Source organism: Chlorocebus sabaeus, chromosome 17, assembly GCF_047675955.1.
Source record: "Chlorocebus sabaeus isolate Y175 chromosome 17, mChlSab1.0.hap1, whole genome shotgun sequence".
Classification (NCBI taxonomy): Eukaryota; Metazoa; Chordata; class Mammalia; order Primates; family Cercopithecidae; genus Chlorocebus; species Chlorocebus sabaeus.
Window position 1 is genome coordinate 63,057,205 of NC_132920.1, and position 144,179 is coordinate 63,201,383.

Below are 144,179 nucleotides of genomic sequence, written 5' to 3' on the forward strand. Positions count from 1 at the left end.
AAATTGTGAAATATTCTATTTTAAAATAAAGGGTGGGATGAAGAGACCTGTACTCTTTAAAAATAACATTGTGATGAAAGTCAAAAATCTGAGAAAAATACTTCTTTTTTATTATTATACTTTAATTTCTGGGATGCATGTGCAGAACGTGCAGGTTTGTTACATAGGTATAAATGTGTCATGGTGGTTTTCTGCACCCATCAACCCCTCATCTACATTAAACATTTCTCCTAACACTATCCCTCCCCCAGCCCCCCAGCCCCGACAGGCCTCAGTGTGTAATGTTCCCCTCACTGTGTCCAGGTGTTCCCATTGTTCAACTCCCACTTATGAGAACATGCAGTGTTTGGTTTTCTCTTCCTGTTTTAGTTTGCTGAGAACGATGGTTTCCAGCTTCATCCATGTCCTACAAAGGACATGAACTCATCATTTTATGGCTGCATAGTATTCCATAGTATATATGTGCCACATTTTCTTTATCCAGTCTATCACTGATGGACATTTGGGTTGATTCCAAGTCTTTGCTATTGTGAATAGTGCTGCAATAAACATACGTGTGCATGTGTCTTTATAGTAGAATGATTTATAATCCTTTGAGTATATACCCAGTAATGGGATTGATGGGTCAAATGGTATTTCTAGTTCTAGATCCTTGAGGAATTGCCACACTGTCTTCCACAATGGTTGAACTAGTTTACAGTCCCACCAACAGTATAAAAACATTCCTATTTCTCCACATCCTCTCCAGCACCTATTGTTTCTTGACTTTTTAAAAAAATGATCACCATTCTAACTGGCGTGAGATGGTATCTCTTTGTCGTTTTGATTTGCATTTCTCCAATGGCCAGGGATGATGAGCTTTTTTTCACATGTTTGTTGGCCACATAAATGTCTTCTTTTGAGAAGTGTCTGTTCATATCCTTTGCACACTTTTTGGTGGAGTTGTTTGTCTTTTTCTTGTAAATCTGTTTAAGTTCCTTGGAGATTCTGGATATTAGCCCTCTGTCTGATTGATAGATTGCAAAAATTTTCTCCCATTCTGTAGGTTGCCTGTTCACTCTGATGATTGTCTCTTTTGCTGCACAGAAGCTCTTTAGTTTAATTAAATCCCATTTGTCAATTTTGGTTTTTGTTGCCATTGCTTTAGGTGTTTTAGTCATGAAGTCTTTGCCCATGCCTATGTCCTGATTGGCATTGCCTAGGTTTTCTTCTAGGGCTTTTGTGGTTTTAGGTCTTATGTTTAAGTCTTTAATCCATCTTGAGTTAATTTTTGTACAAGGTGTGAGGAAGGGGTCCAGTTTCAGTATTCTGTATATGGCTAGCCAGTTTTCCCAGCACCGTTTATTAAATAGGGAATCCTTTCCCCATTTCTTGTTTTTGTCAGGTTTGTCAAAGATCAGATGGCTGTAGATGTGTGGTATTATTTCTGAGGCCTCTGTTCTGTTCCATTGGTATAGATCTATATCTATATCTATATCTATATCTATATCTATATCTATATCTGTTTTGGTACCTGTATCATGCTGTTTTAGTTACTGTAGCCTTGTAGTACAGTTTGAAGTCAGGTAGCATATTCTTTTTGCTTAGGATTGTCTTGGCTATATAGCCTGTTTTTTGGTTCCATATAAAATTTTAAGTAGTTTTTTTTCTAATTCTGTGAAGAAAGTAAATGGTATTGATGGGGATAGCATTGAATCTATAAATTACTTTAGGCAGTATAGCCATTTTCACAATATTGATTTTTCCTGTTCATGAGCATGGAACGTTTTCCCATTTGTTTGTGTCCTCTCTGATTTCCTTCACCCTGAAGAGGTCCTTCACATCCCTTGTAAGTTGTATTCCTAGGTATTTTATTCTCTTTGCAGCAATTGTGAATGGGAGTTCAGTCGTGATTTGGCTCTCTGTTTGTCTATTATTGGTGTATAGGAATGCTTGTGATTTTTGCACATTGATTTTGTATCCTGAGACTTTGCTGAAATTGCTTATCAGCTTAAGGAGATTTGGGGATGAGATGATGGGGTTTTCAAAATATACAATTATGTCATCGGCAGAGGCAATTTGACTTCCTCTCTTCCTACTTGAATATCTTTATTTATTTCTCTTGCCTGATTGACCTGGCTAGAACTTCCAATACTATGTTGAATAGGAGTGGTGAGAGAGGCCATCCTTGTCTTGTGCTGGTTTTCAAAGGGAATGCTTCCAACTTTTGCCCATTCAATATGATGTTGGCTGTTGGCATAAATAGCTCTTATTATTTTGAGATACATTCCATCAATACCTAGTTTATTGAGAGTTTTTAGCACGAAGAGCTGTTGAATTTTACTGAAGGCCATTTCTGCATCTATTGAGATAATCATGTGGTTTTTATCATTGGTTCTGTTTATATAATATATTACATTTATTGATTTGTGTATGTTGTACCAGCCTTGCATCCCAGGGATAAAGCCAAATTGATCATGGTGAATAAGCATTTTTATGTGCTGCTGGATTCAGTTTCCCAGTATTTTATTGAGGATTTTTGCATCTATATTCATCAGGGATCTTGGCCTGAAATTTTCTTTTTTTGTTGTGTCTCTGCCATGGATTGGTATCAGGATGATGTTGGCCTCTAAAATGGGTTAGGGAGGAGTCCATCTTTTTCTATTGTTTGGAATAGTTTCAGAAGGAATGGTACCAGCTCCTCTTTGTACCTCTGGTAGAATTTGGCTGTGAATCTGTCTGATCCTGGCCTTTTTTGATTGGTAGGCTATTAATTACTGCCTCAATTTCAGAACTTGTTATTGGTCTAGTAAGGGATTTGACTTTTTCGTGGTTTAGTCTTGGGAGTGTGTATGTGTCCAGGAATTTATCAGTTTCTTCTAGATTTTCTAGTTCATTTGTGTAAAGGTATTTATAGTATTCTCTGATGGTAGTTTGTATTTCTGTGGGATCAGTGGTGATATCCCCTTTCTCATTTTTTATTGTGTCTATTTGAGTCTTCTTTCTTTTCTTCTTTATTAGTCTGGCTAGTGGTTTATCTATTTTGTTAACCTTTTCAAAAAACAGTTTCTGGATTCACTGATTTATTTTAACAGTACTTCATGTCTCTGTCTCCTTCAGTTCTGCTCTGATCTTAGTTATCTTTTATCTTCTGCTAGCTTTTGAATGTGTTTGCTTTTGCTTCTCTAGTTCTTTTAATTGTGATGTTAGGGTGTGGATTAGATCTTTCCCACTTTTTCCTGTGGACATTTAGTGCTACAAATTTCCTTCTAAACCCTGCTTTAGCTGTTTCCCAGAGATTCTGTTATGTTGTGTCTTTGTTCTTATTGGTTTCAAAGAACTTATTTATTGATTTCAAAGAACTTATTTATTTATTTCTGCCTTAATTTTGATATTTACCCAGCAGTCATTCAGGAGGAGGTTGATCAGTTTCTATGTAGTTGTGTGATTTTGAGTGAGTTTCTTAATCCTGAGTTCTAATTTGATTGCACTGTGGTCTGAGAGACTGTTTCTTATTATTTCTGTTTCTTTGCATTTGCTGGGGAGTGTTTTACTTCCAATTAAATGGTCAATTTTAGAGTAAGTGTGATGTGGTGCTGAAAAGAATGTACATTCTGTTGATTTGGGGTGGGGAGTTCTGTAGATGACTATTCCGTCCACTTGGTCCAGAGCTGATTTCAATTCCTGAATATCCTTGTTAATTTTCTTACTCATTGATCTGTCTAATACTGACAGTGGGATGTTAAAGTCTCCCACTATTATTGTATGGGAGTCTAAGTCTCTTTGTAGGTCTCTAAGAACTTGCTTTATAAATCTGGGAGCTCCTGTATTGGGTGTATATATATTTAGGATAGTTAGCTCTTCTTGTTGCATTGATCCCTTTACCATTATGTGATGCCCTTTTTGTCTTTTTTGATTTTTGTTGATTTAAAGTCTTTTTATCAGAGACTAGGATTGCAACCCCTGCTTTTTTTTTTTTTTTTTTCTTTCCATTTGTTTGGTAAGTATTCCCCTATCCCTTTATTTTGAGCCTATGTGTGTCTTTGCATGTGAGATGGGTCTCCTAATTACAGTACACCAATGGATCTTGACTCTTTATCCAATTTGTCAGTCTGTGTCTTTTAATTGGGGCATTTAGCCCATTTACATTTAAGGTTAATGTTGTTATGTGTGAATTTGATCCTGTCATTATGATGCTGGCTGGCTATTTTGCTTGTTAGTTGATGCAGTTTCTTCATAGGGTTGGTGGTCTTTACAATTTGATATGTTTTTGCGGTGGCTAGTACTGGTTTTTCCTTTCCATGCTTAGTGCTTCCTTCAGGAGCTCTTGTAAGGCAGGTCTGGTGGTGACAAGATCTCTCAGCATTTGCTTGTCTGTAGAGGATTTTATTTCTCCTTCACTTTAGAAAAATACTTCTTAAAGGAGACTAAAGAGGCATGGCAACTAACTTCAATATCTGATCTAAGTTAAAATCTTGCAGGGGAAAAGCACTATAAATGGCATTATTGAGTCAGTTGACTAAATTAGAGTATGAACAATAGATTAGAAAACATATTATGTCAATGTTAAATTTATTGAAGATAATAACTATAATTTGGTTATGAAAAAGAATATCTTTACTTTAGGGAATAAAAAATAGAATATCTAAGAGAAAAAGGTCATGATATACAGAATTTATTCTGAAAAGATCCAGAAAAAATCAAATGTATGCATATATATTTATGGGGTGGGTATATATACTTATACACACACAGGAACAGAGGCTACTTACGGGTCCAACAGCATGTACTCCCTGTCACTAAGATTGCTATAATTAATGCCACTGCTGATGTTCTGGCAGGCCAGCATTAGACACCATTGCTTAGCCTTACTATGCCATTATCATCAAGAAGGCCAGCCAGTCACTCCATGGCAGGCTGATGCCAAAGCAAAAATTGTACTTGATGATGTTAAACAGGTAAGGAGGAGTTTATTCAAGGCAATCACAGCAGGGGAGAGAGAACAGAAAGCAGTCTGAACTCAACTTCCCTAAAACAATGGGCAGGAGGGTTTTTAAGTGCTGGGGTGAGCTAGTGGAAAAGTACTGGAGGATGTCAGGAAGGAAGTTGCTTAGTGAGGTGTGTGAAGCATATTGAGTCACTTCTGAGTTTATAAATGTTTTCTCTGTGATTAGGTCATCTGTATTTGCTGACTGGTGCCCATCAAAGTTACATTCTTATTTTTCCATGGAGACTGGGAAATAGGTCTATCATTTATGATTAGCTTTCAAAGAGATGTCACTCAGGTCTTTGAGTGAACATCATTGGTTTTGAACATTCCTGGTTGCAAAACTAACAGAAATCTTTTTAAAAGATTTACATCTCAAAGGGGCAGAGAAATTATAATTACCAGTTCTCTAAAGTAAAGGCTCTAAGAATAGAGTTCAAGAACCTAGAGTCGGGGAGAAGCTTGTCTAAAGTTTACTCAAGCAGAGGGGAATGTGAAGACCATTTGGTCACTAATTACATTAGACTCCTTCCTTCCTGGAGGAGGCAGCCTTTTATGTCTTTTATGGAAATTGTACCTATTACAGATGTGGGTATATCTTTATCAGCACTGCTAATCAGACTTAGAGATTGCTAAATCCATTGGCATGGGAAACTGCACAAAATTGCCTCAGATCTAGAGACCCATTTCAAGCAAAGAAGGTGTGAAAAATGGCACAAGATTATGAGATCCACTTGTCTTACCATATACTCTATCATCCAGAAGCAGCCAGTGATATAAAACAGTGGTAGAGCCTATAAAAGGCTCTAAATTAGGGACAGCAACCTGCAGGATTGGGCATCCCGTTGGCATCCTCTGCAATGTGTTCAGCCTATAGTTAATGTATAAGGCAGTGTTCCCAAATGCTAAAGTGCATCAGTCTGTGAAACAATGGGCAGAAAAAGAATTGACTCCTCTAAATACAATTCCTAATGACACAGTTGAAGAAGTTGTATTTCTCAACCTTTTGATCTTAGGCTTTGCCAGATTAGAGGCCTTGATGCCTGGTGGGGTTTGGAGGGGAAAGTGGGAAGGTAAGGGAGAATGTCTTCAACCATTTTGTGCTGCTATAACAAAATACGTGAGATGAGGTAATGTATAATGAACGTAAATTTATTGATTCATTTTTCTGGAAGCTGGAAGTCCAAGACTGAGGGAATTTCTATCGTCTGGCTTTGGCCTTCTTACTGTGTCATCCCATGGCAAAAGGCAAAAGAGCATACAAAAGAGACAGTAGGAAGGGGGACAAATTTGCCTTTTTACCAGGAACCTACTCCCAGGATAAGAGGAATAATTCATTACCTAATCACTTCTTAAAAGTCCCACCTCCCAACACTGTTGCACTGGGGATTAAGTTTCCAACATATGAACTTTGGGGTACACATTCAAATATAGCAGAAAGAGAGTAAGACTGTGGATTGGAGATGGAGGGAGAGAAACATTTCTACCAGGTTACTCAAAAAGATTACCACTTGAAGCTACATGCAACTACCTTTCAGTAACCTGATTCCTCTTGCCAGTAGAACAGCAGGCAACAAAAAGAGCACTCCACCAGTAGGAGTGATTAGCTCTAATTACTATGAGATACTGTGTAGGCTACAAAATGATGGGGTCAGAAAGAAGTAAATTTCAAACACTGTAAAGTCACTGAATCATTCCTTGGTGTATCCATGCAGAACAATAATGATGGACAAATGATGGTTATAATCACTACCCAACAAGGCCGAAGGAAGTAAGGGCTCAGAACTCTTAGGAATAAGAACCCACTGGCTAAAAGAAAACTTTGAATACCAGAACATCTGTTTGGCAGCTTAAGTGCTGGCCAAAAATGGGGAAAATTTGTCATGGGAAGAGAGAAAGGAAATAATGAAGAGCAGTTATAGCCGTGGGGCCAGCTGAAGCAGACTTGTATTTAGCCCTTGCAGTGATTGCAGCTGGCCACCACCTTGGAAGGGACTCTATAATATGGACTTAAATAGAAGGCATGACAGAAATTCATGACACAAAACTGGATTGTCTTGAACAACTCTGATGTCACTTCAAATCCTCCAGCTCTACCTCTTACTCCAGCTCTGCATACAGTTCCATGCAGGCTTCAAATAGTTTCTTGCAGATACAGCTCTACAGTACTTGCCTTTGACTTCCTGTTCTAAGGTTTCTCTTCCTGATATAAACCCAGGGTGCAGGAGAGTTTAGACCTGTGGGACCACCTTTGACCATTGAGAGACAAGAACTGATAATTAAATGCTTTCCTCTTTCATCCCTTGGGAGAACAGTTTTGTGACATCCTTCATTAGGCTTTTTCAAAAGGTCCCAGTGAGTTCCAGTCCAGTTACCCACAATGGTGACCAGCTTCATAATATGTCTTGTATTGCCTTTCTCTCTTTCCTGTTTTACCTCCTTTCTTATTCTTCCTTCTTTGTTGTTATTGACAACGCTTTCCAAACAAGCTACCTGTTGGAATACTTTTGCCTATAACTTTACTAAATCCTCAGTAACCTAGATAAATTGTTTAACTTCTATGAGCCTCATTTTCATCATATTTATTAGTGGCATACTTATCGCATTACTTATGAGCAAAAATATTTGAGGACTAACAGAAGAAATATATGTGAAGCACGTACTACAAGATCTGGTCCAAGCAGCCATTCAACAAATGGCAATCATTATTATTACTGCCTCATTTCTCCCATAGAGTCCTTTAAATTACCTTTCCTCTAAATTTCTTAGAGTCTATTATATGTAATAACAGACACAAAGGCAGAAACAAAAGTGTCCATTTGGTGTTTATTGCTAAGTTACGTTGCCCTGGGTCATTCTGACATGACTCAAAATAGTACAAATATATAGCTTTAGCAACCATTCCTCTCAACAGGCAATATTTAATTCCAATAACCTTTTGAAGAAAGATGTGAATCAAGAAGGTTGCTGATAATTTATGGAGCAAAGTTCATGTAGTGGTGGCAGAAGATAGAATCCACGGTTTTATGAAGGAATTTGCCTTAGATGTGAAGAACATCTACTTCTCTCAGACAGAAAAGAAAGAAAGAAGATGAGTGATTAGAAGACAATTTACTTTGTAGTTGGAAGTTGAGTGGATTCAATTGCTATCACATTAAGAAGAAAGCAGGGTCATCTGTTGGGGTAAGGAGTGAGAATTAGGTAAAGGAATTTAGGATAGAAAGGCTTGGAAAACAATTGTTAGAAAAAGAGATGATTTGTGTGAAATGGAAAGATGGTCAAGGAAGGCTGAGAGACAAGCTGAGATGTGGGTGGTCTATGCAGATATTAAATAACCTAGGATAAAGGCAGGATTATGAAGGTATAACAAATTGGATCTGAATGAAATCCTCCATGAGGGAACACTGAAAACCGAAAGTTACAAATAGATTTACTCCTTAAGAATTAAGGTTTGAATTTACTTTGATGCAGAATTCTTGAATCTGGGGAAACTATATCAATGGGCTTCAAGGAACAAAGCTCTTTCACAGAACACTATAAAATGTGGTTTAGAGAAAAGTTTCAGCTCTGCAGATTGTTTCCTTTAGAAACATATCTGTGTTTTGCTACGAATTTAGACTGCCTTTTTTGGTACTACTACATATTCTTAAATATTCTGAATTCAGTGTTATTCGTGCAGGTTCTCATTAGAAACTAGGAACATACACCTTCAAAACCCCCTTATCGGTAGGCCTGATCTTTATTAGGAGTCAAACTAGAGGAAAGACTTGGAAAGATAACTGAATTGAACTTTTGGCAGCCAATGAAGACAAGACTGGTTAAAGGTGTTCATTAAGGCTGAGCCTAAAAAATCTGGAATGTTTACTATTTTGATCATTATTTCCTAGTAAAATTTAATTTTTTTAAATTTTTCTTCTGGGAATTTAAAAGCAAGGCCACTCCATTATGGCTAAGGGTGAATTTTTTCCGGCATGAATAAGTGGACTTTGTAAGTCATTTTAGTAAGAATAATTTAGAAGAAGACTTGATTGAGTTTAGAAAGAAGGCTTGATTTCTTCTTTTAGTCAAGATGAAATAACGAAACTGGATTTATTCTTCATCCTTAGCTGAAAAGAAACAGACAAAATATATGAAACAATTATTTTCAAGACAATGGATATCAGGCAACAAAGGACAGAGATGCCAAAGATAGAGAAGGGAAATTGTATGAGATCTATGATTGCCCCCAGGTTACTGCTTAGGGACTTTCTAAGCTCCATTGCAGAAAGAATTCAAGTGGAGGCTGGTAGTCTCTCTAAATTTAGTTGGTCTGGGAGTATTGAGAGATTAAGGCAGCTAGTGTTTTTAAGAGAGTTTACCAGAGAGGACATAGCTGCACAGAGGAGTTCTAAATACCTCTTTAAAAGGCCTTCCTCCCGTCTTCAGCTGATTATTAATCAGAATATGCATATGAGCAAAGAACTGAAGGCCAGGAACTATGTTAAAAATGTAGAGAAACCAATACCCAGAACTCATACAGGGCACAGAATAGTCCTTCTCAAGAACCATAGTGGAAAACTTCATAAATCATGGGACATTAGCTAGGATTTTCTAAAGCAATTTGTTCTCCACGGGGAAGCTTTAGCTCTAAACAGTGCTCTGATCTGACCTAACAAATATTAAAAGAATACCCAAAAGATATAATCTCTTACCAAGTAACTTGATGGAATGGAAGAACACATCTCAAGAATATTTTTAGAAATATAAAAATATGCAATAACCTGCAAGGTAAAATTCACAATACTAGGCACCCAATAACAAAATTACCAAGCATTCAAAGAAGCTGGAAAATAAACCCCAAAATCAGGAGACAAATACATAATTGAAATTGACCCAGAATTGACATAGATGATAGAAATAGTAAACAACATTAAACAGTTATTATAACCGTATTTCATATGTTCAAAAAGCTGTTGGAGGGATTGGCCATGTCAAGAAGAGTCATGGAGATATAAAAGACTCAAACTTCTAGATATGGAAACTACCATGTCTGATATGAAAAATATACCAATAATATATATTATATATATCTAGCATATATAAAAGCAAATTAGACATAACCAAAGAAAAGAACCAGTGAACTTAAAGACCTAACAATAGACCTGTCCAAAGTGAAACACAGAAAGAAAGAAGACTGAAAAAGAGAAAAAGAACAGATCATCAGTGAGACAACTTCAAGTGGCTAAAATACATGTAATTGGAGTTGCTGAAAAGGATAGGGGAAGGAACATCATTGAAAAAATAATGGCCAATTTTTTTTAATTTATGGAAATTCCACAGATCCAGGAATCTCACTGAGTCCCAAGAACAAGAAACACAAATAAAACTACTTTAATGGACATAATAATAACATTGCTTGAAATCACTGAAAATAGAATTTCTTAAAAGCAACCAGAGAAGGCCAGGAGCACTGGCTCACGCCTGTAATCCTAGCACTTTGGGAGGCCAAGGTGGGTGGATCATGAGGTCAGGAGTTCAAGGCCAGCCTGACCAACATGGTGAAACCCCATCTTTACCAAAAATACAAAAATTAGCCAGGTGCGGTGGCACGCACCTGTAATCCCAACTACTCCGAAGGCTAAGGAAGGAGAATTGCTTAAACCCAGGAGGCAGATGTTGCAGTGAGCCAAGATTGCCCCACTGCACTCTAGCCTGGGTGACAGAGCGAGATTCTGTCAAAAAAAAAAAAAAAAAAAAAAAGGTAGCCAGGGAAATAAACATATATTAAGTAGAGAGACCACAGATAAGCCGACTTAGCATGTCAAACCATACAAGCCAAAAACGTAATGGAGCAAGATCTTTAACATAATGAATGAAGGAAAAAATCTGAAAACTTAGAATTGTGTTCACAGTAAAAAATATCTTTCAAGAATAAAGATGAGTTAAAAAAATTTTCCCAAAATACCAAAGCAGAAAGAATTGATCACCAACAGAGAGGACTTTTACTACCTGATTTTCAGTTTTATTTTAAAGCTATAGTAATCAAGAAAGTTTGGTATTAGTGTAAAAATAGACAAATAGATCAATGATAGAGAGTTATTTTTTGACAGAGTCTATTTTTGACAGAGTCCAGAGATAGATTAGAACATATATGGTCAATTCATTTTCAACAGATCACAAACAATTCAGTGGAGTTCACCATGGGAATGTCATCCATCTTTTTCAAGACCCTCAGAATGGTTATGCAAGTTGTACCTATTCTCTATGTATACTACCCTTTAACATTCTTAAACCTTTAATAAAGTCTTATTTAAAAGTTGCAGGTTGGGCCGGGGGCGGTGGCTCAAGCCTGTAATCCCAGCACTTTGGGAGGCCGAGGGGGACGGATCACGAGGTCAGGAGATCGAGACCATCCTGGCTAACACGGTGAAACCCCGTCTCTACTAAAAAAAATACAAAAAACTAGCCAGGCGAGGTGGCGGGCGCCTGTAGTCCCAGCTACTCGGGAGGCTGAGGCAGGAGAATGGCGTAAACCCGGGAGGCGGAGCTTGCAGTGAGCCGAGATCCCGCCACTGCACTCCAGCCTGGGTGACAGAGCGAGACTCCGTCTCAAAAAAAAAAAAGTTGCAGGTTGGTTATATGTCGTACTATAGGAAAAATTAGTAGGAAAGTGCTTAATTCACCATTATCAGAGTAGCAGGTACCCCTCAGATGTGTGTCAACGGTTATCTTTAGCAGAGAACATCTGTGTCCAAAGAAAAGGCAATCTCTCTAGAGCGAACAGCAGAAGCGGGATCCTAGCAGGCTGTCAGGGAAGCTAGAATGATGGGTTGTGGGAGATTATTTCCAGTATGGAAGTGAGAAAGCCTAGGAAACTCACAGTAATAGACACTGGGACAACATGACAGGATAATTTTTTGCCATCAGGCTGGTGGAGCCCCTTGCCACTATAATTTAGTGTATGAAAAGAAATACACCATTGTTTTGCAGTCACAACATGAAAAGCAAAGAAACGTGGGTAAGCAATAAAAAAGGAGTACCAACAAGGTGCTAAATTCCTAAGTTAATATGGGCATGCTGAGTTCAAAAGATGACAGTGATGATTCATAGGGACACACACAGATGGCATGAGACTTGAAGGAGCCATCACAAATCTCCTGCCATATTTTCACTAAGGCAAAGTGGAAACAATTAAATAAGCAGAACACTTCCTTGTCCTGTCCAACCTGCAACATGGAGAATAAGTAGCTTCCATTCAAAGGAGTCACAAAAAATTAGTGTCTTCAAGAAAATGCTGCTTTCCAGTTAAAGCAAAAAAATGACAGATAAAAGAATATATGTTTATAGTGGAACTGGAATCACATAGATTCTCTATTTATTCTCTAATCTAAGGTAGATTCTCTCTATTTATTTCAACAACAACAAAAAATATGCATTGATAATTATTATGCCTGGCTTGGTGAGAATTGTTGGAAAAGAAAACAGAAGTAAGTAAATGACTGATGGTAGCAAAAGAACCAGTATTCTGAGAATAAGAGTGACACTATGAATTAAGGAAATATATCGATATATTCCTTATATTTTGTGTGATGTTTGAGAACTGAGAGGAAATGGTAAAACTAATCCATTGGGTGGCTCCATGTAGGTACAGGCTATGGCAGCTAGCACTGTCAGAGACCTAAGATTATGGGACAGAGATTACTAGCTCTCCACCCAGATCTATTTTCTCCTTCTTCTTCTTTTTTTTCTTTTTTCTTTTCTTTTTTGACACAGTCTCGCTCTGTCACCAGGCTGGAGTGCAGTGGCACTAGCACAGCTCCCTGCAACCTCTGCCTCCCGGGTTCAAGCGATTTTCCTGCCTCAGCCTCCCGAGTAGCTGGGACTACAGGCATGTGCCACCACACCCAGCTAATTTTTTGTGTTTTTAGTAGAGGCAGAGTTTCACCATATTGGCCAAGATTGTCTCAATCTCTTGACTGCGTGATCCACCTGCCTCGACCTCCCAAAGTGCTGGGATTACAGCTAGGATGGGATCAGAAAAGATATGTGTGTCTTCTGGGCCAGGCCTTTCAGGAAAGCAGGAATGCAACCACCACATTTTTTTCTCCCTCCCAGCTTTCTGTCTTCACCAGTCCATCTGGACACAAATGACAGGTTCTAGGGGATGGTGAAGCTTCAAGATAAGAAGAGCTTAGATCGTTGAAGGACTACGTGGAGAAAGTCATCTCACTCAGGTGAACACCCGATCTGAACTGTTACAGGAGCAAGAAATTAACTTATAAGGTGCCATGAGTGAATATATTTTGTAATGCATTTATTATAGCTCTTTAGTCTATGTCATCCAATAGATAAAAAAGATAATATTGTTTTTAAAAATTGTGAGCTTAAATATATTTCTTCCTCAGGGGATAAAGATGGAACATCACTGACCTCTGAAAATATTCTCCTTTGCCTTGAGCACACTGTTTTCTCAACTGTTTTTGAGGGCTCAGTGTTCAGTTGATGGAACTAGAATCAGCACATTTTGGTTTAAAGGAATCACATCTCTAAAACATATTTTAGCAGTTGACAATAAGACATTAGTTCACTCCCCAAGTTCCTCACCCCTCTCTGAAGAAGAAAGATTTAGTTATATTCTCTATGAAATAGGAATGTGAGAAACTGTATTTTCTATTCTCAGCTTAGTGAATTTTTTTGTTAAGAATGAATAACCTGTTTATTTTAAAATAAGAGCTAGGGCCATAGGAGACTGTTATACATTCATATACTTACGCATATATGTTTATTCAGGGACTGCTGTGTGCTAGGTAGGCGCTAGACTACAAACACCATCGCTATCCACCTAGAACTTGGAGTGTAGTAGTAGATGATGGCATGTAAAGGGATAACTACAGCAAGGTGTGACAAAGACTGTGACTAGAAGAACAGAAGCTAAGAGAACAGGTAGTCAGGATGCTTAACCTGGAATTGGGGATCCCAGAAGGACTTCTTAGAACAAACTTTATACAAACTGAGAATAGACCGACGAGTTATCAGTGAACTATTTGGAGTTAAGAGGGAGTTAAGAGGGAGGAAACAGAATGTTCCAAGAAGAGAGAAATGGTGCCAAGGCCTGAAGACATCAAAAGCAAAGAACTTATTGAATCCTGGAAATGATGAAATAGATACCAGGTATTTATTTTGTCATGTGATATTTGGAACGTTTGTTGTGTGCTTGGAAAATTAATTTAAAGTTATTTGGTTTTCTCAGGTGATTCTTTTTTCTTAACTAGATATTCTGCATCACTATTAAAAATACAAAAGGTTATAAATGAAATTCAAGTCCTGTGTTGAATGAGCACATGAAGGAGTAAGAGGGAATGTGATATTAATCACCTGAAGGGGAACAGAGCTTTTGCTGCTAATGGAGGCATTTGCAAGACACATTTTGGTGAAACCTAAAGATTCTGTTAAAAGAATTTTTTCTTCTATTCTTTAATAGACACCTAAAAGACCTCCAAAAGTTGAGTTTTCCAGGTTTAAGAACATTTCAAGCTCACTTTATATTGTTTTGGCAAAAGCTAATACAATAGGAATCCAGCACAGTTTACCTGGGGACACTAAAGTTCTTGAAGAGCCCATTTCACAAGGATCATTTATATTCAGTTAAACTATGGCTGAGTGATCTTATAAAACTGCATCTCTCACTCTTCCAAAAGGATTGACAGATTTAGTGAATAGAGAGATGCTCAGCTATACTTGCATTTCCTATAAACAAGGAATAATTTTTCGTGTAATTATGTTCCCATGATCTGGAAACCCTGCTCACTAAGTATGGCCAGTATTCTGGCAGGGAGTCTGGAAGGTTGTCATAAATTATATTTTTTCCCAATGCTTGATATGTCATGCTTGCACACATTTTATAGTTATCATGAAAGATATGGCTGGGCATGGTGGCTCACACCTGTAATCCCCACACTTTGGGAGCCTGAGATGGGTAGATCGCTTGAGCCCAGGAATTGGGACCAGCCTGGACAACACGACAAAACTCCATCTCAACAAAAACAATTTTTTAAAAAATGGTCCAGCACGATGATGCGCACCTGTAGTCCCAGCTATTCAGGAGGCTGAGGTATGAGGATCACTTGAGAACAAGGGGTAAAGGTTGCAGTGAGCAGAGATTGTGCCACTGCACTCCATCTTGGGCAACAAAACCAGACATAGTCTCAAAAAACAAAACAAAACAAACAAACAAACAAAAAACCAGCATCCCCACTTCCCATGCCTCTTGGGATAGAGACAAATAGGCAGCTGGGTTTGTCCCTTACACGCTACTTAAAGGGAAAGACTGACCCTGCTGATTCCTGTCTAATTCCTCAGGAGAAAGGGGATGCATTAAGTTACTTGAAGATGGATTGTCATGCAGAAGTCCTCTCTGTATCCTTAAAAAGACAACGTACTCTATTTGGGATCAGGATGTTAGAGTAATGCTCACAGTATATGAGGTAGAGGCAGAAAAAAAATGGTTTTTTCTCCTTCCATTGTGAGGCACTGCAAAAATAATAGCACGGTTCAATTTTAGTAAAAACTGCAATAGCAAACATTGTATTGCTCTTACAATAAGCTTGGCACTGTCCTAAACATCAGCAGCACATATTAACTTAGTGAATCTTCACAATCCTCAAATAGGGGAAGTAGATGAGGAAACTAGTCATGAGGGTAAATATTGATCCAACTCACACGCCATTTAGTGGCAAGTTCAGGTTTAGGACCTATACTATCAGGTTCCTAACTATTGCATCATGCTACCTCTCATACTGAAATTCATTTTGGAAGTCATTTGATATGGACAGAAACATTTGGGGCCAGAGGTGAGGTAGGTGGTGACTTGTAGTATTTAGCTTTTCCCTGGAATATTCTAGGAATCCAGAAATACTTGTGATTACTTTAAGTTCAGGAAATCTGGAAATCCTAAATATTTGCTGCTACTTGTGATGTTAAGCATTAGATATACTCTATGTATTTTTTCTCATTTACCTTATTATATATATTTTATTTTATTTTATTTTATTTTAAGTTCTGGGATGCACACGCAGGACACGTGCAGGTTTGTTACATAGGTAAACATGTACCATGGTGGTTTGCTGCACCCATCAACCCATCACCTAGGTATTAACCCCGGCATGCATTAGCTATTTATTCTGATGCTCTCCCTCCACTGACACCCCTCTACAGGCCCCAGTGTGTATTGTTCCCTCACTGTGTCCATATGTTCTCACTGTTCAGCTCCTACTTATAAGTGAGAACATGCAGTGTTTGGTTTTCTGTTCCTGCTTTAGTTTGCTGAGGATGATGGCTTCCAGCTCCATCCATGTCCCTGCAAAGGACATGGTCTCATTACTTTTTATGGCTGCATAGTATTCCATGGTATATATGTACCATATTTTCCTTATCTAGTCTATCATTGATGGGCATTTGGCCTGATTCCATGTCTTTACTATTGTGAATAGTGCTGCAGTGAACATATGCATGCATGTATCTTTATAATAGAATGATTTATGTTCCTTTGAGTATATACCCAGTAATGGGGTTACTGGGTCAAATGGTATTTCTGATTCTAGGTCTTTGAGGAATCGCCACACTGTCTTCCACAATGGTTGAACTAATTTACATTCCCAACAACAGTGTAAACCCATACTATTTCTCCACAGCCTCACCAGCATCTGTTGTTTCTTGACTTTTTAATAATTGCCATTCTGATTGGTGTGAGATGGTATCTCATTGTGGTTTTAATTTGCATTTCTCTAATGACCAGTTATGATGAACTTTTTTTTTCATGTGTTTGTTGGTGGCATAAATGTCTTCTTTCAAGAAGTGCCTCTTCATGTCTTTTGCCAAATTTTTTTATGGGGTTGCTTGTTTTCCTCTTGTAAATTTGTTTAAGTTCCTTCTAGACTCTGGATATTAACCGTTTGTCAGGTGGATAAATTGCAACATTTTCTCCCATTCTATAGGTTGTCTGCTCACTCTGATGACAGTTTATTTTGCTGTACAGAAGCTCTTTAGTTTAATTAGACCCCATCTGTCAATTTTTGCTTTCACCGCAATTGCTTTTGCTGATTTCATCATGAAATCTTTGCTCGTGCCTATGTCCTGAATGGCATTGCCTCAATTTTCTTCTAGGGTTTTTATCATTTTGGGTTTTATATTTAAGTATTTAATCCACCTTGAGCTAATTTTTGTATAAGGTGTAAGGAAGGGGTCCAGTTTTAATTTCCTGTATATGGCTAGCCAGTTTTCCCAGCACCATTTGTTAAATAGGGACTCGTTTCCCCATCTCTTGTTTTTGTCAGGTTAGTCAAAGATCAGATGGTTGTAGATGTGTGGTATTACTTCTGATATCTCTATTCTGTTCCATTGCTCTATGTGTCTGTTTTGGTACCAGTACCATGGGGTTTTGTTTAGTGTAGCCTTGTAATGTAGTTTGAAGTCAGGTAGCATGATGCTTCTAGCTTTGTTCTTTTTGCTTAGGATTGTCTTGGTTATATGGGCCCTTTTATTGGTTCCATATGAATTTTAGAGTAGTTTTTTTCTAATTCTGTGAAGAATGTTGTTGGTGGTTTAATGGGAATAGCACTGAATCTATAAATTACTTTGGATAGTAGGGTCATTTTCACAATATTGCTTCTTCCTATCCATGAGCACAGAATGTTTTGTCATTTGTTTCTGTCCTCTCTAATTTCCTTTAGCAGTGGTTTGTAGTTCCTCTTGAAGAGGTCCTTGACTTTCTTTATTAGTTCTATTCCTAAGTATTTTATCCTTTTTGTAGCAGTTGTGAATGGGAGTTCATTCATGATTTGGCTCTCTGCTTGTCTATTGTTGGTGTATAGGAATGCTTGTGATTTTTGCACATTGATTTTGTATCCTGAGACTTTGCTGAAGTTACTTATCAGTTTAGGGAGCTTCTGGGAAGAGAACAATAGGGTTTTCTAGATAAAAGATTGTGTCATCTGCAAACAGAGGCAGTTTCATTTTCTCTCTTCCTATTGGAATACCCTTCATTTCTTTCTCTTGCCTGATTGTCCTGGCTAAAACTTCCAATACTATGTTGACCAGGAGCGGTGAGAGAAGGTATCCTTGTTTTGTTACTGTATTCATGTAATTCTCATGACCCATCGGAATTTATTATTTATCCCTTCTTTAAAAAAATAAAACTAATATTAAGTGGTGACAAACTAAGTAAAAGAACTAACAGTGGAGCCCCCAGACTCATATCCCACTGCCTCTAGGAAATTGCTCTAGAAATATGTTATAATTACATTTACTCACACTTTGCTTTTAGAAGGCTTGGTCGTCAAAATGAACTGTGGCTTTTTGAGAATTTATACTCAATGACTACCATGCTATGAATCCCTATTTTCAGAGGTTTTCTTTAAGTAATTGAAAAGTCCTTTCCTTCTGCAATTAAAACAGGTGTACAATTTGAAAATGGGACTATTTCTTCTGTCTTTTCTTATTTTAGCCATATCTGACATTTTATTGGCATGTATAAAGCAGTTTAATTTAAATAGATGAGTACAATTTGAAGATAATATACATGGGTTATCCTTATTCCTCTAAAGAGCAAATGTATTCTTTAAGCTTCTATCTTCACAGACTGATTTCCCTAAATTATGTTTGAAAAAAATGTTTTTAATTGAATTCCAATCACACATGCATATGCATGTACATATACACATACACAAAATTACATATGCAAAACCTGGAAGCTTATTCTGCTCTAACACTAAAAATGTTTTCTTATGAAATCTCAACTTAATAAAAAATCCTGTATAATAATCCTGTAATTAAAAGAGCTACATCAATACAGGGGAAAGGAACTGAAGACTAGAAATTTCAGTCTTGCATTAAAAAGTTATATTTTTCTACAAGAATTCAATAATATTGGGAAAATATTTTCCAAAAGAAATACATGAACATATTATCTTAAACATTTCAAACAATATAGATAAAAACAAAAAATAAGCCTAGTTCCAGCCCCCTTGTTTCCTTTCCCTATGCTTCTTGTTGCTAGCTATAGCTTCATAAACCATCTGATGTGTATGCTTCTAGATATCGTCTATGCATGTACATGCACATATACATTTTTCTTACAATCCAACCCTTCCACTTCTATTTATAAAAGAGAAATTAAATCAGCACACATCTATACAAAGAATTAACTACAAATTTCCATAGCTGTTTGATAAGTAATAGCCAAAAACTTTATATAACCTAAATGTCCATTAGTAAGTAAGTGGATAAATAAATTGTAGGCTATCCAGACTACAAAACACTCCCCAGCAATAACAAGGAATCCACTATTGGTATACACAACTATCTGTTAAATATCAAAATAATTATGCTGAATGAAAGAAGGCAAATAAAAAGAGTGCACTGTGTGATTCCATTAATATAAAATTCTAGAAAATGTAAACTAACCTATAGCAACAGAAAGCAGATCAACGATTGCTTAAGGAGAGGTACAGGATGAGGAAGAGCAGGAAGGGAGGGAAAAGAGATGAAAAAGAAGAGTTCCTGGGTGATGAAATTGTTCATCGTGGTTGTGGTGGTAGTTTCATGGTTCTACTCATCTATTAAAACATCAAATTGTACTTTCAAAAATGTGTAATTTATTGTATGTCAGTTTTACCTACACACACATACATACTTCCATTATGTGATGAACAGACCAAGAGGTCCCATATCAATTGGAATTACAAATATTTGATGCTATCCTATCCACAACAAGAATAGTAACAGTAAAAAGTAATTGTCTCTAGGAACTGGGACAGGGGATAGGAAGACTTTATGCTTTATATTAGAACCTTCTGCTTCATTTGATTTTGTTGGAGGGGCACCATGTGGAGGTATTTATCTTATTTCAAAAGTCGTTTCTGAAGATAGTGTTAAATGCCTACACATTTTACAGAAATGAAATTTAACAAAAATGTTTATAGTAAAAGGTTAACGGGTGTGAGGCATCATAAATGACTTTTTTTATTTTTCTACTTTTTAAAAATTTTCTTAGAAACTTTAAATATTTTTTGAAAGTTATTTTTAAATACTGATTTTCAACCTTCTTCTTAGCAGCGGCATTCCTTTCAAATAAAACTTTACATGATTTTCAATTTTTGAAATGTATAAAAGTTACCTACCTCAGGCTCATGATTTTTACTTTTTGTCTCAGGTCTCAGTATCTTGCAGCCCATCCTCGATCTTGATGCCACAATGATGTTTCTAAATTTATCTCCCTATGTACAAATGTGCCATTTTTAGTACAGTAATATCCAGCCTTATCAGACTCAATGACATACTTTTGTAAATATTTCATAACTCCCCTTTACCATTCCAAATGAAATTAATATATAATATGTTTGTATATATGGCAAATATTTGTATACATTACACATATGGCATATATGTGTGTGTATATATTGCATATACTTGGGGTGTGTGTATATATGCATACATCATACACATACTAAATATATATACACATATATACAAATACATATAATTATGCCACCTAATATTTTGGTGAAACTATTAAAATATTGGCATCCAAAACGATGAGCAAGTTAAAATGCCTTTTTTTTTTTTCCTAAATGTACTCAGAGTAGGTGAACAGAAGGTCAAGCATGGCTTCAGACACATAACTTCATAATTTTTCTTAGCCTTTCAAACTTCTTTTCTTTTATCCATTTAATGATTAAAGCATAGTTTTTGGACTAAAAATCTTAATGTCTTGGACTCTAGAAAAATAAAGAGATTGGGGCCTGGCATGGTGGCTCACGCCTGTAATTCCAGCACTTTGGGAGGCTGAGGTGGGTGGATCACCAGGTCAAGAGATCGTGACCATTCTGGCTAACAAGGTGAAACCCCCTTTCTACTAAAAATACAAAAAATTAACTGGGCGTGGTGGCGGGCGCCTCTAGTCCCAGTTACTTGGCAGGCTGAGGCAGGAGAATGGCGTGAACCCGGGAGGCGGAGCCTGCAGTGAGCTGAGATCACGCCACTGCACTCCAGTCTGGGCGACAGAGCAAGACTCCGTTTCAAAAAGTAATAATAAGTAAATTAAATTAAATTAAATTAAATTAAACTAAATTAAATTTAAAAAGAGATTACTGAGGCCTGGAGGCAGCTTTCACGATCTAGGTAGAATTTTAACAGGGCCTTGAGAAAGGAATAGGGTACGATTTGAATAACAGAAAAGGCTTGTGGTTAGGTTAACTTTTATTTCACTTTCTGAATTAAAACCCAGTAAACTATTAGAATGAGGATGAAATGGGATTATTTTAGTTTTGCTATTTGCAAATTAATAGCTAAACTAATACTAAAAATCCTACACAATCAGGCTCAGACCCATTTTTTCAATCTAACTTTTCAATGATCCGCAAAAACCCTACTCTCCAAATAGACCGATTGATTTCTACAAATGCCTTACACGTGTTTTGGAAAGAGGATTAAAAATCTCAAAATAACTCAAATAGTGGCACAATATAAATATAGTTCTTATTTGCATTAAACTATCCATAGTATAAAGCAATGCCAAATCTGATCGTTTTTCTAACAGAAATTTTTTAGGAGACATTTCATGAAGAGAGTAAGGGTAAGATTAATATGACAGAAATATAGTAATATAGGTGAGAAAAGAAGACAGTGACCTTTGATACTCAAAGGTAATCAGTGTACTGTTAGTCCAATCAATTGCTACACAATTTTTAGCTAAGAGTTTTACTATCTTTTGTCCATGCACCATTAACACTTTCCTGCAGTAGATTTTATTTGCTCACAATTATTTGCTCTCTTGCCAATTTAGCCATGTCTAGTTTAGTTCCCCAGCCTACAGATTCGGGGCTTGTCATGCAACATCCTTTGGCCAGTAAGATGTGAAAGGACTTAATATTTAACATACCTGCATAGAAGTTTCCCATGCCATTGCAGTATTTGGCTTGGTCTTTCATGTATGCCTTCTGACAAGAAACAGAGCTGTCTCCAATAGAAACAATTCCTTCCCTCTGAGTTATAAAATGCAAATATTTGGGGAGATGCACAAACCTAACCTACAACCTAGACCCTATTCCAGCTCAGTACAACCCATAGTTACCCCAAGCCCACATGTAATGTGAATAATAACAAAAAAAGTATTGTTTTAAGCTACAGGGATATTGAAATTATGCAGAAACTGACAGTTAAAATTACATTTTGTATTGTTTTTTGTGTTTCCTTATTGAAAAAAAGAGAATGACCAGATGTTTCTAAACATTATAACAACAAAATAGTTATTTTCACCTTTTTTACTACTGAAAAAATAGTCAACTAGCATTTGTTTACACTTAACATTAAAAAGATCAGTTGAAATTTGCAGTTTCTTTCTATTGCTTTTATATCATAGCATAATTTCTGTCTCGCTGTTGAATGTGCATATATACTATACGTACATTATATATATATAACTATATGTATGCACTAGCATAGAAGACTGTGGTGTGTTATATTAATTTGTGGGATTCTAAATATTTATTAATTTTTTCCTCATCTGCAAATATCTGGTGCATGATCTCCTAAATGAATTTTTTATGCTTTTGGTTCGTTATCCAAAAAATGTTAGTTTAGCTATCCTGATTAAGTATGACCTATTGCTTAGCCAAGCAATTTAAAGTGAGAATAAGTCTCAAAACTGTGAAACACTGATTTTTATTAATAAATTTTTTATAAAAGCAATCAAATGAATCTCAAAATACTAACTCATTTTAAAGACCCAACTATTGGAGAAAAGTCCCTTATTTCTTTTAATACAACATTCACACTATCGTAGCATTAAAGATACAAACCATGCTACTATAGTTTGAATGTGTCCCCAAAAGTTCATATGTTGGAAACTTGTCCTCAATGCAGTGCTGTTGGGAGGTGGGGCCTAATGGGAGATGTATGTCATGGAGGCAATGCCCTCACGAATGAATGAACGCAATGAATTAATCTCAAAAGTGAGTTTATTATCAAGGGATTAGGTTCCATATAAAATAATGAGTTCTGCCCTTTCTTACTCTCTCATCCTCTTTTGCCCTTCCGCCGTGAGATGATACAGCAGAAAGGTCATCACCAGATGCCAGTCCCTCAATGCTGCACTTCCCAGCCTCCAGAACAATAAGACAATAAATAAACCACTCTCAGGTATTCTGTTATAGCTGCACAAATCTGACCAAGACACATGCCTTGTATTTTAAACTAGATGTAGAATATATAACAACATGATGATATAGACCTGCTTAATGAGCAAGTATTTTATCAGCTGTTATTTAAAGTTAAATAGTTTACTTGTCAAGAATAGCAAAATATCTAAGATTATTCACTACTTGAAAATCAATGTTAGTATGCCAGTTTCATGAATGCTATGTTAGAGATAAAGAACTTTATTGCTCTCAGCTCTTCTGAGCCAGAGCATACTTGCATCAGTGTTTATTGCCACCAGGTCCAAGAGTGGGGATGCAATGGGCCCAGACTGATACTGCATATATGTGAGTTGCAGTACAAAAGAGGAACCCTAAGTTCAGGAAATCTGAATATTTCATAATGTTCAGTAAGCATGCCTGCCCTTTGCTCTGAAGGGAGACACTATGCCTATCTTCCAAGCCTGCTTGCTTAACAAATATCCTTGAAAAGAGAGTGTGAAACAAAGAACAATTAGTGTCTTTCAACACAAATTGTGCCAAATCATGAAAGACCCATAGGGCATTATCTCCCAACACACTTCCATATAAATCCTAAGGGCCTAACTGAACTCAGATTAATATTAAATAAATCAGTAAAACCAGTAAACTCCAGATTTAAAATTCATAAGAAAATATAAATGAATCTAAAATCTAAAATATCATATTTGGATATTATTTTAAAATTTAAAATAATATCAGATTAAATATAATAATCTATATCTAAAATATAAATATCTTGAAGGAGGAACTTTCTAAGATTAAAAATAATAAAGGAAATTTCAACAGAAAAGATTGATGGATTGAATTGCATAAAATTTGAATATCAACATAGCAAAACCCATTAAAATAGAAATAAAAGACATATAAGAGACTGGGAAAACATTTAATTTTATTTAAACAATAATTACAATAGATACATGATTAGTGTTCTTACTAATGTAAGATGATTTTAAATGACAAAAAAAAAAAAAAAATCCTGCTGTCTCCTAACACTAATAATGAACAGATAAATCACAAAAGTTCAAATAAACTATTAACATTATTAATTTTCAAAAGAAATCAAAGAAACACAATGTTATCAATCAACAAAATTTCAACAAAAATTCTCATGACATAATGTTAAGTGAAAAAAGATGAAAAAATAAAGTATTTTTTTAAAAAAATACCTGGACTCCGAATATCCGCACCCGGTGCTGACCAAAACCCGTGGACATGGCGAACCAGGTTATCAAGTGCAAGGCTGCAGTTGCTTGGGAGGCTGGAAAGCCTCTCTCCATAGAGGAGATAGAGGTGGCACCCCCAAAGGCTCATGAAGTTCGAATCAAGATCATTGCCACTGCAGTTTGCCACACCGATGCCTATACCCTGAGTGGAGCTGATCCTGAGGGTTGTTTTCCAGTGATCTTGGGACATGAAGGTGCTGGAATTGTGGAAAGTGTTGGCGAGGGAGTTACTAAACTGAAGGCGGGTGACACTGTCATCCCACTTTACATCCCACAGTGTGGAGAATGCAAATTTTGTCTAAATCCTAAAACTAACCTTTGCCAGAAGATAAGAGTCACTCAAGGGAAAGGATTAATGCCAGATGGTACCAGCAGATTTACTTGCAAAGGAAAGACAATTTTGCATTACATGGGAACCAGCACATTCTCTGAATACACAGTTGTGGCTGATATCTCTGTTGCTAAAATAGATCCTTTAGCACCTTTGGATAAAGTCTGCCTTCTAGGTTGTGGCATTTCAACTGGTTATGGTGCTGCTGTGAACACTGCCAAGGTGGAGCCTGGCTCTGTTTGTGCGGTCTTTGGCCTGGGAGGAGTTGGATTGGCAGTTATCATGGGCTGTAAAGTGGCTGGTGCATCCCGGATCATTGGTGTGGATATCAATAAAGATAAATTTGCAAGGGCCAAAGAGTTTGGAGCCACTGAATGTATTAACCCTCAGGATTTTAGTAAACCCATCCAGGAAGTGCTCATTGAGATGACTGATGGAGGAGTGGACTATTCCTTTGAATGTATTGGTAATGTGAAGGTCATGAGAGCAGCACTTGAGGCGTGTCACAAGGGCTGGGGCGTCAGCGTGGTGGTTGGAGTAGCTGCTTCAGGTGAAGAAATTGCCACTCGTCCATTCCAGCTGGTAACAGGTCACACATGGAAAGGCACTGCCTTTGGAGGATGGAAGAGTGTTGAAAGTGTCCCAAAGTTGGTGTCTGAATATATGTCCAAAAAGATAAAAGTTGATGAATTTGTGACTCACAATCTGTCTTTTGATGAAATTAACAAAACCTTTGAACTGATGCATTCTGGAAAGAGCATTCGAACTGTTGTAAAGATTTAATTCAAAAGAGAAAAATAATGTCCCTCCTGTTGTGATGCGATGGGAGCAGCTTAACAGGCAGGGAGAAGCGCCTCTAACCTCACAGCCTCGTAGAGCTTCACAGCTACTCCAGAGAATAGTGTGATATTTGTAATTCATGAATATAATCAAGGACAAGGATAATTCAGTCATGAACCTGTTTTCCGGACTCTCCTTCACATAAATAATTGCTAGCTCATTAAGGAATATTTTAACATAATAAAAGTAATTTTTGCAAAAAAAAAAAATAATAATAATAAACATAAAAATAAAAAAATAAAAAAATAAAAAAATACCTGAAATAATGTCAGAAAGAAGTACCCAACAGTATTATTAGTGATTGTTAATATGGCTTCATATTACAGTAATATTATACTTACTTTATTTTATTTATACTTTCAAAATTTTTTACATTGAGCAAAAATTGAAAATTTTAAAACTTCAAAATAAATCAGGTTGAAATTTCTACCCTATGCCCATATGGTAACATACCACCATATGTTGAAATTTGAGAACCCCCATCACGCCTTCTAGCCCTATCCAGTTTCTCTTAACATTTCATGATACTTAAAATCTTCCTGATGGTGGCCGGGCACGGTGGCTCATGCCTGTAATCCCAGCACTTTGGAAGGCCGGGGCGGGTGGATCACGAGATCAGGAGATCAAGACCATCCTAGCTAATACCGTGAAACCCCATCTCTACTAAAAATACAAAAAAGTTAGCCGGGCGTGGTGGCGGACAACTAGTTCCAGCTACTGTGGAGGCTGAGGCAGGAGAATCGCCTTGAACACGGGAGGCGAAGCTTGCAGTGAGCTGAGATGGCGCCACTGCACTCCAGCCTGGGCGAAAATCCGTCAAAAAAAAAAAAAAAATCTTCCCATAGGTGTTTTCCTCCTTTGGATTTCTTCCAAGTATATAAATACCTGTTCAAAAATATAAATACCTCTGGTTATATTCACCAAATTAAACTAAGCATAATAAAATAAGCATAAGTAACAGTTTATCAAGTTTATCAGATATTTTACTTTACCATAGAGCAGAAGTAAGAATCAGATGGAGGAGGTGACACTAGTGATGAAAGACCCCAGAAGGGGGTAGTGATGGGCAACAATCAACAATGAGGTTTGTTTCTTCCCAATTTTAACTACAGCTGTCTCTGACATCTCATTCAAACATATTAGCCTCAGGATAATCTCATAAATTGCTGAACTGTTGGTTATGCCTGTAATAGTGTATTCAAAAAGATCTTATGAGACACTCTTTGGCTTTAGTTTCGCATCTATATGAATTACATAAAACTAAAACTGAATCCTATTTCTTACTCTGTATTTTTGTACCAACAAATATATTGACTACATAAACCTGTTATCAACTTTTTAAAATGTGAATTTGTTTTCATCACATAGATATGCTTTATTTGTTTTCTATTGTTGCTATTAATTACCACAAATGTGGTGGCTTAAAACAAAATTTATTACTTTACAGGTCTGGAGATGGGAAGTCCAAAACCAGTCTCCTTGGGCCAAAATCAAGGTGTCCTCAGGTTCCAACAAAATCCTCCTGGAGGCTCTTAGGGAGAACCTGCTTTGCCTCTTACAGATTCTGGAGGTTGCCACCATTCCTTGACTCGTGGCCATACACTCCAGCCTCTGCTCTTGCCACATCAGCTTCTCTAACTTTGACCCTCTTTGGCCTACCCTGGGATCTTCTTTCTGTTATCTACTTATCTAGTCTCCTAATTAAAAGGACATTTATAATTATAATACATTACATCCACCCAGGTAATTCAGCATGCTCTCATTATCTCAAGATCCCTAACCAAATTACATCTTCAAAGTCCCTTTTGTCATGTAAGGAACATAGTCACAGGTTCCAGGGATTAGGACATGGGCATCCTTGGGAGACCATTATTCTGTCTACCTCAATGTACACCAGTGGATTAAAAAAATCACTTACTGGTGTTTTAAATCTTTGAAACAAGTTATAGAGATATAAATAAGATGATAGCTATATAGAAAACTAAGAAAATCAAATATTTTTACTGTATTGAATACATCATCAATATGTTTGAATGGCATATAATAAATTTCAGAAAGTATTGTCATTTTATGGACCAAAGATCTGTCAATAAATTGCATGAAATGATTTTAAAGGTAAAGGAGTTCAAACATTTGTTTTATGAGCATTTGTCAAATTTGTGAGAATTTTTTTCCTTCTGAGATAATTTGAAGACTAAATGTCTGTAGATGTAGTAATTTACTGAGCAAAGAATGTCATTTAATTAAATTGTAACTAGTATAGTTGTTGTGACTGTGCCCTCAAGACCCTTTGAAGGTAAGAAAAGCGTGTCTTAAATTGTTTCTTCTGATTAGAAGTAAGGGAATTCTTAGAAGAATGTAGTGGCAAGTCAGAAAAGAAGAAAATTAGGCACTCTGTGCAAGTTCTTAAGTTCTGGTACTGCCAAGCAGCATGAGTAATAGAGAGACCTGGATAAGTGTCTGAAGAAAAGGAAAAAGCAGTGCAACTAACTAAACCCCAAATAGCACAATAACCAGACTGAAATCAGTGAAATCAGTCCACTTCACTAGAGGGTGAAGGTCTCACTCAACACTTCTACCAGGCATAGGTCAGAAAAATCCCTTAGTAGAAAAGTGGTATAATGTTTAAGAAAACTAAATTACTTTAAATTCTACCAAAATTTGTCATAAGTTTCCAGAGCACTTAAGAAGAAAAGATAGGACATTTTATACTGACTTTTCTATAAGTCAGAATTTGTTCACTTTCTAAGATCTAACTCTTTGGAAAATAAAAATTCAAATACATTATTAATAATCTTCAGTTAACCTAGACAACAGGAATAGACTAATGGAAATTTCCTTGTTTGTTTTATTTTGTTGACCATTTTGGCATGCTATAGATGCTACCAAACTTTTATTGTGATGGAAGAAAATCATGAGTAATCATCAAAAATATTAATTTTAATTCATAAGCATTGCCAGAGGTATACTGGGTGTCCACTGTGTTCCACACACTAAACATGAGTAAAATAAAAGGCAGGTCACATCATTTTTGCTCAACCCCTGCAACGGTACCCAGTTTGACCCAAAGGAAAACCAAAAATATTGACAAGACCCTACAAGGCCCTAAATGTCTACCACTGCTTACTCCCATCCTTACTTCTCTGACTGTGATCTCCCAATCCGTTCTCTGCCCACTCATCCACCTGTAGCCTCCCCTGAAATCCTTCTACCCAAGGATGTTGGCCTAACCCAGAAGGCTTTTCTCTTTGATACCTACTTAACTAACTCCCTCACCTCCTTCAAACATTGCCTAAATCACCTGTACAGCCTGCTCTGAATACTCAAGTCAATATTCTAGTATGACCCCTGGGTCACACCCTGTGATTCCTATCCTCTCTTCCTGCTCTTTTTCTTCTTTCCAGGGCACTTGTGGCCTTCTAACATTCTATGCAATTGATTGGTTGGCTGATTCATTGTTTGGTTTTTAAATTGCTTCTTCCTAACTAGAACACAGGTTTTATGATAGCGAGAGTTTTTATCTATTCTGTTCACTGACGTATCCCAAAAGATCATGGAACTCTGCCTAGGACAAAGCAGGCATTCATTAACTGCATGTTGAATAAATGAATACAAACTGAGGAGAGAAATTTTTAAGCACACTCATTAATCCTTGCAATAAACCTGTAAATTAGACGCCATTACTAACTTATTTTTACAGATGGTTAAACTAAGAACTTGAGAAGTTAAATGATTTACTCATATCATAAAGTTAGCACGTGACCGAGCTGACACTCAAGCTCAAAACTGTAAACATTTTCACACAACACACCGTGATATCCATTTTCTTTAATTAAATAATTATTTCTCAAGTGCTTATGCTATACAAAGCATCGTACTGAAGGAATTGTAAAGGGGAATGAAATATGGAGCTTGATCTCAAGGAGCTCACTTACTGTCTGTTTGATAGGTTTTAAAATGAAAACACTCAATGAGTGAACTGGGATTGGTCTGGTCATGCAGCTAAACATGCAGAGTTCATTTCTGTTTGTTTTTGTTTGTTTGTTTGTTTTTGAGATAGAGTTTCTCTCTTGTTGCCCAGACTGGAGTGCAATGCTGCAATCTCAGATCACTGCAACCTCCACCTCCCAAATTCAAGTGATTCTCCTGCCTCAGCCTCCCAAGTAGCTGGGATTACAGGCATATGGCACCACACCTGGCTAACTTTATATTTTTAGCAGAGATGGGGTTTCTCCATTGCCGAGACCAGCTCAGTCGGGGAGACCCTAACCTTGTGGCATTAGAGGAATTAAAGGCACACACACAGAAATATACAGGTGTGAAGTGGGAAATCAGGGGTCTCACAGCCTTCAGAGCTGAGAGCCCCAGACAGAGATTTACCCACGTATTTATTAAGAGCAAACAAGTCATTAGCATTGTTTCTACAGATACTAAATTAACTAAAACTATCCCTTATGGGAAAGGAAGGGATGGGCCAAATTAAAGTAATAGGTTGGGCTAGTTAATTGCAGCAGGAACACTCCCTTATGGCACAGATCACTCATGCTATTGTTTGTGGCTTAAGAATGCCTTTAAGTTGTTTTCTGCCCTGGGCAGGCCAGGTTTTCCTTGCCCTCAATCCCGTAAACCCACAACCTTCCAGTGCAGGCAATAGGGCCGTCACGAACATGTTACAGTACTGTAGATTTTGTTTATGGAATCTTGGGGCCAGTTTATGGCCAGATTTTGGGGGACTTGCTCCCAACATGTCCCCTGTCTCTGATGTGCAAAGAGATCAAAGCAAGGGCAGCTTTGTCACGGTGAGCTACTTCTTGCAGGAGTCGAGATCCACATCTGCAGACTATACAAAGACAAACAACATAGATTAAAAGCACCAGTCATCAATGAAATAACAGAGCTTCCAAGTGTTTTTATCCATTTTAATGGGTTACTAGCTGCTAATTTGCCTGCAGCTCCTTTAAGCACTTCAGTTCCTGGCATTAAGGTCCAGGTGTGCCTGGGATGCTTTAAATATTTGTTTTTAAAATTTTGCTATATTCAAAAACAAGTTTGTAGAGTGTCCTTCTAGATGCTTTTTTATTCTTTCCCAATTTTTGATCTTATTAACAGCATTTAATAGTTTTACACAAATCCTTATGTTAAGCTCCTAGGGTGGGCCATATCATTTGAGGCTGAGGTGTCACTATACCTCCATGGTTCCAGATAATAGGAACTTTTGCCATACTTCTTATTATATCTACCATATGACTGTTTTCTTTAGATCAGCTGAACATAGTGTGACTGTGGCATGCAGACTGAGAGATGCAATTCAAGCTAAACATCCCCTTGGGGGACCAATTAGTAATGATTCCATAGGAATCATTGTGCAGCACCTCTACCTGTTCTGCAAAGCAATCTTTCTAAACAAGTATATTCTTTTTTTTCTAACAGGGTCCAATCCTGTTTATAAATAGGTTTTTGAGGGTGGTATACCCAATTATAGGAGCAGATTTATTATGGTAAATACTGAGATCAGAAAGCATGTGTAACTCTGTCATAGAGTGATTGCATCCAGGCATTATTACCAGCCCTTATTGAAGGAATACTCATGGCAGTGGTGATAACCGCTATCATAGCTACCATTAAATTATTCATTGTGACTGGTTGTCCCACTTTCCTCAAGTTTTCTTCTGCCATCTGTGACAGCTTCTTGATCTGTCCCCAGGTGAGTGACTGTATTCGATGTGTGTCACTCATGACAGTTGGGGTCCTCCTCAGCATCAGTCTCGACATGGCTGCAATCAGGGGGTCCTCAGGATCCTCCCGGAGTCTCTTCCTCAGCATCTAGCCCATGATAAGGTTTCAGGTGTCTTGATGGTATCCAAATCGGCTGTTGATTTTGGCCTGGAGAAATACAAGCATAACTTCTACCCCAAGTTATTATTTTACCTATTTCCCAACTTTTTGTTATTGGATCTCTCCACCAAATCAGTTGTTCTGTTTCTGTCTTTGCAGCTGGTTTGTGCAGATGCTGTTCACCTGCTGATAACATCTGGCCTTTGGGCAGGCTCAAAAAATTTAAAGTTAATAATGCTAGGTTCAGTTGCATCTGTGGGGTTCCATATTCTCTGTCTCCCTTTTGCTTTTGCAACTGCTGTTTTAGGGAGAGATTCATTCTTTCCACTATGGCTTGTCCTTGAGAATTGTATGGGATACCAGTAATGTATTTAATATTCCACATAGAGGAAAATGTAGCTACAGCTTGGCTAGTATAGCCTGGGGCATTATCTGTTTTAATAGAACCTGAAATGCCCATCACTGCAAAACACTGTAAAAGGTGACATTTAACACAGGCAGAAGACCTTCCTGTTTGGCATGTGGCCCACACAAAGTGAGAAAAGGGGTCCACACATACACATACATGTACATAAGCTAGTCTCCGAAAGGAGGGAACATATGTGACATCCATTTGCCAAAGAGAGTTAGGTTCCAGTCCTCGAGGATTAATCCCTCCTGTAAAAGATGAGGAATGTACCATTTGGCAAGTTGGGCATCGCTGGATAATAACTTTAGGTTCTTTCCAGGTAATGTTGTGTCTGCGTTTGAGACCAGAGGAATTAACATGGGTTAAATTATGAAAGTGCCTAGCATTAGATATTGCAGTAGCAACTAGGCAATCAGCTGTTTGATTCCCTTCAGTCAAAAGTTCTGCAAGAGGTATATGAGCTCTAATGTGAGTGATGTAAAAAGGATACATTCCACTCCTAACTGCTATTTGCAATTGAGCAAATAAAGTCATCAGTTGTTCATCTGTATGAAATCATAACTGAGCATTTTCAATTAACTGTGTGGAATGAACCATGTGTAAAGAATCAGAAACCACATTAATAGGCATATCAAAAGCAGTCAATACCTCAATTACAGCTACAAGCTCCGCTTTTTGAGCTGAAGTATAGGACATCTGGAAAAATTTACCTTTTGAGCCAAAATAAGAAGTTTTACCATTACTAGACCCATCTGTAAAAACATTCTTAGCAACTTCAATTGATTTAAATTTAGTTATTTTAGGGAGAATCCAATTAGTTAATTTCAAAAACTGAAACAGCTTCATTTTAGAAAAATGATTATCAAGAATATCCACAAAGTCAGCTAAAAGGGTTTGCCAAGTAAGACCATTTATAAAAGCTTGCTGTATTTGTGCCTTCATGAGAGGGACAATAATTTTTCCAGGATCATATCCATGGAATTTAACAATCCAACTTCTCCCAATCCCTATCATAATAGCGATTTGATCTAAATAAGGAGTTAGAGTCCGTGAATTAGCATGTGGAAGAAAAAGCCACTCTACTAAGTCCTGTTCTTGGACAATAACACCAGTAGGTGAATGCTGAGTTGAAAAAATTAGCAAATTTAGAGTCTTCTATGGATCTATTCTATTTATCTGAGCTTTATGGACTTGCTTTTCAATCAGCTGTAACTCGACCTCAGCCTCCTTTGTTAATTGCTGAGGGTTAGTGAGACTAGGATTTCCTCTAAGGATAGAAAACAGGTTACTCATGGCATAGGTAGGAATGCCTAGAGCAGGCCGTATCAATTAATGTCCCCTAGTAATTTTTGAAAGTCATTTAATGTTTTTAGTTGATCCCTACATATGGTTACTTTCTGTGGCACAATGGTAGTGTCATTTACTAGGGTCCCCAAGTAGGAGTAGGGAGTAGTAGTCTGAATTTTGTCAGGAGCTATAATTAACCCAGCATGAGAAATTGAATTTTGCAAGTGATCATAACATTGGAGTAATATTTCTCAAGTGGGGGCAGCACAAAGTATATCATCCATATAGTGAATAATGTAACACTGTGAAAATTTTTTACGAGTAGGTTCAATTGCTTGCCCCACATATGTCTGGCAAATTGTTGAGCTGTTTGATATGCCCTGTGGCAACACTTTCCAATGATAACGTTTAGCAGGCTACAGGTTGTTTACTGCAGGAATTGTAAATGCAAACCGTTCACAGTCTTGCTCAGCTAAAGGGATAGTAAAGAAACAGTCTCTTAAATCTATGACTGTTAAAGGCCAATTTTTTGGAATTATAGCAAGAGAAGGCAATCCTGGCTGTAATGTTCCCATAGGTTGTATAACTGAATTGATGGCTCTTAAGTCAGTTAACACTCTCCATTTTCCTGATTTTTTTCTTAATTACAAAAACTGGAGAATTCGTAGGAGAAAACGTTGGAACTGTGTGCCCATTTCCTAATTGTTCAGTAACTAATTTATCTAAAGCCTCCAGTTTTTCTTTGCTTAGCGGCCATTGTTCTATCCAAATTGGCTTATCTGTTAACCATTTTAAAGGTATAGGTTCTGGAGGCTTAACAATGGCCACCTTCAAAAATTATTTCCTAATCTTTGGCAGGAACTTTGTTTTTCCCTTGAAGTGGTTCTTTCAAACCTTGCAAATTTTTTTCTAGTCCCATACCAGGGACATACCCCATTTCGTGCATTGTATGTTGACTTTGAGGGCTATATAATTGTTCTGGAATTAGAACTTGTGCTCCCCATTGTTGCAATAAATCTCTTCCCAATATATTTATAGGTACAGAAGTTATAATTGGTGGAATAGTCCCAGGTTGTCCATTGGGCCCCTCACAATGCAAAATATAACTACTTTAATATACTTCAGTGGCTTTACCAACTCCAACTATGTTAAGTTGAGCAGGTTGAATTGGCCACATGGACAGCCAGTGCTGCAGAGAAATGATGAAAATGTCTGCTCCTGTATCTACCAAACATTTAAATTTCTTTCCTTAAATAGTTATTTCACAGGTAGGTCATTTATCAGTAATTTGATTTACCCAATAAGCTGCTGTGCCTTGTTTATTTGTGCTTCCAAATCCTCCTGCTCATTTAATTTCACTTTTTTCCATTCCCACATATGGCACAATCAGGAGCTGTGCTGTGTGCTCTCCTGGCTCTGCTTTCCAGGGAACAGAAGTAGATACAACAATTTGAATTTCCCCCACTGTAACCTGAATCATTGACTCCTGTATGTATTTGTACCCCTTTTAAACTCAAACTAGACCATCCTAAAAGTAATCCTATTGTTCCTGCTGGCAAGGGTCCACAGACTACTGTTGGGACCTTTTGCGGGGATTCCCCAGGCAGAAGGCTCACAGCTTTTGTGCAGCATAAATCTACTGCAGCACTACCTGTTGTGGTAGGAGACAGACATTGTACAGGGGGGAGGGAATGGCCTGAGCTGGAAATGTCCCGGTTTAGAATGGGACCTGAGATGGACCCCTCATGGCATTTCCTGAAATTGAGTTCCGATCTTTATCAAACTTACAGTGACACTGACTAGCCCAGTGTTTTCCTTTTTTACATTTTGGACATGTTTCAGGCTGAGCAGTTTTCTTTTTTCCCCTATCTGGCGGTCAGACTCACTGATTTTTTCTACATTCATTTTTAGTATGACCATGCTTTCCACAGTTAAAACAAGCTCCAGGAAATGGAGTATTTCCTTTATCTACTCTCAGTCCTGCCATTGCCTGTGCCAACAAGGTAGCTTTATGCAGATTACCTCCAATACCATCACAGGCCTTGATATAATCAACTAAATGTGCTTTCCCTCTAATAGGTTGCAGAGCAGCCTGGTAATCAGGATTAGCATTGTTGAAAGCTAATAACTGCAGCACTATATCCTGAGCAGCTGAATCTGCAATCATCTTTTTAAGAGACTCCTGTAACCGAGCTATAAAATCAATGTATGGTTCTCTGGGTCCATGTTTTATAGCACTAAAGGAAGGGTATTGTTCTCCACCTGAAGTGATTTTTTCCCCAAGTTCTAATGCACACTCCTCTAAGCTGTTCTATGGCATCATCCTGCATGAGTAGTTGTACATCTAAACCAGCCCAGCTGCCAACCCCCAAAAGTTGGTCTGCAGCTATATTAATTTGAAGTTGGGTGGGCATTGTGAGCAACCTGAATGGAAAGCTTCATCTGTCCACCAACTTTTAAACCATAAGAACTGAGCAAGAATTAGACAAGCTCGATTAAGAGCGTCCCAGTCAGTAGGAATCATCTGACTGGAAATAGTAACATTCTTTAATAGTCCCATTACAAAAGGAGAACCTGGTCCATACTGACTTATTTCTTGTTTTAATTCTTTGAGTTATTTAAAAGGAAAAGGCTCAAATGTAGCTGTAATATTTCCCTGTTGATATGGAGGGTGTATTCTATCTAACAGGAAACTGCCAAGCCTCTAAATCACCCTCTTGTCTAGCTTGCCAAATTCCTGCCTGAATAGAACTAAGAGTGGTTGCTTGAGGTGCTGCTCAAACAGTCACTGGGGCAACTACCTTTCACCCAGTGTCCTCCAGAAAAGAAACACATGGGGGGCCATTTTCTTCAAAATAATGAGGGGGTGCAGAAGGGTATGGATGAACCTCTCCTTCCTTTGCCACTTTAGCTTTAGCTGGTAAATAAACATGTTCTGTAACCTCTTCTGTTACTTTGCTATACTCTTGTTCCTCCTCATTATCAGTGTGGAAAAGTTCCAAGGTGAAACAAACCGGACCCCATACCTGTCCCAATGTTACCCTGACACTTCCGAGCTCCCCTTCTTACTCACCATGGGGATTGCTTTAAGAGTACTCAGGTGTCCTCCAGCTAGTTTTCCATTCCAACCGTCACTCCAGCAACCCTTTGACCTGGATTCGAGCCCCTACGAATGGACGCCACTTGCTGAGACCAGCTTGGTTGGGGAGAGCTTAACCCAGTGGCACTAGAGGAATTAAAGACACACACAGAGAAATATACAGGTGTGAAGTGGGAAATCAGGGTTCTCACAGCCTTCAGGGCTAAGAACCCCAAACAGAGATTTATCCACATATTTATTAACTGCAAACCAGTCATTAGCATTGTTTCTACAGATATTAAATTAACTAAAATTATCCCTTATGGGAAACGAAGGGATGGGCCGAATTAAAGGAATAGGTTGAGCTAGTTAACTGCAGCAGGAACACACCCTTAAGGCACAGATCGCTCATGCTATTGTTTGTGGCTTAAGAATACCTTTAAGTGGTTTTCTGCCCTGGGCAGGCCAGATGTTCCTTGCCCTCATTCTCGTAAACCCACGACCTTCCCACGTGGGCATTAGGGCCGTTATGAATATGTTACAGTGCTGCAGAGATTTTGTTTATGGCCAGTCTTGGGGCCAGTTTATGACCAGATTTTGGAGGGCTTGCTCCTAACACTCCATGTTGGTCAGGCTGGTCCTTTGCCCTGACCAATCTATCTCAGCTTCTTCTGTGGTTTCTAGTTCAAAGTTTTCAGTGTAAATAATGCCTTCTCTAGTATCTTACATTTTATTTTCTGGGATGATGAAAGACTATCTGCATGCTGTTTTGTTTTAAAATATTTTACAGATTGTAATTAGGGTATAGTTGGGTAGTTAGAAATGCTTTCATTGCCCTTATCCTATTTTTTTCTGCAGAGTTCTTGTTTTCTTTAGATTTATAGACTGAACATGAGGAAAATAAAAAATAAGCAGAATACTTCAGGCAAAGATTTCAGGCATTCACCAAAGTCTTGTACTAGATCTCAGCAGGATCTTGTACTAGAAGCTTAGCAAGTGCAAATACACTAAGACAAGACATTAAACAATAAGTGCACTAGATGAAATAGCTGAAGAGAAATATCAAAAGTTTCCTCTGCCTGCATCCCCCTCTGGGTCTCTTAATAATGGACCTCATTAAAACTAAGATTAGTAATTTTCTATTTCAGCATATGACAAGGGGGCTGAACTAATAAGACTTTGAAGAAGACATTGTAATGTTGACATGGAAATCGTCTATATTAGATGTGAGAAAATGTTCACTGATTTGAGTCTGACTTAGGATGTTACATCGATTATTCACAAGATCCTGGTTGAGTTTGTGATATTCACAACATCTCCTCCTAATATGCAAGCTAGACCAGAAATTCAAAGCAACACACACACACACACACACACACACACACACACATTAAATGGAATGTGTGGCATGAAGGGAATAAAGGATAGAATGGTGATGAAAACATCGTAGCTAGCTTTAGAAGCACACAAGATCTGGACAGATAGAGATGTGGATAAAGGGCAGTTCAGGTGAAAGGAATACCAAGAACAAAAGCAGGTACAGAGATGAGAAATGCCATGCCAATTGAAAACAGGATTTTTAAATAGAAATAGTTCCATTTTTCTGGGCTATGGTTTCTTCAAGGAAAATGCACACTGAATTAAATGTGAGGGAATATAAATATTGTGCTGTAGGCAGCTGTGAGCCATGGTTGTTTTTGTTCAGGATGTGACAGTATCTGAACTATACTTCAAAAAGATTAATCTGTGTGTAAGAAGGATTAATATCCATATTATTTGTGGATATATCAACAGTGAGAAAAAATATGTATATAATATGTCACTGCACAAACACAACAAAACTTACAAGAAGGCATGCACTTATTTTGGCATCCAAGATCCAAAATAGGAAACACAGGACAAGAATTGGGCATTGGTTACCTAAGTTACTGCCCTATCAAAAATGACCAGGTGTACACTGCCCTGGGAGGCCTCAACTGTAAATAGACTCTTAGATTACTCATTATTCTGACTGAAAAATTTGAAGAACACATGCATTGGAAAGACCTAAATCCTCCAGCCTGGAATAATCTGTCCTTTTGTTAATGATATGAATCCAATCTCAGAGCCTTATTCTCTTGCACAAATAATGGAAGGCATTTTAATCTCCCACCCAACAAATGCTACTTGGCTATTGTGAAAAATGCCTAGCATTCTTAGCATATCCTAATGCATAATTGTTCTGGTCCATTCCACCCTGGTTGTCATTCAGAAATACTGTGAGAGTCATTAGAGATTGAACCACACATTGAAGCTAATTAGCCTACAATGCTAATAAAATACAAACTACTTTTAATAAACTATTCCCCATCAACATTGTATTAGACCATTCTTGCAGTGCTGTAAAGAAATACCTAAGACTGGGTAATTTATAAACATAGGAGTTTTAATTGGCGCGTGGTTCTTCAGGCTTTACAGGAAGCATGGTGCTAACATCTGCTTGGTTTCTGGTGAAGCCTCAGGGAGCCTTCAATCACGGCAGAAGGGGAAAGTGGAGTAGGCACATCACATGGCAAAAGCAGGAGCAGATGAGAGAGAGTGGGGGAGGAGGTGCCACACACTTTAAGCCACCAGACCTCATGTGAACTCAGAGAGCTCACTTATTGCCAAGTGATTTATCACCCAAACCATTCATGAGAGATCTGCCCTATGATTCAAACACCTCCTGCCAGGCCCCACCTCCAACACTGGGGCTTGTAATTCAACATGAGATGTGGAACTAACATTGAAAATATATCAAACATTATAATGTAACACAACACTATAAATGTCCTTCATTACAGAGGTCAACTTGGAGTCTTCTTTTCTCCCCTTATCTTTGAAACCAGTTAATTTCTTATGTTTGTTTTGCGCTGTGGCTTAAAGCTTGAAGCCCTCACACCATAACCTTAAGCTATTTTATGAAACCCACTGCTTCTGTTCTTTATCCCACTGGAGTTACTCACCTAGAGAACATATGCCTGTGGTTCTCACATCCCTATTACCACTGAGGCCTTGGTGGTCTTCTTTCCCTTATGAATTCTTCTTCTGTGCATTTCTTTTTTATTTATTTATTTTATTTTTTAATTTTTTTCCGAGACGGAGTTTCACTCTTGTTGCTCAGGCTGGAGTGCAGTGGCGCAATCTCGACTCACTGCAACCTCTGCCTCCCGGGTTCAAGCAATTCTCCTGCCTCAGCCTCCAGAGTAGCTGGGATTACAGGCACGCACCACCATGCCCGACTACTTTTTTGTATTTTTAGTAGAGACAGGGTTTCTCCCTGTTGGTCAGGATGGTCTTGAACTGCCGACCTCGGGTGATCCGCCCACCTCAGCTTCCCAAAGTGCTGGGATTACAGGCGTGAGCCACCATCCCCGGCCTCTTCTGTGCATTTCTAGGCCTGTGGTAGTAACTAACGATGCTTTAAAAAATAGATCACTAATGTATACTGTGTAAAAAGGGATAGTTGTAGCATGACTTGCAAGTCTTAGAGGTATTGTGTGTTGGGGGTCATACTAAGAAAGGAGGAAATTCTGTTATACAGTCATGTGCCATATAAAGGCAATTCTGGCAATGGTCCCATAAGATTATAATATCTTATTTTTACTGTAATTTCTTTTTGTTTGTTTAGATACACAAATACATGCCAGCACGTTAAAACTGGCAACAGTATTCAGTACTGTAACAAACTCTATGGGTTTGCCACATAGCTATATTGGTATATACACCCAACCATATATTCACAAGATCCTGGTTGAATACCAACTAGATTGGTATATAGTCCCTAGGTGTGCAGTAGGCTATATGACCTAGGTTTATGTAAAGACTTACACAACAATAAAATCACCTAACAAATAATTTCTCTGACTGTATTCCCATCATTAAGTGATACATTACTGCAGTAGCATACCTTCCTTGTTCTTTCTCTCTTTCTCTCTCCCTCTCTTTCTTCTATCTGAAACTAGGCAATGAAGATAGTAGATGAGATTATTTCCTATTGCCAGATCAGGAGATATTTTAAGTCTTTTTGCTGTTTATAATCATAGAAATACAGCCAGTCTGCTGTTCACAAGGACTGTTCAGAGACCTAAATATGTTAAAATTGATGTATCATGTCAAATAGATACCATAGTTAATAAATATCAGAGTCAAATTTCACTTATTTTACTATAATTTGAGAGATTTATAGGGTTTTGGAAAACAGAAAGTAAAATACAGTATAATTAAGCCAAATTTGATCTTTTGGGCTATTTTGCATATCTAAGATCAAAAAATAATAATTGTGTGGATGATAATTATAATACTGGTGATAATTGCAAAGGTTTTTAAACAATTACTTAGAAGATGCTAATGATTTTTTAAAGAAAATATTTCAAAATAAAATTGAATTTTTGAGACCAACTACATTTTTAAAATAATGTAAAAAGACTAAAATTTTAAAAATTTTGAAATTTTAGTTTTTCTTTATTGGATAACAATTAAGGTTTTCGATTGTTCCAGAGTTGGTATACATCTGCCTAATTTTCCTTCTCTCCTTATAATCCTCTCTATATGTATTATCACTCAAATGTATGTATACATATATACATACTTATACATATATAAATACATGTATGTATATACATACATATAATATACATATTATAAAAATAATGGCTGCCTCTTACTGAGTATCAGCCACATGAAGACTGTACTAGGAACCTTCCATTTGTTATCTCACAACAACCCCAGAGAAGAGATGGTGTTATATCCACTTCATAGCTAGAAACACAGATATCTCAAGTTTACATATTGGTAACTGGCATCTCTGGGATACAAATCCAGCTCTTTCTGCAACACTAGAGAGTTACATGATTGATTTCTACATAAGTCAAAATGAGAGGTGAAGCCAGTTGGGCTTCCTGGTCCGGTGGGGACCTGGAGAACTTTTCTGTCTAGCTAAAGGTTTGTAAACACACCAATCAGCACTCTGTAAAAACGGACCAATCAGCACTCTGTAAAATGAACCAATCAGCAGGACATGGGTGGGGCCAAATGAGGGAATAAAAGCAGTCCACCCAAGCCAGCAGTGGCAACCAGGTTCGGTCCCCCAGGCTGTGGAAGCTGTGTTCTTTGGTTCTTCACAATAAATCTTGCTGCTGCTCACTCTTTGGGTCCTTACTACCTTTATGAGCTATAGCACTCACTGCAAAGGTCTGCAGCTTCACTCCTGAAGTCAGCGAGGCCACAAACCCACCAGAAGGAGGAAACTCCCCACACATCTGAACATCTGAAAGAACAAACTCCAGACACACGATCTTTAAGAACTGTAACCCTCACCACAAGGGTCTGCCGCTTCATACTTGAAGTCAGTGAGACCAAGAGGCCACCGGAAGGAACCAATTCCAGACACAAAAAGATAGGTTTATAACTAAATAGTATTGAATTTACACAAAAATTTTCTCTCCCTTTTTTATATTCCCCCTATTCTTCTTCACACTTGGAAGGTGTTTTCCAGCATAACTTCCACTTCCCTGCACACTCTCCTCCCTGTCATCAACAATGAGTAGTACTAACAACTGAAGTTCCTATGAGTGCAACAGACATAAACCAGTGGAAATTAATTTAGTAATTGTCAGATGAGACAAATCTGTTTCTCAATGGTTGGCTGCTAAAATATCATTGAAAATGTATTTTTTAAATGCAAATTTTAGGAGCACCTCCTTCAAGTAATTCTGTTTAGGTGAGCTGGGAAGAAGCCTAGGAATTCTCTGTGAAACCTTCTAAGGTGATTCTCATTCACAGGCAGGTGTGAGAACCACTGGCTAAATCAAAAGCAGAACTGATAGTCAATACTTCATTAAGGCCAAGCTTAAGAATGACTCAGTTGCACATTAGAATCGCCTTTTGACATCTTTAAAATCCTGATGTTCAGGCTCTGGCCCAGATCAATCACATCAGGATGCCTGGAGGTGGGGTATTTTTAAAGTATTTTTAAAGCTCCCCAGGTAACTCTAAGGATGGAAATAATCAGTTCGAGTTTTGTTATCAGAAGCAAAGCTGTACAGGTCTGCAGCAACCTAAGTTCTTGCCTCCTCAGAAGAAAGAATTTGACTGAGGGGCATAAGGCAGAAGGAGAGACTGAGACAAATTTTAAAGCGAGAGTGAAATTTTATTAAACAACTTTAAACCAGGAATAAAAGGAAGTAAGGTTCACTTGGAAGAGGGTCAACTGGGTGATTTGAGAGAGTAAGTGTACAGTTTAACGGTTGACTTAGGGTTTTATACATTAGCATGATTCCAGGGTCTTATGTTCCTTATCCCCTGATTCTTCCTTTGGGGTGGGCTGTCCACATGCACAGTGGCCTGCTAGCACTTGGGAGGGGAGTATGTGCAGTGTGTTTACTGGAATTGTACGCATGCTCACTTGAGGTGTTTTTTCCTTACCAGTCCAGTGTTCCTAAAGGAAGGTCATCAGCCATTTTGCCTCTTAGCACACATGCTTGCGCCCGCTCACCCAACTTCTGAGGTCTTCTCAGGAAGCTGCTGATCACCAGTTTCAGGTGTTTCTGTCTATTGGAAGACTGCCTTTCCCTGGTGCTGCTGCAACCAATTATTATTTTAGAGAGACTGTGTAACAACCGTCACCTGATGGTTGCCTGACATTCCTGGGGGTTGGGGGGCTCTCTCCTGCCCTGCTCTGGTGTGACTAGCTACCTACCATTACAGCCTATTTTGGTTGTTTGTCCTGCAGTTCTCCTCTCTCTTTTCTGTGTTCCACTCTCTGGGTTAGAGTTGCAGAGTTGTCACCCTGAATGTGATGACATGTGAACATCCCTCTCCATCTTGACTATAGCTCCAACAGGGAGCAGGGAACTGGGTTTGCAGCTTCTGGGTGGCTTGTCCTCCACTGGATCAAAATATTTAAGTGTTCAAAACTGAAATGTGAAAGAACAATGTATCCTAATTTCATTTATTTATCCAACAGTTATTTAAGCTGAATGTAAATATTACCTTTCACTCACTAAAAGAAACGTAGGTTATACTCTAACTTGCTTACACATATCCACGTACAAACGCTGACACAAACACACAGACACAGAGTTATATAATCTCTACTGAAAATTTTTGCTTAAAACTTTGTCTCTTTGTGTATTTCAGAACCGTGATGGGAAGAAAGGCAGGCAGAATTGTTAGGCACTCTAGGATCCTTATAACTGCCTGTTTTGTCTGTGTAAGAATGGACACACAGAAGATAAAATTAAAATCTCAAAGATTATTGATGGTTAGCAGTAAAGGTGCCAAAAACAGATACAACATTTTTTACACAGCATTTCTCTGCTACTCCAATTCCCAAAGGGCATTGTTGGTAAAAGCTTTAAGTTGAGTGGGGGATACTTCAGATTCCTCAGAGAAAACAGGAAGCCGGTGTGAGCATCCAGGGTCAGGCAATCAAAGCTAATGAGGTGATAAAGGACTGGCAGGCTATGAGTCATCAACACCTGCTGGCATTTTTTACTGGAACACGTTTGAATATACTTTTTTTATCTAAAATCTACTTCCAGTCCTTTTTTTTCCCTAATGTGTTTGAATCTGGTCCAGTGTGCTCTCAAATCACCCCAAGGGTTGGGATGCTTTCCTCAGTGTCTGTCATAAGAACGTGAAATAAAATAGCAATAGTCTGACTGGTGATTGGAAAGTAGAGAAAATTTTAAAATTACCTCCAGTTTATATCTAAGTCAATTTAAATCAGGGGATGGGATGGGTCCAAACTCCAGCAGGACAAGCTCAGAATTTTATGAGTCAATAGAAAATAAGTTTGAAAACAAGTTTAGAACCTAAAATACAATTTGATTCAAAATTTCTCTAGAAAAAAAAAAGACTTTAAAGCACAGCAAAATGCAAATAAAAGGGCAAATTCAAGGCTAAAAATATTTTACAAGTTCCAGTGACCACACACACACACACACAAATCCTATTTAAATATGGGATGGTGGGAAGCTGACATTGTACAACAGCAACAACAAAAAAAGTACCAGGCTGATCCTCATATTGTTTTAACTCTGTCAATAACTACGAGCCCTGAGGAAGTCATATGCAATATTCAGAACCTTAGGTTCTTCATACTTAAAAGAAAGGTTAGGCATAATTAGTATCTCCCACATCTCCGAAACATTTAATTCTTGATGTACTTGGAAACTTCAAACTCCGAACTGTCTAAAAGATCTACATGTTTGCTTTATAAAGAAAATTGCTTTAAAATTGAATTTGGTACTTACATTCCCTCCCCCTTTAGAAAACTAAAACCACCTGAATTCACCCTACTTCAATTTAGTCTATAGAAAATTAATAATGCTCTACTAAAATGCAGGCATTTTCCATAATGGAGAAAACGTTTCAAGGTAAAACATCTTTATAGAAATTGTTTCCCCTTGAGATCGCACCACTGCATTTCAGCCTGACAATGGACTGAGACTCCATCTCAAAAATAAAAAAATTGTTTCCCGTTAATTCTACATCTCACAACTGTTTTAATTAAAGAAGACCGTGGGGCCAGGTGTGGTGGCTCAAACCTGTACTCCCAGCACTTTGGGAGGCCAAAGTGGGCAAATCACTTGAGGTCAGGAGTTCAAAACCAGCATGGCCATCATGGTGAAACCCCATCTCTACTAAAGATACAAAAATTACCTGGGCATGGTGGTGGGCACCTGTAATCTCATCTACTCAGGAGGCAGAAGAATTGCTTGAACCCAGGAGGCAGAGGTTGCAGTGAGCCAGGATCATGCCACTGCACTCCAGCCTAGGCAACAGAGTGAGACTCCATCTCAAAAACAAAAAAACAAAAAAACAAAAAAAAAAAACACAAAAAAAAAGACCATGAAGTCAAGTAACTATCTCTGGAAAGAAAATAGATTTTACTATTCATGGATAGGATTTTTCAGTGTTTGACCAGCATACCATCCTCTTCCCTCTTGCAAGTTCCTTTTTCTTGCTGAATCCTTTTTTCCACCATCATCTTAGCTTCCCAAAACAGAAAGACTTCTCTTAGTTTTCAGTTTCTTCATAAGTTTGGTTCAGAAGATTTTCTTGTTATTTCCAGAAGATTTTACTTCTTCCCTCCAAGTGATTCCAACATTTGACATAATAGAGGTAACTACCTTTATTCTTGAGAAACTCATTAGATATTTTGAGGCAAGTCTTGCTAATGGGACTTCTTTCTTATCAGAAATGGTCTGCCTTTAGCTTTATTGTCTAATGTGATGGCAACCATCCAGGTTTAAAATGAATAAAGACTTCAGATTGACCATGCAATTCATAGAAGCTAAAAGGTGAATCCTATTGTGAATCTCCATTGATTTAAAGTAAAGTACAGAGAAGCTTACCATGTAATTCTGTTGTAAAACGCTATTGATTTACTGTATGATATAGAAGCTCATACTGTAGCTTTATTGTGAGACTCCTATTCACTGTGCAGTATTATGAAACCAACTGAGTCACTTCATGGTGAAACTCTGATTTAATATGGATCCCAAAGGATTGTATTATGTCACTGTATGGTAATAAAACTTGAAATTGTGTTAATTCATCGTGAATTTCTCAGTAGAAGCCCTTCTGTAGCCTGAGACATGGCTTTAGCCATGTCTTGGGCAACAGCAAGCACAGTCTTACTATATGGAAGTCGTTAAAAAGCAACCTCAGAACATCTTCTGGCTTAAGACATGTGCATTACTAATCTTCCTCTTGGTAAGAAAGATGAAAGATTTTACCCTCATCAGGAAATTATTAATAACAAAGTTCATAGCATAAATATGCCCAAATATGAGAGGGGAAATAACAGTGTGATCATCTTTAGTGTTAATTCACTTTAAGATTAGCTATATTTTATAAATACTTTGAGATGGCTAGTGACTATCTTCATTTGCCCACATTTTATTTTCTATTTAGAAAAGTCTATTATTTAAACTACAAAACTAAATAAGATAGCATAAAATAGATTATTATTTAAGGAGTGATATTTTAAATTTTCAGGAAAAAAAGTGTATTGTGGGAGGATTTTCAAACTTGAAAATTACATAAAAGAAGCCATAAAGTGTATAAAATTGTATTATATTTCTTGGTCTAAATACCATAGTTAACTTATAATATTTTTTTCTAAATTTATAGATATTTTTCATTGGGAAAGAGTTATTATTTATAAGATTATAAATCTGTTACTTATTAGAAAAGGCTTACTTTTCTTGAAATTTAATAAAATAAGCTCTTTTTAGAAGAAACTCAGTATCAAACATCATTTTTTGTATATGTTGGGGTTTTGTCCTTTTTATAAATTATTCAAATCTGTCTTTTTCTTAACTCTGCATGTTTCTTCTCTAACTCGTAAATACGTACTTAGTAGTAAGAAAATGAGTGAATAGCCCTGTATTTCAGTCCTATTGTTCAAGAAATACATTGTGATTTAGTGTGCTAGAAAGATTCTTTTGAACTTTATAAAGACAGATACAAATCTGTCAGATGTGTTCCAGAAAGTTTCATTTTTGAATGTTCTCATTTTCTTAAATGTATATAGAATTTAACTGTGAAGAATGATGTTTGAGGGACTGCTTGAATCTGATATATCATTATATTTTCTGTCAGTCAAAAACTAAATACCTCTGCAGTCTATTAAAAGTAATGAAGTAAATTTTTTTAAAAAAAAATCACACACACACACATACAAGTACTCCTTTATCCTATCCAAAGCAATGAGAATTATTGAGGATGGAAAGAAAGAAACAAGCCAAGAGGTCAGAACATATCGAGATTAAAATCCTGAAACTGGTCCCACATGTGCTTCCTCCTCTCCCCACCACCCACACAGCATGTCTGCCCCCAAGGGAACTCCTTCTTTTAAGCTGTAGCTCCCAACTAAAGAGGTCTTAAACCGTATGGACATGGTAAGGAGAAATCCATGTCTTCTCTCTTGTCACAAAAGATTAAAAATTCTGAAGGTCTTTGGCAAATACTTAATTCCTGCTTCCTTCTCCAGCTGGAATAGTTAAAAAAAAAAAAAGAAAGAAAGAAAAGAAAAGAAAAGAAAAGAAAAGAAAAGAAAAGAAAAGAAAAGAAAGAAAACAGAAAATTAAAAAAAAAATTAAATGCATGCTTAACAAATATCAGGCACTATATTAGTAGTTCTGCATGCAGTAACTGATTGACTCCTCACATTGACTTTCGACGTTTTATTGTGACCCTCATTTTACCAATGCAGAAGCTGAGCACAGAAGGTAAAAAACAAAACAAAAGAAAACAAAAACCTACCGATGACTCAAGAAATAGTAAGTGGTGGAGCTAAGCCTCCAACTCAGATAGTCTAATTCCAGAGACTACACCATGTAAGACTCCACACTCAACTTCCCCAATAAGGATAGTGACTATACTTTTTCAGGTTGTACAGTTGTGTGTGTTTCTTTGTAGAGATTTTGATCAATTACAGGGAAATACATTATTTCCTTCTATCCCATTATACTCTCTCTCTCTCTCTCTCTCTCTCTCTCTCTCTCTGTGTGTGTGTGTGTGTGTGTGTGTGTGTGTGTGTATCTGATGTGAATAATGCATTTCAGAATTCTTTACAGTACTATGGGCAAAATGCAATGTGTAAAATGTCCTTTCCTGTTGTAAGTACATATCCTGACATAGCTGTTTCTGTCCTATGAAAAACTGTGCTTATTATTAAAGAGAACAAAGAGGTGTTGTATAACTCCAACCAGTATCAAACAAAAAGCATGTGATCTCTTGACATTGCAAAAATTTTCCCTCCTGGGAATATCAGATAGCTCAAAAAGGTTAAATGTGCTGCCAAAATTATATTCTTAAAAATATCCTAAACCAAATAAAACAGAAGCCATTCAATCAGCAACTATTCTCTATAGAATCTCTCTCCTTCCTAAAAGAAGTGATGAAGTGAAATGAGATCATTCACACGTCAAGAAGCTTTTAACTGTCTTCGCTGCAAACTTGATTAATAGTCATCACATTGGACCTAATAGCCCAGCAGATAACATACATTTTTAAGCACGTAAAAACCTTCCTTGGATATTAAGAAATATTCTAGGTGTTAGAACACCTGTTTGGCTTCTGTAGCAGTTTAGAATAGCAAACGTTAGCCCCAAGGGCACACGAAACTATAAGCATGGAAGTGGCATCTTGAAAGCAGCAAAAGGCTCTGTGGAATTTTTTGCCCTCAGATTCAGGGCTTATGGAAACCTCCATGAACTATTGGACAGGTCTTGATCTTGCAGGACGGTGCTCCTCAAACTTAAACATTCAGAGAATATGCCTAGAGCACTTGTGAAAATACACATTTCTGAGCCTGTCAGTTTGCATTTCTAAAAAGCTCAGAGCTAATGCTTCTGCTGCTACAAGGACTCCAGTTTAAGTTGCTTTGAACAACGCTATTTCAGGGCATCCTGTAACCAGTGTGATTCCTGGAACTGCCACACTTTTTTCACTATTCTTTTCTTTTTTCTCATACCAGTGAGACAGAAAAACAGCTCTGGCAACCATAAGGTCACTGTGCAGCATAGGGCTTCTCTAACTGAGAACATGAGTATGAAAATTGAGTATTTCTGAAATGGGGATCCATTCTATCCCACCTTCTCCATGAGCTTCAACTGAGGCAGGTGACCTTGCCAATTGAATTCTTGGTGGTTGTTTCATTCTATGAAGAGAAGCCATGATGATTTGAAGTAGCGTCCAATTCAAATGCTTTGCAGATTTCAGTCAAGATGTTTGTTTTTTCTCCACTTGGCTTTAGGCTTCTGTTATTCCAACCCATAGCATAGTTGTCAGTTGAAGTGTTGAGTAATTAAATCATGCAATCACTCACTTAGTGTCACCTCTTAAGAGGGATGTCCAAAGAAGCTTAATATAATACATTTGTGAAGCTTCTTAGCAACAGGATCTGACTTTGTATGTAGTATTTTTATGGAAAAAAAAAAAAAAAGGAAAACAACTAGTGTAACAGACTTGTTATAGGTAAAAAGGACACCCTCATTTACTAGATGGGAGAATCGTGGCTCTAAAAATCAGATTACTTTTTCAAGAACATGTGTGAAGAACATTGACAGACAGACAGCAGGCCTGCTGTGTGCCACAGTATGTGGAATGAGGTGAAGCTGTAGCTGAAGCAAGCCGCCCAGCGGGCCTCCTAGGTCCATCACTGGATGAAGGGCACAACTCAGGCTACAGCACCTACAGTGCCAGAAAGAGTTGAAGTAGCACTGAGATGGCAGAAGAGACGGATCTCGAGGATGCCCTCACCATGTGAAGAGAAGAGACTGCATGTCTCACCAGACCTCCTAGTCTGAAACAATAGGCGGCAGCAGATGACTAATTACCAGGTGTGACAAGGGACTTCTTGTAGAGAGAGGCCAGTGAAGACTCTAAAAATTGTAAAGAACCAATATGTAGATTTTTAGGCCAACAGAGTGAGGAAGAGGTCATAAATTAAACACCGATGGGTTGACTTTGGAATACTGGTGGGGCATTCCAGTGGATGTACTTTTTGAAAAACTAATTTGACAATCATTTGCTTATAAGTAAAAACTGAAGGTATACGCTTTACTATCACAATCATTGGGTTTTTATGCCATCCCACCAGGACTCCCTTTTTGCCTGACCCATCCGTATTATAATAGAGAGAACAGCCATATTCACACAATGTGCCATCTCCCTTCCAGGTCATAGTTCACTGGATGAGAAGTGAGTACATTGCCCAAACTGTACTAATGAATTTGGAGTTCAGACTAAAAGAGACTAGCTTCAAACAGGTTGCTTGTTCAACATAAAAGACGTAAATTTGGCCGGGCGCGGTGGCTCAAGCCTGTAATCCCAGCACTTTGGGAGGCCGAGACGGGCGGATCACAAGGTCAGGAGATCGAGACCATCCTGGCTAACCCGGTGAAACCTCGTCTCTACTAAAAAATACAAAAAACTAGCCGGGCGAGGTGGCGGGCGCCTGTAGTCCCAGCTACTCGGAAGGTTGAGGCAGGAGAATGGCGTGAACCCGGGAGGCGGAGCTTGCAGTGAGCTGAGATCTGGCCACTGCACTCCAGCCTGGGCGACAGAGCCAGACTCCGTCTCAAAAAAAAAAAAAAAAAAAAAAAAAAGACGTAAATTTGGGAAGTTGTTTCAGTAGGCATTTTCCATCATGTAGAGAAAGAAACAGAGAAAGCCAGTCTAACGCAGAAGTGAAAGGATGATGTTGGCATGAGGAGAAACACAACAGAGGTGAGAACAGATAGAAAAGATGTCCTGGGTTATCTACAGTACTTCTGTTTCAGGTTAGATTCACTTGTGACACCTAGATGCATTGAAGGTCTTAGGGTCCCTGAGGCACTCTTCTAACTCAACTGAAAAAATTCCTTATTTTGTTTAATCAAATTCAATTTGATTTCCATTACTTTTAACCAAGAGTCTTGGCCAGATACAGTGGCTCTTGCCTGTAATCCCAGCACTTTGGGAGGCTGAGGCAGATGGATCACTTGAGGCCAGGAGTTCAAGGCCAGACTGGCCAACATGGTGAAACCCCGTTTCTACTAAAAATACAAAAATTAGCCAGGCTTGATGGTGCGTTCCCATCATTCCAGCTACTTGGTAGGCTGAGGCAGGAGATTCATTTGAACCTGGGAGGCAGAGGTTTCAGTGAGCCAAGATCACGCTACTGCATTCCAGCCCGGATGACAGAATGAGACTGTCTCAAAAATAAATAAATAAATAAATGTCTTAATCCATAGAAAATAATATTAATAACAAATAGATGTTGTAGGGACAATTTTTAGAGGGAGGAAAGGACCAAGAATGGAAGGATCTTGAATAATAATCAACATCAAATTTCAGGCAGAAAAGAGGAATTCACAAGACATTGAAAAGCTGAGAAGTGGCCAGAGACAGAACATCTAGAACCTCTATTGTCTTACAAGTCAACAGAAAACCATTCTGACAAAGAGGTAGAGGTCAGCAGTTTCAAATTCTGTTTACTAGTCATAAAACATGAATGAGAAATATCCCCTGTATTTAACAAGAGGGAGGTTACTATTAACCTTAATGAGAACAGTTGGAGTGGATTGGTGGAGGTAGAAACCAAAATATTTAGGGGCAGTGACAGGAAGCTATGGGGAGTAAATAGTAAGAGGAAGTAGAAAGAGCCAGGACATGTAACCTAACAAATAAGTTTGATTTTAAAGAGAAGGAGAGAAGTGAGAAGGGTACTTGGGGTTAATAGATTTTGTCCTTGTGTGTGTGAGCGTGTGTGTGTGTTGCATTATGCACCTTGCAACCATGTCAACATGTTAAATTCTGATGGGAAAGAAACGGAGAGGGACATTACTGGAGATACAGTAGAGAGAAGGTATTAGTAGCATTAGTGCATGAGAAGGCCAGAGGGGTGGGATTCTGACAACAGTGAGAGGTACCACTTGCACTGAAAGTAGACAGCAGGTAGAAAGGTGATAAGTCTGAGATAAGACGCCTGTTCTTTGTCAGGGAATTAAGGAAGTGTTGCCACGAGACACAGCCCTATTAGAGTTAGTTTTATCTGCCCCTTCCTAGCCACATTTCTTTCCCTTCTTCAAGTGCTGAGGTTATGGGACCTTATAACCCTTGCCATCCTGTGAGAAAGGTGGTTGGAGCCAAGGAAATCTGTGATCCAGCCCAAGCCTTCGCACTGTTTGATCAGTGTCATCCTCCTCTATGCTGCTTTGTTTTCTCCTCACAACATAAATTCTATCCTCTGTCCATAGACATTTAGAAACACTTATCTTAATTAAGTTAAAAACTCTTTGTGGGAGAAAAACATGTATTGTCCAGTTTTGTATCTTCCCCTTCAGTAACTTACATACAAATGGCTCTCAAAAGCAATTATTTCAAAAATTGAATAAAAATGCTACCTAGTGTCTAACTTAAACAATTCATTATCTATCTAATAATCGTTTTTCACTTCAAACACTAAAGTATCATAATTTCTGTTTACCTCATAAAAAGTGAATTGATATATATGTTTTCTAGTGATCACAGAAAGAAGACAAATACTTTGTAGCATTTATTTAACTTGTAGATATTGTAGAAGCGCTTATAATGTGATTCATTTTAATGAACCTCCAAAGTAACAAATTACTGGATTTTCTTTTTTTCGTAGTTTATTAAAGATTTCTTCTTTAGTTCTTTTCAGATCTATTTATTTGAAATCCATTACAGAGTCATCCAAAATTTAAGACATTTAGATTAATTTTAGGCATCACAGAATGCAGCTAATGTTTCTGCGGTTTTATATTTCTACATCTCTTGAATATATCCTTAAATATTGGTAATATCATATCCTGCCAACAATCCTTTCCCCCTTCCCCTCTGATATTGAGCCTGTATTTAATATCTATTAACCTAAATATATTCAAATGCAAGTCACGTGGTTGGGAATGCCTTTCTGCTGTTAGTATTTCTAATACATTTTTTCAATTTTCATTTATTCACAGTAACTAGATTTGAAATCCAGTTACTTTTATGTTTAATATTCAGCTTTGCACTGAATTCTGAGCCACCAACACTGTTTAATGGTACGTTGCTGCCCTCTAGCTTATGTTTGAAAAGTTTTCTATAATGTAACAATTTATCCAGTAATCTCTTGGATATGCCCAATAAACTGATATTCATTTGTATTTAATGAATCATATATTAGTGGTTTTATAGACATTAAATTTTTAGTTATTATTTAAAGTGTTATTTTTCTTTCCAGGTAAAACTGATCTTATTAATCTTAGGGAACATCTTAAAAAGAAAAGAAAAGAAAAAGCTTTGTTATGTCATTGTGTAGCAGGTTCTCAGCCAATTTATTTTTCCCTTAATTTACACATTTCCCCTCCATGTAGGTTGGCTATTTGCAAAAATCAATGTGTTTTCTTATCTTTTATTTCTTAAGCAGCCAGAGAGAAATATCAAATCCTTTATGCTCTCAATGAATGCTGAGTTCTTGTCAAATAATATTTCTAAAAATGAAACAAAATAAATGATTGGCACTATTTCAAATTCTAAGGACGGTCAGAAATTTCAGCCAGGTGTTTTTGTGGTCAAAAAAATTATGAAACTACTTAAGGCTTGAATTACTATTATCTGACAAAAGTTCTGAAATAATGTTATGGCATCATACTTGTGATAAGATCTTCTGGTCTGGATAGAGATATCAAGCACATATCTACTACCTACTTCTGTTCATTTTAATGCCTAGAAGCCTTAAAATTAAAATGTAATGTTCAGCATAATTTTCGGCGTTGTACTCAGCTGAGTTTGTGTAGTGAAGGGCATTTTGGTGTAGCACAGAGACCATGAGACTGAGAGTAGAAACCTGGATTTGATTCCTAGTTCTTTCAACACAACAACTTTTTAGGGTCTTAAATCTCTTGTTTTTAAAAATAATAAGTATACCTTTCTCATAAAAGTGTAGACAGCATGAAATAAGGAAATGAATGAGAAAGTGCTCACATGATGTATGTTATGTACTAGGAGCTTAGTAAACCTTTGTTTAATCTGTATCTAGTACACACATTCAATTGTTCCTAGTCTTCTGATTAAGGGTAATTCTCTCCCTTTCTTTCTTCTTCTCCCTTATCAAAGTTTTCTTGCTCGTCGCATGTCTTTTTATATACTGTTTTTCAGTCAGGCTTCTTTTTAAAAATTCAAACTACTTTAAGAAAAAGAGAGTTTTTTTAAAAAAAAAAAAATAGATATTTAATAGAATCAGGTTCAGAAGCTATGCTTGACTCTTCCAGAGACCTGACAGCCACTGGCATTGGACAATAGCAAAACCAATGCCCCCCAACAATGCCACCCCAGGATGGCACCCATGGATGCCTGTCGCTGCTGCCTCCTTCAAGCCCAGCAGAGTGGAGTCCCTGAGGGTTTTATGACTGCATCTTGCATGGTCCTTGTACCATGGCAGCAAGAGAAACTGGGAAGGTGAGGTTCTGACTTCTACTTGGGAGACAAGAGCCCAAAGAAGAGGGATTCCACAAATGTAAGAGAGCTATTGAAAGGTTCCCCATGGCTAAAAAATATGACAACTTCACCTTGCTCTCTCTTTTTTTGTTTTTGTTTTTTGTTGTTGTTGTCATTGTTCTTTTGATCCCTATCAAGCTAATCAAATGGTGTTTACTCAGGAGTTTCTAGAAGCAGAAAACCTGAAGAAGTTCTTCTAATGGCAGAAATTGTAGGATCAATGAAAAAACACAAACTGTTGGTCTTCTCCACTGTCTCTATTCCTCCCTCTCTCAGGGTATGTGAATTTGTGTGTTTTATACTGGACAAGCACAGTATTGTATTATGCTGATAACATATGCATTGATTGATTGATTGATTGATTAAACTTCAATTGAATTCCAGAAAATATGCAAGGAACAAGAAGTATTAATGCAAATGTAAGTAAGATCTGTTCCTTTTATTCTTAGAATTCACATCCTAATTAGGAAGTATCATGCAAACCCCTAATTTTAGGCAGCATGAGAAGAGCTTTAATAGGGAAGGCACTGTGCACATAGGTAATGTTTAAAGATACAAATTCTAACCCCTGTAATAGAAAACCCAGGGTTAAAGGTATTGTCCAATTATATCTATATCATAAACATATTGGTAAGTATATTTTGTCAAACAGATGACTGGAGATATGTCAATAGACTGTTCTGTTTTACTGATAAGCTCAGACTTCACTGTATGCTTTCCATTTTTATTCAGATTAAAGTTTTTTTATCTTTCATTGCCTTCAAATAATCATTTCAAGCTTTGTTGTTATTCAGACACTGTAAATGAAATTTTAGATTATAGAATGTCCTTGAAAATAGAAACTTGTTACTACAATACTAATGTTTTAGTTTCTAGTCTTAAAACATTATCGCTTTTAATTTACATTTCTTATGTATACTCATTTAATAACCAACTTTAAATTCAGTAATCACATTTTTTCCCTAAGCTTTGATTAGAACAATTATAGTAAATGAAAATAAGAAAGTAATTTTTGTAAAGCTATTCATAAAAAACCCTTTTCAAGCCATAAAGCTTTCCAAATGGTTTTTTTTTTCAGCATTAGGCCTCCAAAAAAAATTATTTCCGTTCTGCTTAAGATACCCAGATCCAAAACTCTTTCACTGTCTGCTCATCTTTGTTTTGGTCTCCCCTAGTATAATGTCTCCCAGCAAAAGGCCTAGCACACAAATGGTGCTCAATAAGTGCTGCTGAATGAATGTCTGACCCTCTTAACCCAGACCAAGAAGGTAGAAGCATCGGCACAAAGTCCCTTCAACAATAGAAAGCCTATGAACAGATGAAAGAAATAGAAAAATAGGTAACTGATTTTTACACGTACCTACCCCAATTTGTCTTTGGCCCTGAACTCTGTTGGCCAATGCCTCTTTTCGGGTTGCCTTAAAGAACAAGAATATACATCAGCACACACCTGACTGAAATCTTGGTGGAGACTGCCACACCAACTTACGTTATCAACTGATTTGTAATCTATGGCTGAATATTTTCTGTTGACTCACTACTGTACACTTAATTCTGAAGATAATATATATAATGTCTTCACATAGCATCCTGAGTACTGTGTTTTTAAGTTATGCTATTAATGTGAAAGGGGAAAAAAGGGCTTCAAATACTGTGATTAACAGACTTTTTACAGCATTTTTACTCATTATGGTAAAATGAAGTCAATGCATTAGACATGTTTCATTAAGGCCTATGGACTATAAAGGGATATGCCACTTTATAGGGATAGGTTAGAGCCAATCCCATTTTTTGCATGTGTGGATCCCTTTGATTAACTCAGATTATCCTCTTTAGAAGTGGGATTATCCTCTTTAGAAATGGGAATATTGAGGAAGTGGTCTTTCACTGGTTCTTATACCTTTATTCTTTCATCCCCAAATCCCTCAAATTCCCCACTCATATGCACGCATGCGCGCGCGCACACACACACACACACACACACATTCAAAACACACATGTAAAAGAGAAAAATTTCATTGCAACTAACAAAGAATCAAAACCATTGTGGCTTAAAGAAGATAGAAGTTTGGTTCTCTCTCAGGTAAATGTCTGGATGTAGGCAAGTCAAACTGCTCTACAAAGCAGAGGTTCCACCTTATTACTGCACCTTGTGGAGCAAACCTTCCTTCCCAAGGACATTATCCTAGCCACATTATCTGTAGGCCAGTCAGCAGGAAGGGTGAAAGTAGCTAGAGAGAGAAAAGGCAGAGTACACAGCGTCCGTCACTTAGAAAAATGTCCTAAAGTGTGGTAGGGCATGATGGCTCACACTTGTAATCCTAGCACTTTGGGAGGCGAAGGCGGGCTGTTCACCTGAGTTCAGGAGTGCAAGACCAGACTGGCCAACATGGTGAAACCCCATCTCTACTAAAAGGCCAGGCATGGTAGCAGGCACCTGTGATCCCAGCCACTTGGGAGGCTGAGGCAGAAGAATTGCTTGAACCCAGGGGGCAGAGGTTGCAGTGAGCCAGGACCCACCACTGCACTTCAGCCTGGGTGACAAAGCGAGACTCCATCTCGAAAAAAAAAAAATACAAGAAAAGAAAAGAAAATGTCCTAAAGAACTTACATAAAACACTTCTATTTTCACCTCTTTGCACTGAACCTAATAACATGACCACATCCAACCTTAATGAAGACTCAGAAATATTTCATTTTTCATTGCTTTCAATGAACATATTGAGGTTTTATTACTGAGAACAGAGGGGGAAATGAATATAGGTAGACAACTAGAAAATTGGCATAAGAGTCTTCCTTATCCCTCACATGATGTAATGTGTGGGATTTCATTTTGGCGGTTTCAGGACAGATTCCTTTCCTTCCCCCACCTACCCTACACTATCTTTTTCTCTACCCCATATGCATCCATGAATTTTATTCTTTTCCTTTTTTTTAAGACAGTGTTTCACTCTGTCACCCAAGATGTAGTGCAGTGGTGTGATCATGGCTCACTGCAGCCTCCAACTCTGAGGCTCAAGCGATCCTCCCTTCTCCACCTCCCAATTAGCTGGGACTACAGGCACATGCCACCACGCCAGGGTTTTTTTGTTTTTGTTTTTGTTTTTTAGAAATGGGTTCTCTATGTGGTCCAGGCTGGACTCAAACTCCTGGCCTCAAGCAATCCTCCCGCCTTGGCCTCCCAAAGTGCTGGGAACTTTCTTCTTATGTATCCAAACACACTTCTTTTTTGTGTGGAGAAAAGAAGGGAGTAATTAGTGAAGGATAGACTGACTTTCACTATTTAAGCTACTGAGTACTAAGAATTTTAATAAGAGGATCTGAGCCAAATTCTAATCCTCTCCTTGTGTGTTTGCTATCTAAATTGAAACCACAGTCAGTTTTAATTGAACATAAAATCTGCTGTTTGATCCTAAGCAGTAGAACAACATTTTCATTTGCTAGTAAGTGGATTTTGGACTTCCTCCCAAAAGAAGCTAAACTTTAGTGATAGTTACAATATTATCTCATTCAAACAAAGGCCTGGAACATGTAATATTCTCTGGGGAGGTACCAAGCTCTGTGAGCAGCAGATTTAGTAATTTGAATAACAAACTTAAACTCCAAACATAGCCCCGGCTAGCCAGGAAGTTGTTCTCACACTCCACAGAGCGCGAGAGGTTTCAGAGGGACATCTAGTTTCAAAGTGAAGCAGAGTAGACAGAGCCCGCCTACCCTCACACACAAACTTCTTTCTATCTATACTTTATGTATCAAACTTCTATATGAGGCATTGTTTAAAGAAAGGCTTTAACTACTTTTAAAATCTGACCTCGTTGTTCCCAGCTCCAATTCTATTCCTTAGGGATTTGTTTCTTGAGGACATTATAACCTTGAAATTCATAAGCTTTCCAGGAGCTAGTGGAAAAGGGTGAAAAGAGAAGCGACTTAGGGGAAAACTTCCTACCTGTCATTATTTTGGCAAAAGTTTATTTAACTTGTTTAGAAAGACCATAATGATGCACACAACCTAGATTCACAATATTATTTGATTAGCAAGACTATATTAGTATATTTGTCTCCCTGGAAGTCATAACCTATGTGTACCATTAAAATTTTTCCTCCTTTTTTTTTTTTTCTTTTTTAGTCATTTAAATTTGCTTTCTAATGCTTAAGTCTTTTTTTTTTTAATGTGCAAATATATTTATTGCCCCCCAAAATTGGATATTCCTATCCAGGTCAACATACACATAGGAAATGACTAACTGACAAGATCTGGTAAGTTTGCATATTGTAGCTTCACCACGACTTTGTTGTTTGTTTCTGTTATCAGAATCTTCTCAGCAGTCCTACTTCATCTGTCAAATATTCCATGGAGGGGGAAAAAAAAAAAAAAAAGGTCAAAAGCATTCGTAGTCTTGTTATTGTTACTGTTGTTAATTACAAAAGTTCAGTCTTTGTTTTGGTAGATTAAGTAACAATAATCTCTAAAGGAGTAGTTATGAGTTCTATTCTAAATAAAATACTCTAAGAATTTATTTCTCTCTGCAGCTATTTCTTCATTCTCCAACTCATATTTCTTCATGGAAACAAAATATCGAATAAAGGTTTCTCCTAGAGCCTGCCTCAGACATTGATCTTCTTCCAGTGCCACAAGGGCATCTTCCAGTTTTAAAGGGATCTCAGAAGTTTCCGCTTGGTAAAAGTCTGTGCTCTCATCTGGACCAGCCAAGTCTTCATTACTGCTATGAAGTCCATCTAAGCCTGCAGCAACAGTTGCAGCCAGCACCAAGTAAGGGTTTGCTGTTGCTGAGCCTAGCTTATTTTCTATCCGGGTGCCTTTCTCTCCATGACACTTGATATTAAATATACAGCTGTTGTCATTGTATCCCCACGTTGTAGGCACACTCTCCTTCAGGTCTTTACTGTCCTTGGAATAACGCTTTCGGCAGCTAACAGTAGGCGCTGTCAGGCAGCTGAGTGCAGCAGAGTGCTTCAAGAGTCCTGCCAACCATTTTTTCCCAGTGATCGTCAGCTGCTCAGTTCCAGAAGTGCTGCAAAACATGTTCTTCTTCCTGTCGACATCCCAGAGACTATGAGACAAAGTCCCTGAATTACAAAATCCAGTCTCAATGAAGAAGCTGGAAATGTAATTATATTTCCTTGCCACTTCTTTGACACCTGTTCTGAGGGTAAATGCATTATCAGCTGAGCTAATGCCAAATTCAGGCAGGAAACAGATTTCCATCTGACCAGGCCTGGTAGAGGAGGAAAAACTCTCGACATTTGCTCCAGTGTGATACAAGCCATCAACAAGTTCCTGCATGAAGGGCTGATCATGGTTATTTAAAAATGTTGAAGCAGGAAATGATATAGTCTTTGAATTTAGAAATTCAGGCACACCAAAAATGCAAAAATCACAGATGAAAGCAGAAAGTAGGGAAAAGCCAGAGGCCTGCAGCTGGCTCAGCTGCCTCTTTGCAATGTACCTTGGGGAAGTCAAAAGAGGCTCACCAGTCACAGTGAAGGTATCACATATCACTCTTGCAGTTCTATCAGCCCATGGTAAAACTCTAAAGGTTGATATCTCTGGCATTAGGACTATGTCACTATTAAAACATGTGGCTCTTATGCGATTCATTTCACTGTCTTTAGGATTCGGTATCACTTCAAGATAACCTCGGGGCATGCAAACTCCATGGCTCACTTTCTCCTAAAGAAGGAATAAAAATGAAGAAATTAGGTTTTGAAAACAAACAAAAGGGTTGGGGGAGAAAAAGCTTTGCTAATGAAAAAAAAAAAAAAAATATATATATATATATATATATATATATATATATATATATATATATATATGTTTAACATTTGTTGGTTAACACTAACTTGGTATCAGATAAATGTCAAATATTTTAAAATAAAACCCCCAAACAGGGCCGGGCGCGGTGGCTCAAGCCTGTAATCCCAGCACTTTGGGAGGCCGAGACCGGCGGATCACGAGGTCAGGAGATCGAGACCATCCTGGCTAACACGGTGAAACCCTGTCTCTACTAAAAAATACAAAAAACTAGCCGGGCGAGGTGGCGGGCGCCTGTAGTCCCAGCTACTCGGGAGGCTGAGGCAGGAGAATGGCGTAAACCCGGGAGGCGGAGCTTGCAGTGAGCTGAGATCCGGCCACTGCACTCCAGCCTGGGCGACAGAGCAGACTCCGTCTCAAAAAAAAAAAAAAAAAAAACCCCAAACAATGCAATGTTTTAAGCCTTGAAGGCCTTAAATGCTCTTAGATCTCAAAATAGCAGTTATAAATAAAAGATATAATGATAAAGAAAATCCGTTATAGCAAAAAATAAATGTAAAGCCTTATGGAATTATTTGAAATTATCATCATCAAAAGTACTTCCTGAAGCACTTTTTATTTTATAGTACAGTTGTTAATTCTTCAGATAAGGCTTTATTTTTGCTTATTTTATTGTAACCCTGAGTTAACTGACCCTCAAAAGTCTACAGTAAACAATTCTCAATCCTTCTCAAATTGCAGACTATGGTCAATACTGTGGCACACAGCACATTTGTCCTAACACGAGGGGAGCCAGGACGCTGACAGCTGCATTCCTCTCTTTATTCACTTTTACAACCCATTTAAGAATTAAAAACCTCACTGTCTCAGAGTCCCAGAACCCTTGTCTGTGAATGTGGACCTGTAACTCCAAAGTTAGAGCTTCCAAAATGTAACCTTCAAGTCAGCATGAACTGGTTGTCAACAGATCTGCCTTCTTATCCTAGCTCTTTCATTAATTGCTTCTGTGAATTTTGGCAAGTCACTGGGTTATGTGCCTCAGCTTCCATATCGGCAAAACACGTTTTAGACTAGACGACGGCTAAGGTACTTTCTAGTCGTTTATTTCTAGGTTTCAGTGAATTTAGTCATTTATTTAACTTTTTCTCTGTGCCAGGCAACAGGGAAGCGATAAGGTTATTAAGCTGAGCAGACGCGTAAAACAATTTCTGGAAATTATGTATTAGATATATCAACAAGGTTGAAGGTTACTTTAATAGATGGAGAAAAATCACTGAGTATAAAAGGTTGGTTCCCATGAAGTCAGTGAAGATCATGAGGTTAATAAAACCACCTAGCAATCTGTAAGCCAGATGCTTTCCTTTCCTTTCTTTCCCTTTCTTTCTCTTTTTTCCCCTTATAAACAACAGAAACTTATTCCTCTTTAGTTCTGGAGACTGAAAAGTACAAGATGAAGGTAACAGCTGATATGGTGTCTGGTGAGGGCTGCTTTCTGGTTCGTATATGGCTGCTTCTTGTGTGTCCTCACATGGTGGAAGGAAGCCAGACTATTTTTTATGTTACCTCCAGAATCCAAGAAGCATGGCTATCAAAGAGGGGCTGGTATTAGCCAAAGTGATTTACTGGTTCACTCTTCTGCATTTGCCCATGAACCACTGCCTCCTTCACTTTCCACCATCTCTACACACATTTTTGAATGCTGTTTGACTGAACTGATCCAAGTCTACTTTCACCAATAATAAAGTTGAGTGAGTCAAGCACTATTTGGTGCCTACCTAATTTTCCAACACACTCATAGACCTGTACATGTAAACTTTATGCACACACACACACACGCACACATACTGTAGAATATTTGAATACTATAGCATGGAATCCTTTAATTCATATTTTCACTATAAGCAATAATGTCATTTCCCTGCTTGTCAGTTTTTTAGTTTGAAATTCCGTATATTAGTTCTTTACATAACTAAAATGAGAAATAATATATTTTATTCATGAGACTTCTATGAGTTCCTGCAATTTAAATCTGTGTTTGTATTCACTTGGCTGTGAGTAGTAGAGAACAGCTGGTTGCCATTTCACTCCAATAGTCCTTCATGAACTCAAAAAATAGTAAAAAGTCGCACTTTATTCTTTAGATTACTTAATCCATATTTTTTTGAACACTCTTCTGGCACTGTAATTTGCTTTATTCTTTTCTTGGACATAGAGAATGCAAACTACTCTCTATTAGTTACGGGAAGTATATGAATATACATGAATATATTCATGACGATATATTTTCTGAAGCAGTGTTTATAGATATAAAGCACTGGAACAACTTCATCTTCAATATAGATCACTATGGGCTCAATAAAATGTTTGCAGAATAACTTAAATCCTTATCAAAAATGAAACTTGGACCATAGTGAAGGTTATCTTTTGAAATAAGCCAAGAATTAGTTACGAGTCTATAGCAATGTATCATGTTTTGGCTAGATCAAATATAGAAAGAGCCTACATTATTTGCATATAATTTAAATAAAAATCAACACTTTTGATAGAACAGAGATAATATAAGTTGGTTGTAAGGTGTTTAAACCTTAAACACCACACACACATGCAATATTTAGGTTACTTTGCACAAATTAATTTTTTTTTTTTGAGATGGAATAAAGTACACACACACACGCACACACACACACACGATATTTAGGTTACTTTGCACAGATGAATCTGTTTTTTTCTTTTTTTCTGGAGATGTACTTTCACTCTTTTTGCCCAGGCTGGAGTGCAATGGCGTGATCTCGGCTTACTGCAACCTCTGCCTTCCAGGTTCAAGTGATTCTCCTGCCTCAGCCTCCCAAGTAACTGGATTACAGGCCCCTGTCATCAGACCCAGCTAATTTTTGTATTTTTAGTAGAGACGGGGTTTTACCATGTTGGTCAGGCTGGTCTCAAACTCCTGACCTCAGGTGATCTGCCCACCTCAGCATCCCAAAGTGCTAGGATTACAGGCATGAGCCACCGCGCCCGGCTTCTTAAACCTATTTTTACTGTCTATTCACAGCAAATTTTCCAAAATAAATTATTTTGTCTTAAATTACAAATATTCATTGTGCTAATACTCATTGTTATACCTTCACAAGTTTCAAAAATGAATTTAAAGTGGCTTCTTAAAAAAACATCGATACTCTATGATCATTAAATGAGAACAAAATAGTAATAACGAGGTAATGAAATAGTGAAGTTAGTTATTAGGAAACTGGGACTAAGAATAAATATAGCCATTGAGACGCTGTATAATGAGTTACATTAAAATTCCCATGATAGACAAACTTTTTCTCTAGCTAAACTCTAGAAAAAAAAGTGTTTTTTATATGTGGGATATTGAACAAAATAGTGAAAAATATTTTCAGTAACAGTTGGATAAAAAAAGTATGCAGAATTTTCCTCTCTGTGTCAATTATATCAATCCTTAGCAAGTATAAGCAACATATTGTTTTATTTTTGTAAAAGGATTCCACTGAGAAACTAGAGTAATGTCCTATATATGGACTTGTAGGTGCCATTAGTAAAATAAATGATTAAAATTTGATGAAAACTGAATAGCAAACAGTTTTATATTGAGGTCTCTGGCAAGTACTTAAAGTGCCAGTTACTTTTCCTTCTGATTGGAAGAGATTCATTTGAATTATATTCTGGGCCTGTCCACAAAAAAATCCACATTTTTTGTAAAAATTAAACAACATATATTCTTGCCTGGATGAAGAGGAAACAATATCTGCAAGCAGCTCCAAATAATTCCTTAAGAAACAATTTTGAATCTGTTAGAATTCTTTAAGAAGTGTTTTTGAAGATGTCCAGTTTTTCCCAACATGAAGCAAATATAACAATTAGAATCTGATATTAATGTGATAAAATTATAATATTTTAAAATAGTTAAACCTAGAGGATGCTTAACTTTCACACTTTCTTAAATAGTACCGACCTGATGTCCTTTGCTAAGAAATTTGATATTTAATTAACACAATAACTCAGTCATCAAAATAAACACATGACAAAAACTGATACAAAAAATTAAGGAAGTCTCAAAACAACAAAAACACAGTATCTGTTGATATCATCATTTTCGGGAATTTAATAATATTCATTAAGTCATCCAACAACAATGGACTATTTTCTTATCCGAATTTGGAGCCGAAAGGAATATGCTTTTTATCTAGCAAATTATTTCTATTTAATCATTTTTTCCTCTTTATGTTTGCTCTTGGGTCTTCTGTTGCAATTTTCTTGTGTCAAATAAAATACAATCTTCATAATTGCAGTAAGGGAGAAAAATAATTCTGTAGAGCAAAATTATTCAAGGCAGAAGGACTAAATTTACCAGTCTTAATTAGTTTTGTATTTCTATTGGGTAAAGAAATTGCTGTTTGAGAGCCAAGAGTACACGTTTAGCTCCTTGGGGAGCAATAACATGTTTGGGAGGAAAAAGGGAAGAAACAAAATAAGTTATTGATTTTCAGCTTGAATTGCTGTATAGATTACAAGAAAATAAGAAACAGTAATAAGAACCATTTGCCTGCTAATGGTCATGAAATTACATTCAGTCACAACTGTGTGTTAAACTCACTTGAAAAAAGTGTGCAGGGATAGTCTTAGACCTGGACACGCCATGGAGGTCTGTTGCTTCAAATCGTACAAACTGGAGGCGATTTTTGGCCATGGCTTGTCTAATGTGTTTCATTCTAGAAGAGAGTTGAGGTGGGGCCAGAATTTGACTGCTGTCCCTCATGCAATCTGCAAAATTAAAAAAAATAGATTCTAACTCAGGAGATCATGATGGACTGAGAAGCAAAAGGAGATTACAGAGTAGTGAATTAGTCAATATTATTAATAAAAACATTAATATTCATCATGTCACTGGCTTAGAGTTGGATCTCTTACCTTTCTTATTCTGCCCTTACCATCTTCCCAAGAATATTGTGTCTAAACAACCTGAGATCATTTATCAGTTAGGACAAGGTCAAAATTGACATTATTTGCATAAGGATATAGCGAAATCATATGTAGATACTTACTGAAAATCCTTTTGCTTATGGAAATTAGAACATATTTGCATAAGTTCACAGCAAAAAAGGGACCATAAAAGCCTGTCTATAGGTGACTATTATTGAACATATTTGGGCTTCTTGAACTAACTGTTAATTTCTAAACTTAAATTTCTATGTGATTAAAAGTGAATTTAGTTTTATTTTCTGGGGTTTTGTCTCATTCTGGGAGTTTTTTACCCAAAGGGCTTTATATCTTTTTAATGGCATCTAACTCTAAGAAGTCTACACATTTCTGTCAAATTTAAAACTTGCTTAAATAAGCAAACAAACATGTCTTTTTTTTTTTTTTTTTTAAGAATGAGAGTGTAGGAGATGAGAAATCTGGACTGCGTACTCAATTTAAAATTAGAAACATAAAAAATGTTCTTTTCAAGACTTTTAAGATAGTGTGCAAATTCCAACTTCAGAGCTAGAAGAGAACTTTGGAGATAAATCATTTAATCTAACCAACTCGTTAGCTTGAGTCCCAGAGTGGCACAATGAGTTACTCCAAACCACACTATCAGTTCACTGTGGAACTGAAACTAGAGTGCAGAGTTTTGATTCATGCTGGATGGTTTATTACCACAAATTAAATTAGTATGTCTATAGCACATAGAATTATCAGGCAAATAGTACACATTATAAATGTTAGTTGCTGTCAGAACTTTTAGGAGAGGCAGCAGAGTGTAGTTTGGGTTAGCACAAAACACTGAAGCCCATCCACCTCCATTCCAATCCTACCTTTGCCCTAGCAACAATCTTATCCTCTTTCTGCCTTGAATTTCTCATCAGTAACATATGACCTACTTCACAGGCTTTTCAGGAGGATTAAGCAGGTTATTAACAGTTACTGGCAGACAGTAAGCACCATATAAGTGCTACTTAAATGCATAAAGTGAGTACAAGTACTCTAGCCCTAGTAAATGGTATCATGATCAAGTCTTCAACCAAACACTCATCAATCTGTCACATCATTGATGTTGAGCAGCTATAATTCTAAAGAGATACCTGAGTATTCTTTTGCAAGATATAATTAGGCTTTAAAACTAAGCATAAAGATTGACAGTTTAGAAACATAGATTAAGTAGATTTTAAGTACATGAAGCATGGGAAAAACAAATTACTGGTTCCATATATGCAAATACATTAGTGATAATGTGTTATCACTGATACATTTGGCTACTCTGAAACTCTAGAGGCTTTATAACTACCTTCCATTTAAAACAAACAAACTGTAGCAATTAAAGTGTTTCATGCTAAATTAACACTTGCTGTATTCCCAACCTACTCTGAAATATTAGGTATTCAGCCCAAGATAAATAATGCTGCTTAAAGCAAAATTTATAGGCATTTTAAAATATGGAAATTTGGGTCAGGCGCGGTGGCTCACTCCTGTAATACCAGCACTTTGGCAGGTTGAGGTGGGCAGATCACTTGGGGCCAGGAGTTCAAGACCAGCCTAGGCAGCATGGCAAAACCCTATCTTTACTAAAAATACAAAAACGTGCTGGGTGTGGTGTTGTGCTCCCGTAGTCCCAGCTACTCAGGAGGCTGAAACACAAGAATTGCTTGAGCCTGGGAGGTGGAGGTTGCAGTGAGCCAAGATCGCACCACTGCACTCCAGCCTGGACAACAAAGAGAGACTGTCTTAAAAATTAATAATAATAATATGGAAATTTTTAGATAATGAATATTCTAAACATAATAAGCAATTATACATAAGCTATAAAGAAGACATCCCTTATAAAAGGAGAAAGGTAATTTTATTGGTTCACCAGTAATAGGATAACAGGTAGTCTTACTAGCTTTTTGCTTTATCTGTGTCTCCTAAACTTTCTACAATGAATACATATTATTTTAAAATAAGAATAATATTTGGCTGGGCACGGTGGCTCAAACCTGTAATCCCAGCACTTTGGGGGGCTGAGGCGGGTGGATCACGAAGTCAGGAGTTCAAGGCCAGCCTGACCAACATGGTGAAACCCCATATCTATAAAAATAAAAAAAAATTTTTTTTTAAATAGCCAGGCGGTGGCATTTGCCTGTAATCCCAGTTACTCAGGAGGCTGAGGCAGGAGAATCTCTTGAGTCCAGGAGGCGGAAGTTGCAGTGAGCTGAGATGGTGCCATTGTACTCCAGCCTGGGTGACAGAGTGAGACTCCATCTCAAAAAACAAAAATAATCAATAAAAATAATAATAATATTCATTCACTCAACATAGATATTTTTCATCATCACATACTATTCATACTGAACGTGTATCTGGGAATCAGCCAGGAAGAGCCCTACCCTCATGGAACTTTATATTATAAAGTGGGACAGGTATAGATAATAAACATGCCATCAAATGCAAGGGTGGGATAAGTTCACACAGTAAAAGGGCTGAAAAAAGAACAAAACAAAACCATAATCACCTGAAGTATTAATTGTATGAGACTTGATCACAACATAGACAGCTCTAACCCTTGATTCATTTTGAAGTCTCCAAGTTGCTCTGTGACTGGACAGTGAGTAGAGTACACGTATTAGTTTGCTAAAGCTACTATGACAAATGCCGCAGAAGGCGGCTTAAACAGAAATTTATTTTCTCATAGTTCTGAAGGCTAGAGGTCGGAGACCAAAGGTGTCAGCAGGATTGCTTCTTCTAAAGTCTCTCTCCCCTTGGCTAATAGACAGCCATCTTCTTCCAGCACCTTCACATGTTCTTTTGTCTGTGCATGTCTGTGACCTAATCTCTTCCTCTTAGGAGGACATAATCACACTGAATTAGGGGTCACCCTGCTGACCTCATTTAACCTTAATTACCCCTTTAAAGAGTGTACCTCCAAATTCAGCCACATTATCAGGTACCGAAGGTTAGGAAATCATTTTAACCATTTTGGAGAAACACCATTCAACACATAACAGTGTATCATTCTGTTTCTATTATCTTCAGTGTCCTTATTGGCACCTGCCACACTGTATACTCACATGTTCCTGTCATCCCCCATTGCCTATCAGCTCCTTGAGAGCCAAGGCTTAGTTTTACCTGCTGCTGTTTTCTTGGTACTTGTAGCAGTATATGCTTCTCATAGCCATTTGACAAATATTTTTTTAAATAAGTGAGTGAGTGAATGAATGAATACATCCTGTGTGATTTGACCTTGTCTAATTGATAAGTAAAAGTTGTCATCATATATTTTAGTATATATCCTAAGTATCTATTTTTCATTTAAAAGTTTAATTCTTTCACCAAATATGAGAAACCTATCCAATCCCATTTCATTTTCAAGGCATCAACAGATCTTGCTGCATCATTGTCTGAATTTTTCTTCAGTAAATCATACTTGTTATTTACAATTAAACCTTTTGGTCAGCCTTTCCCAGTTGCACAAGATGAATAGCTGGCAGATAATTGCCAGTTCAGGAGCTCATTTGTTTTTCCTACAGTGTGGTTCCTGGGAGATTTTCTTCTTTTCTATTCCATCAAGGGATTAATAAATTAAATCAATGTGTTTTTATAGAAGATGTTTCAGTGCTGTGCCTGTTTAGGGAAAAAAAATAAGAAAACATTTTTTAAAAAAAAGTCAAAGCTCTATAGCAACTAGTAGGCCTTGGAGAAATTTTGTCCGTGTTCAGTGACAATGAGGACATATATCAGTTATACAGAACAAGCCGTGGTCACTTATAAAAGGGAGATTGAAGAGACGTTTGGGCTTCAGAAACACCAATTCAAAGAAAGGGAAAAGTGCATTTGAGAGAAAACCCTGGAATACATTCAGCTTATTGCACACCTAGTATAATGTACCATGCTGTTTCAAGGTCCAGCCGTCTTTCATCATTGTGGCTATGGTGAGAGTCACCCTGTTTGTGCTACCTTCTGGCCACATCATATTAGCGCAGACATTGTTGGAAAGCCCAGATGGAAGAATAACCAGGTACAAAGTGGGGAAAAAAAGCAATACAATAAAAAGTGGGAGGGAAAGGGGGCTTTTCTTTGAAAAAACCAAAGTATTATTTTTGGAAAAACTCAGAGAAGTTATTCCAAAGAAGAAATACCATATCAAAATTCCTTACACTTATTTTTGGGGTTTATTTTTAAATCTATTTTTTAATTATGTATATGTATTGGTTTGTGTTTCAAATTTTTGGTACTGAGGGGCTATAGAGAACTTAATACACTCTGGGCCAAAAAGGGAGCTTCTGAGCTAAAGAAGTTGAGTTAGTAACGGTACCCATGCCCTAAGTCACAACTGACAGTGCAAAGAGAGCTCATGACACAAGATCTTTCTCCAGATTTCTGGCTTAAGACAAAGAAATGGTAAATCCATCTCTCTTTTGCAGCTAAAACTAGAATATATAAAACAATGACCATAAGCTCTGGAGGAGCCAGTGTGGCCAGCAGATGTTATCTGATTAGTCTTCCCAGTGTTTAGAAACTTTTTTGAAATAGTGGACAGCACTTCACTATTAGAAAATTTTATGTAAAAATCTTGAATTCAAATTTATTTTGAAACTAGATCTGGCAACCCTGGGTAGGTATTTCTCCACAGCAACAACTGGTTGGAACTCTGAGGTAGTCTAGATGGGCAGGCAACCTCTGCTTAACGGGGTGGCAAACATTTTCTGTAAAGGAACAGATAGTAAATATTTGAAACCATGTAGGCCATATGGTATTCGTTGCAGCTACTCATTTAGCACAATGTCATTTCAGCACAAAAGCAGCTATAAACAATTTGTAAACATTGCTTAGAAAAACTGACCAGCAAGCTGAATTTGGCCTTTGGGCCATAGTTTGTTGCTCTCTGCTCCAGTTTACTCATGACCAGAACCACTCCCTATGTTCTTATACCAGCCCATCTTTTGTATTAACTGTCTGGCCCCTGTGGGCATTTGTATCAATAGCTGCCTGATGTTCAGAGGTTGGTAGTGCTCATGCTCTTCACTTTGGAGAAATTCATAAAGCCAAAGTAGAGAGAAATTCAGTTATGAGAGATGGGGTAGTGCGATGGTCGAGTTCCCTGACCTCCTCGCGGGGCTTGCAACAGGGACATGACTCATTTACTTGGCCATTGCACTCAAACCACTTATGGGAGGGGGGAACGTGCAGGTGAGGCAAGGTGAGCACTTTCGGGTTGCGACCCTATGGCAGTGTTTAGGGGTGTTACCATGCTCTTTTAGCTCTGCCATCCACGGATGACTAAGTGTTAACCAGCTCAGTGGAAAGTCCGGGTAACAGTCTTTTACACCCTATTCTCTAGGTACCCGGCTCCTCGTCCGGAGTCCAGGAAGAATCAGGTCACATGGACTAAAAGGATGGCGAATGTAGGGATTTTATTGAGTGATGGAGGTGGCTCTCAGTGGGATGGTTGGGGAGCAGGAAATGGGATGGAGTGGGAATACGATTTTCCCCTGGAGTTTGGCTGTCCCGCGATGGATCTCCTCTCTGACCGTCCCCAGCTAAACTCCTCTCCACTTTCAGATGCTCCTTCTCTGCCATGCTGTTCTGCTGCTCTGTCAGTGGAACTTGGGGTTTATATGGGCATAGGATAGGGACATGGTGGGCCAGAGTGGTCTTGGAAAAGGCAACATTTTGGAATAAAAACAGAAATGCCTGTTCCTATTCAGGGCCATGGGTTTCCAGGCTTGAGGGTGGGGCCTTTGCCGGGGAACTGCCCTCTTCTACACAGTATTTCCCTGCCTCCTCCCGGTATCAGTAGGCAGAATAGCCCTACGAAAATTCCTACCATACCTAATCTCTGGAACATGTGAATATGTTAAATTGCATGAAAAAAGGGACTTTGCAAATGTAATTAAGGTTATGGACTTTAAAATAGGGATATTATCTTGGATTATCCATGTAAGCCCTTGAAATTAGATGGCTTTCTCCAGCTGAAGGCAGAAAGGGGATGTGGAAGAAGGGGAATTCAGAGAAGTTCTAAACATGAGAAGGATTTGAGACATTGCTATCTCTGAGATTAAAAAAAAAAAAAAAAACAGAGAGAGGCTTCTCGGAGATAAGGGTCACCCCAGCTGACAGCCAGCCAGGACACAAGAACCTCAATTCTACAGTCACAAAGAACTGGATTCTCTCAACAATCTGAATGAACTTGTAAATGTACTGTTCCCTGGAGTCTCTAGATAAGAACCCAGATGGCAATACCTTGACTTCAGCCTTGGAAAGCCTGAAACAAGGAAACCAGATGAACCAACCTAGACTTCTAACATACAAAACTGTGAGATAGTACACTTGTATTTTCAAAAAGATAGTAAGTTTGTGGTAATTTGTTATGGTGGCAATAGAAGACTAATACATATAGAATTCTGATAGTGTTTATTTTCCAGGTTGTAGCTCCTCCTCAGGCCCTGTGTGTACTAAAGGATTTAACCTTGCCCAAATACATAATGACAGGGTTGCCCAAATACATAATGAGAGCTGTGGTCTCTGCCCTTGGTCCCTTCCAAACAGTTAGAATGTCTTGCCTGACAAGAGTATCTTTGTTTACCAAGAGGTTCTAGGCCACGCCAGAAACTCTAACAATGTTATTTATAGTGGTGACTTCAAGTCATGCAGTAACTGCTTGATCCCCAAAGGGGCTGGAGAGTGAGGTCAGCCAAATGCCCAGTTAACCATGAAGCCCCAGTAAAGACTCTGGACACCAAGACTCCAGTGAGCTTCCCTGGTTGGCAATATTCCTCATGTCATTGCCAAGAGAATAGTGCTGTCTGTCCGTGTCTCCACTAAGAAAGGACAAGTGAACAAAGAACAAGTGAACATTCTGTGCTTAGAACTTGCCTGGACTGCCCATGGCAGATTTTCATCTGTGTCCTTGTAGTGTAATAAACCATAACCTTGAATATAACAGCTTTCAGTGAGTTCAGTGAGTCCTTCCAGCAAATTATCTAAACTAAGGTTAACTTGGGGAATCCCAAAACTTGTAATTTGTGTCAGAAGTGAGGGTAACATGGTAGACACCATCCCTCTAACTTCCCACTCTGGTATATTCTCATCTTTCCAAATCTTGTATGTTTAACCCTGTCATTAGAGATTTCCTTTTTTCTGAGGCGGGTAGGGGGGTAGGGCCTCTCTCTGTTACCCTGGCTGGAATGCAGTAGCACAATCACAACTCACTGTAGCTTCAACCTCCTGGGCTCAAATGATCCTCCTACCTCATTTCCTTAAGTAGCTAGGACCACAGGCATGTGCCCACACACACAGCTAATTTTTTTATTGTGTAGAAACGGGGTCTGCCTATGTTGCCCAGGCTGGATCGAATTCCAGTTCTCAAGTCATCTCCCCACCTCAGCCTCCCAAAGTGCTGGGATTACAGGTGTAAGCCACTGTGCCTGGCTTTTAGATTTCCTTTTATAACTAATTTCCAGCATTTTCATTCAAGTGAGTTTTAATCAATACACTCATGTACCAAAATAGTTACATCACTATCAATCAGCCAGAAACTTAGAATAATAGGATTTTACTTTAGAAAAGGCAAGACATCTTCCATTGCAACCCCGCTATTTTCCAGATGAACAGCCTAAAGGGCAAAGAAAACTACAAAGCATTTTATAAAAGATAGGTATAAAAATCTTTGTAAGTGTTCTGACTTTCAGGCTAGTATTCCTCAACCAACATTACATTCTCTCTAATTCAAATACAAACTTAGGGCTAGTGGCTAGAACCACATACCAGTTTGTTCCAGAATCCTTACCAGTAAATCCTTACCAGAGTTTGGGTTAAATTCACCTCCAGGAACACTGGTTGTTGTTCTGGGGGGCAATGGTGTTATCACTGTTGTTTCATCCTGAGAGTCCTTGTCATGATGTGACAGATGAGACTCATCAGAGCCAGGTCCCATGATGGGCTTGCTTGTATTCCCTAATTTGTGGCATACCATTTGGTTTCTGATCCTCTCTGTAGTAATAAGGAAAAATGTTAAAATATGTTCCCACTGTTTTCAGCTGTCTTTTAATATAATATGGAGAGGAATACTTGAGAAAATAGTATATTTCTAGCAGTGACATATTAAATGAGGGGCAATGGGAGTGGTCTACCCTAGTCACTGGCCAAGAAAGTGCATTGCTTGTAGAGAATTTAAAAACAGGCCAGGTGCGGTGGCTCATGTCTGTAGCCTGTAATCCCAGCATTTTGGGAGGCTGAGGCAGGTGGATCATTTGACATCAGGAGTTTGAGACCAGACCAGCCAACATGGTGAAACCCCATCTCTACTAAAAATACAAAAAATTAGCCTGGCGTGGTGGCACACCCTGTAATCCCATCTACCCAGGAGACTGAGGCAGGAGGATCGCTTGAGCCTGGGAGACAGAGATTGCAGTGAGCCAAGATCATGCCACTGCACTCCAGCCTGGGTGACAGAGTGAGACTCTGTCGATCGATAGATAGATAGATAGATAGATAGATAGATAGATAGATAGATAGATAGATAGATAGATAAATTCTACTAAAATCTGACTTCTTTTTATTATCATCATATGCTGGGAATTCCTGGGGACACAGTGATTCCTAGGATTGAGCCTGTTGTCCAAATTAACTTCTAGTTTTAGCAGTGTCTCAAATCTGTTGAGATCTAGTTGGAGTTCCAAAATGTGTTATGAAAACACCTTCCATACCATTCTTATGGCCCCTCAAATCCTCTGTAATGATTTTTTATTCATTTTCAGAGCAGAAAACTGTCTCTCTTCCTACTCACACATTCCTCTGTTTTGTTCTTTTTTTTTTTTTCTACTACTATCATCCTAATCCTAACCCTCTTTACATTGTAAATATTTTGATTGGTTATTTTTATATATTCACATTGTAAGCTTATATTTGCCATCTTTTATGACACCTATATAGGAATAAATTTTATTTGTCCTTTTGCTTCTCCCAAAAAAGAAATGAAGATGTTTTAGGAAAAGAAAGACCAAATGGAGATTGCCATTGACCACACCATTTCTGAGGGCTCAGAGTAGTTAGATACCATTTGAATTGGACATATCCATTTCTCCCACTTCAGTTGAACAAACATGTGGTTTAGTGACTTTCTTCCTTCTTAATTTATTCATGCTGTTGTCTTCAGTCTCATTGCCTTCATCTCTTGTTGAGTCCTGTTGATAATTAATAAACAAAAAGCCAAATAACAGATTATTCAAACAATGATATCTGGATGTCAAAAGAGTATATTTGAATAGCTCAATTTTTTAATGAGCATAGAAGACTTTTATAATGATGAAAATTTTGTCACTTCCACACTCACCTGAATAACTCAAAATTTAAAAGCCCAACGTTGTGCTGATAGGCCAGATATTCTCTATCTCCTTTTATATGTGGTACAGAAAATATTGTTAAGTTAATTAAAACCTTGTCTAATTACTCAAGATTTCTATGTTTATTTTTTACTTGGGGAATTTTATATTATTTATTCCTAAATATTTTTGCAAAACCTATTTTAACTAAAAAATTTACTTTTTATGATTTCTATTTTTTAGGATTTCTAATCTTTTTGTCTGAAGCCATAAGCAGCTGAAGAATTGTGTTCTCTGCTCTCTTTTTCCTTATGTAAAAGGAAAAATTAATAATGCAATGAATAATTGCATCAACATTTACTTCACTTCAAAAAAGTACTTGAGTTCATAAAGTGCTATTTTGTGACTGTGTTTTATATGTGTAAAACAAACATCATGACCAAACCATTTTATAGCTTAAGAAAATCTAAGGAAATGCATTTAAAACAAAATAACCTAGCTTTCACAATCTAGTTATAATCTTCGACATGAGAGGATGTGCCCAGTGGGGAGCTGGGCAGTGAGGCAAGGGCTGGTGCTGGGAACTCAGGAATCTCAGCACTAACAGTGCACAGAGTCACCCCTGCAGTCCCAAGACACAAAAGCTGTCACTGAAAAAAAATATACGAAAAATTTTGAAAAAGCTGACACTGATATTTTTAAGGTTTTTTACAAACCCCTCATAGTGGTTTGAAGAGAGAGGAAAGTGACAGGGTCAGGGTCAAAAAGCATGTCGTAAATGCTTTGAGCTTAGTATCTTCATGAAAAGCAGCCTCCGAGGGGTTTCACCTCTGTAGGCAAGTTATATAAATATATGTTGAGTAGTTGCTGGGGAGCAACTGTATCAGTTTATCTATAAAACCAGTTCATCCTCCCAAGGCTAAAACAGAAAAAGAAAGATTTTCATTTTTTGCTGTTTGTATGTAATTATGATGCATTGCTATTATTGTTACTAACAAAGTTATGTTTCCTAGAACAAAGGCTTTTCTGTAATTTTAAAGTTTCACTTATTAGAAAATTGTGGTCTTTTTCACTCCACATAACCTTATATTTGGATAATATGATACTTAATATATGATATAATAAATAATTTTGTAAGTAGTTTAGGATTTAATTTCAATATTTGCATAAATTTTCCCAACACACTTCTGATAGAATCTGGCAGAAATATAAAGATTTATTGTACATGTTCACCATGTCTAAAATTGTTTTGCTAGAAATGCATAGTCTATAATTTTACTTTTGTTAAATTCGTATGAATATATTTATTTTTATTTATTTATTTATATAGTCTTTTAAAGAAGTATTGTTTAGAAAATGAAATACTTAGGCAGGTATATAATTATCAATGCAATATGAGTAGACTAAATTTGTCTTAGCTTGACCCTTTCTCATATATAATCTTTTCATATATAAATTGAAGGAATAGGGTGAGATAAACTTTAACATCTCTTTGAGTTTCAAACTCTAACCTCCAACTGAATAAACAATTAAATAACAATGTGTTAAAATTGAGCACATTGTCAAGCATGTTTTCTCATGGTACCCCTTAAGTTAATAAAATCTCACCATTTTACAAATAAGAAAAATGAGACTCAGAGTAACTTGCCCCAGGCCACAAGAGTGAATGAAAGATGCAGTTTCTAAAAATACCTTGTTTTTCAACATGCCATTCTGCTTCCTAAAAGCCAGAGATCTAAGACAAAAGAAAGGTATTTTTAGAAACGTTCACTTGCCCTCATATAAACCAGATCAAAAGGGAAAGTTTCTTAAGGAAAAAAAAAAAAATGTTCCTAGTTACTAACTGAGAATTTTACCAATAAGAGCCCCAAAACGGCCGGGTGTGGTGGCTTACGCCTGTAATCCCAGCACTTTGGGAGGCCAAGCCAGGTGGATCGCAAGGTCAGGAGATCGAGACCAGCCTGGTCAACTTGGTGAAACCCCATCTCTACTAAAAATACAAAAATTAGCCAGGCGTGGTTGCACGTGCCTGTAATCCCAGCTACTCGGGAAGCTGAGGCAGGAGAATCGCTTGAACCCGGAGGCGGAGGTTGCAGTGAGCCGAGATGGCGCCACTGCATTCTAGCCTGGGCAAGAAGAGTGAGACTCGGTATCAAAAAAATAAAAAAGCCCAAAAACTAAGTTGTAGTACATACCTTTTACTTCATAAAAATGCTCAAAAAAGGGAGTGGGAGTTTCAAATGAAGAATACATTTCATTCAATCCTTTGGTTTTCTTTTACATACAAGGGTGATCAGCATATAAACATAGCTATAATGAAACAAATTTATTGGATCCCTCATTTATCCCACCTCCAGTAGAGTATTTTTATTCTCCTTAATCCTTAATCTTTTAATTGCACTTAGGTGCAATGTGAATGATGCTTCAGTAAAAAACCTACTAGCCCAGATGATTGAGGTTTGTGTTGTAATTCTGACCTTTCCACAAAGTAGCAAGTCCTTCTAGAGCCTTGGAATTCTCATCTGTAAACACTAATATAAATACAATCATATTGTTAAATTTAACTGAGCCTAGAGCTGCCTCCTTACATATTTTAAGCTTGACTTAAGCATTTCTAAGCAGACTAGAAACTACTCTTCTACCAATCACAGAGTTTCAGCCAATCACAGGTGGCCAATTGTTCAAAACATATTCAAACACTGTTTCTGTGTCTCATTTCCATCTTCTGCACCAAGATGGAAATCTCCTGTACTTCACTTTTCTTTTTCCTGTCCATAAATATCATCTGACCATGTGATAGTCTAAGAGTCGCTCTGAATGTATTCTGGTTCTGAGGGCTGCCTGACTCTTGAATTGTTCTTTAACTGAATTTAAAATTTAATTTTTCTAAAGGTTTTCTTTTAACAGATGGCCTCAGAAGTGAGATTTGAAGTAGAGCTTTCAGCAACCTCCAGGAGCACAGAGTGATTAAGCAAGGTACCCACCAGCTCCATTGTATCCATTGCTCTCTTGAATGAACAGGGGATCACAGGTAAGTTGTCTCTCCAATTATGGAGATCCATGTGTTTGTGTTTTGATTATCTGAATTTGGATGTGCACATTTTTTATCTTAACTGGGTTCAGAAGTCATGACAGACACTGGACTGTGTTAGACTCAATAATTAACTGGTTTATAACCAGTTAGAAGTCTTAGATAGCTGACTGGTCAGACAAACTGGCAATAAATGGCAATACTGCAGAAAGTGTGAACTCTGGCTTTCAGAAATTCACCAGGATTTTGTGTTCTATAATGCATTAGGTAGGGAAAAATCTTTGGCTTAGTTAATCGAGATGTGAGAGCCAAAATCAATATTCAACATAAAAATAGGATCCTTAATTTCTGAAGAATGGAGTGCTCTACTTTTGTCTACCCCATACTTCTACATGTATAATTATTAGGTCCTACCAGCCACAAATACGTACAAAAATGGCAAAATCTTATAAAGACAATTTAAAATTATAGTGGAATGGTCCAAATAAACAACACCAACACCACACTTTAAGAAGTGCATTTAAAAATGAAGGCTCCCAAATTAGGCATATCCAGGGACGCCTAATGATGTGCAGAACCTTCTTAAAAAGTTAATATTTCTATTGCCTCTTTTAAAAGTCTTTCAAAAGGCAAATAGAAAGCTTAAGCAACAAATTGACACGAAAAATTGAATCTGCTAATCTTTTGGCTTACTGTCTTGCCCCAAAGATAAAAAGCGAGTTATATAAAGTGTTCATGGAAGGTAGGCCCTCAAGTAAAGTAGACTTTTTTCTTTTCAGAGCTATCCATGCTGAGACCACACATAGAGAATTATTTCCTGGCCTTATTAATTAATGGACTCCAACCTGAACTCAGTAATTTTAGCTAAAAAACAGTGGCTAACTTAAAAAGACTGCCTATTGAACTAAATTGGTCTCCGAATTCACCTTTCTGGCATTTAGCTGGCTATTTTGAAACACATTTTTAAAGGAAATCTATATCTGTAAAGGAGACCTCCATTTTTAAGGGTGTCTGCCTCTGTGCAGTAGGAAGAGAGGAAAGACTAAGTTACTAGAGACTCTTATCATTGACTTAGATTTATGTAAGAAGTCTCACCTCTGAAGTACCTTTTCCTATCCGTCCTGTCCTAACTGGGCATTTATCCACATCCTCCTTCCTTGATTTGTGCAAAAGATGGTACAACACGTAGGCCTAAAGTCTCAGCTGTATGCATTTGAGAGATAAAATTTCTACATTATTTTACCTAAAAGTCATCACTTTAGAAGTGAAATTTTAGGATTTTCTAGCTAAGAATTGCTTAGAAGAATGAAACAGGTAATTGGAATATTGATAGTCTGAACTGGGGGAAAGAAAAACTATTTGGAAACTAGCAAATGAAAAATTTTTCTGAAAACTTTAACTTCTGCTCTTGTCTGTGTGCCTGTCTATATGTATATATGTTTTATGTGTATCAGATGTTTCTTTCTGATCTTATATAATATTTGGCAAATGAAGCAAGCTTTTACATTGTTGGCAAAATAAAATACGAATATCTTCAGAATTGCCAATACTAAATATAATTCAGACTTTGTTTTTCTGGGTCTACTGGTCAGAAAGGTTTATGCTGTTTTTGCTATATGTTTTAAGGTCATAAAATTGCTGCTTCTGTAAAATTTTGATATGTGCTTGACTTGTCTGTAAGTTGACACTGAAAAGGCTGACTACTGGGCTCCCCTGAGGCCTCTCACACATCTTACTGTGAGCTTATGTCTTTGATTTTGAGCCTTTGAGTTCTGAGGCATGGAGAGGTGGTCATGGTCAGGTCTGGAGACACGTATGTCCACTGTACCTGGGCCACTAGCTGCAGGGCACAGCCAAGCCCAATATGGCCCTGCCCTCCCTCCTCCAGCTTTGCCTCCTGGCCATGCTGAGAGGGGTTGGATCCTCCAGACATCTTTTCCATAGCTCCGTCCTCGGTCCTTGACTCTACACTTGGTGTATAAATTAGGGATCCAGATGGGCCCTGGCCTTCCTAGCCATCCTAGGTGCCACTCAGGACCCATGATGACTGGGAAAGACATTAGGGAGAATACCTATGTTATTTTTTCAAAATTATTTTCAGAAACTTAAAATCTTAAAGCCGCATTAAATTCAGAAATAGGGAAAGGAGCAGTGGCTCACTCCTATAATCTGAGCACTTTGGGAGACTGAGGTGGGAGGATCACTAGAGCCCAGGAATTTGAGACCAGTCTAGGCAACATGGTGAGATGCATCTCTACAAAATATATAAAAATTAGCTAGGCATGGTAGTGTGCATCTGTAGTCCCAGCTACTCAGGAGGCTGAGGTGGGAGAATGACATGATCCTGGGAGGCAAAAATTGCAGTGAGCCAAGATCATGCCACTGCACTCCAATGTGGGTGACACAGCAAGATCCACCTCAAAAAATAAAAATAAAAAATAAGAATAAATTCAGAAATAAATACTCATTAAATATCTGAGCCATTTCCAAGTAAGAACATAAATTTATGCTTTAGCATCTTATTTTTATATGATATTGAAAAGGTAAATATATTTAGATCTATTAAAAATAATTGAGGAAACATCTTCCTAAAAAATTATGAAATGGTTTTCATCTGCAGATACTGATATAAAACACTTCAAAATCATTTACTTTCTAGGTTTTACACTGGAAGTTAGAATTATTAAGAGTTAAAATTTAAGTTAATATATGTAACTATAACTACTAAAGTAAATAATTTGGCTGGCCATGGTGTCTCATGCCTGTAATCCTAGCACTTTGGGAGGCTAAGCTGGGAGGATCACTTGAGGTCAGGAGTTAGAGACCAGCCTGGCCAACACAGTGAAACCCTGTCTCTACTAAAAATGCAAAAATTAGCCAGGCATGGTGATGCACACCTGTAACTCCAGCTACTAGGGAAGCTGAGGCAGGAGAATGGCTTGAACCTGGGAAGTGGAGATTGTAATGAGCCAAGACTGCAGCACTGCACTTCAGCCTGGGTGACAGAGCGAGACTCTTGTCTTAAAAAAACAAATAAACAAAATAAAATAAATAATTGCATATGCAAAGTGTACAAGAAAAGCAAGATTGTCTTTGATGAGAAAATGAAAATGTGTGTTTGTTGAGAAAAAATAATTTTGTCTAGTTTAGAGGTTTTTTAAGGTTCTTTCAAAATGAAAAAATGACATAGATAAAATTTAATGGATATTCAAGGTTGAGGGAAAATAGAAAAAAATGTAAGAGGCTATAAAAAGGATTATGGAAATCCTGTGTGTTCAAAAGCTGATTGAAGGTGAATGTATTTGTTTATAAGGTTTTATTAAAATTAGCTGTAGTATTGATTATACACTAATACAAAAGTCAAATTCATATTTCTCTGCAGCGTTCACAGGGGAAAAAAGTAAAATTCTGTTTTCTCTTTTGAATAAGAATTTATTGTAGTATTAATAAGAGTGAAAGATTTTCGTCCACCTTTTGAGTAAAATGCAAAGAAAAATAGAGGAGAGACAGATTTTGTTTTATGCTCTCTTTATTATGTCTTTTGATTATTTGGAAAACGGAGTCTCCTCTTCATTAAAGAATAAGGATTTTTGCTTTTGAAAACCTTTTAATTATCAGTTAGGCTAAATGAATTACTATTATTTTGCCGTAATCTGCAATTCTATTTTAACAGTGTTTAAAACCTTTGGCATATTTGATAGGCTTCCTAAAATCAAATTTCAAATTCTAAAATTAAGTCTTTTTTACTTCAAACTTACTTTAGGATGTTCCAAAAGGTCCCTGAAGCATCCAAAGAAGAGATAATAAATAGGCTTATTTGATATGGTAAATAAAATGGAAAGCACTGTAAAATAAATGATACTTAACATTCTCTGAGTTATATTTTTATGAATATATTATGAATATGTGTTTCAAAATTGTATGTGACTCCTAATATTCTGATATATCTTAGTATAGTTATCAGTAATAATTATGTTTATTTATGTCAAATTATTATAAGATACAGAAATAGCTAAATTTCCTTGTCATTTGCATCTTTAACCATAACCATTTTACGTCTTATTGACAGTTTATGAATTCTGATGAACTTTCTGAAAGCCCATTACAATCAAGTAAAATCCTAAAATGTTGTGTCCTCAAGGAAGTTCATGGAAAAGTTTGAAAGAATGCTCATAAACACTCTTGAATACAGGTTTCTGATAACTCTAGAATTATATCATTTGGACCGGATAGGAATACTAAAAACTCTAATGAAGAAGTTGACCAATTTATAAAATTGCTAACTTAAGTAGCACAAGAACTAATTGAATACCAAGGAAATACTTTGGCAGATTACCATGCTAGATTAGCCAGTAATGAAATTGTTAAAATATACAATTTGAATGAGGTTCATGGTTCAAGTCAAGTTGCCTATAATAACCCATTTCACAAACAGTGCTATGCACCTGAATTGAAGAAACAAAATTTGTATTTAAGATAATATAAATTCAATGTCGAGTGTGGACTCATGGAGAGTCTGGAGAGCTGCCTGGTCCTTCTTGTGTGATTAAAACTTCCATCATTGAAAGCTCTACACTTGGCCAGGCATGGTGGCTCTCGCCTGTAATCTCAGCACTTTGGGATGCCAAGGTAGGTGGATCACTCGAGGTCAGGAGTTCAAGACCAGCCTGGCCAATATGGTGATACTCCCATCTCTACTAAAAATGCAAAAATTATTCAGGCATGGTGGCACACACCTGTAATCCCAGCTACTTGGGAATCACTTGAACCCAGGAGGCAGAGGTTGAAGTGAGCCGAGATTGCATCCAAATTATATTTTTAAAATTATATTGGTGTCATGACTATTCTAAGTTGCCAAAGTGGTTTATTTTGTTTTGTCAAATCCATAATCCTAGGAAGACAATAAAAACTTCAGGACATTTTTGCTACTTGATGGGCCATTTGAACATTTACACATGGCTTCTATTCAATTGTTATTTGTAATGCATGTTTTCTAGTTATATACAAGCTTTCTCATGCAAGAAGGCTAATGCAATAACCATAGCTAAAATAGCTTAACGGTTATCAAGAAATGTGTTTCTGTCATGGGACATTCCTAGAGAAATCTCCAACAATAAAGGTACTTGTTTCACTGGACAAGTTGTAAAACATAAGATGTTACAGATATAATAGGATTAGGCAAGTCTAACTGAATGGACTGAATTGTCTTGGTCAAACGTACTACAGACTGATGACAATCAGTTACTCTTCCAATCAAAACATGAGTTGACTATTTATGAAACAGTCATTGCAAGGCCTCTAATAATAGAGCCTTATGTATCTTCTGCACCTAAATTCTCATATGACTAAATGCTACAATGCAGGCTTTAATGCATTGTGCCAAAGTGTATTTTCATTAGGTAAAAAGAGCTTTTTATGATCCACTGACCGAGTACAGTCAAACCCTTCATGGTCTAAAACTTAGAGATTGGGCCTTCTGGAAACACCATCAGAAAAAGACTTCCCTTGCCACCCACACTGCAGTAAAGTGCTAGGACTTTGAACCTTGAGTCTATAATATTACAACTCAGAAGGCCCATCCAGCCTCTTGAAACCAAATACTTGTTAGAGACCTTAAGGTAAAGCTAACCAGAGAAATTTCTCCCTAGAAGCAGATGGCATCCTAGACATAGAAAGCTTTCCCAAGATCATGGAACAAGACTTCTCTCCCATCATAAGATTCCTAACCTTTCTTAACTTTTTCCTTGCTTATGCCTCTTTGAACAACAGAGTGGGAAAAGGGGCCTTGTGTGTACCCATGGAGTATATTTTTATTTGTGTTAGATTTCACAGACAACCTTATATATGAGCAATCTTATCTCTTGATGGATGCAAGATGAAGGGCCAGTGTAAGCTAGGAATTTTAATGACACCTTTGTTACTCCATAATCAGTCAGAAATAGAACATCAGTCCACTTCTCTTAACCTACATCCTAGGTTAAATGAAACATTGCCAGGAGCCTTCACCTTTCTTGATGGGCATCATTTGTTAGGTCCCTTTTTCTATGGCTTGGAGTAAGTGAGGTAATGATTAGAAATGTATCCCTTACAGTAGTCTCTATAGCAGATTTTACTGCAAACCTGTGACTGTGCAGCAGACTTCTTTAAATTCTCTTGCTAAAGTTGTGCTAGATAGCTCTAGATTACCTACAGGCTGAACAGGGAGAAATCTGCACAGTGGCTTAAACTTCTTATTGTACATGAATAAATACATTGCATTTTGTAGAGATTCAGTTACAAGAGATTAATGAACAGGATCCTTAATTAAAACATGTAGACTTTTCACCTGGCTTATTCTTTGAGCTATTTAATTTTAGTTGATTAATAGGAACCAATAGGAACCCTGGCTAAGGAGCATACTCCAAATTCTTGGTATGCTCCTGCCAGTCACTATAGTGGTCATTATCATTATCATTCTGACAGTCACAATAGTATTCTCCCTGGTATGCTATATCTCTCCAAAGTTTTAAATGTTTGCAGACAGCCATGTGTAGAATGTCAGATGGTCTCTTTGACTGGAATGACAAAATCTCAAAGAAATGCCTGATCATGAGGACACTATAACCTATCAATAACGCGCTAAGACAGAAAACCCAAAATAATGGTAATATGAAGTAGCACCAAAGCCCTAAGTTTTGGTCACATTCTCATCTAGGTGAGAACCTGACCAAAAAAAGAGAATTGTTAAAATTATGGAAGACCATTGTTTTGGACTGAACTCTTGCATTAGGCCCCAACAGAACAGACCAAATCAAAACAAAATCACTCGTGCTAATACAACATAATCACAGTGAAACTTTAAGGAAGAAGATAGATTCCAAAGCAGAACAGTTTTTTTTTTTTTTCTGAAAACAGGAGATACCAGCATAATAAAGAAGTCCCCTCTGCTCTAACCCTTACAAAAAATTAACCTAAAGTAAACAATCAGGCTATTTTTCCCTCATTCTGTTTCCATATTCCCACCTTACAAAATCCACTGTACTGCTATTTCCCAGTGGAATTTGAGACCAAATAAGTCCATTTACAATGGTGTGAGAGTGACGTCAATGCCTAAGGTTTCGGTCAACCTCTCAATCTTAAGAGGTTGACCCAAAGGGAGGAATTGTTTACATAAAACTGCCTCTTTACATATATTAAGTTTGGCCTAGAACTTTATAAACAGACTATAACCTACTCCTGTACCAATTAGAATTTCAGATGCCTGCCAATCACAGGCAGCCAACTGTTCAAACCACGTTCAAATAAGGGAAACTCCCAGCTGTAACTAATTCAGCTGTTTCTGTGACTCATTTCTGTCTTCTGTACATCACTTTTCTTGTTCTGTCCATAAATGTTATCTGACAATGTGGCAGCTTCAGAGTCACTCTGAACCTATTTTGGTTCTCAGGGAGGCCCAATTCTCAAATCATTCTTTGCTCAATTAAACTCTGTTAAATTTAATTTGTCTCAAGTCTTTTAAATAATATCCAGCCAAGTGTGGTGGCTCATGCCTGTAATCCCAGAACTTTGGGAGGCTGAGGTAGGCGGACCACTTGAGGCCAAGAGTTCAAGAGCAGCCTGGGCAACATGGCAAAACTCCATCTCTACAAAAAATACAAAAATTTAGCCAGATTTGGTGGCACACGTCTGTAGTCCCAGCTACTTGGGAATCTGAAGCATAAGAATTACTTAAACCCAGGAGGTGGAGGTTACAGTGAGCCGAAATTGCACCACTGCACTCCAGCCTGAGTGACAGAGTGAGACTCTGTCTCAACAACAACAAAAAAAGTCTTTAAAACAATACCTATAAAAATATTAACATTTTAAAAGCATTGTCATATCAAGACAATATTTTATATTTCATCTAATACCCACAACATACAGGGAGTATTTATTATTACCTATATTTTTTCCAAAGCAGAAATAGGTCCACAGGGGTTAGGTAATTTGTCCAAGGTCATATCTGAGGAAGAATGGGAATTCAAATCCACGTATTTTGTTTGAGGTTCTTCCTACATCACCATAGCTTGACAATTGACTTAAATGGAATTTTGTTTTTATTATATAATGTTATCTGTGTAACTCATAAAACTTGTTTAACTTCTTCAATTATATATTCTTTTTCAATTGTATTTTTATAACTCTTTTCTATATAAAAGTAAAACCCATTTTAATTCAGATCACCACCAGTTTAAACTTCATTAGTCCCAAGAGTGAGGATGTAACCTACTATGGATAAGGCAAAATCAAAGACATAAAAATAAATAAAACATAAAACATGATTCACAAAGAATATTACAATCTAGCAGAGGCAATAAAGTGTTGTTGTGGCAGTTAAGGGCCTCCATGTTCTAAAGAAAGAGATATGCTTAGGTTAGCCTAGTTCACGGAGAGCAAACTCAAATACCAGACAGATTACAAAAAAACACAGTGGGTTGGAGGGCAAACACAGTAGTTGATACCCCTTCCCAAGAAGGAGCCAACACAGGAGTCCAGCCAATTGTTGCCATATTAAAACGTGGCCCTCATGTTGCCAGTTTTACAAATTTTCAAAAAATGCCAGAAATATGGATTTTTATTTGAAATTTTGTGATTGTTAAATACTGTCAATTGATATAAAATATAAGGTAAGAAGTAAAGAAATAAACTTTCTCAACTACCACACAACTAGGTCTCAAAACTACCGGAATGCTGTTTAGAATATGGAGCAGCTCTAGAGATATGAGGTACAACTGTATCAGCAGTGACCACCTGTCTTTTCCCCAACAGTGGTATCTAGCGTGGCACTGACGGGTGATAGTGACAACATTTAGCCATCAGTACATCTAATAAAAATAACCAACACTTACATTGCGCCTATTATGTGCTAGATCTCTTCTAAATGCTTTACATGTCTTTATTTATTTAGTCTGAAAAAGATCCCATGTGATAAATATATTACCATCCTGTTTCAGAGATGAGAAAAATTGAGTCAAAGAAAGACTACTCAACTAACCCAAGCTCACAAGTCTCATAAGTGACAAAGCTAAGATTTGAACCCAGCCAGTTGGCTCCAGAGCACCAAGTACTTGGCACATTCTTGATGAACACTGTCATCAGGATATCCTCCCAACCATTGCTGGGGTGCTGGGAAGTTGTAGCAAGGTCCTGGAGGACCCGTGTAGGGCCAGATACTAGTTCTTTAACTATTTAACTGATGGGTTGTGGACAAGTCCAAGAGCCCCAGGAAAATGCTAGGACAGGTAGAAAAGTTTGGGTAGAGTAGACCATTAAGAGGCTCTTGTTAGCCACTATTTACCAATTAGTTTAGAAATATTTGACCATTTATCAAGTACTCAGTGATACAGTTCTCCCTGGTTGCAACATTATGTTGGAAAAGCAATGTCTGATGCATAGTGAGTACTAAAGTGAGTACTAAATAGAGGTCAGCCAGAATTATTACCTAGGCACCATACATTACTGAGGATTTCCCATGGAAAGATAACTCATTCTAGATTACCTCACAGGCCCTGACCAGCCTAGAGGTGATCTTCTTTTTTTTTTTTTTTTTTTTTTTTTTTTTTTTTTTTTTTTTTTTTTTTTTTTTTTTTTTTTTTTTGTTGAGACAGAGTCTCACGCTGTCGCCCAGGCTGGAGTACAGTGGCCGGATCTCAGCTCACTGCAAGCTCCGCCTCCCGGGTTTACGTCATTCTCCTGCCTCAGCCTCCCGAGTAGCTGGGACTACAGGCGCCCGCCACTTCGCCCGGCTATTTTTTGTATTTTTTAGTAGAGACGGGGTTTCACCATGTTAGCCAGGATGGTCTCGATGTCCTGACCTCGTGATCCGCCCGTCTCGGCCTCCCAAAGTGCAGGGATTACAGGCTTGAGCCACCGCGCCCGGCCGAGGTGATTTTCTTTGGGTCGGGCTCTATTCCCTTATCTAAGAAGCTCTAGATTCTAAACACAATAAAATAGGGTAACCTCTCAGGCTCCTGAAGGCATATTAAGCAGTCCAAGGATTCTCAGAGTGGGGCAGTGTGACCCAAATAGCCTTGCTTGGACTCTATAGTAATGCTATTACTGCACAGGCAGAATATTTCAGTCTTCAGATAGGCCAAGCTTAAACAGAAGAGGGAGCATTTGAGCTGAAGATAGGGAAACAGGTAAACCAGCCTGGAAGAATCATGAGCCTAAGTACAGATATGCAATTTCATTTTGATTGCATGGCATAAATACACAAATTTAATTTATGCTTAATTTGGACAATCCCAAATTTCTCCTACAACAGGTTGATTTTCATTCTTTTGATATTTTCACCAGAGCAGCTTTTCACAATTCCAAAATGTTTTCACTATCGTTTTGTCAGATGGCTCCTTTTTGTCTCATACATGGGAATGGCCATAAAGAATGTTTCCTTCTTACATTCAAGTTCATTACAAGACATTTTCATAATTCGTGTTTTTCTTACCATGGTGATTCTTTTGAAATGGTGTTTATATGGTTTAATATAAGTTTGTCATTTTGCATTTCAACTCAGTGACTTGATCAAATTAACCAAAAAATGCTTAACCTAAAGGAATACTGCCAAGCATTAAATGTAGTCCCTAATTTGACCTAATAAATTTATTTCTAATATAATAATGTGTTATTTAGGTTCTAAATATCATTGATTTTATTGATTTACTTTTAATTTTCTCTAACAGTTACCTTTTTAATGTCAATACTAAAAACAAAAAACAAAAACGAAACAAACTTTTTTTGACCCCTGTATAATAGTTATAGTCTGAGGTGTAGCCATTAACGCATTTGCCAAACACTCTGATTTTGTTAATGAGAGAGGTCCATGGAAACGCAAATAAGCAAAACAAAATTTCATCAAGTTTTAACCTCTGTTAGAAATAGTGGAAAAAGGGATCAATAATTATCAAACTTAAAAGAATATGTCAAAGATGAAAGAATGTGCCTTCAGTTACCTTGAAGTATCTTCTTCAAAGAAAAAAGAAAGAAAACGTGCTTAAAATATTTACAGAAGTGTTATTTAAAAGACTACATCACACACTTGTATTAACTACTTTTAAAATATCCGTACCTATTAACCTTGTATTCCTACTCCTAGCAACTTGGTTTAATAATCCAAGATACGTCATGTACGTTCAGTGCCACCTTCATTATAATAGTAAAAATGTGAAAGTAGCATACAACAAACTAGAAAGAGTAAATACACATGCCAATTATTTTCAATTGATTTAACATTTAAAAATAAACGTTTCTGGCCAGGCATGGTGGCTCATGTGTGTAATCCCATCACTTTGGAGGCCGAGGCAGGTGGATCACCTGAGGTCAGGAGTTTGTGACCAGCCTGGTCAACATGACGAAACCCCGCCTTTAGTAAAAATACAAAAATTAGCCTGGTGTGGTGGCAAGTGCCTATAATCCCAGCTACTCCAGAGGCTGAAGCAGGAGAATCACTTGAACTCAGGAGGCAGAGTTTCAATGAGTCAAGATCATGCCATTGCACTCCAGCCTGGGTGACAGAGAAAGACTCTGTCTTTAAAAAAAAAAAAAAAAAAAAGCGTTTCCATTTTCCATCTTTTGTCACCTGATTTGACACAACTTTTTTAAATCTTCTTTTTTGATGTGTCTTTTTAAAACTGCCCATTTTTATAGGATTGTCTGATGGTTTTTTTTTTAGCGTTTTCCTTTAATTTTTTAAAGTGACAGATAAAATTCTATGTATGGTATATACCACATAATGTTTTAAAGTATATATACATTACAGAATGGTTACATCTAGCTAATTAAATATGCATTATCTCACATAGTTATCATTTTGGTGATGAGAAAACTTAACATCTGCTTTCTTAGCATTTTCAAGAATGTATGTTATTAGTTATAGCCACAATGATGTGTAATACATGTCTTGAACTTATTCTTCCTATTTAACTATAATTTTGTATTCTTTGACCAACTCCACAATCTCTAACCATTCTCTGTGCATCCAATGTTACCCTTCTTCTATCCATCCTTCATACTACTGCCATGTTGTTTCTCTATAGCACAATTTTGGTTTTGTTATTTCTTTGCTGAAAATACCTCCACAATTCTCCCTTCACCTTCAGGGAAAACTCAAACTGGTATTCTCTAAGGCTCTGCAGAATCCAGCCTCTCAACAATCTCTCCAGCCTTCACAGCTGGGAATTTTCACTTACAAACCCTATCTCCATCTGTACAAAACTAGTTTTATCATTTCTTGTGACCACACTGTTTCCTTCTTTCCTAGGCTGCTGTTGATTCTCTAGCCTGTCCTGGTAAGACAGTTACCTACTTTTCTGGCCACAACTAAAACTTAACCTGCAGGGTGGTTTGATGTAGCCATCCATTACAAAATGATTAATTTTCTTCTTTGGGGAGAGAAGGGCTGCAAAAGGTGATCTGGATCTCCTTTCCTTTTAAAATGTTTACTAATTTTAATTGACAAGTAAAAATTGTATATATTTATGGTATACAATATAATCTTTTGATATACGTATACATTGTGGAATGGCTAAATCAAGCTATTAGGATATATATTATCTCCCATTTCTTGTAGTGAAAACACTTAAAATATATTCTCTCAGTAATTTTTACATATACAATATGAGGGTATGTCAAAAAGTTCATGGAAATGGAATTAAAAGATAAAAACATAAAATATAAACTTTATTTCTCAACATAAGCTATATCAAGGTTAATACACTTTTGTAAGCAATCATAGCAGCCATTTAGTGCATCCCTTTAAAAATGAGGGTCCTGGAATTTAGACATATTAATGTAGTCTTTTTTACATTATTAACTAAAGAAAAATGCATCCCCTTTACAGATTTTTGTAAGATTAGGAAATGAAAGGAAGACGGAAGGAGCCAAATCAGTGTTGTAAACCGGATGCTTATGATCTCCCATCAAAATGCTCACAAAATTACCCTTGTTCGATCAAAGGCATGAGCAGGAGCATCATCGTGGTGAAGTAGAACTCTCTGGTTAAGCTTTCCTGGGCATTTTTCTGCTAAAGTTTTGGATAACTTTCTCAAAACACTTTCCTAATAAATAGGTATCATTCTTTGGCCCTCTAGAAAGTCAACAAGCAAAATGCCTTGAGCATCTCAGAAACAATTGCCATGACTTTTGCTCTTGACTGGTCCACTTTTGCTTTGACTGGACCACTTCCACCTCTTGCTAGCCATTGCTTTGATTAGGCAGTATCTTCAGGATCATACTGATAAAGCCATGTTTTTCTCCTGTTACAATTCTTTGAAGAAATGCTTCAGAATAAAATTTCCACTGAAAGCTCTGCTCTTAACTCCAGTTGATCTGGGTACAATGGTTTTGGCACACATCAAGTAGAAAGTTTGCCGTACTTTAAGTTTTCGGTCAGAATTGTGTAAACTTAACTAATTGAGATGTCTATGGTCTTGGCTATTGTTTCTGCTGTTAAAAGCCAGCCGTCTTCAATCAAGACATGAATAACGAGGGCAAATTGATGTGGAAGGTCTGTCACTTCAAGCTTCATCTTCAACATTGTTTAATCTCTTCTCAAAAAGAGTCATCCATTTCAAACTGCTGATTTATCTGGAGCATTGTCCCCATGAACTTTTTATAAAGCATCAAAGATTTCACCATTCTTCCACCCCACCTTCACCATAAATTTGATGTTCATTCTTACTTTGATTTTAGCGGAATTCATGCTGCTCTGATAGACGCTCTATTCAAACTGATGTCTTATGCTTAGTGCCTCAAACTATATCCTGTTCAGACATGTTATAACAAATTAGCATGAACTTACTTTGGTTCAAAAAGATTTTAAAATCCACGCACAGTTTTTTTTTATAATACGCATTTTCCATGAACTTTTTGAGGTCCCCTTATATATTAACTGTAGTCACTATGTGGTACAGTAGATCTCTCAAAACTACTCCTCTTTCTAAATAAAATTTTTTATTCTTTGACCAACATCTCCCCAATGCCTCCACCATCTACCCTCTGTTAACCACATTCTACTCTCTGCTTCTCTGAGTTCAACCTTTTTACACATCACATGTAAGTGAGACCATGAAGTATTTGTCTTTCTGTGTCTGGCTTATTTCACTTAACAGAATGCCCTCTAGGTTCATTCATGTTTTAACAAACAACAGAAAATTTTATTTGGCACTTAAGAGATCATAATGCCTGGGCTAAGCTAATTATTGCCTATTTAAGGCTTCCTTCCTTTTAAAGGTTGAATACTATCCCACTGTGTATATATATCACGTTTTCTTTATCCATTCATCTATCGCCAGATGCTTAGGTCAATTCTGTATCTTGGCTATTGTGAATAATGCTGCAATACACATGGGAGTGCAGATATCTCTTCAACATACTGATCTCACACCCTTTGGATATATTGGGATTGCTGAATCATATATAGTAGTTCTATTTTTAATGGATGATTGATGTTCTTAAGTCTCCAGTGAAAGTAGAATCCTTATTAAACTTTATGCTCTCTTCAAATAACTCATAGTTATGTTGTCTTCATTATAATTAGTAAATCATATAGTCTCCCTTTGGAGATCTCACCTAATGCTTCATTAAATAACTTTCAGTATCATTAAAGTAGAGCTTTCGTCCATCTACAAGTTTTTTTTCTCCAAACTAAAAGGCATTAATTACTTTAGTCCAGGCATTATGATCTCTTAAGTGCCAAGTATACAGTTAAGTGTCCCTTGTAGAATTGAGAAACACTACATCTAGGTCAGGATACTATAAACCAAGGAACTTTTTATATCTCTAATACCCACTTGGGTAATCTAGAGTAGCAATTACATTGATCTGAACTAGGAGAACAGCCCTAGAGTAGGGGTCAAAATGAGCATAGTGCAGACATACTTGGGAAGTAGATTTCGCAGTTTGGTATCTGGCTGGATACAGGAAGTATCAGAGACAGAGGACTGAAAAATGACAGCCACATTTCTACTAGGAAACCCAAAAAGCAAAGACTTGAGAAGGGAAATTATGAGTTCTGTTTTCAGCATATGGAATCTAAGGTGATTGTGTCACCTGGAAGTGCCCAGCAAGCATTGACCACAAGGGTCAAAATGCAAAAGCGAAATGTAAGGAAAAAATAGCCCTGACAGTGGTTAGAATTATTAAGGGAAAGAACAGGGACTGAGAAAATAAGAATTCTAAAACAGAACTGAGATGTTCATTTAAATAGTGTATAGTAAAAATAATAAATAAATAAATAGAACTGAAAACCCACCATATTTAATGAGCAAACATAAAAAGGAAGTACCAATGGACCAAGCTGCTGAAATGATAAATAAAATTGGTATTAATACTTGCCCATTGTATTTTGCAACCCAAGTTACTGGAGGCCTTGGTAAGGACAGTCACAGTGGAAGCATGTGAGCAGCAGCAAGATCCAGTGAGTTGAAGAGGAATGTAGGTTGTTTAGCCCAGGATCTACACCCAGTAAGCACACAAGAAATATTATCAAATGAAGATATGAAATATAACTCAAAAGTATGAAGAAGACAGAAAAGATGTGTACCAGGGGAGCATATAGAGGCTCAAGAAAAGTTTACTTTGCTTTTAGGTAGAGAAGACTTGCATATATTTAAATGCTAAGACAGCCAGGCACAGTGGCTCATACTGTAATCCCAGCACTTTGGGAGGCCGAGGCAGGCAAATCACTTGAGGCCAGGAGTTGGAGATGAGCCTGGCCAATATATCGAGGCCCCCGTCTCTACTAAAAATATAAACATTAGCCAGACATGGTGGTGCACACCTGTAATCCCAGCTACTTGGGAGGCTGAGGCACAAGAATCGCTTGAATCCGGGAGGTGGAGGTTGCAGTGAGCCAAGATTGCACCACTGCACTCCAGTCCGGGCAACAGAGTGAGACCCTGTCTCAAAACTAAATAAATAAATACATACATACATATATAAATACATGCTTAATGAAAGGAACCAGAAAAGGGGATGTAGGAGTGAGTAGAAAAAAAATAAATGGAGGTCCCTGGGAGGACAGAAAAGATGGAATCTGGGGTTGAAATAACAGAATTAACTTTAATACATTTTCCTCTATCAGAGGAAGAAAAAACGTAGATCATTAGAAGAAAGAGCAGAGTTAAGAACGGCATGTTTGTGTTCCCCACAATCCATACAGTAAACCCTAATACCTAATGTGGTGATATTAGGAGGTGGAGCCTTTGAGAGGTGATTAGGTCATGAGGCTACAGCCTTCATGATACAATTAGTACCCTTAGTGGGGGGAAAAAAATAAAAGAGTGCTTACTTTCTCTCTCTCTGTTCTCCACCATATAGGATACAAGAATATGTGCATCTATAAGCCAGAAAGTGAGGCCTTACTAGATACTAGATCTGCCAGATGCTTGAACTTGGACTTACAGCCTCCAGAACTGTGAGAAATAAATGTTTGTAGTTTAAGCCAGCCAACCTATGGCAATTTGTTATAGCAGCCCAAACTGGCTGAAACAAGGAAGGAAGAGAAAAAATGAGGAGGAGGAAGAGGACTATTAGGAGGAGAAGGAGAGAAAGAAAAGAATTGTTAACATTTCATGAGTGCCTTTCAGATGAGATAACTGAGCCTCAGGAAGATTTTCACGCAATAAATGGCAGAATTTCAATCTAAAACTGACCTTAAACCTTAATCTATCTTACCCATTCTGGATAAGAAAAGGTGGAGAGTTGTGGTGCTTCCAGTTGTCCCTTTAGGGTAAGAAGTGCTCAGATAGAGTAAGAATATGGAAGACTAAAGGCTTAAGGAGAATGGAAATTGTTTGACACAGTTATAGTGGAGACAGAGAAAGAGCCGACTCAGGAAAGAAAAATATCAAGGGCCCAGAAAGAACTGGAGGCTTTAAAGTTGTAGTGACACCAATCTGCACAGGTAATTATTTTCTCTAGCAAAGCTCAGCTGGAAATGTGAAGACACTATGGTTTAAGATTTTATGAGGTCACAAACTCAGAAGGACAATGGCAAAAATAAGTTGAGGATCTGGGCAAGGAAGATGCTAAAATAATAGGATATGGAATCCAAGACAGATGGGATAGGAAGTCAAGTCAGGAAAGGCTGACAAGAAGAACATGTCAAAGACTGAAGATTCTTAGAAGGTGGCATTTAGATGTATCCTTGTGCCTAATATATTGCCCAGCATAAAGTAGTAATTGAGTAAATAATTTCTAATTAATTAATTAAAACAAGACCTACCATGTTGACGTATAAGGCCAGAAAGGACATTTGACTCAGACTTCTCCTTTATAAAAGATTCTGAATGAGACTTCTTTGGATGTCAACAAGACCTGATGGTAACCCAGTAGGATGATTCAGTCAAAACAGCTTTCCTAGATAAAATATGGCATGGCATTCTTCAAAGTTTTCTCTAGAAGGGCTTAGACCTGTGCTTCTTCACTTAGATGGGCTTGTGCTGGTGAAAGTCTGCTCTACAATGTCTCTGTAGCTTTACTCTATAAATTTTACCTTTTCTTTAGGGTTTTTTCACCGTAGTTATCCTCAATATCAGCCGTTTTCCCTAGGGTTATGATTACCCCACTTAATATACTGAGAAAACATTATTTCTCATGCTTTTCTGAAATAGCTAAAACGTTCTCTCTCTCTCTTTCTCTGTCTCTGGTGTGTGTGTGTGTGTGTATGCATGCCTTCACTCTCTATATATCTATATAGACACATATATACATATATTTATATAAATATATATATGTATATATATTTCAGTGAGGCAGCTGAGGATCTGATAAATACAGCAACTTGCCTGGCTTCATACCTAAAACATAGCAGAATTAAAATATGTGTGGTTTGCAACTCTTATTTCATTTCTTCATGCTGCTTAAAAACTTTATATGTGACAAAATATTAAAAACTAAGGAAATCCAAGTCTAAAAAAAAAAAAAAAAAAAAAAAAAACCTCCACACTTCGAGTGAGAGTTCAATAGTATCTCTATCTTTTGAAGTAAAACAAAGCACAGAAGGAAAATCCAGATAAATTTCTTGGAATTTGCAAGGAATCAGAATTTTACTTAATATAATGGGCCCAAAATGGAATGGGTTATTTGTCAAAGTGTTGAGTTTCTCATCTCCAATCACATTTGTGGGGAGATTAGATAGCCAAATGTCAGGGTCAACCTGGTTAATTTCCACTTCTACCATCAAATTTTCACTTTCTGACTTTTTAATCCTCATTATTATTACAAGATAATAACCTAGATCTAAGCTGGTGGATTAGGTGGAACATTCACATGTGACCAAGAATGATAAAGCAACAATCATTATTGAGAACTCTGTGTGAAAGAAGTATCAGAATGTAAATGATATAGCTGCTTCCATATGAAACGCTATGAGTCTCGTTTTTATTCCCAACACAGTGGCATCAACCCATAAACAAATCTCACCTCTATGGGCAAGTTATGCAAAATCTACAATAGAAGTTCTACACAAGAAAAATATACCTAACCAAACATTTTCAGAGAAGGAAAAACATAATTTTTACAAAGGTCTAACACCATGTGATTTTGATAATATGAAGCTAAATAATAAAGAAAACTAAAATAATAAAGGAAGCAAAAAGTTTTGTTTTATTTAGTATGTTCATAAGTATATCAAAAAATTCTCCATATTTTTTAGAGAAATTAAGATTGTATGGCTAAAAATATATTTATCCATGCAGACAGACAAAAATAATTTGTGAAGACTTTGTGGGTGAGCAGAAAAGCAACAAAAATGTTTCAAAGGTAAAAAGACGTGGAAAAAATTTAGATATTCATGTATATATAATATATATTTAAGATAATGGGCTCTGTATACAGTATGAAAAAGATCCAAGAACGTTATGGAACTGTTAGTGAAGATATCAGCTAATGGGATGCTGCAGCGTATAAAAATACTGCAAATATGAATATGAAAATACTTTAAATATGAGAGGGAAAAGTGTTCTATCCTTTTAAAAAATTATAATATGTCTGTAACTAGATTGTTAAAAATAGTTCTAGTCATTGTGCCTTAGGAAAGCCTTTATAGGCTAGAAGTGGATGGATATATGTTTATGTAAAAAGGTACATTATATATAATTGTTATCATTACTATCATAAGCAAATACATTCCATCATGTAAAGGAAAGCGTAAAACTCTTTAAGTCTGTAAAAATGAAAACAGGAGAGCTATTAGAGGTCAACATAACAAAATAAAGTATATGTAATGAGTGACTCCTTTTTAATGAGTTCTCACTATATTGTAAGCACAGTTCTAAGCATTTTGCATGTGTTAATTTATTTAATCTCCACAAAATCTCTTCCTGTGGACACTATTAATGTCCCAGTGAGGTACAGAGAAGTCCAATAATTTGCCCCACATCACACAGCTAGTAAGTAGCAAAGCCGAGATTAAAATGCAGGCATTCTGATTTCAGGAAGTGCGAGCTTAACCCACTGCTCTTGAAACTCTCATCTAATTTTTGTCTTCTCTCTCCACTGAGATTTCTTAAATGGAGAGCTAGTTGATACACTGGAAGTAGGTAGGTTTGAGGTAAATAATTATAAAATGAACTATAAACCTTGAAATCTTCAGAAGACAAATCTTCTGAATTCTAAAAGACAAAACAAATGGAAAATATAAAACAAGAATCAGGTGTTCTCTAGAGTCACACAGACAACAGCATAAAGCAGGGAGAGTTGGGGTAGGTAAACCTCTAGCCTCTTGAAGCAAGCCTCTAGAAGGTCAGGCAGAGCCTCCCATGGGGTGCACTTCATGCCCCCAACAGATACAGGCTGCAGAGCTGGATGGATCTCTGACTTCACCCCAGATGACATTCATTCCTTCTGTGATATGGAAACGTCAGAACTGTGTCTACCTGTGTCAGTGTTCTCTGTATTGAGTTATAAATATCTGAAGGGCGGAGAACAGATCTTACTCACTTGACATATTACCCAGCTCAGCACCACACACAAGGTTCTTGATAAACAGATTTTAATTGTTATGATATGCTACTCTTTCACTCAATTTCTCAACTTCATATACCCCATAGGGTCTACTATAAGAAATAAGAATGTGTTTTCAATCTATTTTTTGTTTGCCACTGCTAAGAATGTGGCTGAATGCATGACTTTACAGCATTGTTTTAAATAGAGAATCTCAGTAAAATATTCTTTAGGGAAATACCAAATCTAAGATTAATAACTGTTCATTTTACTGAAGATTCTAACAAAGAATTTGTTCAGGTTGGGGAAGTAATTATTCTGAGAGATTTTCTCCATACACACTATCTGCCTTTCGGAATCCATTGAGCTTTTGTTCAGGTGCTGTGTTTTGTAGTTTACTTCATGCTGCTCTTGCTCACGTTCCCAGAGCATCTAGTATGAAACACAATCTTGTCCTTTACCAGACATCAGTTAGCTGGAAAAGGAATGTCACATGTCATCTCTCTGCCTCCTTCCATATTCTTTCACTTCCTGAGAATGTGACCCTATACAGGAGAGTATAAAAGAGCTTACTCAGTGGAGCTGGGTCAAGTGGACAGTCAACATTCACCTTTATAACATCTAGTAAATACAATGCTCTATTCCAACTCCAAAGGAACTTTCCTCAAAAGACAGAGAATGTCTCTTGCTGTGAGAATTGTGCAGTTTAAAAATCATGTTGTTCATTTTTCTGCCCTCCTAAGAGTAAACAATCAACATTTGGTCTAGACTGGTCTTGAGGAGGGCATGGCTTTTAACGGCTTTCGTAGGAGCTGCATCACCTGGAATCCTGGGCTAAAATTGTGGGAGCTGAGGAAGAAAGCAGAGTTCTTGCTGTGGGTTCAGAAGTAGTAAGTAAAACCTAGCCCAAGAAGTTACATAGTTAGAAATCGAAATCCCCAAAAGCTAATAATGTACATGCTAATCACCTTTACTTTCTTTCTATAAACCTTCATTTGCAGCTATGAATTTACTTTTAGCTGAATTCATTATAATCACATAAACCACCATTTGATGCCTACAACAGTGACATGACAGTACAGGATAAGCCACACCTCTGCCTCAGGGAGTCCCTTCTTCACACAACCTTGCCCAGTTTCCTTATGGAAAGTGCATTTGTTCTTGTCTCTTTCAAAACAACTGCTTGTATTCACTATACAGATCAGTGAACCCATTCTTAGATGTTAGCGATCTTCTACACTCCATGCATAAGTGGGAACCAGGTTTGTTCTCTATATGCCACTATTTCATACATAATGCACTGGTTTTCACTGCACTCTTCACATAGTAGGTATGCTTCTTGCAATATATTTTCTTAATTTAATAAAGATAACCCACATCCTCCCAAATTTTACCACAGCTTGCCTCCAAGTCTGTACTTCAGTCTTTCAAAATGGTCGGTCAGAAATACAAGAGTAAAGGTTGGGTACACACACATTAAGAAGTGAGGAGAAATGCTATATGCTGACAACTGATTATTTTAATATATGCTAGACCCAATGAGTGGCTATCACTATTCATGCTGTGCCTTTCAAATATAATTTGAAAACAGGTTTCCACCTTTAGTCATTTAATCTCAAAGCATATTTGTTAGAATGAGGCTAAAGCTTTGAGAAAAACAAAACATTATTCTCTCAATAACAACCAAAATAGAAATAAAATTTTTTATAGCATACGTATTCTTCTGAAACTTGGTGCCTATTGAATCTAAATGACTATTAAAACCAAATGAGCTTTCCTAGATTAATATTTTGAACTGTCTAGTTTTCATTATCTTTATAAACTCACTGTGTAGTAGAGAAGGGCAATTTTTCATTAACTTCTCCAAAGTGGACATACAACAAGTACAATTATGCTACACTTATTCTTACTGGCACTCAAATACTTCACATTTTTTTAAAGATTTCCTGTCAATATTTTAGTTAAAAACATTTTAATGATTAGCTTCATACCTTCTGCAGAAAGTCCTCTTCATTATTCATCTCAATACTTTTTATTTAAGTTCAGCTTTAGAAACCACAATATCCTCAACGAATGCGTTCAACATGTATTTATATGTGTACCTACAACAAAGACTGCAGATGATGAATTCCATGGAGGCTTTTCCAGAGAGGTCTGGTAGGTAATAAAAGATAAACATCAGACCCTGATGTGTCATGCCCAAGGCACACTACGCTAGAAATGCACTAGAAGAATCGAATGACAAATGCTTGTTTATGCCTGAATCCCTGCAAACAAAAGACATAGAAAGCTTAAAATTGTGTTGATTGACTTTTTTCTCCAGAATACAGAATCTTTGTTACATAACAATTGTATTCTGGAATGATATCTATTGTCAGATTCAGATGCTGAAACACTTATTAGACAACTATGCTATCAAAGCCCACAGACAAAAGCACAGATGGAAAAATACAGCTATAAGTGACCCAGATTTTTACCAATGGCAAAGATCCACTCATTAGTAATTCTCATTTTTATTTTCTTTTCTGGGTCCCTCTGGCCTTCAGATTAATTTTGGACCTTCATTATAAAACTGAAATATCTTTCCTTAGCCTTTTCAATTCTCCAATGTCAGTCTATGACAAATCCCAGACCATCCCCACTGTCCACAATGAATATGGAATAATCCACAGGCTGTCCCATAGGGTCCCATAAACAATCCTAACTCAGTAGAGGAAATAGGGAATGCTTTCTCTTCACTAGTAAAGGGAGTTTGAAATCACACTTCTGCTGCCATCAACTCAACTTCAAGTATAGTTGATAAAGGAGAATATGGAGTTCTTCTGAACCAAACCAAATTCTCTCTAAGTATTTTCCATGTGGAAGTGTATAGTCTCCATGGCTAATCACTTCTGTCCAGGTCTTCTGGGCCTGAGGAAGGTCAAGCCAATACTATAACCAGTCAATCCTGCCTGAGTCTCTTGGCCCATTTCAAAAGCCCCATTTCCTAAAGACAGTAATTAACTATTCCTATTTCCATTCCGTTGGTACTGGTTCCATGACTGACTCTAAAGCTTCTGTTCTGAGTAGCCTGATCTACAACCAGATCTTGGATTTGGACCTAGTTCTGATGCTGATACCTGAAGCTGCATCCTGAATATGGCTGTTTTGGATTCTTGAACCTCCCCCAAGAAAAGGGATTCTATCTCCTATTGTAGTATTTGACTTGCTCTTGGTGCTTTCCCCCAGATCTCTAGTAGGGTGTTTAATTCCCACAATGCCTTATACCAGAGTCTTACCTAAGATTTTCTCAATCCTCTTCTGAAACCACGTTTACTTCCACTTTTACAACTTTTTCCTGCATGTGCTTGTCTCCGTGCAAAACAGGTGCCACTGAGGTATGGAAAAAAATGTTTTGTGAAAAATTTCGTTTTTGTTTCTAAAATGTTCCCTTTCCCATGTCAAAGAAAAAAACTCCAAGCTGGTTTACATATTCAGTTACGTATTGGGACATGTTAAAAAAAAATCATTTCTTCATAGTATTACTTACCCAAATTTTCTCCTGGGAATTTTATTGTTATTGAATATGCAGTTTGATTCATTTTATCTTCTTTTCCTTTCCTTATTTGGACAATCTCTTCTTCTCAATGTGTATCCATGAGTTTTTTATAATATCCTTTCCAGAACCCTTGATTTGCCCATTTTTGTAAAAAGTGTTCTAAAGCTTGGTTGGACATATGGTATATAACCTAATTTATGATATTAGCATGATACGTATTTTAAAAGTATTACTATTATTTAGAATGTTTTTCCAAAGGAGAAACCAAATGTCAGTAAAGGGCTTAACAAATAGATTAGAAAAACAATAAATGGTCAATAAGTCTATATTAAACACTTTCATTCACAAGCACTTATTCAATACATACTATATCCAGAAAGCTATCTTTGTCAAAAAGAATGTAGCCATTGAGCCGTGAATGTAAATGATACAAGCCTTTCCCTTACCACTCTTCTGAGACAACATATGGAAAGACTGTTCAACTCAAGTACTTATCTTGCCAAAAAGTTGTAATCTAATTGAATGGATCCAGAGAAGAGTAACTAAAATGATTAAAGGAATTATGGGATTCATTTCACGAGAACAGATTGCAGAAGCTAAAGCTTACTAAGTACCAACAAGGGGAAACAATATGTTGTTTACTACTAAGTTACTGCCTTCTGATGAATTATTGAACAGGATTGGAAGAGCAAAGGATGCAAATTAGGTAAAGGATTAAATCTATTCTTTCATTGTGGGAGAAAATGAAATCACAATGAATTTGTTTTTGTTTCATATTTATGTATATTATATGTTACAGTACAGTGTATAAAATACAAAGTTCTTATCTTCCCAGCACTAACTGACAAGGAAATTGGGTGAAAACATGCCCAATGAGACCAAGAGAATAACTGACTTGTGAGAATAATAGACAAGTTCAGTGAAGGAAATAGTCTTTCTTATGACCTTCATCAATCACAAAAATGTGGTTTCAGGTCAGCATAAGAATGTAAGAACCATGACAGAGGATACTTCCACTCTATCTTTCCCCTAATTTGTTGTTCTAGAAACTGCATGGGTTTGTTCCTCCTTTATATGCATCTAATTATGACATACATAACCGGAAGGCTACATTGACACCCTTTATTGAAGAGAACGTCATACAAAAATTATGAGGAGTAATATTTCAGCTTCCCTAGTGGTTCTAGAACTCCTGTTCACAAAGGCCCCCAAAAGTTCCTTTCATGAATCCAGTCCCCACCTCTTTTCAGTTCTGCCCAGAAATAGCTCATTTTCTAAGAAAATGGTAGATCTATTTACAGAATTAAGATTTAAAACCGATCACTAAAAAAAAATTGGAGTGAGGACAGGTAAAAAATCAGTGAAATCAGGGCTGAGCAGAAACCCACATCGGCAGGGAAACTGAAGAATATTTTTGTGTGTCCTTTTCATTTGTTTTAGAAGGGGAATTTCTCCTCTCATCTGCCCCTTCGATAAACCTAACTAAACAACGAGTAGAAAACAGCATAACTCTCTGAAAAAATTTTTTTTGTAAAGATGACACAATTTAAAACTAGTTTAAAATCATTTTAATTTAGCATTTTCAATGATTTCCATATATCCTTAAGCATTTATATATTTAGCACAAGCTTCATAAAGTTAAATGAAGTTAGTTGTGAAAGTGAAAGCATGAAATTCTGAATTCCAAGGCGCATAAGGAGCTTGCAATCACATATAATAAGTTAAAAATTATTCCAAAACAGCCCAAGCTATTTTTAGAAGAAGGAGAGTGCCACAGAATACATTTCTTTTTATTTGTAAGATTTATGGAGTCCAAGTACAGTTTTGTTACATGAATATAGTGCATAGTGGTGAAGTCTGGGCTTTTAGTGTAGCCATCACTGGAATAGTATACATTGTACATATTAAGTAATTTCTCATCACTGACCCCACTCCCCCCTTTTGAGTCTCCACTGTCTATTCACAGAAGACATTTTTATAACACTATTAATTTTTAAAAATTGGTAGCTGTTGTTGTCCTTGTTTCCTTCTTTTAATGACATCATTCTATTTATTGGGATAATACCTACGAATTCTTGAGAGCACCAAAACCTCATATATATATATACTCACACACACACACATATGTACATACATACACACACACTTACATACACACACACACACACAGGTTATGTTACTCAATATTACCATATTTAAAAATATAACAATAGGCCAGGCATGGTGGCTCACACCTGTAATCCCAGCACTTTGGGAGGTCGAGGCAGGTAGATCACAAGGTTGGGAGATCGAGACCATCCTGGCTAACACGGTGAAACCCTGTCTCTACCAAAAATATAAAAAATTAGCCGGGGTGGTGGCGGGCACCTGTAGTCCCAGCTACTCAGAAGGCTGAGGCAGGAGAATGGCATGAACCCAGGAATGGGAGCTTGCAGTGAACTGAGATAGCGCCACTGCACTCCAGCCTAGGCGACAGAGCAAGACTCCGTCTCAAAAATAATAATAATAATAGGCATTGTACATATTAACATAAATTGCATTTTTTATAGAAAATTGATGCTATTTCTTATTTTTGCAAATTTCTCCAATGTCTAGCTTAAGAGGAAAACCACTGGAATCTCATATCTGCTTTTGCATTCTTTTTTTTTTTTTTTTTTTGAAACAGAGTCTGCTCTGTCACCCAGACTGGAGTGCAGTGATGCAATCTGGGCTCACTGCAACATCTGCCTCCTGGGTTCAAGCAATTCTGCCTCAGCCTCCCAGATAGCTGGGATTACAGGCGCCCGCCACCACGCCTGAACAATTTTTAGTATTTTTAGTAGAGACGGGATTTTGCTATGTCGGCCAGGCTGGTCTGGAACTCTTGACCTCAGGTAATACACCTGCCTCGGCCTCCCAAAGTGCTGGGATGACAGGCATGAGCCGCCGATTCCGACCTGCATTCATTCTTTTGATACAGCCCATGTCATGCAACCTCTGGAAAACGTCAAAGCTAGAATGAGAGTGAAAAGGCAAATAGGGTCTTACCATTATTGTGAAAATAATTTTGACCTCACAGTCTCCTCAAAGGTTCTTGGAATCCCGAGGGGTCCCTGAGCCATACTTTTGAGAACTGCTGCTGTAGTGAAACAAGGAGCAGATTAAAGATCTGAGTTCTACAGGAAACACTGCTTTTTAAAGGCATATCACATAGTTTTCTTGATAACAGTTTCCTTTTGTGCAAAATGTGGGTTAGGGCAAGATGATCTCTCAGGTTTCCCTTAACTCTATTCTGTGATTGTATAAAATATTAAAGGAATTTTATAAAACAACAGCAGAATACACATTGTCTTCATGAGTACATGGAATGTTCTCCAGGATAGACTATATGTTACGACACAAAACAAGTCTAAACAAATTTTTAAAAATTAAAATTATATCAAATGTTTTATCAGACTCCAATTAAATAAAACTAAAAATCAACATCAAGAGTAACTTTGGAAACTCTACAAATATGTGCAAATTAAACAACATGCTCCTGAATGGCCACTGCGTCAATGAAGAAATCAAGAAGAAAATAAACAAAAATTTGAAACAAATGAAAATAGAAAAACAATGTACCAAAATGTGTGGGGTACAGCAAAAGCTCTCCTAAGAGGGGAGTTGATAGCAATAAACACCTACATCAAAAAAAAAAAAAAAAAAAAAAAAAAAAAGGAGGCCAGGCACAGTGGCTCATGCCTGTAACCCCAGCACTTTGGGAGGCCGAGGCAGGCAGATCATGAGGTCAGGCCAACATAGTGAAACCCCATTTCTACTAAAAATACAAAAATTAGCTGGGCGTGGTTGCGTGTGCCTCTAGTTCCAGCTACTTGGAGGGCTCAAGCAGGAGAATCACCTGAACCCAGGAGGGAGAGATTTCAGTGAGCCGAGATCGCGCTATAGCACTCCAGCCTGGGTGACTGAGCAAAACTGTCTCAAAAAAAAAAAAAAAAAAAAGTGAAAATTTTCACATATATAATCTAATGATGCCCCTTAAGGAATTTGATTACAAAAACAAAACAAAACAAAAATACCCAAAACATCAACAACAACAAAAAAGAACAAACCAAACCCAAAACTAGTGCAAAGAAAGAAATAATAAATATCAAAGCAGAACTCAATGAGATAGAAACTAACAAAATAATACAAAAGTTCAACCAAACACATTGGTTCTTTGAAAAGATAAACAACATTAATAAATCCCTAGCTAGACTAACCAGGAAGAGAGAAGATCCAAATAAGCAAAATTAGACATGGAAAAGGAGACATTATAACTGACATCACAGAAATACAAAAGATCACCAGAGAATGTTATAAACAATTATACACTAACAAACTGGAAAATCTAGAGGAAAAGGAGAAATCCCTCGAAATATAGAACCTATCAAGATTGAATCAGTAATAAATAGAAAACCTGAACAAACCAATAATGAGTAGCAAGGTAGAATCAGTAATAAAAAGTCTCCCAACACAGAAAAAGCTGAGGACTGGATGGATTAACTGCTGAATTCTACCAAATGTACACAGAAGAACTAATAACAAGCCTTACAAAAAGTTGAAAGGAAGGAAATTCTCCCTAAGTCATTCTACAACGCAAGTATTACCCTGGCACCAAAACCAGGCAGGACAAGAAAAGGAAAGGAGAAAGGAGAAAGGAGAAAAGAGAAGAAAAGAAAAGGAAAGAAAAGGAAAGATGGGAGGGGAGGGGGAAGAAAGAAGAAAGAAGGAAGGAAGGGGCCGGGCGCGGTGGCTCAAGCTTGTAATCCCAGCACTTTGGGAGGCCTAGACGGGTGGATCACGAGGTCAGGAAATCAAGACCATCCTGGCTAACACGGTGAAACCCCGTCTCTACTAAAAAATACAAAAAACTAGCTGGGCGTTGTGGCAGGCGCCTGTAGTCCCAGCTACTCGGGAGGCTGAGGCAGGAGAATGGCGTGAACCCAGGAGGCGGAGCTTGCAGTGAGCTGAAATCGGGCCACTGCACTCCAGCCTGGGTGACAGAGCGAGACTCCGTCTCAAAGAAAAAAAAAAAAAAGAAGGAAGGAAGGAAGGAGAGGGGAGAGAGAGAGAGAAAGAAAAGAGAAAAGAAAGAAGAAAGAGGAGGGAAGGCAGGAAGGCAGGGAGGGAGGGAGGAAGGAAGGAAAAAAGAAAAGAAAAAGGCAGGGAAGGGGAAGGGAAGAGGAAGGGAAAGGGGAAGGGGGAAACTACAGGCCTATATGCCTGATGAACATAAACTCAAAAATCCTCAACAAAATACTGGCAAACTCAATCCAACAGCACATCAAAAAGATAAGACACTATAATCAAGTGGGATTTATACTGTGGGTGCAAGGATGGTTCAACATAGGCATCTCAGTGAACATCAAACAGAACAGAATGACACATCAACAGAATGAACAAAAACCATATGATCATCTAAATAGATGCAGAAGCAGCATTTGATAAGATTCAATACGGCTTCATTATTAAAGCTCTCAAAAAACTGGGTGTAGAAAGAATATACATCACAATCACAAAGGCCATATATAACAAATGCCCAGTTGACATTTTACCAAATAGGAAAAAGTTGAATGCCTTTTCTCTAAGAACTGGAAGAAAATAAGAATGCCCATTTTAACCACTCATATTCAACATAGTACTACTAGAAGTCCTAGCCAGAGCATCAGGCAAAAGAAAGAAATAAAAGGCATCTAAACTGGAAAAGATCAAGGCAAATTGTTCCTCTTTGCAGATGACATGATCTTACATTTAGAAAAGCTAAAGACTACAAAAAAATCAAAAATGATGAATTCAGCAAAGTTGCAAGATACAAAATTAACATAATAAAAACCAGCAGCATTTCTATACACCAATCACGAAATATCTGAAAAAGAAACCAAGAAGACAAACTCATTTACAATAGCTACAAGAAAAAGAAAGAAAGAAAGAAAGAAAGAAAGAAAGAAAGAAAGAAAGAAAGAAAGAAAGAAAGAAAGAAAGAAATTTAACCTCTTAAATGAAAGATCTCTACAAGGAAAACTACAAAACACTAATGAAAGTAATTGAAGAGGACACAAACAAATGGAAAGACTAATTCCATGCTCAAGAATTAGAAAAAATAACATGGTGAAAATGACCATACTGCCCAAAGCAAGCTACATATTCAATGCAGTCCCTATCAAAATGTTAATGTCACTTTTACAGAAACAGAAAAAACAATTCTAACATTTCTATGGAACTGAAAATGAGCCCAAATAGCCAAAGTAATCCTTAGCAAAAAGGACGAAGCTGGAGGCATCACACTACCTGACTTCAAAATATATTACAAGTTTGTAGTAACCAAAACAGCATGGTTCTGGTATAAACATAGACACATAGTCCAATAAAACAGAATAGAAAATCCAGAAACAAATCTGCATACTTAACGGCGAGCTGATCTTCAACAAAGCCATCAGGAAAATACTTTGAGCTGGGCACAGTGGCTCACATCTGTAATTCCAGCACTTTGAGAGGCCGAGGCAGGTGGATCACAAGGTCAGGCATTGAAGACCAGCCTGACCAACATGGTGAAACCCTGTCTCTACTAAAAATACAAAAAAACTAGCCAAGTGTGGTGGTGGGTGCCTGTAATCCCAGTTATTCAAGAAACTGAGGCAGGAAAATCGCTTGAACCCCTGGAGGTGGAGGTTGCAGTGAACCAAGATTGCACCACTGCATTCCAGCATGGAGACAGAATGAGACTCCATCTCAAAATAATAATAATAATAATAATACATTAAAGAAAGGACAGTCTCTTTAATAATTGACGCTGGGGAAACTGGATGACTGTATGTAGAAGAATGAAAGTAGACCCCTATCTCTCACCACACAAAAATAAACTCAGAATGGGTTAAAGACTTACAAGTGAGACCTGAAACTATAAAACTACTTGAAGAAAACATAGAGAAAACTCTTCAAGATATTTGTCTAGGCAGATTTTATGACTAAAACCTCAAAAGCAAAGGTAACAAAAACAACTCAGCAGTAAAACATCCAAAGCACAGGCAACAAAAACAGCTCAACAGTAAAAAATACAATAATGCCATTAAAAAGTGGGCAAATGACACGCATAGACGTTTCTCAAAGGAGACATACAAATGGCCAACAGGTGTATGAAAAAATGCTCAACATCTCTAATCATCAGGGAAATGCCAATCAAAACCACATCAAAATCACATGAGATGTCCTATTACCCCAATTAGAATGGCTATTGTCAAAAAAACAACAAATAACATGTTGAAGATAATGTGGAGAAAAAATAACTCTTACACACTGTTAGTGGAAATATAAATTAATATAGCCAATGTGGAGAAGAGAATGGAAGTTTCTCAAAAAAAAAATTGAAAAATAGAACTACCATACAATTCAGCAGTGTATTGGATATTTATTCAAAGGAAAGATAATTCAACATATCAAAAGGATAAATGCACTCCTATGTTTATTGCAGTACTGTTCACAATAGAAGATATGAAGTCAACCTAAGTGTCCATCAACAGATGACTGCATAAAGAAAATTCACAATAGAAGATATGAAGTCAACCTAAGTGTCCATCAACAGATGACTGGATAAAGAAAATGTGCTATACTTACACAATGGAATACTATCTAGCCATAAAAAATGATGAAATCATGTCATTTGCAGCAACAGGGATGGAACTGGAGGTCATTCTGGTAAGTGAAATAAGCCAGGCACAGAAAGACAAATATTACATATTCTTACTCATATGTGGGAGCTAAAAACGTTGATCATATGGAGGTAAAGATGCATACCGCAAACCAATAAGATTGTATGAGTGGGGGAGGATTAGGAGAGGTGGGTTAATGGATACAAACATACAGTTAAATAGAAGGAATAATTTCTAATGTTGATTGTAGAGTAAGGTGACTATACAATGTATTGTATTTTTTTTAAGTTAACAACAATGTTTTGTATTTTTTTAAAGAGCTAGAAGGGAGGACTTGAAATGTACTAAACACATAGAAATTATAAATACTTGGATAACTGATATCTTGATTTGATCATTACACATCCTATACATGTAACAGATTCATGTGTAGCCTATAAATATGTACACATGTAGAGCATAAAAGTAAAAGAAAGATAGAGACCCATCTGCAGTCCCCTGCACTTACTTATGCTTCCGATGGTATTACTAGCTTTAAATATGACTTCACTCCCATGCTGTAATTGTAATACAATTTATAAGGTCATTTTCCTTATAGAATGTGTATATATGTATACATGTATAAAATTATAAAGTTTCTATGTATAGATTACATGGAATAATAAAAAATAATGATTTTTTTTTTTTTGAGACGGACTCTCATTCTGTCACCCAGGCTGGAGTGCAGTGGCATGATCTCAGCTCACTGCAACCTCTGCCTCCCAAATTTAAGCAATTCCCCCACCTCAGTGTCCCGCATAGTAGCTGGGATTACAGGCGTGCATTACCACGCTCAGCTAATTTTTGTATTTTTAGTAGGGACAGGTTTTCACCATGTTAGCCAGACTGGTCTCAAATTCCCAACCTCAGGCCATAGTATTGCCTCAGCCTCCCAAAGTGCTGGGATTACAGGCGTGAGCCACTACACACGGCCCCAAAAATGATGACATGTCTTTTTTCTTTTTTTTTTTCTTTTTTTTTTTTTTGAGACAGAGTCTCGCCCTGTCACCCAGGCTGGAGTGCAATGGCAGGATCTCGGCTCACAGCAACCTCCGCCTCCTGAGTTCAAGCAATTCTCCTGCCTCAGCCTCCCAAGTAGCTGGGATTACTGGTGTGCACTACCATGCCTGGCTAATTTTTTTGTATCTTTAGTAAAGACGGGGTTTCACCATGTTGGCCAGGCTGGTCTCAAACCCCTGACCTCTTGATCCACCTGCCTCGGCCTCCCAAAGTGCTGGGATTACAGGCGTGAGCCACTGCACCTGGCCTGACATTTCTAAATATAATGTAGTTTCCTAAAATACAAAAAGCCAGCCTGAGCAACATGGCAAAACCCTGTCTCTATTGAAAATACAAAAATTAGCCAGGCATGGTGGCATACGCCTGTAATCCCAGCTACTCATGTGACTGAGGCATGAGAATCACTTGAACCTGAGAGGCAGAGGTTGCAAGGTAGAGGTTACAGTGAACCAAGATAGGGCCACTGCACTCCAGCTGGGAGACAAAAGCGAGACTCTGTCTCAATTTTTAAAATAAATAAATACATAAATAAATACAAAAAAGACTTTGGGCCAGGTGAGGTGGTTCTCACCTGTAATCCAGCACTTTAGGAGGCCGAGGCAGGCAGATTGCTTGAGCTCGGGAGTTCAAGATCAGCCGGGGTAACATGGCCAAACTGCAACTCTACACAAAATAGAAAAAATTTAGCCAGGCATGGTGACACATGCCTGTGGTCCTGGCTACTCAGGAGGCTCAGATGGGAGGATCACTTGAGCCCAGGAAGTTGAGCCTACAGTGAGCCATGATTGCACCACTGCACTCCAGCCTGGATAACAGTGAGATACTGTCTCAAAAACAAACAATAAAAATACATAAGAGAAGGCTTGGCGATGATTATATAAGAACTCTGTACTGTTTTATTTATGTATTTATTTTTCTTTTGAGACAGAGTCTTGCTCTGTTGCCCAGGCTGGAATACAGTGGTGCAATCTTGGCTCACTGCAGCCTCCACCTCCCAGGTTCAAGCAATTCTCCTGCCTCAGCCTCCCAAGTAGCTGGGATTACAGGTAGGCACCAACATGCCTGGCTAATTTTTGTATTTTTAGTAGAGACAAGGTTTCACCGTCTTGGCCAGGCTGCTCTCAAACTCCCAAACTCAGGTATCCACTGGCCTTGACCTCCCAAATTTCTGGGATTACAAGTGTGAGCCACCGTGCCCAGCCAGAACTCTGTAATATTTTGACAACTCTTCCGTAAGTTCAAAATTATCTCATAAATAAATAAATAAATAAATAAGATGTCATTATAGGCACTCTAACATCACCATGATTGAGATCATAGGAGTAGGGTTTGGGGTAGGGGTAGAGCTACACTTCAGATCCCTCTGTAGCATCTGTCTACTCTTCAGGTCCTCACTGAAGCTCTGAACCTCAGGGATTTTATTTCTTCCTAGTTCAATCTTAGTAGGTTATATGTGTCCAGGAATTCACCCATTTCTTAATAGGTTTTCCAATTTTTTGGCATATGGTTGTTCATAACAGTCTCTGATGATCTTTTGTATTTCTATAGTATCAGTTGTAATGGCTCCTTTTTCATTTCTAATTTTACTTATTTGGGTCTTCTCTCTTGTTTTCTTGGTTAGTCTAGCTAACAGTTTACTGATTTTATCATTTCAGAAAACAAACTTTTCATTCTATTGATCCTTTTTTTAGTCTCTATTTTGTTTCATTCTGCTCTGATATTTATTATTTTTCTTTCTTTCTACTAATTTGGGGTTTGGTTTGTTCTTTTCTATTTCCTTAGGTTGTTTATTTGAAATCTTTCTCTTGTAATGTAAGCATTTATTGCTACAAATTTCCCTGTTAGAACTTCTTTTGCTGTATTTCATAGGTTTTTTTGTGTTGTGTCTCCATTTTAATTTGTTTTGATCTTTTTATATTTCCTTCTTAATTTCTTCATAGACCCAATAATCATTAAGAAGCATGCTGTTTAATTTCCATATATTTGAAAACTGTACATTTTCAAAGTTCCTCTTGTTATTCATTTCTAGTTTTATTCTATTTTTATCTGAGTAGCCACTTGATATGATTTTGTTGTAATTTGCTGACACTTGTTTTGTGGCCTAACATATAGTCTATCTTGGAGAATGTTCCATGTGCTGATGAGAAGAATGTGTATTCTGTAACTGTTAGATGAAATGTTCTATAAATGCCTGTTAGGTACATTTGGTCTATAATGCAGATTAAGTCTGATGTTTCTTTGTTGATTTTCTATCTGGATGATTTCTCCAAAGTTGAGAATGGGATATTGAAGTTCCTAACTGTAATTGTATTGGGGTCTACTCTCTCTTTAGTGCTAATAATATTTGCTTTACATATCTGTGTGCTCCTATGTTGAGTGCATGTATGTTTATAATTGATATAGGCTTTTGCTGAATTGATCCTTTTATCATTATAAAATGGTCTTTGTCTTTTCATTGTTATTGTTTTTATGTGGAATCCAATTTGTCTGACATAAGTATAGCTACTCCTGCATGCTTTGTCTTCCATTTGCATGGAATATTCTTTATTTTTTTTTGAGACAGAGTTTTGCTCTGTCGCCCAGGCTGGAGTGCAGTAGCACGATCTCGGCTCACTGCAAGCTCTGCCTCCTGGGTCCATGCCATTCTCCTGCCTCAGCCTCCCAAGTAGCTGGGACTGCAGGTGTCCGCCACCACGCCCGGCTAAGTTTTTGTATTTTTACTAGAGACGGGGTTTCACTATGTTAGCCAGGATGGTCTCGATCTCTTGACCTAGTGATCCACCTGCCTCAGCCTCCCAAAGTGCTGGCATTACAGGCGTGAGCCATCGCACCCGCCCTGCATGGAATATTCTTATCCTTCCTTCACTTTCAGTGTATGTGTGTCTTCACAGGCGAAGTGAGTTACTTGTAGGTAGCATATAGTTCAGCCTTGGTTTTTTTCCATCTATTCAGCCAGTCTGTATCTTTTTACTGGGGAATCTAAACCATGTATATTCAAGATTGTTATCAATAGGTGAGGACTTGCTCCTGTCATCATGTTAATTGTTTTATGATTATTTTGTATATCTTTTGTTCCTTTCTTCCTCTTTTATTGTTTACCTTTATGATTTGGTGATTTTCTGTAATAACTTGATTTGTTTCTCTCTCTCATTTGTGTATCTGCTCTACCAATGACTTTTATACTCTCATGTGTTTTCATGATGTTAGATAGGGTTCATTTGCTTCCAAATGTATGACTCCCTTAAGCTTTTTTGTAGATTCCCTCTAACAGTGATGAATTCCCTCAGTTTTTGCTGTTCTTAGAAAGACTTTACTTCTCCTTATTTTCTGGGAAAAAAAAAAAAAAAGCTGTACTGATTATATTTTTCTTCTTAACTACTGGGGTGGTATTTTTTTCTTTCAACATTTTGAATACATCATCTCATTTCCTCCTGGCCCATAAGATATCTACTGAGAAATATGCTATTAGTCTGATGAGAATTCCCTTATATGTGACTTGGCGCTTTTGTCTTGCAGTCCTTAGAATTTTTCTTTGAGTTTTGATAGTTTGACTATAACATGCCTTGGAGAAGACCTTTTGGGATTAAATCTATTTGGGAATCTTTGATCTTCCTGTACCTAGATGTCTATATCTCTGAAGATTTGGGAAGTTTTCAGCTATTATATTATTAAATAGATTTCTACATGTTTCCCCATCTCCTCTCCTTCTGAAACTCCCAAAATTAAATATTTGTTCACCTTTTGGTGCCCTACATGTAACATAGGCTTTCTTCATGCTTTTTTATTCTGCTGTTGTTGTTTTGTCTGACTGGGTTACTTCAGACCGGTCTTCAAGTTCAGAAGTTCTTTTTTCTGCTTGATCTAGTCTATTGTTGAAGCTCTCCCTTATGTTTTTTTCCCTTTTATTGAATTCTTCATTTCCAGGATTTCTTTTGTTTGTTTTTTTTAATGATATGTACCTCTTTGTTGAATTTCTCATTCATATTGTGAATTGTTTTTCTGATTTCCTTGTATGGTTTATCTTTTATGTCTCACTGAGTTTCCTTAAGATCATTATTTTGAATTTCTTAGACATTTCATAGTTTTCCTTTATTTAGGATCTGTTATTACAGAATTATTATTTTCCTTTGGAAAGTCACATTCCCTTGCTTTTTTATGGTGTTGTGTGTGCGTGTGTGTGTGCACGCGTGCGTGTGTGTCTTTACATTGTTATCTGCATTCCTGGGGTAACAGTCACTTATTCCAAATTTATGGATTGGTTTTTATGGTGAAAGACTTTTTTCCTGTCAAAGTATCTATAGTGTTCATTGGGTAGGTGCTTTGGCTTTAATTATGGGTGGATGCAGTAGCGTAGTCTCCATATGATTTCTTCAGCTATAATCAACACATCAGCAGTGTCTCTGAGTTCCTCAGTGACTTAGGCTGCACTTGTTAGTGTTGGCTTTGGTGAGACTCTGCTGGAAACTGGAACACCAGGCAGGCCAGTCCTCAGGCTCCTGGGTAATGCATATAGGTACCAGCAGAAGCAAGCTGATCCTCAGGCCCCTAGATGGCACACATGGATTCCAGCAGTGGCAGTGGACAGGGCCGGCCGATCCTCAGGCTCCCACACAGCATGCATGGGCATCACTGGTTGTAGGTGGTATCAACTGATCCTCAAGCCTCCAAACAACATGTATAGACACCGGCAGTGGTGGGCTAGGCAGACTTTTCCTTAGACTCCCAAGCGATGTGTTTGAGTTAATCGGTCTTCAGGATCCCGAAAGCATGCTCAGGTGCTTGTTCGCCCTGTCTCTGGAGTGGATGGGGTTGCTGTCAGTAGCAGCAGCCCCAGGAAAGTAGCTCCCAAGGCTCTGGAGATTATGCATTATGGCTCCCTTCGTCCTGGGGGAAGACTTCCTGGTGTGCTAGTCCACCTGTTCCCTGGGATATAGGACACTGCATTGGCTAGTGTGATGGAACCCCCTACAACACTAGAAAGGAAGGGTCCAGCTAGCATTGTGGCACTGCAAACCCTGAACTGACATTTGAGAATGTCAGTGGGGCTAAAGGGATATTTGCTTTGCCTTTTGGTTTCTGCCTAGCCTCTATAACCCTTCCTATATTGGGGGAAAACTCTATCTTGAGAGTCTTTGTGCAAGCTATGCACTGATTATCACAACAGAAACAGAAAATATCAGATTCTCAAATGTCTAACAATGCAGCCAACCTGTGTACCTTATCTAAGCACAGACATGTGTCCTCTCTTTAACCACTTAGAGCTACCAGGATTCTGAGTCAAAGGAGCAAGGATACAAAGCAGCAGGGATGGTGAAGATTTCATTTTAGAGCTGGTAGCAGTGATTGAAAGTTCTAGTTTCCAGGGGTAAAAGTAGTGATGGTACAAGTCGCAAGACATGGTGTCTCATGGGTGATATCAGTGGGTCAAGCTACATCACCCAGTGTACAATGGCAGAGGTATCTTTGTAAGCCCAGTTCTGTGTCATGCTTTTAGTTGTAGTTCAGTCTGTTACTCTTCATTTCCAAGTTCCTTGATAACTCTGCAAGCTGTTCAATGTCTTTACAATTTTTCTGTTTAAATCAACCAATTTGATTTCTGTCACTGAGAAACCCAATTGATACATATTATTTATGCAATTATAGAATTAGTTCAGTTTAAATGATTTAAGAAATAGTATTTTTTTTAACTTTAAATGTTTTTATGTATTGGCATATAATAGATGATTTAAAGCTGTTAAAATTATTTAAAATAGTTAAAAGACGGTTGGAAATAGTCATGACACACGCTGTGATTCAATAAACATAATGAACATAGCAAGTAGTACACAGAAAATAGTTATACTTTATGTCTATAAAGAAAATATTAGAACCATATTTTTTAAATTCAGTCAACAAAATGAACTTGAATGTCAGTGTCCAAGAACTACCAAATAGAAAACTGCTCAATAATTTCATTATAGTGTGATTCATAAGATCTCACTAAAAGCACTGAAGTGTATTCTATATAGGAAGGTTTGGGGATCAGCTTTTTAAGTTTTACTTGCAAAATAATAGGAATTAATACTGTCCCTTTTTACATCGATCAGAACCATGCATTGAGACTCAGATATAACACCAGGCTTTCAAATTCTGGCCCTAGCCTATGTTAGCTTGATTGTGTCAGTTAGCCTTAATCCTTTATTCACCAATCATGTTTCCTGCAGTCATGTCACACTGACCATTTCCTGCAGTGATGTCACACTGACCATTAACCACTGAGGAGAATCACCAATCTCCTCTCTCCCCTACATTTACTTATTCAGTCTGCTTTTGAGTTGAAAGTTTTTCCTAGTTGGATCAAAATATTGCTTCTTCTCAAACATATGAGACCTTTTCAGATTTACTTCTTGGTTTTAATGACATTATAAAATGTATTTAATATAAAAGTCTTCAAGTTCCTTAGGCTTTCATTGCAATCATGACTTGCCTACTCACATCAGAGTTATAAATATAATAGTTTGAATGTTAATTATGATTTTATACCAACAAAACAGTTGAAAGAAAACAGTCTGTAAACTAACTCATTATGTAGGCTTGCATAATTTTTTAATTAAGTCCTATTCACATTTCAACCTTAATCTCCATAAAAGATTAGGCATTCAATTACATATTTATCCTAATTACTTTCATCAGTCTGAGAATGATCCGCCATTTAAGAGTTCCTATCACTTTGAATTATATGTTTATAAAACAGAACAGTCAAAAAATGTAACTTAAATAAATGTGTGTGTTTAAAAAGGAATTACCCAGCTCACAATTTTTTCAGCTTATAAATAAGCAGTCCTGCTCTGCCCTTAGTTGCTTCCCTGTCACTCTCCATGTGATCTATAGTGGAAACCTAGGCTCTGGCTGATGACAATGAGTAGGGTATGGGGAACATGCCTACTCAAGCAGCAAGGAAGAGTATCAGAACTTCCCAGGAAAGGGAATGCTTTTTGCAAAATATGATGGTAGGCAGAATTCTAAAGAGAGATCCCCCAAGATTTCTTTCCTTTGGTTATTCAATCAAACTACTCCAGGTACTGCTGTGGAGGGATTTTGCTAATGCAACTAAAATCCCAAATTACTGATTTTAAAATACAAAGATTATCTGGGTGGGCCTAATCATATCCTATAAGGCTTTTAAAAGCAGTTTTCTCTGACTGACAGAAGGGAAATTCAGAGAGGCAGGAAACCATTAGGATTCAGTGCACCATTGCGGGCTTGAAGACGGAGGAGGCCACATGACAAACAATGAGAATGGCCTCTAGAAGCTGAGGGCTGCCCCCAGAGAACCACCAGCAAGGAAACGGGGACCTGAGTCCTACAGATGGAAGCCATATTTGATCAAAAATCTGAAAGAGCTTGGAAGTATATTCTTCCCCTTAACCTCCATATGAGAGCCCAGCCCAAAATCAAAACGTTGGTTTTGGCCTTGTGAGACCCTAAAACAAGAAAACTCACTCTGACTTCCAAGTTTTAGAACTATGAGATAATAAATAGATGTTGTCCCCAAATTAGTAGTAACTCATTACACAGTAGTAGAAAATGAATACAGTGATAAAGGGCTAGAAATAAGCGTGGCTTGGATTTCTCAGGAGCAAAGCTGTAATTTAGAAGAAAATGTAAGTTACTTTTGAAATTCTGAGGAAAAGTAATTTCAAATTCAAAACTATCTATCCAGTCAAACTATCAAGCAGACGTGAGGATATACCAAGATATGCTGAAGACACAGTATTGTGATTATGAAGTCTTTTAGAAGGTTACTAGAAGATGTGCTCCACTACAAAGAAAGTCAAATAAAAAAGAAGAAACCATGCAGTTCAAGAAACAACAGATTCTACTTACAGAAGAAGTGAAAAGAGTTCCCATGATGATGGCTGTACACAGGGCCCACAGGGAAACCATTCCAGATGAAAGCAGTTCTGCAGGTCTGGGAGAGATTCTTCAGAATGATGGACATTGTAAGAATGCCTGGTGGGTCTGAATGTATGAAGAGGAGATTTAGACAACTGGCTGAGAGTTTATGGCCAAATTGATTATTAGTATATAGAAAGACAAGCAAATAGAAAAAAAAAAAAAAAAAAACCGTTATTAGCCCAAAGGAAAATGAAAAGTTGTAGTACAGAAAAAAAAATCATAGAATAATATTTGGCTAAGGAATAAATAGCCTTTATAGTCAAGATACTATAAGCACACATAATACTATAAACTTACAATATGATAATATGATTGTGTTAGAAATGCATACCACTATCAGTATTTTGGTTTATAGTATTATGTGTTCATTAAAATCTACCATTGTCCTCTGTAGCATTGGTTCACAGGAAACCCAATCATCCTTAATCACTTAATTTCTAAAGGAAAATACATTCTATGACCTAAATAAAAGATTTACAGATACACTTTTGGAATTGACACCATTAGCCCACAAAAATAGATATTCCTTTCAAAAATTATAACATGAGCAATAGAAGGATGAAACCCAGACTCAGAAATATGTGTTTTGGGTTGGGGAATTCTTTGTTTCCTGTTTAACAGATTTTAATAAGGTGGTTTCTTTTCTATTTCTTCTCTTTTACTTTTCGGTAAATTTTACTTTTTAAATGCATGTTCAATAACCTCACATCTGTGTCAGCTAAGACTGAGTTCATTTGAGAATAACAGAAAATCTAAAATAATAGTAGCTTAAACTAACTAGAATTTTATTTTCCTCCAAAAATAAAATTTAAAGACAGGCAATTCAAGTTTTGTAGTGTATTCCAAAGATATAGTATCTTCATTATGAGGCCTGTCTTAGGAGGTTATTAAAAGTGCCAGAGATACCTTTTTTTTATATCTTGTTACTCCACCAATCACAACCATTGCATTTTCCACATGAGCCAAGATAGTCGTAGGTAGCTGATATCATGTTCTCACTTCAGGCAGCAGGAAATCCCTGTCTAGGTGGTCATGTCCCTCACTTTAGGATTACAACCTTCTGCTTACATCCTACTGGTCTAGAATTAATCACATGGCCACCCTACTCCAAGAAAGATTGGGAAGTATTGTCTACTGTGGGCAGCCGTTTGTCCATCTAGAAATCATGGGCTCCATAACTACAGAAGCAGCAAAGAATGAGCCAACGAACACTCTTTGGTTCAATATCTTTTACTTAAAAATTTAACCCCGCTTATTGAAAGACCATCCTTTTTATAAACTAAATTTCCAAAACTAAATGGTCTGTTTCTGGATTCCATATTCCATTCTGTTGATGCATTTGTTGAATCTTACACTAATTCTGCACTGTTTTATTTACCACAAATTTTAAGTATACTTTTGTGATATTGTGACATAGGAAATATCTATTCGGTCTCTTGTCCCCAGTTCCTGGCAAATAACTCCCAAAACTCTTCTAATTTCCTGAGCAATAGGGGTGCTAGGTGAATATTTTGTTCTAATAAAGTCTTTGGCACAGAGCTCCCAATCCCTTGAAATTTCCTGGGTGATAGGAGTGTCTCTTGTTTTAACGAGGCAACTCTTCATGGGCATCTGCATGAAGGTTGGTAACCAGAAAGACTAAGCCATGATTTGAAGCCTGGAACTTTTGAGCCCACCCCACCATCCTCCTGGAAGAGGAGAAGAGCTGGAGATTGAGTTAATAATTGATCATATCTTCTTGAAAAAGCTTCCATAAAAATCCCCGAACAATGGGTTTGGAGAGCAACTGGACTGCGGAACACATGGAGATGCTGAGCCCCAGAGAGGACGTGGAAGTTCTGCACCCCTTCCCCATATCTCGCCTTATGCATCTGACTGTTCATCTATATCTTTTATAATATCCTTTATAATAAACTGGCAAACAAAAGTAAAGTGCTTTCCTGAGTTCTGTGAGCCACTCTAGTAAACGATTAAATGATTTAACCTAAGGAGGGAGTCATGTGAATCCCAATTCATAGCCAGCCGGTCAGAAGTTCCCAGATTGCAGTTGGCCTCTGAAGTGGGGCAAACCTGTGAGAATGAGCCCTTAACTCATGCGATATGACTCTAACTCTAGGTAGGTATTACCAGAACTGAATTGAATTATAGGCCTGGAACTTTCGAGCTCACCCCACCATCCTTTTGGAAGAGGAGAGAAGGTAGAGATTGAGTTAAGGATCTGTCATGCCTTCTCGAAAAAGCCTTCATAAAAATCCCTGAACAATGAATTTGCAGAGCTATGGACTGTTGAACACATGGAAAAGCTGAGAGGGGTAGCATGTTCTGGCAAAGTCTGAAAGTTCTAGTCTTCAAATCATGGCTTAGTCTTTCTGGTTACCAGCCTCCATTCAGATGCCCACCAAAAGTTGCCTCATTAGAACAAGAGGCACTCCTATCATCTAGGAAATTCCAAGGGATTGGAAGCTCTGTGCCACCAGAGACACCCAGTTGATGTTTGCTGGAGCATTAATATGTGGGCAAAAATAAATCTTACACTCTGGTGTCAGAAGTGAGGAAATGAGAATGAGTAGTGAGTAGGAGAGGGAAAAACAGTTCATGGGGCAAGTCTTACTTCATTATTTCTTTTCAAAACTTTCTTAGTTTTAGGTACTTTTCCGTACTGATTAATTTCAAAACCAGTCGTTTTTGAAAAAAACTCCAAAGTACTTTGAATTTGCATTAACTAAATATTTGGGGGAAATTGAAATTTTTACAATTTGGAGGGTTATCATAATGATATGGTTTACTATTTATTTAGGTCTTCTTTGTGCTCTTCAGATAAGTTATAAGGTCTAATTTACTGTTCAGACATATAATTCCAAGTTCTATGTCTTTCCTGTTTCAGTGTCTTTTCTAATCCATCATTATTCCATCAGTTCATTCACTCATTCATTCTTTCATTCATTCATTTTTCTCCAAGATGGCTTTTCTGAGTATGTTTAAAAGGCTAGAGAGGTCTCTAAGATAAGGTACTGCTTTATCTTACAGTGACACATTTAATGAAATAAGATAATTTGATGCCAAAGTCTTTTGAAAATTTGGAAAACTACCACGTAAATATCTGTTCCATTCTTATTCTCAATTAGTCACTAAGTGAAAACGTGTAAGCTGAATCTCACAATGACTAATGTTTCTGTAGCCTGCTTAAATAAGTGGTAACTTATTTAAAAATCCGAAATGCTTGCTGAGTCATGTATGACTCATAGAGCAGAGTCCCTTAGTCAGGAATGACTTGTAGGGAAATATTCCTAATATTAGAAAAAAGTTAATTGTGTGAATAAGAAAATAAGATATAAGATCAAGTCTGCTTCTAGCTCTTGAAAATTTTCTTAAAATTGGAGCAGAAACTTCTTTCTCCAGGTAACAAAAAACAAATAAAACTACTGATTTATAACAAAAGAAAGCATAAATAAGCTAGCCATTCAATACTAGCCAAGAGCTGAAGAATATAGTCTAACGTAAATACAGCAGCTCAGGAAACAATGACCTTGAAAACTAGCAGCCACAAAACAAAGAACAGACTATCAGACTAATATAAAAGTATGGATTGGGAGGCAGAGATGGGCAGATCACCTGAGGACAGGAGTTCGAGACCAGACTGGTCAACATGGCCAAAACCCCGTCTCTACTAAAAATACAAAAATTAGCTGGAAGCTGTAGTGCATGCCTGTAATCCCAGCTACTGGGGAGGCTGAGGCAGGAGAATGGCTTGAACTCAGGAGGCGGAGCTTGCAGTGAGCCGAGATCACACTACCGCACTCCAGCCTGGGCGACAGAGTGAGACTCTGTCTCTCTCTCTCTCTCTCTCTCTCTCTCTCTCTCTATATATATATATATATATATATATATATATATGGAAATGTAATTAAGTATTCACAATGCAGGTCTATGAGCTCTTAGTGTGCATGGCATTCTGATTTCTATTTTGATTTTTTAGTTAATGGCTCAACAAATATTTTGGAACATATCATCTCTACAAGGCACTACTAGATGTTGAAGAGAGACATCTTACTGCAGATCTGGCCTATAGGAATCTGCATTTGGTAGGAGTAACTGAGTATTTATTTAGTATCTTAACCCAAAGTAGGATACTAACTGCACTAGAAATGCAGATTTTTACTTTTTTTATTTTTATTTTTTTTGCTTTCTTAAAATAGAGGTGGGGTCTCTCTGTGTTGCCCAGGCTGGTTTTGAAATCTTGGCCTGAAGCAATCCTCCTGCCTCGCCTTCCCAAAGCACTGAGATTACAGGCATGAGCCACCACATCTGGTCAGAAGGACAGATTTTTAAAACAAGGTAGTAAAGGCTTTCAAAGGGGAACAGGGTAATGCAAAGTTCTTTGGAAGAGTTAGCATTGGAATGCAGCCTTGAAACAATTGAGACTTGTTCCTGTAAAGTTGAAGATAAGGAAAAGGGGGCAGAAGTCAAAGCACTGAGCTCTCAATTTAATGATGCGTGAAGAAAGGAACAGAAACAGGGGTCCTTTAGACCTTGATTTTCAAAGACCTGCTTACATGCCATAGGCTGCCCTCAAACTTTTGGTTGTTTTGTTGTTATTGACTTAAGTAAGATAATAAACTTCATCAGAACTGTGCTTTGGAATGATTCATTAAGAAGCCACTCTGTAATGTAAATTGTGGGAGTATTAAGGCAGAGATTGGAGACTGGGGGCTAAATTAGGAAATGCTTGTAGCTGATGAGAAGCATGGTTGGCAGAATTCTAAAAAGGCCCCCTAAATTTCCAACTTTAGTGTAAATACACCTTCCCCTAGGTATTCAATCAAACATTAATCTAGGTGTTGCTGTGAAAAGATTTGTGATGCAGTTATGGCCTCAAATCAGTTAAGGTTGAGAAACATTCTAAGAGAGTCTGACCTAATCATGAACCCTTTAATCCGTGTTTAGAGGTCAGCAACACGGAAGTTGGAGAGATTCAAACTATGACTGCAATTCAACAAGGGAGAGTTTTTCCACCACTGCCTTTGAAGATAGAGAGGACCACATGGCAAAGAATGCAGATGGCCTCTGGAAGCTGAAAGTGCCCTTGGCCAAGAGCCAGCAAGGAAACAGGAACCAGAGTCTTACAATAAAAAGGGCTTAAAATAACACAAATTTCCAATAGCACAGCTTCTGTAGATGAGCTGTCCTAATGGCATGATTGAGTTCTGTGCTCAAGTTACCATAAGACTGAAATCAAGGTGTTGGGTAGGTTGAGTTCTTGCAGGGAGACCGGGAACAATCCACTTCTTAAGGCATTCTGGTGGCATTTAGGGATAAGCTGGCTTATCCAGACCAGCTTCATAGAATATGAATACAGTTCCATTTCAGTTATTAGAGACCTACCCAAAGATTTAGAAGTGAATGCTTGATTATTTGAAAGCATTTTAAAACTATTCATTCAACAAGGAAAAGTTGAAAAAGAGTTCAGTACCCATCATGTAAATTATTAAGGTTGGTGCAAAGTAATTAGCAAAAACTGCAAATACTTTTGCACCAACCTAATAATTAACTTATGAGGAATAGTAAAAGTGAGTAAGCTTTTTAGTTAAGAGAACTGGATTTATAGAGTTATTCTAGCTGTGCACTATTCAACTATTACCTTGATTTATTTCATTCTTTCTTTGGTTATAATATGAAAGCAACTACTATATTAATTATTTCACAGGGTTGTTAGTAGGACCAAATTTATTAAAATATACAAAGGACTTCACAAACTGGAAAATATTTTACAGATTTTAATTATAATTATTACTGGATCTAGTCATAGTTATTTGTCTGCAAACCATAAACTATCTCAGTGCATTCAAATTAACCTGGTTGTGAAGATTTAAATTTTTTGACTTTATTTCCGGTTTTAATAAACAGCACACTGAAAATAGTGCCACAGGCACATCACAAAACTAACTATAAAGTAAACAGTTCAGGCCGGGGTAGTGGCTCACGCCTGTAATACCAACATTTTGGGAGGCCCAGGCGGGTGTATCACCTGAGGTCAGAAGTTCCAGACCAGCCTGGCCAACATGGTGAAACCATCTCTCTACTAAAAATACAAAAATTAGCTGGGCATGGTGGCACACGCCTGTAATCTCAGCTACTCAGGAGACTGAGGCAGGAGAATTGCTTGAACCCAGGAGGTGGAGCTTGCAGTAAGCAGAGATGGTGCCACTGCACTCCAGTCTGGGCCACAGAGCAAGACTCCATCTCAAAAAAACAAAAAACCAGTTCAGATGACCAATTGGTAAGTAAAACAATTGATTTTTTATCCTAATAAAAAAGAATTTGCCATTCAATCACTAACATCCAAAACTATTTACAGTGCTATATTCTGAATATTTGTGTCCCCCCACCCAAATTTGTATGTGGAAATGTTAACCCCCAAGGTGATGGTAAGAGGTGGGTCCTTTGAGAGGTGATTAGGTTATCAAAGTGGAACCTTCACAAATGGGATTAGTGTCTTTATAAAAGAGACCCCAGAAAGATCCCTTCCACTTCCACCATGTGAGGTTACTGTGAGAAAACCCTGTCTGTGAGGAAGCAGACCCTCACCAGACGCCAAAGCCGCCAGTGTCTTGTTCTGGGACTTCTCAAACTTCAGAACTGTGAGAAATACATTTCTGATATTTATTTGCCAACCAGTTTATGAAGTTTTTTAATAGCAGCCTTAAAAGATTAAGACAACAGGAAGGGGAAAAAAAAAGCAGATATTTGCTTGTAAATATCTTTGTGTGTGTGTGCGTGTATGTGTGTGCATGTGTGTGTGTGTGCATGTGCGTGTGTGTGCGAGACAGAGAGAGAGAGACAGAGACAGAGTCTCACTCTGTCACCCAGGCTGGAGTGTAGTGGTGCGATTTCGGCTCACTGCAACCTCTGCCTCCTAGGTTCAAGTGAGTCTTGTGCCTCAGCTTCAGGTAGCTGGGATTACATGTGCCCGCTGCCATACCAGGCTAATTTTTTGTATTTTTAGTAGAGACAAGGTGTTCCTATGTTGGCCAGGCTGGTCTCGAATTCCTAGCCTCAAGTGATCCACCCACCTCAGCCTTCCAAAGTGCTACAATTACAGGTATGAGCCACCACACTCAGCCTAAATATCTTAAATATGAATGTCAAAATAAAACAGCTATCTAATGATCTTCACCCCTTTGATTTACATGGAAACTAATAATTTTTTAAATGAGGTTTCAATGGCATATACTGTATAGTCTTTTTAAACCTGAGACTGATTTACTGTTTCAACACATTAGGGAACATTTAAAGAAAATTGTGTCATTGCCTCAGGATTTTCCAATGTATAAAGAATTTCTTGTAATGCCCTTGTAGATATGGTACTTAAGAGTAAGTAATAAATAGACAAATAATTTTAAAACAAAAAATGGTTGAGACAGAAATGACCTTCCTGGAAAATAAATGCAATTAGAAAGAAAAGTATTGTTACATAAAGTGAATTATACTAAGGATGTTTCTAGGCAAACAGTAGGTGGCAACATCTACACAGACTTGTTTTTAAAAGGCTTGTATAACATCAAAACAAAACTTACAAGCTGATGATTCACGAAATATGGGATTTTCCAAAACTCACATATTAGTAGAGATATTTATATACAAATCCATTGTTTTGTATTCTTTCTATTTTGGAATGTCATGCTTATGCCTTATCACAAGGACTCCACTAAGATCAATAATCTTAAAAATGTTTTATTTGGCCAGGTGCAGTGGCTCACACCTAGAATCCCAGCACTTTGGGAGGCTGAGGCAGGATTGCTTGAACCAAGAAGTTCAGGACCAGCTCTGGCAATATAGAGAGTCTCCATCTCAACAAAAAATACAAAAATTCACCAGGTGTGGTGGTGCATGACTGTGGTCCCAGTCACTTGACAGGCTGAGGCAGGAAGATTGCTTGAGTCTGGGAGATCAAGGCTTCAGTGAGCCATGATCACACCACTGCACTCCAGCCTGGGCGATAGAAGCAAGACCCTGTCTGTCTGTCTGTCTGTCTGTCTGTCTGTCTCTCTCTCTCTCTCTCTCTCTCACACACACACACACACACACACACACACACAGAGTTTTATTTGTGGGTTATGTTAGAGACTGTTCACCTGTCTTGCAAATGAAGGGATAGAATTTTTTTCCCCTCACATTGTTTGGCCAGATTAGGTGGTTGAATTAGATAAGAGTAAGGATTAATGGAACCATGCAAACAGTTGGATTTTTTTTTATTTTTTATTTTTTAATGCCACAATATGACCTCAATTACTGGAGTTCACAGAAGTTGCAGAAGACACATCCGGTGGTCAAGAAAAGGGGAAGTTGCCTCAAGTTTCCTTTTCTCTCGTGAGCACAACAACCTCCATCTGTCTTCCTCTGTAACGCTGAAGACAGACATGCACGCAACCCTGGTTCTCACAGATGAACTTTCAAACCTAAGAAGCCATTTTAGGAAATAATTGGAGAAGTCTCTGTAGCCTTTGAACTCCAGGATATTTTTGTTTTCCAGAATGATGAGATTGGTTATTGAATGTTTTAATGGTTGGAAACCAGAGAGTAGCTTTAGAGGCAAGCAGAGGTGCTGCTTTATAACAGCAGGGGTCAGTAACACCAAAGGGGAAGGAAATTGAGCAGTCTGGCCAGAAATTGCAGATTTCTGTTGCAGACTCAACAGGCAAGAGGCAACAGGCAACATCCTTAGACACACAGGATAACCTGATCCTTAGTACCCAACAGGGTCTCCTGTGAAGAAAATGTTTCCATCCCTGGCAACAGTGCCTTCCTGGATATGCTCACAGGTGTTTAAGACTCTCCCTACCAGAGAAATAGTTTCTACTGCACAGTATTTTGTAGGGAACCATAACGGAACATAAAGTAAAGTTTTCTACTATACTCTTACAATTACTGAAATTTTTCCTACTTCATTAATACCTGGACTTAGATTTCTCTTTTAGAAAGAAGCAGTTTGTAGCAAAAAAAAAAAAAAAAAAAAAAAAAAAAAAGTAAAAATAACGTTTTTCACAGAAATAGAAAAAACAATCTCAAAATTTGCATAAAACCAAAAAAGAGCCTAAATAGCCAAAGCAATCCTCAGCAAAAAGAACAAAGCTGCAGGCATCACACCACCTGACTTCAAAATATATTACAAAGTTATAGCAACCAAAGCATCATTGCAGTGATATAAAAACTGACACATAGACCAATGAAACAGAATAGACAACCTGGAAATAAGTCTATATATTTAAAGGTAACTGATTTTTTTTATAAAGTTGCCAAGAATATACGTTGGGAAAAGGGACACCGTCTTCAATAAATGGTGCTAAGAATACTGGATATTTACACACAGAAGAATGAAACTAGATCCCCATCTCTCACTACATATAAAAATCCACTCAAAATGGATTAGACTCAAACATAAGACCTCAAACTATAAAACTACTAGGAAAAAAACCTAGGAAAAACACTTTAGGGCATTGGTCTAGGCAAAGACTTTATGGCTAAGACCTCAAAAGCACAAGCAACAAAAATAAAAATAGACAATGGTACCAAATGAAACTAAAAAGCTTCTGCACAACAAAGAAAACAATCAATAGCATGAAAAGACAGCCTGCTGAATGGGAGAAAATATTCGCCAACTGCTTGTCTGACAAGGGACTGATATGCAGAATACACAAGGAACTCAAACAGCAAAGAAATAAATAATCCCTTTAAAACGTGGGCAAGGGGTCTGAATAACATTTCTTGAAACAAGACATACAAATGGCCAGCGAATATATGAAAAAATGTTCAACATCACTATTCATCAGGGAAATGTAAATTAAAACCAAAATGAGATACTATCTTACCCCAGTTAGAATAGCTATTATTAAAAAGACAAAAACATAACAGATGCTGGTGAGGATGCAAAGAAAAGGTAACTCTTATACACTGTTGACAGGAATGTAAATTAGTACAGCCACTATGGAAGCAGTATGGAGATTTCTCAAAAAACTAAAAATAGAACTACCATATGATCTCTCACTACTGGGCATTTATCCAAAGGAAAGGTATCAGTATGTTGAAGAGACATCTGCACTCCCATGTTTATTACAGTACTATTCACAACAGCAAAGATAGAGAATCAACCTGTGTTCATCAACAGGTGATTAAAGAAAATGTGATACATATACACAATGGAATACTATTTAGCCATAAAAAAGAATGAGATAATACCATTTGCAGCAACACTGATGGAAGTGGAGGTCATTATGTTAGTGAAATAATCCAGACACAGAAAAATAAATATTGCACGTTCTCACTCATATGTGGGAGAAAAAAAAAAAGTTGATCTCTTGGATGTACAGAGTAAAATGACAATTACTAAAGACTAGGAAGGGTATGGGTGTGGGCGTGGGTATAGGGGAGGGAAAAGGAAGAATAGTTTCTAATGTTCCATAGCAAAGAAGGGTGACTATAGTTAACAACAACGTATTGTATATGGTTCAAAATAGCTACACAGGCCGGGCGCGGTGGCTCAAGCCTGTAATCCCAGCACTTTGGGAGGCCGAGATGGGTGGATCACGAGGTCAGGTGATCGAGACCATCCTGGCTAACACGGTAAAACCCCATCTCTACTAAAAATACAAAAAAATTAGCCGGGCATGGTGGCAGGCGCCTGTAGTCCCAGCTACTCGGGAGGCTGAGGCAGGAGAATGGCGTGAACCCAGGAGGCGGAGCTTGCAGTGAGCCGAGATAGTGCCACTGCACTCCAGCCTGGGCGACAGAGCAAGACTCCGCCTCAAAAAAAAAAAAAAAAAAAATAGCTACACAGAGGACTTGAAATGTTCCCAACACATAGAAATGATAAACGCAAAAGGTGATGTGTATCCGAAATACCCTGACTTGATCGTTACACATTCTGTGTATATAACAAAATATCACATGTACCCTACAAATACGTACAAATATTATGCATCAATTTAAAAAAAGAATGAAAAATAAAATATTTACCCTTACATTCTTTTGGCAAATATGTATTGAGCGCTAGGCACTGTTCTAAGTACTTAAGGTACAAAAGTGAAGAAAATGTACCATGTCTCTTTCTTCATGGTAATAGTCCAGTAGGGGCAGGCAGAAATTGAACAACAAAAATAGTACATCATATGCCAGGTGGTGTATTCATTTCCTAGGGTTGCCATAACCAAGTACTGCAAACTGGGCAACTTAAAACAGCAGAAATTTATTGTGCCATTCATTCTTATGGCTGGAAGTTCAATCAAAATGTCCACAGAGCCATGCTGTCTCTGAAACCTGGAGGAAAATCTTCCTGGCCTTTCTCTCACTTCTAGTCATTTGCTGGCAATCTTTGGCATTCCTTGGCTTGTAGATGCATCAATCTACTACTCTGTCTTTGTTTTGTTTTGTTTTGTTTTGTTTTGAGACGGAGTTTTGCTCTTGTTGCCCAGGCTGTTGTGTAATGGTACGATTTCGGCTCACTGCAACCTCTGCCTCCCAGGTACAAGCGATTCTCCTGTCTCAGCCTCTCAAGCAGCTCAGATTACAACATGCACCACCACGCCCAGCTAATATTTTTTGTATTTAGTGGAGACGGGGTTTCACCATGTTAGTCATGCTGGTTGCGAGCTCCTGATCTCAGGTGACCCACCCGCCTTGGCCTCCCAAAATGCTGGTATTACAGACGTGAGCCACCACACCTGGCCAATACTCTCTCTTCACATGGTGTTATTCCTGTGTCTGTTCACATATTCTTCCTTCTGTTCACGTCTATATATGTGTCCAAATTTCCCCTTTGTATAAGGACACCAGTTATATTGGACTAGGGCCCACTCTAATAATCTCATCTTCACTACATCTGCAAACATTGTATTTACAAATAAGATCACATCCTGAGATCCTGAAGGTTAGGACTTCACGTTATCATTTTGGGGAAAAACAATTCAACTCACAGTCCACATTAAAAAAATAATAATAATAAAGCAGACCAGGCGGAGTGGCTCATGCCTATAATCCCAGCACTTTGGGAGGCTAAGGTGGGAAGATGACTTGAGGTTAGGAGTTCGAGACCAGCCTGACCAACATGATGAAACCCCGTCTCTACTAAAAAAATACAAAAATTAGCCAGGCATGCCTGTGATCCCAGCTACTCAGGAGGCTGAGGCAAGAGAATCGCTTGAACCCAGGAGGCAGAGGTTTCAGTGAGCCGAGATCACGCCACTGCACTCCACCCTGGGTGATAAGAGCAAAACTGTGTCTCAAAAAACAAAAAAACAAAATAAAAATAAAGCAGAGTAAAAGAAATAAAAGTAACAGTCAAGAGATGAGGCATGTTTAGATAAGGTAGTCAAAGACGTGACATTTGGATAGAGAAGGTAAGATTTGAACAGACATTGAGGAATTGTGCCATGCATATACCCGGGACAAGAGATATCTTCTCCTGCAAATATAGGATGTTAAGTGCCAAAGCTGCAACATGACCAATTGTCTTCCATCTTTAAAATATCTTTATGGTTACAACAAAGTTATGTTAAAATTACAACCCCAGATTTTTAACTTGGAACAGGTGGATGATTTTCAGTTAACTTCTTGTTAGCAAGAATGAAGGGGAGGTTGATTGTCAACTTTAATGATCATTATTTAAACAACAAATATTCATTTTGCAGATATTGTGCATCAGGCACACTTGTAGCTCCTGAAACACAGCAATGGACATAAAACATAAAACTCTTTGTCTTCACGGAGTTTTCATTTCAAGAGGGAGCAACTTTGAATTTGACTTTTCATTGATTTTCCTGACTGGTTTTGAAGTTACAGACAGACGCCTACTCAGAGACTAAAGTGCATCTTACAACAACCAGGAATCACTGCATTTCCTAGGGACCCTTAAAGGTCCAAGTACTCCTCTGATGGTGAATCTTTTATAGCACTCTCCCTGCAGCTTTATAAAATTCCCCTCAGCACCTTTAGCAGCAGAAATTCAAAATCCCTGACCTCACCATCTATGGGAACTTTCTCACTCTTGTCCCCTCTGTTCCAGAAATACAGTCCTGTTGGGATTCCTAGAGAATGCCAGGCTCTGCACTTGCTGTTATCCTCTAGACTCCTTCTCAGCTAACCACTTCCCCTCCTTCAAGCCTCTATTAAAATGTCACCTTTTCAGTAACTGTTTCCTGGTAACAACCGTTTAAAATTAACGGCCCCTCCCCCCACCCCGTACACACAGCGTGTTGCCACTGCGATGTTCTTACTTCACTCGTCTGCATTCTTTTTCTTCAAAACATCTATCAGCCTCTAATTTTAAAAATTCATTTATTTTGTTTATTGTCTGTTTCCTCCTACCGGAATGTAAACTTAACAAAGGCAAAGATTTTTATCTTGTTTTGTTTACTGTTATGTCCTCTGGAGTAAGAAGGAAGCCTGGCACAGAGTCACTGCAAAAGACATATTTGCATACAGAATGGATATTTAAACACACACTCCATCAGCATTCCTCTATTTGTGCTAAAGAGAAGTTGACCAAAAACCATCAACTTGTTCCAGGTGGGCCACATCTAAATATCAACACTATGATGACTACCTTCAATTACAGTTGCGGGAAATCCAGAGACGTTCCTTCACGTTGGTGCTGCTCATATTTGTCGCTATAAAGGTTAAGGGTATGTCTTTAAATCTGAACAAGGAAGGGAACATCAGTTTAAATGTGCTGTTTTATGATGACTTAACTTCATAAACAGAAAAGTTGGAGCACCTGACCAGAGAACTCCCACAATAATACCACAAAACATCCATCCAGCAGGAACTGTAGGCAGAGTCTTAAGTCATGTGACTTGCAATATGTATACTTGCTACTTTTTGAAGTGTAAATAGATGTCCATTATGACTAATAAATATATCAGGAGAAATATGTCTACATTGGCTTGAACACATTCATATGCAGGTGTAATTGAAGGTATTGAATATTAGGTGGCAACAATGCTAGGTCACTTGAAATCTATTCTGATACTGAAAGGCTCCTGTTGTAAAATAATGTAGTGCATGTCAGGTTATATTCTGTGTGACAGGCAAAGCGGTAGTTCGCCAGTGTGTTTACAAATGAGAATCACCTGGGAAAATTTGGAAGCACTGATGCCCAGTCTTTGCCCCAAAGGTTCTGCTTTGATTGTTGAACCATGGGGCCTACTAGTTTCTCAAGCTCCCTGTGCAGGTAGTGGAGAGTCAATGCAATGAGAAAATGAATATTCTCTAGGAAGTGACTGAGAGAACTGTTAGACTTATATATTGAGTTTGCAGAATTCTTTTCAGAAGCATGCTATCTTTATAGGAATAGAGTACTCAAAGCATTTAAGAAAAATAAGGCCAAGCGCGGTGGCTCACGCCTATAATCCTAGTACTTTGGGAGGCCAAGGTGGGCGGAGTGCCTGAGCTCAGGAGTTGATACCAGCCTGGGCAACTTGGTGAAATCCCATCTCTACTAAAATACAAAAAATTCGCTGGGCGTGGTGGCACAAGCCTGTTGCTTCCCAGCTACTCGGGAGGCTAAGGCATGAGAATTGCTTGAACTCGGGAGGTGGAGGCTGCAGTTAGCCAAGATCAGGTCACTGCACTCCAGCCTGGGTGACAGAGTGAGACTGTGTATCCGAAGAAGAAGAAGAAGAAAGAAGAAGGAAGAAGAAGAAGGAAGAAGAAGAAGGAAGAAGAAGGAAGAAGAAGAAGGAAGATGAAGAAGGAAGAAGAAGAAAAGAAAAGAAGAAGAAGAAGAAGAAGAAGAAGAAAGAAGAAGAAGAAGAAACAGAAGAAGAAGAAGAAGAAGAAGAAGAAAGAAGAAGAAGAAGAAGAAGAAGAAGAAGAAGAAGAAGAAGAAGAAGAAGAAGAAGAAGAAGAAGAAGAAGAAGAAGAAGAAGAAGAAGAAGAAGAAGAAACAAAAGTCACATTTCTTTTCCAGGTATTTGCAACATGGAGATTTACAGACATTAGAATTTTGATAATAGAAATTCAATAATTTCAGCTTACTATAAAGACATTTGAACTATTCATGCCAGATAACATCCCCCTCAAGTACGAAGTCACATTGCAAAGTCTGAGCCCTGAGGTAGATCCCAGAACACAGTAACCAACAAGATGTGCTGGCATGGTATCCCAGGTACAGGTATAGAATCCCAGGTACAGGTATAGAAACCTAGGTTGAATTTCTCTTTTTTTTTTTTTTTTTTTTGAGACAGAGTTTTTTGCTCTTGTTGCCCGGGCTGGAGTGCAATGGCATGATTGTGGCTCACCGCAACCTCCAACTCCCAGGTTCAAGTGATTCTCCTGCCTCAGCCTCCCGAGTAGCTGGGATTATAGGCGTGCATCACCAAGCCCAGCTAATTTTGTATTTTTAGTAGAGATGGGGTTTCTCCGTGTGGGTCAGGCTGGTCTCGAACTCCCGACCTCAGGTGATCTGCCCACCTCGGCCTCCCAAAGTGCTGGAGTTACAGGTGTGAGCCACCGCGCCCGGCCCCTAGGTTGAATTTCTAATTCTGTGACTTAGAAGGTGTGAACACTCACAGTTAACTTCTTTATCTATAAAATAAGAATCCCAAAACCTACTCAGAAGGACTTATAAGCAGAGCTATACAACCAGGGCAGTTACATGATCATGCAGATTCCCACACTCACATAAGCCTATGTTTAGGGTTTAATGCCCAGAGGCCACTACCTTAAAATTCTTAATTTTGTTTGACTTTGAATTTTGCAAGTGAAGTCCTGTGGGACATGGAGCAGGCACTGGAGGCTTGGAGCCTTGACTCATATGGGTCCTGCCTACACATCTCCCCAGGATGAGATCTCAAAGATGTTCTCTTCACCCAGCAACCACTGGTGCCCTCCACTCCTAGCTGAGGCCTGTGCAGGGGCACAGAGAGGGGCAGGGCCAGAGGTAAGCACTCTGCTTGCCAAGTATCAAGGCAGGGCTCTGGGTTCCTGTGAGGGTTTGCACTCATCCTGGAAGTAGTCCCATGCCAGGCAAACACAATATTAAATAACAAAATTTTTAAAATACTATGACTGGTAGAGAAAAAACTTCAGAAATAGGAAAAAGCATTTTTCCTGCTTTTGGAACAAGAGGCCTATGTTTTCACTTTGCACCGGGCCCTGCAAATTACATAGCTGGCCCTGCTTGTGAAACACAGATTTTTATCATATGCAATTTTTGCACACACATCAAAAAGGAAATATAAGACAAACAGATTGGTTCTGTCAGAGTGGCAAGTCTAGCATCTAGCATATATTAATTTCTCAAAATGTTAGTTAGCTTTCATCTCTATCATTATGTCTTTCCCTTTCAGCAAAGCAAGTTGTAAAACTACTAATGAGCATTTACTGAAAACTAAACTGTTTCTATTCAGATGAATCTAAGTAGTTAAAAAAAAAAAAAATCCTAGAACATATCCTGGGTGCTCTTCTAATGCTTTCTATTTTCTAGAATCTTTGGATCAGGACCAAGGTCAGTCCCTGCCATAGCAATTCAAGTCACAGGGCCCTGTCATATAAGAACCAATTTCTATGAACACTTTTATAAACAACCGAACCAAGGGATTTGCTCTGTAAACCACTGAAAACGGCACTTCCCTCTAGGGAGACTTATATTCAGAACAATTAGAAGTTTCCACTCGACAATGATTTGAGATTTTGAACTATATTAAATCCTTTTTTTAGAAATAGATGGAACATAAATTAAAAATGAATGTAATCTCCGTTAGAGCCATCTGGTGTTGATATTTCTGCTGTACCTCTGGAGAACTCCTAAGAGCCAAAAGGAAGTCATAATTCTGTTCACTGCAGCTGCTGAAGTTGTCACCAACTTTTTTCCTACATTTACCTATAAATGAGAACCAGCAGTCAAATAACACATTTTCTTAGTATAAATGGTTATTAGTCAAATAGGGAATGATTTACATTGTTATAACCCAATACTAATGACTTTTGGTCCTTTAAAGTTCCTGAATTTAGACAATGTAATTTCTCAGGTGCAGGCTAATAATGGGAGAAAAAATAGAGGCCTAGACTAGTTTTGGTAAAGAACTGGCTTATTCCTAGTTCATATTTTAACTGCAGCAAACACATTTTTCCCTTAATCTTCCCTTTGCAGAGTAAATACAGTATTCTCAAATCTTTTCATTTTTCATGAGAAAGGCTTTTACTCTAATCTATGCTTATTGTCACTGATGTCTTCAAAATCGCCTCCAATCTGGGTCTTCCTTGAGTTTGTTGACTTAGAAATTTTGTGTATTTGTCTCATGAAGGCAAATAGGCTATTTTGTGACTACAAAGTCTCTGCTTATGCTACTACTCTTGTTTCACTTATCATGCAAAAGAAATACAGTGAATAAAACAGGCTCCTCTGGGGCTACTGTGTGCAGAAGACCCTAGGTGGGCTGCTTAGTCCCGGGCTGTTGACTATGTGGTAAAACAAAAATAAAAATCTTCCCAGCTCTCTAATAATAATACCCCATGAAGCACCAAGATGTGTGAAAGTGTTCAGTTAGGCTTCATTTCTTTGGTCAAGCTGACCTAGGGCTCTGTACGCACAAAAATCCAAATATGCTGAGATAGAATACTGAGTGATGCTACTGTCTTTCCTAACTCGCTTTAAATAAGTTGATCTGAATTTTTTTCTAAGAACAGCTGTGTCCCTGTGTGTGGAGGAGTGGGTGGTAAGAGAGGGGGAAATAATGATTAGATGCCACCAACGGGATTTTCTAAATAGCAAAGAATTTATTCTACTTCATAGTTTTCACTAGGGCTCATCACACTGATGATACATTGTAAATTATTTTCATCTGACTTTCTTTTAGAAAATATAAGAATGCAATTTAGAGGGAAATGAAAGCAAAGAACAAAATAGTAAGGACTAGATCAGCAAAGTCCTTATCTTATAATGTCAAATCTTCCATCATATAGAATCTAAGACATCATAATTGTAAAACATGCCATAATGTACTAATAAAAAAGAAAAAAACAAACTATAACAGAAGGCTTTCCTAACACTAAGAATATTCATTTACACTTATTTTAAAAATTCTTTTGCACTTAATTATATGTATATTTTTATTATACATCATTGTGTGCACATACCAAAAAAAATAAGGTAAATAAATAGGTTACTTTTTTTCTACAATTTTTTACATCAAAGTCTACCTTTTGGGCTCAGTCTCATGTTTTAATTTACTTCCACAAAATATCCTCTGTTACATGAACTGCACTGGTGACACAGCATTTCATAAAATAATCTACCAAAGAACCAAAAGCCATGGTTGCTACTTGAGACTATGTAAAGCTGGCTGACATCCCTTTGACTCCCAACGCAAGCACATTGCAAACACATGTGACTCACCACCTCCTGTACCTCCTCCACAGCCATTTTGTTCCTATGGTTTAGAAGAGTGCTCAATTAAGAAATGATGAGAAGAAAAAAGATATTTAAGTGAGCACAGAGTTTCTTCCTACATGATACATGTTAATTACCAAAGGAAAAATAGTAACTACAGTATGGAGGAACCTAGTGACGTCATGTTAACCCAGTGATCAAAGTGATAAGACAAAATGACATCATCAGGTAACTCCTAATATGCTACACTGAAAATGGTATCTGTGATTTTCCTGCCCCACCTCTCCTCCACCAAAAAATGTATAACCTGAATCTAACCATGAAGAAACATCAGAACAAACTCAAATTAAGATACATTTACAAAATAATTGGCCTGTAATCTTCAAAAATGTTAGGTCATAAAAGAGAAGGAAAGATTGAAGAATTGTTCAGATTAAAGGAGATTAAAGAGACAAGACAATTGAATACAAAATGTGACCCTGATGAGAATTATTTCTTTTGCTTAAAAAGGGCATCTATGGGGCGGGGAGCAGTGACTCATGCCTGTAATTCCAGCACTCTGGGAGGCCAAGGTGGGCAGATCACTTGAGGTCAGAGGTTCGAGATCAGCCTGACTAACATGGCGAAACCCAGTCTCTACGAAACATACAAAAACAATTAGAAGGCTAAGGTACAAGAATGACTTGAACCCAGGAGCCCCAGGTTGCAGTGAACCAAGATGGGGCCACTGCACTCCAGCCTGGGTGACAGACAGAGCAAGACTCTCTAAAAAAAGGCAAGGGAAGGGGAAGTGGCATCTGTGGGACAATTGACAAAATTGGAATGTCTTTAGATAGAATATTTTATCAATGCTAATGGACTAATTTTGATGTCTGTACTATGGTTATGTTGAAAATGACCTTATTTTTAGAATATAAACATTTAAGTACAGTATTATTTAGGTGTAAAGGCATTGTGTCTGCATGCCTGAAACTTACTCCTAAGTTATTCAGAAAAACCACACCACCAATATATATTACCTAGATAGAGACAGAATGGTAAAACGTGGTAAAATGTTAATCTTTGTGGAATCTGGGTCCAGCTTATAAAGAAATTATTTGCATCATTTTTTTTTCTGAAAGTATGCAATTATTTCAAAACAAAATGGTTTCAATAGTGCTCCATGATTTTTTTTTTTCTTTTTTTTGAGACAGAGTCTCGCTCAGTCACCCAGGCTGGAGTACAGTGGCATGATCTCGGCTCACTGCAAGCTCCACCTCCCAGCTTCACGCCATTCTTCTACCTCAGCCTCCCGAGTAGCTGGGACTACAGGTGCCCATCACTACCACGCCCAGCTAATTTTTTTTTTTTTTTTTTTTTTGTATTTTTAGTGGAGACGGGGTTTCACTGTGTGTGTGTGTCTCCTGACCTCGTAATCCACCCGCCTTGGCCTCCCAAAGTGCTGTGATTACAGGCATGAGCCACTACACCCAGCCAATTTTTTCTGACATTTTCTTTGAAATAGTTAACACTCATTCTGTAAGTTTTGCTGACAATGCTTCTAGGTTCCAAAAAGAAGGGTAATGCCACTATAGCACCTTTGCCATCTGACCAGTAGCAATTGTAAGATGTCATTGATTCTAAGATGCATCTCAATTTTCAAGAGGTTAAAATGAACAAAATACATCACTTAGGATTATAAACACCTTGTAGTTGGAACAGACACATTTGCAGACCAGATTTGAACAATGATTCTCCCATTTAGTATCCACATTTGTTTCTTATTGCTGCTATGACAAATTAACACAACTGTAATGGGTTAAAACAAGATAAAAGTGTTGTCTTATGGTTTTGGAAGTCAGAAGTTCAAAATGGATGCACAGGGAGGCTGGAAAGGAAAATGGTTTTTCTTGTCTTCCCCAGCTTCTAGAGGCTGCTTGCATCCTTGGTGTGAGGGCCCTCTCCATTATTGTTTTCCACAGTATCCATGATAACAAAACCTACACCTAGCTCAGATATTACATGTGCTATTCCTGGATGTCTCAATATCTTGCTTAAAGAAATATTGCTGTGCAAATATGGTCTTGTAATAAAAGGAAATTGTGACTGGAGAAGAGAAAAAAAAAGTTGCTGATAATAAAATGTTAGGAAAACCTGGTCTTGGGAAGACAGTTTGACATTTTGACACAAATGTTTCTTAATTATCATGGGAACTATGTTTAGGTTGTAAGACTCTATTGTTATTGATGTTATTGTGGATTTTCTGGGGCGATAAGAAAACATGTTATCAAGAATTAATTACATTTTTGCTTTTTAATCATTTTCTTTTTAAAACATTGACTGAGAGATACAAATTCTAGAAATTAAGCAATTCCAGAATTTTAAAATTGGGTTAAATATACCCAGAGCTGATAAAAAGCACTATAGAGTGGCCAAAAGAATACACTGTTGGTAGTCCTCATAATCAATATGACTTTCTGTAACTGCATTAAATTAATTCTCACACACACATATATACATATATGTATATATTAGAAGAGTGCTTGACAATTATATGAGTTAGCTATTATTATCTATTTATATTTCTATTATTATATAGCAATTATTATGATCTTTCTTGGCAAATATTACTACTAGTTTGCATTGAAATTGCAATAAAACCTGGATCATATATGGAAACATTTTTATTCAGATTCCTTAGGTTGATACATGAAGCAAAATATGAAAACACTCACTTATGTGGATATGTACATATTTGTCTGTACACATCATCTACTTCATTAGTTGTTGGAGAGATTAAGAGGGTAATGTATTTAAGGCAGTTTGCCCTTGGCTGGTACATTATTTTTAATAATAAGTGTTACTATTTCTCAACTTCGAGAAACTTTTTAAAGGGTCTAGACAATGCTGAGTTTGGAAATGAGATAAGAAAAACAAGAGAGAAAGATAGTATGTTAGGAAGTGAGTAGAAAATTACCTCCTTTAAGTGAGATAATTCCCTAATCAAAAATATTGCCTATGATATTGATAATAATAGCTAATATTTTTTGAGCACATATTATGTTCTAGGTATCATGATAATCACTTTCTACATATCGTCTCATTTGGTCCTTAGAACCAAATGAAGTGAATGTTGTATTATCCTTATTTTGCCTAGGGATTAAGTAATTTTCTTAATGTCACAAATTAAATATAATAGTACTGAATGATATCAAACCCAAGCAGTCCAAACCCATGTTCTAAGACACTGTGCTATGCTCTCTCCACAATATATGATTCTTTACTCCACAGACCCTACTTCATACCAGATTATTTTGCCCATGTTCCCCCAATGCTTGTTAATTGTGCTTACATTTTCTGTGTTTTGTCTCTCTAACCATTCCTACACTCTTCAAAGGCAGAGAAAAAGCTTTCTATTTCTTTTTTATTAATCCAAAAGCTTATTATTAATGGCAGAACACAGAACGTTTCTGAAGAGACACCCTAGGCTCACGGCAGAGAGCAATGCAGATAATAAACACCAGGAGTACTATCTAAAACCTAAGAAACATCAAAATTATTCCCCTTCCTCACTTTTCTTAATCAATACTTTCTATTTATTCAGAGCCAACTTATGAAGGGTGAAGGTAGACTTGATGAAGAGCAAGCCCTCTGGCTACTGATACTGACATCTAGAAATATCACTATGCTTGGATTCAATATTCTGCACTATAGCTCCCTAATAGACTCAAACAAATGGCAATGGATACACTCAGCCTTTTCTGAGCTTCTAGAAAACATTCATCTATTGCATTTCTCTTTAACTTCTTTTATAATTATCTGACTGCCTCTTACCTGAGCCCAGTAGAATTTTAAATATGAGAAAGGAATCATCAGAGAATAGGCTTAAAATGAAAAAAAGAAACAGGAAATTGTATTTTATTTGACTTTTTAAAACTCATCTACTTTCAGATTGAATCAGTTTGCTAGCTAAAACAAGATTTTGGGGTGAATAACTTCTACTAGACATACAAAGTGTGTTTTAACAATGGTCTACATTCACAAGTGGCCACTATTCTTGTCCAAACACAGTTCAGCTGAGTGATCCTAGGCTACCAAACCCAGAACAAAACAGAACAAAAGAAAAATATACTATTTGAAGTGTCTTGCTTGTGCTTTTCTAATCTAAACAGACTGCTCCCATATTAAGAAAATTACTTTAGGTGCAAATGATACCTCAAAAAGAAGTAGATAGATATGCACTGATTTTTTGACATTATAATTTATATCTAAAATTAATTTTAGACTAATTTTCCTCTTGCTTACAGCAAAATATTGCTAAGGGAACAGCCTGTCTTCATCTGGCTTATAGTAAACATTTGCCACTTAGTATTCTGGAGCAAGTTGGCTTTTTTAATCTTTGGTGATAGACACTAACATATCTTTTATGAATTATGACAAGCCAATAGGCAGAGAGAAACCCAGAGGGTGTAAAAGGTCTAGCAATCAACCAGGGAGTAGAGTGGGAATTGGTAACCACCAACTGCATGCCCCCCGAAGGCAAATTTTCCACAGCCTTCCAGATGCTGCCGTCCTGCCTCCCTCACTCCAGCTTTTGCCCCAGCTCTCCAAACTCAGCCCTGGGGAGTTGGTTCATTCAATCCTTCAAAGAAGTGCAAGGATAAAGAAACAGGGAACTAATTACCTCATGGTGTGATAAGTACAGGATAATTCTACAGAAAGAACACCTAATGTAAACCTAGAAGATCAAAATAAGCTTCCCAGAGCAAAGTGATGTTCTGACCAAGAAAAGAAGAAAAGAGTTAGACACTTGGGCCAGGCATGGTGGCTCACACCTGTAATCCCAGCACTTTGGGAAGCCGAGGCAGGAGGATCACTTAAGGTCAGGAGTTTGAGACCAGCCTGGCCAACATGGTGAAACCCCATCTTTACTAAAAATACAAAAAATTAGCAGGGCGTGGTGGTGTGCACCTGTAGTCCTGGCTACTTGGGAGGCTGAGGCAGGAGAATTGCTTGAACCCAGGAGGCAGAGGTTGCAGTGAGCCGAGATCATGTCATTGTACTCCAGTCTGGGCGACAGAGCAAGACTCTATCGGAAAAAAAAAAAAAAAAAAAAAAAAAAAAAACCATGAATAATAAGAAAGAAAAACAGCCTTATTGCTGATATAGAGAACGGTTTTAGTGGTCTAGGCAGAAGATTAAACCAGATTTAAAAAAAAAAAGAAACAAAGAAAGAAAAAGAGACACTTGAAGAAGAGATGGAAAAGCAACCTAAAAAGAGTAAAGTATTTGCAAAGGATGACAGATAAGCATGACCAAGGAACGGAAAGAATTTCAGTTTAGCTGCAGCATTTAATGAACACAAACACTTAGGGATCCAGAGCGATGGAGACAACATCTCATATCTGCAACAATAGAAACATCTCACTTTCTTGATCACCACAGCAGGGGAACAGACATCTGAATGACTTTTATATACTTCAGTCTAGAAGTGACACACATCACTTCAACCCACAGTCTATTGGTCAGCACTAGTCATACGCTTCTCCCACTCCACCCCCAAAATTATAATGACCTAGAAAATGTAGGGGCAGATGTAATGTTTAATGCATACCACTGTCTCAGGTGTAGGCATGATATTAATGGTTATCTTACGCTATTTGTGTTGCTATGAAGGAATATCTGAGGCTGAGTAATTTATACAGAAAATAGGTTTATTTGGCTTATGGTTCTGCAGACTGTACAGGAAGCATGGCACCAGCATTGGCTTGTGGTGAGGATTTCAGGCCACTTCCACTCATGGGGAAGGCGACAGAAAGCCACATGCACACAGATCGCACGTGAGAGAGGAGGCAAGAGAGAAAGAGGAGGGAGGTGCCAGGCTCTTTTTGAATAACCAACTCTTTGGGAACTAATAAGAGTGAGAACTCACACAACCCCCACACCATGCTGAGAGAGCATTAATCTATTCATGAGAGATATGCCCCCATGACCCCAACACCTCTCACCAGTCCCCACCTCCGACACTACGAATCAATGTCAACATGTGATTTGGGGGACAATATTCAAACTATAGCAATTACTTTGTAAGTCATGTTTAAGGAGTTTGCTTTATTCTGAGGGCATCAAAGAGCCAATGAAGAATTGTAAGCAAGATAATTAAAGGACTGGATTCAGAGCTCTTTGCAACTCATCAGGGTTTCCTCCCCTATTACTTCTGCTCACCTCTAAGTGGATAGGGGTCTTTCAGAAAACTATCCATGAAAATAATGCTGTTAACAAATACGAGATAGTTAAAATCAACAGAATGATCCCTTGTCGCCTCCATCCCTCAATTAAAAGCATGTGCTTTTTTGAGTGCCTTATAGAGTAAATGCCCCCCTTCCCCCTCTTTTTTTAAAAGCTCCTAGTTATGGTGTAGCAGCCTTGAGGAAGATGGATCATTCAAGCATAGTCAGGCACTGATACGTTTTAGTAAAAAGAACCAAGAGAAGGGGGTACCATGAGGCCTGAGCATTAAAAATGAAGAGACACTGCTGTTACTGGCACATCCTTTCATTCCTTCTAGACACAAGCTTCAGCAGACATCCAGTACCATCAGATCACTCTTAAAGAAGGGCCTCAGCGTAGCATCCACAGCTAGTCACAACTTCCTCAGGGATGACTTGCACCTGGGAGGAAAAATAGGAGAAAGGTGGAAGTACAGTTGATGCTATTTCTTTCTTTATCTGTATTGCCGATAAAATTGCCTTTTCAATTTCTCTCAGTGATTAATATCTGTATGATGTGTGTGCATCAAAACAGACCATAGCAGGTCCTCTTTGACTACCCTTGCTCCAGTGGTCAATAACTCAATGATTAGCAGAAGGACCTCAGAAGCTTATTAAAAATACAGAGTCTTAGTTCATGCATTCAAGTTACTTAATCAAACTCTCTGGAGTAGGATCCATGAAGCTAGTTTTAGTTGTTTTTGTTTTTTTTTTACCAAAATTTTACAGGCTTGTAAAATGTTGCTGTGGTTAATGTAGAAGAAATCTGCCATAAACTTTTTTCTTTTTTCTTTTTTTTTTTTTTTTTTTTGAGATTCAGTCTTGCTCTTGTAGCCCAGGCTGGAGTGTAATGGCGCAATCTCGACTCACTGCAACCTCTACCTCCCAGGTTCAAGCAATTCTCCTGCCTCAGCCTCCCAAGTAGCTGGGATTACAGGCACCTGCCACCACACCGAAATAATTTTTTTGTATTTTAGTAGAGTCGGGGTTTCACTATGTTGGCCAGGCTGGTCTCGAACTCCTGACCTCAGGTGATCCACCCGCCTCGGTCTCCCAAAGTGCTGGGATTAGAAGCGTGAGCCACCACACCCAGCCTCATAACGTTATTTTCTAGCTAAAGATCTACTATGACTTTTAGTCATTTGCAGGGTTTTGTTATGCATTATTCAAATGTGTCTGTTTCAACACATCTCTCTCAAAAAAAGTTTTCAAAACACCAGAGACCTTGTCTTCCTGCTGTTGAATTTCTGTGCCACTTTACACATTGGTAGGTACTTGGCAGACATCTAAAAAATACAGAATAGAAAGCAATAAAATCAATGTGAATTGGTATTCTTGATGGAGATGAGTCTGCAGACGCATATTACAGGAAAGGAAACAGCATTCCTCCCTAGGGCACAGACCTATTTTTATGTTCAAGCTGCTCCCTTTTGGTAGACAACGTCATAAGCATCACCAACTTAAATCTGCTGTTTGACAGGTGGAGTCTTATGTGATTGACTTGATAACATTCACTTTCTGAACACATTTTTTTTTCAGCCTTCATAGAGAAGTTATGGAAGGAACATTTTTATTGCCATGTTGCAGGTTAGCCAACAGGATAAAATTGTGTTCATTGTGGCATCAAAATAAAAAAAATAGCTCTTTTCTTTCTTTCCTAAATTTTTGTGCTCTTTATCCTCACTCTAGATGCCATGAGTTGTATTTGCCTTTTATATGGATGTTTTTGCTTTGTATTTAACACAGGTTTGAATATTTCAGAAACTTTACGGAAATATGGAAACCCTATTTGGAATTCGATTTCAATTTGCAGAAGTAAAGTTCAGGAAAAAAAAATTTTTTCAGTTAAGAGACAAGCAAATACCTATTAAAAGTGATGGGCCAGGCATGGTAGCTCATGGCTGTAATCCCAGCACTTTGAGATGCCAAGGCAGGTAGATCGCTTGAGCCCAGGAGTTTGAGATCAGCCTGGGCAACATGGCAAAACCCTATCTCTAAGAAACAAAATACAAAAAAATTAGCTAGGCGTAGTGGTGCACACCTGTAGTCTCAGCTACCCAGGAGACTGAGGTGGGAGGATT

At 37.7% G+C, this 144,179-nt stretch overlaps 1 protein-coding gene and 1 pseudogene across 2 annotated transcripts; one reads left to right on the plus strand and one right to left on the minus strand.

Moving 5' to 3' along the window:
• The first annotated feature begins 24,354 nt into the window (after positions 1 to 24,354).
• LOC119620184 (alcohol dehydrogenase class-3 pseudogene) lies at positions 24,355 to 25,804 on the plus strand (annotated as a pseudogene).
• A 28,819-nt stretch (positions 25,805 to 54,623) lies between these two features.
• Positions 54,624 to 99,334, minus strand: LGSN (lengsin, lens protein with glutamine synthetase domain). 2 transcript variants are annotated; one of them, XM_037987138.2, is made up of 4 exons: positions 99,261 to 99,334; positions 74,012 to 74,138; positions 64,592 to 64,758; positions 54,624 to 59,895 (listed from the first exon to the last, which is right to left on the minus strand). In XM_037987138.2, the coding sequence occupies exons 1-4, from the start codon at positions 99,288 to 99,290 to the stop codon at positions 58,696 to 58,698; spliced, it is 1,524 nt and encodes a 507-aa protein (XP_037843066.2). In that variant the 5' UTR covers positions 99,291 to 99,334; the 3' UTR covers positions 54,624 to 58,695. The 2 variants fall into 2 exon arrangements, with proteins under 2 accessions (XP_037843066.2, XP_037843068.2); XM_037987140.2 differs by lacking the exon at positions 99,261 to 99,334 and having other exon boundaries at positions 59,156 to 59,275; positions 59,697 to 59,895; positions 74,012 to 74,096.
• Between the last annotated feature and the right edge of the window lie 44,845 nt (positions 99,335 to 144,179).

What these genes read in the sequence shown, in the direction of transcription:
- LGSN (XM_037987138.2), bottom strand. Translation starts at nt 99,290, where the DNA reads ATGAATAATGAAGAGGACTTTCTGCAGAAG. An exon ending in GGATATGTCCAATTCAAATG is followed by an intron (nt 64,759 to 74,011) that starts GTATCTAACTAC and finishes TTAATTTTGCAG; the next exon opens with ATTGCATGAGGGACAGCAGT. An exon ending in TCCCTGCACACTTTTTTCAA is followed by an intron (nt 59,896 to 64,591) that starts GTGAGTTTAACA and finishes TTCCTTCTTTAG; the next exon opens with GAGAAAGTGAGCCATGGAGT.